This window comes from Euprymna scolopes, chromosome 46, assembly GCF_053919585.1.
Source record: "Euprymna scolopes isolate OS-2025 chromosome 46, ASM5391958v1, whole genome shotgun sequence".
Lineage (NCBI taxonomy): Eukaryota > Metazoa > Mollusca > Cephalopoda > Sepiida > Sepiolidae > Euprymna > Euprymna scolopes.
Window position 1 is genome coordinate 134,113,773 of NC_136527.1, and position 144,179 is coordinate 134,257,951.

A 144,179-nucleotide genomic window follows, 5' to 3' on the forward strand; every position below is an offset into this window, starting at 1 on the left:
CTAAACCTGAATCCTAACCCTAACCCTTACTCTAACCCTAACCTCAACCAAAACACTAATCATGCTTGATACAGTTTTATCATGTGGTATTGTTCATACAAGTGGAGATTAATAATGAAGTTAAAAAAAAAAGATGCTAACCCTAACCCCAACCCTAACCTGAATCCTAACCCTTACCCTTACTCTAACCCTAACCTCAACCAAAACACTAACCATGCTAGATAACATTTTATCATTGGTTATTGTTCATACAAGTGGAGATTAATAATGAAGTTAAAAAAAAAAGATGCTAACCCTAACCCCAACCCTAACCTGAATCCTAACCCTAACCCTTACTCTAACCCTAGACTCAACCAAAACACTAATCATGCTAGATAACATTTTATCATTGGTTATTGTTCATACAAGTGGAGATTAATAATGAAGTTAAAAAAAAAAGATGCTAACCCTAACCCCAACCCTAACCTGAATCCTAACCCTAACCCTTACTCTAACCCTAACCTCAACCAAAACACTAATCATGCTAGATAACATTTTATCATTGGTTATTGTTCATACAAGTGGAGATTAATAATGAAGTTAAAAAAAAAAGATGCTAACCCTAACCCCAACCCTAACCTGAATCCTAACCCTAACCCTTACTCTAACCCTAGCCTCAACCAAAACACTAATCATGCTAGATAACATTTTATCATTGGTTATTGTTCATACAAGTGGAGATTAATAATGAAGTTAAAAAAAAAAGATGCTAACCCTAACCCCAACCCTAACCTGAATCCTAACCCTAACCCTTACTCTAACCCTAACCTCAACCAAAACGCTAATCATGCTTGATACAGTTTTATCATTGGTTATTGTTCATACAAGTGGAGATTAATAATGAAGTTAAAAAAAAAAGATGATAACCCTAACCCCAACCCTAACCTGAATCCTAACCCTAACCCTTACTCTAACCCTAACCTCAACCAAAACACTAACCATGCTAGATAACATTTTATCATTGGTTATTGTTCATACAAGTGGAGATTAATAATGAAGTTAAAAAAAAAGATGCTAACCCTAACCCCAACCCTAACCTGAATCCTAACCCTAACCCTTACTCTAACCCTAACCTCAACCAAAACACTAATCATGCTAGATAACATTTTATCATTGGTTATTGTTCATACAAGTGGAGATTAATAATGAAGTTACAAAAAAAAGATGCTAACCCTAACCCCAACCCTAACCTGAATCCTAACCCTAACCCTTACTCTAACCCTAACCTCAACCAAAACACTAATCATGCTTGATACAGTTTTATCATTGGTTATTGTTCATACAAGTGGAGATTAATAATGAAGTTAAAAAAAAAAGATGCTAACCCTAACCCCAAGCCTAACCTGAATCCTAACCCTAACCCTTACTCTAACCCTAACTTCAACCAAAACACTAACCATGCTAGATATCATTTTATCATTGGTTATTGTTCATACAAGTGGAGATTAATAATGAAGTTAAAAAAAAAGATGCTAACCCTAACCCCAACCCTAACCTGAATCCTAACCCTAACCCTTACTCTAACCCTAACCTCAACCAAAACACTAATCATGCTAGATAACATTTTATCATTGGTTATTGCTCATACAAGTGGAGATTAATAATGAAGTTAAAAAAAAAAGATGCTAACCCTAACCCCAACCCTAACCTGAATCCTAACCCTAACCCTTACTCTAACCCTAACCTCAACCAAAACACTAATCATGCTAGATAACATTTTATCATTGGTTATTGTTCATAAAAGTGGAGATTAATAATGAAGTTAAAAAAAAAAGATGCTAACCCTAACCCCAACCCTAACCTGAATCCTAACCCTAACCCTTACTCTAACCCTAACCTCAACCAAAACACTAATCATGCTAGATAACATTTTATCATTGGTTATTGTTCATACAAGTGGAGATTAATAATGAAGTTAAAAAAAAAAGATGCTAACCCTAACCCCAACCCTAACCTGAATCCTAACCCTAACCCTTACTCTAACCCTAACCTCAACCAAAACACTAACCATGCTAGATAACATTTTATCATTGGTTATTGTTCATACAAGTGGAGATTAATAATGAAGTTAAAAAAAAAAGATGCTAACCCTAACCCCAACCCTAACCTGAATCCTAACCCTAACCCTTACTCTAACCCTAACCTCAACCAAAACACTAATCATGCTAGATAACATTTTATCATTGGTTATTGTTCATACAAGTAGACATTAATAATGAAGTTACAAAAATAAGATGCTCACCCTAACCCCAACCCTAACCTGAATCCTAACCCTAACCCTTACTCTAACCCTAACCTCAACCAAAACACTAATCATGCTTGATACAGTTTTATCATGTGGTATTGTTCATACAAGTGGAGATTAATAATGAAGTTAAAAAAAAAAGATGCTAACCCTAACCCCAACCCTAACCTGAATCCTAACCCTAACCCTTACTCTAACCCTAACCTCAACCAAAACACTAACCATGCTAGATAACATTTTATCATTGGTTATTGTTCATACAAGTGGAGATTAATAATGAAGTTAAAAAAAAAAGATGATAACCCTAACCCCAACCCTAACCTGAATCCTAACCCTAACCCTTACTCTAACCCTAACCTCAACCAAAACACTAATCATGCTAGATAACATTTTATCATTGGTTATTGTTCATACAAGTGGAGATTAATAATGAAGTTAAAAAAAAAGATGCTACCCCTAACCCCAACCCTAACCTGAATCCTAACCCTAACCCTTACTCTTACCCTAACCTCAACCAAAACACTAACCATGCTAGATAACATTTTATCATTGGTTATTGTTCATACAAGTGGAAATTAATAATGAAGTTAAAAAAAAAAGATGCTAACCCTAACCCCAACCCTAACCTGAATCCTAACCCTAACCCTTACTCTAACCCTAAACTCAACCAAAACACTAACCATGCTAGATAACATTTTATCATTGGTTATTGTTCATACAAGTGGAGATTAATAATGAAGTTAAAAAAAAAAGATGCTAACCCTAACCCCAACCCTAACCTGAATCCTAACCCTAACCCTTACTCTAACCCTAACCTCAACCAAAACACTAATCATGCTAGATAACATTTTATCATTGGTTATTGTTCATACAAGTGGAGATTAATAATGAAGTTAAAAAAAAAAGATGCTAACACTAACCCCAACCCTAACCTGAATCCTAACCCTAACCCTTACTCTAACCCTAACCTCAACCAAAACACTAACCATGCTAGATAACATTTTATCATTGGTTATTGTTCATACAAGTGGAGATTAATAATGAAGTTAAAAAAAAAGATGCTAACCCTAACCCCAACCCTAACCTGAATCCTAACCCTAACCCTTACTCTAACCCTAACCTCAACCAAAACACTAATCATGCTAGATAACATTTTATCATTGGTTATTGTTCATACAAGTGAAGATTAATAATGAAGTTAAAAAAAAAAGATGCTTACCCTAACCCCAACCCTAACCTGAATCCTAACCCTAACCCTTACTCTAACCCTAACCTTAACCAAAACACTAATCATGCTAGATAACATTTTATCATTGGTTATTGTTCATACAAGTGGAGATTAATAATGAAGTTAAAAAAAAAAAGTTGCTAACCCTAACCCCAACCCTAACCTGAATCCTAACCCTAACCCTTACTCTAACCCTAACCTCAACCAAAACACTAATCATGCTTGATACAGTTTTATCATTGGTTATTGTTCATACAAGTGGAGATTAATAATGAAGTTAAAAAAAAAAGATGCTAACCCTAACCCCAACCCTAACCTGAATCCTAACCCTAACCCTTACTCTAACCCTAACCTCAACCAAAACACTAACCATGCTAGATAACATTTTATCATTGGTTATTGTTCATACAAGTGGAGATTAATAATGAAGTTAAAAAAAAAGATGCTACCCCTAACCCCAACCCTAACCTGAATCCTAACCCTAACCCTTACTCTTACCCTAACCTCAACCAAAACACTAACCATGCTAGATAACATTTTATCATTGGTTATTGTTCATACAAGTGGAAATTAATAATGAAGTTAAAAAAAAAAGATGCTAACCCTAACCCCAACCCTAACCTGAATCCTAACCCTAACCCTTACTCTAACCCTAACCTCAACCAAAACACTAATCATGCTAGATAACATTTTATCATTGGTTATTGTTCATACAAGTGGAGATTAATAATGAAGTTTAAAAAAAAAGATGCTAACCCTAACCCCAACCCTAACCTGAATCCTAACCCTAACCCTTACTCTAACCCTAACCTCAACCAAAACACTAATCATGCTAGATAACATTTTATCATTGGTTATTGTTCATACAAGTGGAGATTAATAATGAAGTTAAAAAAAAAAGATGCTTACCCTAACCCCAACCCTAACCTGAATCCTAACCCTAACCCTTACTCTAACCCTAACCTCAACTAAAACACTAATCATGCTAGATAACATTTTATCATTGGTTATTGTTCATACAAGTGGAGATTAATAATGAAGTTAAAAAAAAAAAGTTGCTAACCCTAACCCCAACCCTAACATGAATCCTAACCCTAACCCTTACTCTAACCCTAACCTCAAACAAAACACTAACCATGCTAGATAACATTTTATCATTGGTTATTGTTCATACAAGTGGAGATTAATAATGAAGTTAAAAAAAAAAGATGCTAACCCTAAACCTGAATCCTAACCCTAACCCTTACTCTAACCCTAACCTCAACCAAAACACTAATAATGCTAGATAACATTTTATCATTGGTTATTGTTCATACAAGTGGAGATTAATAATGAAGTTAAAAAAAAAAGATGCTAACCCTAACCCCAACCCTAACCTGAATCCTAACCCTAACCCTTACTCTAACCCTAACCTCAACCAAAACACTAATCATGCTTGATACAGTTTTATCATGTGGTATTGTTCATACAAGTGGAGATTTATAATGAAGTTAAAAAAAAAGATGCTAACCCTACCCCCAACCCTAACCTGAATCCTAACCCTAACCCTTACTCTAACCCTAACCTCAACCAAAACACTAATCATGCTAGATAACATTTTATCATTGGTTATTGTTCATACAAGTGGAGATTAATAATGAAGTTAAAAAAAAAAGATGCTAACCCTAACCCCAACCCTAACCTGAATCCTAACCCTAACCCTTACTCTAACCCTAACCTCAACCAAAACACTAATCATGCTAGATAACATTTTATCATTGGTTATTGTTCATACAAGTGGAGATTAATAATGAAGTTAAAAAAAAAAGATGCTAACCCTAACCCCAACCCTAACCTGAATCCTAACCCTAACCCTTACTCTAACCCTAACCTCAACCAAAACACTAATCATGCTAGATAACATTTTATCATTGGTTATTGTTCATACAAGTGGAGATTAATAATGAAGTTAAAAAAAAAAGATGCTAACCCTAACCCCAACCCTAACCTGAATCCTAACCCTAACCCTTACTCTAACCCTAACCTCAACCAAAACACTAATCATGCTAGATAACATTTTATCATTGGTTATTGTTCATACAAGTGGAGATTAATAATGAAGTTAAAAAAAAAAGATGCTAACCCTAAACCTGAATCCTAACCCTAACCCTTACTCTAACCCTAACCTCAACCAAAACACTAATCATGCTTGATACAGTTTTATCATGTGGTATTGTTCATACAAGTGGAGATTAATAATGAAGTTAAAAAAAAAAGATGCTAACCCTAACCCCAACCCTAACCTGAATCCTAACCCTAACCCTCACTCTAACCCTAACCTCAACCAAAACACTAACCATGCTAGATAACATTTTATCATTGGTTATTGTTCATACAAGTGGAGATTAATAATGAAGTTAAAAAAAAAAGATGCTAACCCTAACCCCAACCCTAACCTGAATCCTAACCCTAACCCTTACTCTAACCCTAGCCTCAACCAAAACACTAATCATGCTAGATAACATTTTATCATTGGTTATTGTTCATACAAGTGGAGATTAATAATGAAGTTAAAAAAAAAAGATGCTAACCCTAAACCTGAATCCTAACCCTAACCCTTACTCTAACCCTAACCTCAACCAAAACACTAATCATGCTTGATACAGTTTTATCATGTGGTATTGTTCATACAAGTGGAGATTAATAATGAAGTTAAAAAAAAAAGATGCTAACCCTAACCCCAACCCTAACCTGAATCCTAACCCTAACCCTTACTCTAACCCTAACCTCAACCAAAACACTAACCATGCTAGATAACATTTTATCATTGGTTATTGTTCATACAAGTGGAGATTAATAATGAAGTTAAAAAAAAAAGATGCTAACCCTAACCCCAACCCTAACCTGAATCCTAACCCTAACCCTTACTCTAACCCTAGCCTCAACCAAAACACTAATCATGCTAGATAACATTTTATCATTGGTTATTGTTCATACAAGTGGAGATTAATAATGAAGTTAAAAAAAAAAGATGCTAACCCTAACCCCAACCCTAACCTGAATCCTAACCCTAACCCTTACTCTAACCCTAACCTCAACCAAAACACTAACCATGCTAGATAACATTTTATCATTGGTTATTGTTCATACAAGTGGAGATTAATAATGAAGTTAAAAAAAAAAGATGCTAACCCTAAACCTGAATCCTAACCCTAACCCTTACTCTAACCCTAACCTCAACCAAAACACTAATAATGCTAGATAACATTTTATCATTGGTTATTGTTCATACAAGTGGAGATTAATAATGAAGTTAAAAAAAAAGATGCTAACCCTAACCCCAACCCTAACCTGAATCCTAACCCTAACCCTTACTCTAACCCTAACCTCAACCAAAACACTAATCATGCTTGATACAGTTTTATCATGTGGTATTGTTCATACAAGTGGAGATTTATAATGAAGTTAAAAAAAAAAGATGCTAACCCTACCCCCAACCCTAACCTGAATCCTAACCCTAACCCTTACTCTAACCCTAACCTCAACCAAAACACTAATCATGCTAGATAACATTTTATCATTGGTTATTGTTCATACAAGTGGAGATTAATAATGAAGTTAAAAAAAAAAGATGCTAACCCTAACCCCAACCCTAACCTGAATCCTAACCCTAACCCTTACTCTAACCCTAACCTCAACCAAAACACTAATCATGCTAGATAACATTTTATCATTGGTTATTGTTCATACAAGTGGAGATTAATAATGAAGTTAAAAAAAAAAGATGCTAACCCTAACCCCAACCCTAACCTGAATCCTAACCCTAACCCTTACTCTAACCCTAACCTCAACCAAAACACTAATCATGCTAGATAACATTTTATCATTGGTTATTGTTCATACAAGTGGAGATTAATAATGAAGTTAAAAAAAAAAGATGCTAACCCTAACCCCAACCCTAACCTGAATCCTAACCCTAACCCTTACTCTAACCCTAACCTCAACCAAAACACTAATCATGCTAGATAACATTTTATCATTGGTTATTGTTCATACAAGTGGAGATTAATAATGAAGTTAAAAAAAAAAGATGCTAACCCTAAACCTGAATCCTAACCCTAACCCTTACTCTAACCCTAACCTCAACCAAAACACTAATCATGCTTGATACAGTTTTATCATGTGGTATTGTTCATACAAGTGGAGATTAATAATGAAGTTAAAAAAAAAAGATGCTAACCCTAACCCCAACCCTAACCTGAATCCTAACCCTAACCCTTACTCTAACCCTAACCTCAACCAAAACACTAACCATGCTAGATAACATTTTATCATTGGTTATTGTTCATACAAGTGGAGATTAATAATGAAGTTAAAAAAAAAAGATGCTAACCCTAACCCCAACCCTAACCTGAATCCTAACCCTAACCCTTACTCTAACCCTAGCCTCAACCAAAACACTAATCATGCTAGATAACATTTTATCATTGGTTATTGTTCATACAAGTGGAGATTAATAATGAAGTTAAAAAAAAAAGATGCTAACCCTAAACCTGAATCCTAACCCTAACCCTTACTCTAACCCTAACCTCAACCAAAACACTAATCATGCTTGATACAGTTTTATCATGTGGTATTGTTCATACAAGTGGAGATTAATAATGAAGTTAAAAAAAAAAGATGCTAACCCTAACCCCAACCCTAACCTGAATCCTAACCCTAACCCTTACTCTAACCCTAACCTCAACCAAAACACTAACCATGCTAGATAACATTTTATCATTGGTTATTGTTCATACAAGTGGAGATTAATAATGAAGTTAAAAAAAAAAGATGCTAACCCTAACCCCAACCCTAACCTGAATCCTAACCCTAACCCTTACTCTAACCCTAGCCTCAACCAAAACACTAATCATGCTAGATAACATTTTATCATTGGTTATTGTTCATACAAGTGGAGATTAATAATGAAGTTAAAAAAAAAAGATGCTAACCCTAACCCCAACCCTAACCTGAATCCTAACCCTAACCCTTACTCTAACCCTAACCTCAACCAAAACACTAATCATGCTAGATAACATTTTATCATTGGTTATTGTTCATACAAGTGGAGATTAATAATGAAGTTAAAAAAAAAAGATGCTAACCCTAACCCCAACCCTAACCTGAATCCTAACCCTAACCCTTACTCTAACCCTAGCCTCAACCAAAACACTAATCATGCTAGATAACATTTTATCATTGGTTATTGTTCATACAAGTGGAGATTAATAATGAAGTTAAAAAAAAAAGATGCTAACCCTAACCCCAACCCTAACCTGAATCCTAACCCTAACCCTTACTCTAACCCTAACCTCAACCAAAACGCTAATCATGCTTGATACAGTTTTATCATTGGTTATTGTTCATACAAGTGGAGATTAATAATGAAGTTAAAAAAAAAAGATGCTAACCCTAACCCCAACCCTAACCTGAATCCTAACCCTAACCCTTACTCTAACCCTAACCTCAACCAAAACACTAACCATGCTAGATAACATTTTATCATTGGTTATTGTTCATACAAGTGGAGATTAATAATGAAGTTAAAAAAAAAGATGCTAACCCTAACCCCAACCCTAACCTGAATCCTAACCCTAACTCTTACTCTAACCCTAACCTCAACCAAAACACTAATCATGCTAGATAACATTTTATCATTGGTTATTGTTCATACAAGTGGAGATTAATAATGAAGTTACAAAAAAAAGATGCTAACCCTAACCCCAACCCTAACCTGAATCCTAACCCTAACCCTTACTCTAACCCTAACCTCAACCAAAACACTAATCATGCTTGATACAGTTTTATCATTGGTTATTGTTCATACAAATGGAGATTAATAATGAAGTTAAAAAAAAAAGATGCTAACCCTAACCCCAACCCTAACCTGAATCCTAACCCTAACCCTTACTCTAACCCTAACTTCAACCAAAACACTAACCATGCTAGATAACATTTTATCATTGGTTATTGTTCATACAAGTGGAGATTAATAATGAAGTTAAAAAAAAAGATGCTAACCCTAACCCCAACCCTAACCTGAATCCTAACCCTAACCCTTACTCTAACCCTAACCTCAACCAAAACACTAATCATGCTAGATAACATTTTATCATTGGTTATTGCTCATACAAGTGGAGATTAATAATGAAGTTAAAAAAAAAAGATGCTAACCCTAACCCCAACCCTAACCTGAATCCTAACCCTAACCCTTACTCTAACCCTAACCTCAACCAAAACACTAATCATGCTAGATAACATTTTATCATTGGTTATTGTTCATACAAGTGGAGATTAATAATGAAGTTAAAAAAAAAAGATGCTAACCCTAACCCCAACCCTAACCTGAATCCTAACCCTAACCCTTACTCTAACCCTAACCTCAACCAAAACACTAATCATGCTAGATAACATTTTATCATTGGTTATTGTTCATACAAGTGGAGATTAATAATGAAGTTAAAAAAAAAAGATGCTAACCCTAACCCCAACCCTAACCTGAATCCTAACCCTAACCCTTACTCTAACCCTAACCTCAACCAAAACACTAACCATGCTAGATAACATTTTATCATTGGTTATTGTTCATACAAGTGGAGATTAATAATGAAGTTAAAAAAAAAAGATGCTAACCCTAACCCCAACCCTAACCTGAATCCTAACCCTAACCCTTACTCTAACCCTAACCTCAACCAAAACACTAATCATGCTAGATAACATTTTATCATTGGTTATTGTTCATACAAGTAGACATTAATAATGAAGTTACAAAAAAAAGATGCTCACCCTAACCCCAACCCTAACCTGAATCCTAACCCTAACCCTTACTCTAACCCTAACCTCAACCAAAACACTAATCATGCTTGATACAGTTTTATCATGTGGTATTGTTCATACAAGTGGAGATTAATAATGAAGTTAAAAAAAAAAGATGCTAACCCTAACCCCAACCCTAACCTGAATCCTAACCCTAACCCTTACTCTAACCCTAACCTCAACCAAAACACTAACCATGCTAGATAACATTTTATCATTGGTTATTGTTCATACAAGTGGAGATTAATAATGAAGTTAAAAAAAAAAGATGATAACCCTAACCCCAACCCTAAGCTGAATCCTAACCCTAACCCTTACTCTAACCCTAACCTCAACCAAAACACTAATCATGCTAGATAACATTTTATCATTGGTTATTGTTCATACAAGTGGAGATAATAATGAAGTTAAAAAAAAAGATGCTACCCCTAACCCCAACCCTAACCTGAATCCTAACCCTAACCCTTAATCTTACCCTAACCTCAACCAAAACACTAACCATGCTAGATAACATTTTATCATTGGTTATTGTTCATACAAGTGGAAATTAATAATGAAGTTAAAAAAAAAAGATGCTAACCCTAACCCCAACCCTAACCTGGATCCTAACCCTAACCCTTACTCTAACCCTAAACTCAACCAAAACACTAACCATGCTAGATAACATTTTATCATTGGTTATTGTTCATACAAGTGGAGATTAATAATGAAGTTAAAAAAAAAAGATGCTAACCCTAACCCCAACCCTAACCTGAATCCTAACCCTAACCCTTACTCTAACCCTAACCTCAACCAAAACACTAATCATGCTAGATAACATTTTATCATTGGTTATTGTTCATACAAGTGGAGATTAATAATGAAGTTAAAAAAAAAAGATGCTAACCCTAACCCCAACCCTAACCTGAATCCTAACCCTAACCCTTACTCTAACCCTAACCTCAACCAAAACACTAATCATGCTTGATACAGTTTTATCCTGTGGTATTGTTCATACAAGTGGAGATTAATAATGAAGTTAAAAAAAAAAGATGCTAACCCTAACCCCAACCCTAACCTGAATCCTAACCCTAACCCTTACTCTAACCCTAACCTCAACCAAAACACTAACCATGCTAGATAACATTTTATCATTGGTTATTGTTCATACAAGTGGAGATTAATAATGAAGTTAAAAAAAAAAGATGCTAACCCTAACCCCAACCCTAACCTGAATCCTAACCCTAACCCTTACTCTAACCCTAACCTCAACCAAAACACTAATCATGCTAGATAACATTTTATCATTGGTTATTGTTCATACAAGTGGAGATTAATAATGAAGTTAAAAAAAAAAGATGCTAACCCTAACCCCAACCCTAACCTGAATCCTAACCCTAACCCTTACTCTAACCCTAACCTCAACCAAAACACTAATCATGCTTGATACAGTTTTATCATGTGGTATTGTTCATACAAGTGGAGATTAATAATGAAGTTAAAAAAAAAAGATGCTAACCCTAACCCCAACCCTAACCTGAATCCTAACCCTAACCCTTACTCTAACCCTAACCTCAAGCAAAACACTAACCATGCTAGATAACATTTTATCATTGGTTATTGTTCATACAAGTGGAGATTAATAATGAAGTAAAAAAAAAAGATGCTAACCCTAACCCCAACCCTAACCTGAATCCTAACCCTAACCCTTACTCTAACCCTAACCTCAACCAAAACACTAATCATGCTAGATAACATTTTATCATTGGTTATTGTTCATACAAGTGGAGATTAATAATGAAGTTAAAAAAAAAGATGCTAACCCTAACCCCAACCCTAACCTGAATCCTAACCCTAACCCTTACTCTAACCCTAACCTCAACCAAAACACTAATCATGCTAGATAACATTTTATCATTGGTTATTGTTCATACAAGTGGAGATTAATAATGAAGTTAAAAAAAAAAGATGCTAACCCTAACCCCAACCCTAACCTGAATCCTAACCCTAACCCTTACTCTAACCCTAACCTCAACCAAAACACTAATCATGCTTGATACAGTTTTATCATGTGGTATTGTTCATACAAGTGGAGATTAATAATGAAGTTAAAAAAAAAAGATGCTAACCCTAACCCCAACCCTAACCTGAATCCTAACCCTAACCCTTACTCTAACCTTAACCTCAACCAAAACACTAATCATGCTTGATACAGTTTTATCATGTGGTATTGTTCATACAAGTGGAGATTAATAATGAAGTTAAAAAAAAAAGATGCTAACCCTAACCCCAACCCTAACCTGAATCCTAACCCTAACCCTTACTCTAACCTTCACCTCAACCAAAACACTAATCATGCTTGATACAGTTTTATCATGTGGTATTGTTCATACAAGTGGAGATTAATAATGAAGTTAAAAAAAAAAGATGCTAACCCTAACCCCAACCCTAACCTGAATCCTAACCCTAACCCTTACTCTAACCCTAACCTCAACCAAAACACTAACCATGCTAGATAACATTTTATCATTGGTTATTGTTCATACAAGTGGAGATTAATAATGAAGTTAAAAAAAAAAGATGCTAACCCTAACCCCCAACCCTAACCTGAATCCTAACCCTAACCCTTACTCTAACCCTAACCTCAACCAAAACACTAATCATGCTAGATAACATTTTATCATTGGTTATTGTTCATACAAGTGGAGATTAATAATGAAGTAAAAAAAAAAGATGCTAACCCTAACCCCAACCCTAACCTGAATCCTAACCCTAACCCTTACTCTAACCCTAACCTCAACCGAAACACTAATCATGCTAGATAACATTTTATCATTGGTTATTGTTCATACAAGTGGAGATTAATAATGAAGTTAAAAAAAAAAGATGCTAACCCTAACCCCCAACCCTAACCTGAATCCTAACCCTGACCCTTACTCTAACCCTAACCTCAACCAAAACACTAACCATGCTAGATAACATTTTATCATTGGTTATTGTTCATACAAGTGGAGATTAATAATGAAGTTAAAAAAAAAAGATGCTAACCCTAACCCCAACCCTAACCTGAATCCTAACCCTAACCCTTACTCTAACCCTAACCTCAACCAAAACACTAATCATGCTAGATAACATTTTATCATTGGTTATTGTTCATACAAGTGGAGATTAATAATGAAGTAAAAAAAAAAACATGCTAACCCTAACCCCAACCCTAACCTGAATCCTAACCCTAACCCTTACTCTAACCCTAACCTCAACCAAAACACTAATCATGCTAGATAACATTTTATCATTGGTTATTGTTCATACAAGTGGAGATTAATAATGAAGTTAAAAAAAAAACATGCTAACCCTAACCCCAACCCTAACCTGAATCCTAACCCTAACCCTTACTCTAACCCTAACCTCAACCAAAACACTAATCATGCTTGATACAGTTTTATCATGTGGTATTGTTCATACAAGTGGAGATTAATAATGAAGTTAAAAAAAAAAGATGCTAACCCTAACCCCAACCCTAACCTGAATCCTAACCCTAACCCTTACTCTAACCCTAACCTCAAGCAAAACACTAACCATGCTAGATAACATTTTATCATTGGTTATTGTTCATACAAGTGGAGATTAATAATGAAGTAAAAAAAAAAGATGCTAACCCTTACCCCAACCCTAACCTGAATCCTAACCCTAACCCTTACTCTAACCCTAACCTCAACCAAAACACTAATCATGCTAGATAACATTTTATCATTGGTTATTGTTCATACAAGTGGAGATTAATAATGAAGTTAAAAAAAAAGATGCTAACCCTAACCCCAACCCTAACCTGAATCCTAACCCTAACCCTTACTCTAACCCTTTCCCCAACCAAAACACTAATCATGCTAAATAACATTTTATCATTGGTTATTGTTCATACAAGTGGAGATTAATAATGAAGTTAAAAAAAAAAGATGCTAACCCTAACCCCAACCCTAACCTGAATCCTAACCCTAACCCTTACTCTAACCCTAACCTCAACCAAAACACTAATCATGCTTGATACAGTTTTATCATGTGGTATTGTTCATACAAGTGGAGATTAATAATGAAGTTAAAAAAAAAAGATGCTAACCCTAACCCCAACCCTAACCTGAATCCTAACCCTAACCCTTACTCTAACCTTAACCTCAACCAAAACACTAATCATGCTTGATACAGTTTTATCATGTGGTATTGTTCATACAAGTGGAGATTAATAATGAAGTTAAAAAAAAAAGATGCTAACCCTAACCCCAACCCTAACCTGAATCCTAACCCTAACCCTTACTCTAACCTTCACCTCAACCAAAACACTAATCATGCTTGATACAGTTTTATCATGTGGTATTGTTCATACAAGTGGAGATTAATAATGAAGTTAAAAAAAAAAGATGCTAACCCTAACCCCAACCCTAACCTGAATCCTAACCCTAACCCTTACTCTAACCCTAACCTCAACCAAAACACTAACCATGCTAGATAACATTTTATCATTGGTTATTGTTCATACAAGTGGAGATTAATAATGAAGTTAAAAAAAAAAGATGCTAACCCTAACCCCCAACCCTAACCTGAATCCTAACCCTAACCCTTACTCTAACCCTAACCTCAACCAAAACACTAATCATGCTAGATAACATTTTATCATTGGTTATTGTTCATACAAGTGGAGATTAATAATGAAGTAAAAAAAAAAGATGCTAACCCTAACCCCAACCCTAACCTGAATCCTAACCCTAACCCTTACTCTAACCCTAACCTCAACCAAAACACTAACCATGCTAGATAACATTTTATCATTGGTTATTGTTCATACAAGTGGAGATTAATAATGAAGTTAAAAAAAAAAGATGCTAACCCTAACCCCAACCCTAACCTGAATCCTAACCCTAACCCTTACTCTAACCCTAACCTCAACCAAAACACTAATCATGCTAGATAACATTTTATCATTGGTTATTGTTCATACAAGTGGAGATTAATAATGAAGTAAAAAAAAAAAGATGCTAACCCTAACCCCAACTCTAACCTGAATCCTAACCCTAACCCTTACTCTAACCCTAACCTCAACCAAAACACTAACCATGCTAGATAACATTTTATCATTGGTTATTGTTCATACAAGTGGAGATTAATAATGAAGTTAAAAAAAAAAGATGCTAACCCTAACCCCAACCCTAACCTGAATCCTAACCCTAACCCTTACTCTAACCCTAACCTCAACCAAAACACTAATCATGCTAGATAACATTTTATCATTGGTTATTGTTCATACAAGTGGAGATTAATAATGAAGTTAAAAAAAAAGATGCTAACCCTAACCCCAACCCTAACCTGAATCCTAACCCTGACCCTTACTCTAACCCTAACCTCAACCAAAACACTAACCATGCTAGATAACATTTTATCATTGGTTATTGTTCATACAAGTGGAGATTAATAATGAAGTTAAAAAAAAAAGATGCTAACCCTAACCCCAACCCTAACCTGAATCCTAACCCTAACCCTTACTCTAACCCTAACCTCAACCAAAACACTAATCATGCTAGATAACATTTTATCATTGGTTATTGTTCATACAAGTGGAGATTAATAATGAAGTAAAAAAAAAAACATGCTAACCCTAACCCCAACCCTAACCTGAATCCTAACCCTAACCCTTACTCTAACCCTAACCTCAACCAAAACACTAATCATGCTAGATAACATTTTATCATTGGTTATTGTTCATACAAGTGGAGATTAATAATGAAGTTTAAAAAAAAAGATGCTAACCCTAACCCCAACCCTAACCTGAATCCTAACCCTAACCCTTACTCTAACCCTAACCTCAACCAAAACACTAATCATGCTTGATACAGTTTTATCATGTGGTATTGTTCATACAAGTGGAGATTTATAATGAAGTTAAAAAAAAAAGATGCTAACCCTACCCCCAACCCTAACCTGAATCCTAACCCTAACCCTTACTCTAACCCTAACCTCAACCAAAACACTAATCATGCTAGATAACATTTTATCATTGGTTATTGTTCATACAAGTGGAGATTAATAATGAAGTTAAAAAAAAAAGATGCTAACCCTAACCCCAACCCTAACCTGAATCCTAACCCTAACCCTTACTCTAACCCTAACCTCAACCAAAACACTAATCATGCTAGATAACATTTTATCATTGGTTATTGTTCATACCAGTGGAGATTAATAATGAAGTTTAAAAAAAAAGATGCTAACCCTTACCCCAACCCTAACCTGAATCCTAACCCTAACCCTTACTCTAACCCTAACCTCAACCAAAACACTAATCATGCTAGATAACATTTTATCATTGGTTATTGTTCATACAAGTGGAGATTAATAATGAAGTAAAAAAAAAAGATGCTAACCCTAACCCCAACCCTAACCTGAATCCTAACCCTAACCCTTACTCTAACCCTAACCTCAACCAAAACACTAACCATGCTAGATAACATTTTATCATTGGTTATTGTTCATACAAGTGGAGATTAATAATGAAGTTAAAAAAAAAAGATGCTAACCCTAACCCCAACCCTAACCTGAATCCTAACCCTAACCCTTACTCTAAACCTAACCTCAACCAAAACACTAATCATGCTAGATAACATTTTATCATTGGTTATTGTTCATACAAGTGGAGATTAATAATGAAGTAAAAAAAAAAACATGCTAACCCTAACCCCAACCCTAACCTGAATCCTAACCCTAACCCTTACTCTAACCCTAACCTCAACCAAAACACTAATCATGCTAGATAACATTTTATCATTGGTTATTGTTCATACAAGTGGAGATTAATAATGAAGTTAAAAAAAAAAGATGCTAACCCTAACCCCAACCCTAACCTGAATCCTAACCCTAACCCTTACTCTAACCCTAACCTCAACCAAAACACTAATCATGCTTGATACAGTTTTATCATGTGGTATTGTTCATACAAGTGGAGATTAATAATGAAGTTAAAAAAAAAAGATGCTAACCCTAACCCCAACCCTAACCTGAATCCTAACCCTAACCCTTACTCTAACCCTAACCTCAACCAAAACACTAACCATGCTAGATAACATTTTATCATTGGTTATTGTTCATACAAGTGGAGATTAATAATGAAGTAAAAAAAAAAAGATGCTAACCCTAACCCCAACCCTAACCTGAATCCTAACCCTAACCCTTACTCTAACCCTAACCTCAACCAAAACACTAATCATGCTAGATAACATTATATCATTGGTTATTGTTCATACAAGTGGAGATTAATAATGAAGTTAAAAAAAAAGATGCTAACCCTAACCCCAACCCTAACCTGAATCCTAACCCTAACCCTTACTCTAACCCTAACCTCAACCAAAACACTAATCATGCTAGATAACATTTTATCATTGGTTATTGTTCATACAAGTGGAGATTAATAATGAAGTTAAAAAAAAAAGATGCTAACCCTAACCCCAACCCTAACCTGAATCCTAACCCTAACCCTTACTCTAACCCTAACCTCAACCAAAACACTAATCATGCTTGATACAGTTTTATCATGTGGTATTGTTCATACAAGTGGAGATTAATAATGAAGTTAAAAAAAAAAGATGCTAACCCTAACCCCAACCCTAACCTGAATCCTAACCCTAACCCTTACTCTAACCCTAACCTCAACCAAAACACTAATCATGCTAGATAACATTTTATCATTGGTTATTGTTCATACCAGTGGAGATTAATAATGAAGTTAAAAAAAAAAGATGCTAACCCTAACCCCAACCCTAACCTGAATCCTAACCCTAACCCTTACTCTAACCCTAACCTCAACCCAAACACTAATCATGCTAGATAACATTTTATCATTGGTTATTGTTCATACAAGTGGAGATTAATAATGAAGTTAAAAAAAAAAGATGCTAACCCTAACCCCAACCCTAACCTGAATCCTAACCCTAACCCTTACTCTAACCCTAACCTCAACCAAAACACTAATCATGCTTGATACAGTTTTATCATGTGGTATTGTTCATACAAGTGGAGATTTATAATGAAGTTAAAAAAAAAAGATGCTAACCCTACCCCCAACCCTAACCTGAATCCTAACCCTAACCCTTACTCTAACCCTAACCTCAACCAAAACACTAATCATGCTAGATAACATTTTATCATTGGTTATTGTTCATACAAGTGGAGATTAATAATGAAGTTAAAAAAAAAAGATGCTAACCCTAACCCCAACCCTAACCTGAATCCTAACCCTAACCCTTACTCTAACCCTAACCTCAACCAAAACACTAATCATGCTAGATAACATTTTATCATTGGTTATTGTTCATACCAGTGGAGATTAATAATGAAGTTAAAAAAAAAAGATGCTAACCCTAACCCCAACCCTAACCTGAATCCTAACCCTAACCCTTACTCTAACCCTAACCTCAACCAAAACACTAATCATGCTAGATAACATTTTATCATTGGTTATTGTTCATACAAGTGGAGATTAATAATGAAGTTAAAAAAAAAAGATGCTAATCCTAACCCCAACCCTAACCTGAATCCTAACCCTAACCCTTACTCTAACCCTAACCTCAACCAAAACACTAACCATGCTAGATAACATTTTATCATTGGTTATTGTTCATACAAGTGGAGATTAATAATGAAGTTAAAAAAAAAAGATGCTAACCCTAACCCCAACCCTAACCTGAATCCTAACCCTAACCCTTACTCTAACCCTAACCTAAACCAAAACACTAATCATGCTAGATAACATTTTATCATTGGTTATTGTTCATACAAGTGGAGATTAATAATGAAGTTAAAAAAAAAAGATGCTAACCCTAACCCCAACCCTAACCTGAATCCTAACCCTAACCCTTACTCTAACCCTAACCTCAACCAAAACACTAACCATGCTAGATAACATTTTATCATTGGTTATTGTTCATACAAGTGGAGATTAATAATGAAGTTAAAAAAAAAAGATGCTAACCCTAACCCCAACCCTAACCTGAATCCTAACCCTAACCCTTACTCTAACCCTAACCTCAACCAAAACACTAATCATGCTTAATACAGTTTTATCATGTGGTATTGTTCATACAAGTGGAGATTTATAATAAAGTTAAAAAAAAAAGATGCTAACCCTAACCCCAACCCTAACCTGAATCCTAACCCTAACCCTTACTCTAACCCTAACCTCAACCAAAACACTAACCATGCTAGATAACATTTTATCATTGGTTATTGTTCATACAAGTGGAGATTAATAATGAAGTTAAAAAAAAAGATGCTAACCCTAACCCCAACCCTAACCTGAATCCTAACCCTAACCCTTACTCTAACCCTAACCTCAACCAAAACACTAATCATGCTAGATAACATTTTATCATTGGTTATTGTTCATACAAGTGGAGATTAATAATGAAGTTAAAAAAAAAAGATGCTAACCCTAACCCCAACCCTAACCTGAATCCTAACCCTAACCCTTACTCTAACCCTAACCTCAACCAAAACACTAATCATGCTAGATAACATTTTATCATTGGTTATTGTTCATACAAGTGGAGATTAATAATGAAGTTAAAAAAAAAAGATGCTTACCCTAACCCCAACCCTAACCTGAATCCTAACCCTAACCCTTACTCTAACCCTAACCTCAACAAAAACACTAATCATGCTAGATAACATTTTATCATTGGTTATTGTTCATACAAGTGGAGATCATTAATGAAGTTAAAAAAAAAAGATGCTAACCCTAACCCCAACCCTAACCTGAATCCTAACCCTAACCCTTACTCTAACCCTAACCTCAACCAAAACACTAATCATGCTAGATAACATTTTATCATTGGTTATTGTTCATACAAGTGGAGATTAATAATGAAGTTAAAAAAAAAAGATGCTAACCCTAACCCCAACCCTAACCTGAATCCTAACCCTAACCCTTACTCTAACCCTAACCTCAACCAAAACACTAACCATGCTAGATAACATTTTATCATTGGTTATTGTTCATACAAGTGGAGATTAATAATGAAGTTAAAAAAAAAAAGATGCTAACCCTAACCCCAACCCTAACCTGAATCCTAACCCTAACCCTTACTCTAACCCTAACCTCAACCAAAACACTAATCATGCTAAATAACATTTTATCATTGGTTATTGTTCATACAAGTAGAGATTAATAATGAAGTTACAAAAAAAAAGATGCTCACCCTAACCCCAACCCTAACCTGAATCCTAACCCTAACCCTTACTCTAACCCTAACCTCAACCAAAACACTAATCATGCTTGATACAGTTTTATCATGTGGTATTGTTCATACAAGTGGAGATTAATAATGAAGTTAAAAAAAAAAGATGCTAACCCTAACCCCAACCCTAACCTGAATCCTAACCCTAACCCTTACTCTAACCCTAACCTCAACCAAAACACTAACCATGCTAGATAACATTTTATCATTGGTTATTGTTCATACAAGTGGAGATTAATAATGAAGTTAAAAAAAAAAGATGCTAACCCTAACCCCAACCCTAACCTGAATCCTAACCCTAACCCTTACTCTAACCCTAACCTCAACCAAAACACTAATCATGCTAGATAACATTTTATCATTGGTTATTGTTCATACAAGTGGAGATGATTAATGAAGTTAAAAAAAAAGATGCTACCCCTAACCCCAACCCTAACCTGAATCCTAACCCTAACCCTTACTCTTACCCTAACCTCAACCAAAACACTAACCATGCTAGATAACATTTTATCATTGGTTATTGTTCATACAAGTGGAAATTAATAATGAAGTTAAAAAAAAAGATGCTAACCCTAACCCCAACCCTAACCTGAATCCTAACCCTAACCCTTACTCTAACCCTAACCTCAACCAAAACACTAATCATGCTAGATAACATTTTATCATTGGTTATTGTTCATACAAGTGGAGATTAATAATGAAGTTAAAAAAAAAAGATGCTAACCCTAACCCCAACCCTAACCTGAATCCTAACCCTAACCCTTACTCTAACCCTAACCTCAACCAAAACACTAATCATGCTAGATAACATTTTATCATTGGTTATTGTTCATACAAGTGGAGATTAATAATGAAGTTAAAAAAAAAAGATGCAAACCCTAACCCCAACCCTAACCTGAATCCTAACCCTAACCCTTACTCTAACCCTAACCTCAACCAAAACACTAACCATGCTAGATAACATTTTATCATTGGTTATTGTTCATACAAGTGGAGATTAATAATGAAGTTTAAAAAAAAGGATGCTAACCCTAACCCCAACCCTAACCTGAATCCTAACCCTAACCCTTACTCTAACCCTAACCTCAACCAAAACACTAATCATGCTAGATAACATTTTATCATGTGTTATTGTTCATACAAGTGGAGATTAATAATGAAGTAAAAAAAAAAAGATGCTAGCCCTAACCCCAACCCTAACCTGAATCCTAACCCTAACCCTTACTCTAACCCTAACCTCAACCAAAACACTAATCATGCTAGATAACATTTTATCATTGGGTGTTGTTCATACAAGTGGAGATTAATAATGAAGTTAAAAAAAAAAGATGCTAACCCTAAACCCAACCCTAACCTGAATCCTAACCCTAACCCTTACTCTAACCCTAACCTCAACCAAAACACTAATCATTCTAGATAACATTTTATCATTGGTTATTGTTCATACAAGTGGAGATCATTAATGAAGTTAAAAAAAAAGATGCTAACCCTAACCCCAACCCTAACCTGAATCCTAACCCTGACCCTTACTCTAACCCTAACCTCAACCAAGACACTAACCATGCTAGATAACATTTTATCATTGGTTATTGTTCATACAAGTGGAGATTAATAATGAAGTAAAAAAAAAAAGATGCTAACCCTAACCCCAACCCTAACCTGAATCCTAACCCTAACCCTTACTCTAACCCTAATCTCAACCAAAACACTAATCATGCTAGATAACATTTTATCATTGGTTATTGTTCATACAAGTGGAGATTAATAATGAAGTTAAAAAAAAAAGATGCTAACCCTAACCCCAACCCTAACCTGAATCCTAACCCTAACCCTTACTCTAACCCTAACCTCAACCAAAACACTAATCATGCTTGATACAGTTTTATCATGTGGTATTGTTCATACAAGTGGAGATTTATAATAAAGTTAAAAAAAAAAGATGCTAACCCTAACCCCAACCCTAACCTGAATCCTAACCCTAACCCTTACTCTAACCCTAACCTCAACCAAAACACTAACCATGCTAGATAACATTTTATCATTGGTTATTGTTCATACAAGTGGAGATTAATAATGAAGTTAAAAAAAAAGATGCTAACCCTAACCCCAACCCTAACCTGAATCCTAACCCTAACCCTTACTCTAACCCTAACCTCAACCAAAACACTAATCATGCTAGATAACATTTTATCATTGGTTATTGTTCATACAAGTGGAGATTAATAATGAAGTTAAAAAAAAAAGATGCTAACCCTAACCCCAACCCTAACCTGAATCCTAACCCTAACCCTTACTCTAACCCTAACCTCAACCAAAACACTAATCATGCTTGATACAGTTTTATCATGTGGTATTGTTCATACAAGTGGAGATTTATAATAAAGTTAAAAAAAAAAGATGCTAACCCTAACCCCAACCCTAACCTGAATCCTAACCCTAACCCTTACTCTAACCCTAACCTCAACCAAAACACTAACCATGCTAGATAACATTTTATCATTGGTTATTGTTCATACAAGTGGAGATTAATAATGAAGTTAAAAAAAAAGATGCTAACCCTAACCCCAACCCTAACCTGAATCCTAACCCTAACCCTTACTCTAACCCTAACCTCAACCAAAACACTAATCATGCTAGATAACATTTTATCATTGGTTATTGTTCATACAAGTGGAGATTAATAATGAAGTTACAAAAAAAAGATACTTACCCTAACCCCAACCCTAACCTGAATCCTAACCCTAACCCTTACTCTAACCCTAACCTCAACAAAAACACTAATCATGCTAGATAACATTTTATCATTGGTTATTGTTCATACAAGTGGAGATCATTAATGAAGTTAAAAAAAAAAGATGCTAACCCTAACCCCAACCCTAACCTGAATCCTAACCCTAACCCTTACTCTAACCCTCACCTCAACCAAAACACTAATCATGCTAGATAACATTTTATCATTGGTTATTGTTCATACAAGTGGAGATTAATAATGAAGTTAAAAAAAAAAGATGCTAACCCTAACCCCAACCCTAACCTGAATCCTAACCCTAACCCTTACTCTAACCCTAACCTCAACCAAAACACTAACCATGCTAGATAACATTTTATCATTGGTTATTGTTCATACAAGTGGAGATTAATAATGAAGTTAAAAAAAAAAGATGCTAACCCTAACCCCAACCCTAACCTGAATCCTAACCCTAACCCTTACTCTAACCCTAACCTCAACCAAAACACTAATCATGCTAGATAACATTTTATCATTGGTTATTGTTCATACAAGTGGAGATTAATAATGAAGTTAAAAAAAAAGATGCTACCCCCAACCCCAACCCTAACCTGAATCCTAACCCTAACCCTTACTCTTACCCTAACCTCAACCAAAACACTAACCATGCTAGATAACATTTTATCATTGGTTATTGTTCATACAAGTGGAAATTAATAATGAAGTTAAAAAAAAAGATGCTAACCCTAACCCCAACCCTAACCTGAATCCTAACCCTAACCCTTACTCTAACCCTAACCTCAACCAAAACACTAATCATGCTAGATAACATTTTATCATTGGTTATTGTTCATACAAGTGGAGATTAATAATGAAGTTAAAAAAAAAAGATGCTAACCCTAACCCCAACCCTAACCTGAATCCTAACCCTAACCCTTACTCTAACCCTAACCTCAACCAAAACACTAATCATGCTAGATAACATTTTATCATTGGTTATTGTTCATACAAGTGGAGATTAATAATGAAGTTAAAAAAAAAAGATGCAAACCCTAACCCCAACCCTAACCTGAATCCTAACCCTAACCCTTACTCTAACCCTAACCTCAACCAAAACACTAACCATGCTAGATAACATTTTATCATTGGTTATTGTTCATACAAGTGGAGATTAATAATGAAGTTAAAAAAAAAGGATGCTAACCCTAACCCCAACCCTAACCTGAATCCTAACCCTAACCCTTACTCTAACCCTAACCTCAACCAAAACATTAATCATGCTAGATAACATTTTATCATGTGTTATTGTTCATACAAGTGGAGATTAATAATGAAGTAAAAAAAAAAAGATGCTAGCCCTAACCCCAACCCTAACCTGAATCCTAACCCTAACCCTTACTCTAACCCTAACCTCAACCAAAACACTAATCATGCTAGATAACATTATATCATTGGGTGTTGTTCATACAAGTGGAGATTAATAATGAAGTTAAAAAAAAAAGATGCTAACCCTAAACCCAAACCTAACCTGAATCCTAACCCTAACCCTTACTCTAACCCTAACCTCAACCAAAACACTAATCATTCTAGATAACATTTTATCATTGGTTATTGTTCATACAAGTGGAGATTAATAATGAAGTTAAAAAAAAAGATGCTAACCCTAACCCCAACCCTAACCTGAATCCTAACCCTAACCCTTACTCTAACCCTAACCTCAACCAAAACACTAACCATACTAGATAACATTTTATCATTGGTTATTGTTCATACAAGTGGAGATTAATAATGAAGTTAAAAAAAAAAGATGCTAACCCTAACCCCAACCCTAACCTGAATCCTAACCCTAACCCTTACTCTAACCCTAACCTCAACCAAAACACTAATCATGCTAGATAACATTTTATCATTGGTTATTGTTCATACAAGTGGAGATTAATAATGAAGTTAAAAAAAAAAGATGCTAACCCTAACCCCAACCCTAACCTGAATCCTAACCCTAACCCTTACTCTAACCCTAACCTCAACCAAAACACTAATAATGCTAGATAACATTTTATCATTGGTTATTTTTCATACAAGTGGAGATTAATAATGAAGTTAAAAAAAAAAGATGCTAACCCTAACCCCAACCCTAACCTGAATCCTAACCCTAACTCTTACTCTAACCCTAACCTCAACCAAAAAACTAACCATGCTAGATAACATTTTATCATGTGTTATAGTTCATACAAGTGGAGATTAATAATGAAGTAAAAAAAAAAAGATGCTAGCCCTAACCCCAACCCTAACCTGAATCCTAACCCTAACCCTTACTCTAACCCTAACCTCAACCAAAACACTAATCATGCTAGATAACATTTTATCATTGGGTGTTGTTCATACAAGTGGAGATTAATAATGAAGTTAAAAAAAAAAGATGCTAACCCTAACCCCAACCCTAACCTGAATCCTAACCCTAACCCTTACTCTAACCCTAACCTCAACCAAAACACTAATCATTCTAGATAACATTTTATCATTGGTTATTGTTCATACAAGTGGAGATTAATAATGAAGTTAAAAAAAAAAGATGCTAACCCTAACCCCAACCCTAACCTGAATCCTAACCCTAACCCTTACTCTAACCCTAACCTCAACCAAAACACTAATCATGCTTGATACAGTTTTATCATGTGGTATTGTTCATACAAGTGGAGATTAATAATGAAGTTAAAAAAAAAAGATGCTAACCCTAACCCCAACCCTAACCTGAATCCTAACCCTAACCCTTACTCTAACCCTAACCTCAACCAAAACACTAATCATGCTAGATAACATTTTATCATTGGTTATTGTTCATACAAGTGGAGATAATAATGAAGTAAAAAAAAAAAGATGCTAACCCTAACCCCAACCCTAACCTGAATCCTAACCCTAACCCTTACTCTAACCCTAACCTCAACCAAAACACTAACCATGCTAGATAACATTTTATCATTGGTTATTGTTCATACAAGTGGAGATTAATAATGAAGTTAAAAAAAAAAGATGCTAACCCTAACCCCAACCCTAACCTGAATCCTAACCCTAACCCTTACTCTAACCCTAACCTCAACCAAAACACTAATCATGCTAGATAACATTTTATCATTGGTTATTGTTCATACAAGTGGAGATTAATAATGAAGTTAAAAAAAAAAGATGCTAACCCTAACCCCAACCCTAACCTGAATCCTAACCCTAACCCTTACTCTAACCCTAACCTCAACCAAAACACTAACCATGCTAGATAACATTTTATCATTGGTTATTGTTCATACAAGTGGAGATTAATAATGAAGTTAAAAAAAAAGGATGCTAACCCTAACCCCAACCCTAACCTGAATCCTAACCCTAACCCTTACTCTAACCCTAACCTCAACCAAAACACTAATCATGCTAGATAACATTTTATCATGTGTTATTGTTCATACAAGTGGAGATTAATAATGAAGTAAAAAAAAAAAAGATGCTAACCCTAACCCCAACCCTAACCTGAATCCTAACCCTAACCCTTACTCTAACCCTAACCTCAACCAAAACACTAATCATTCTAGATAACATTTTATCATTGGTTATTGTTCATACAAGTGGAGATTAATAATGAAGTTAAAAAAAAAAGATGCTAACCCTAACCCCAACCCTAACCTGAATCCTAACCCTAACCCTTACTCTAACCCTAACCTCAACCAAAACACTAACCATACTAGATAACATTTTATCATTGGTTATTGTTCATACAAGTGGAGATTAATAATGAAGTTAAAAAAAAAAGATGCTAACCCTAACCCCAACCCTAACCTGAATCCTAACCCTAACCCTTACTCTAACCCTAACCTCAACCAAAACACTAATCATGCTAGATAACATTTTATCATTGGTTATTGTTCATACAAGTGGAGATTAATAATGAAGTAAAAAAAAAAGATGCTAACCCTAACCCCAACCCTAACCTAAATCCTAACCCTAACCCTTACTCTAACCCTAACCTCAACCAAAACACTAACCATGCTAGATAACATTTTATCATTGGTTATTGTTCATACAAGTGGAGATTAATAATGAAGTTAAAAAAAAAGATGCTAACCCTAACCCCAACCCTAACCTGAATCCTAACCCTAACCCTTACTCTAACCCTAACCTCAACCAAAACACTAATCATGCTAGATAACATTTTATCATTGGTTATTGTTCATACAAGTGGAGATTAATAATGAAGTTAAAAAAAAAGATGCTAACCCTAACCCCAACCCTAACCTGAATCCTAACCCTAACCCTTACTCTAACCCTAACCTCAACCAAAACACTAATCATGCTAGATAACATTTTATCATTGGTTATTGTTCATACAAGTGGAGATTAATAATGAAGTTAAAAAAAAAGATGCTAACCCTAACCCCAACCCTAACCTGAATCCTTACCCTAACCCTTACTCTAACCCTAACCTCAACCAAAACACTAACCATGCTAGATAACATTTTATCATTGGTTATTGTTCATACAAGTGGAGATTAATAATGAAGTTAAAAAAAAATGATGCTAACCCTAACCCCAACACTAACCTGAATCCTAACCCTAACCCTTACTCTAACCCTAACCTCAACCAAAACACTAATCATGCTAGATAACATTTTATCATTGGTTATTGTTCATACAAGTGGAGATTAATAATGAAGTAAAAAAAAAAGATGCTAACCCTAACCCCAACCCTAACCTAAATCCTAACCCTAACCCTTACTCTAACCCTAACCTCAACCAAAACACTAACCATGCTAGATAACATTTTATCATTGGTTATTGTTCATACAAGTGGAGATTATTAATGAAGTTAAAAAAAAAAGATGCTAACCCTAACCCCAACCCTAACCTGAATCCTAACCCTAACCCTTACTCTAACCCTAACCTCAACCAAAACACTAATCATGCTAGATAACATTTTATCATTGGTTATTGTTCATACAAGTGGAGATTAATAATGAAGTTAAAAAAAAAGATGCTAACCCTAACCCCAACCCTAACCTGAATCCTAACCCTAACCCTTACTCTAACCCTAACCTCAACCAAAACACTAATCATGCTAGATAACATTTTATCATTGGTTATTGTTCATACAAGTGGAGATTAATAATGAAGTAAAAAAAAAAAGATGCTAACCCTAACCCCAACCCCAACCTGAATCCTAACCCTAACCCTTACTCTAACCCTAACCTCAACCAAAACACTAATCATGCTAGATAACATTTTATCATTGGTTATTGTTCATACAAGTGGAGATTAATAATGAAGTTAAAAAAAAAAGATGCTAACCCTAACCCCAACATTAACCTGAATCCTAACCCTAACCCTTACTCTAACCCTAACCTCAACCAAAACACTAATCATGCTAGATAACATTTTATCATTGGTTATTGTTCATACCAGTGGAGATTAATAATGAAGTTAAAAAAAAAAGATGCTAACCCTAACCCCAACCCTAACCTGAATCCTAACCCTAACCCTTACTCTAACCCTAACCTCAACCAAAACACTAATCATGCTAGATAACATTTTATCATTGGTTGTTGTTCATACAAGTGGAGATTAATAATGAAGTAAAAAAAAAAAGATGCTAACCCTAACCCCAACCCTAACCTGAATCCTAACCCTAACCCTTACTCTAACCCTAACCTCAACCAAAACACTAATCATGCTAGATAACATTTTATCATTGGTTATTGTTCATACAAGTGGAGATTAATAATGAAGTTAAAAAAAAAGATGCTAACCCTTACCCCAACCCTAACCTGAATCCTAACCCTAACCCTTACTCTAACCCTAACCTCAACAAAAACACTAATCATGCTTGATACAGTGTTATCATGTGGTATTGTTCATACAAGTGGAGATTTATAATGAAGTTAAAAAAAAAAGATGCTAACCCTAACCCCAACCCTAACCTGAATCCTAACCCTAACCCTTACTCTAACCCTAACCTCAACCAAAACACTAACCATGCTAGATAACATTTTATCATTGGTTATTGTTCATACAAGTGGAGATTAATAATGAAGTTAAAAAAAAAGATGCTAACCCTAACCCCAACTCTAACCTGAATCCTAACCCTAACCCTTACTCTAACCCTAACCTCAACCAAAACACTAATCATGCTAGATAACATTTTATCATTGGTTATTGTTCATACAAGTGGAGATTAATAATGAAGTTAAAAAAAAAAGATGCTAACCCTTACCCCAACCCTAACCTGAATCCTAACCCTAACCCTTACTCTAACCCTAACCTCAACAAAAACACTAATCATGCTTGATACAGTTTTATCATGTGGTATTGTTCATACAAGTAGAGATTTATAATGAAGTTAAAAAAAAAGATGCTAACCCTAACCCCAACCCTAACCTGAATCCTAACCCTAACCCTTACTCTAACCCTAACCTCAACCAAAACACTAATCATGCTAGATAACATTTTATCATTGGTTATTGTTCATACAAGTGGAGATTAATAATGAAGTTAAAAAAAAAGATGCTAACCCTAACCCCAACCCTAACCTGAATCCTAACCCTAACCCTTACTCTAACCCTAACCTCAACCAAAACACTAATAATGCTAGATAACATTTTATCATTGGTTATTGTTCATACAAGTGGAGATTAATAATGTAGTTAAAAAAAAAGATGCTAACCCTAACCCCAACCCTAACCTGAATCCTAACCCTAACCCTTACTCTAACCCTAACCTCAACCAAAACACTAACCATGCTAGATAACATTTTATCATTGGTTATTGTTCATACAAGTGGAGATTAATAATGAAGTTAAAAAAAAAAGATGCTAACCCTAACCCCAACCCTAACCTGAATCCTAACCCTAACCCTTACTCTAACCCTAACCTCAACCAAACCACTAATCATGCTAGATAACATTTTATCATTGGTTATTGTTCATACAAGTGGAGATTAATAATGAAGTTAAAAAAAAAGATGCTAACCCTAACCCCAACCCTAACCTGAATCCTAACCCTAACCCTTACTCTAACCCTAACCTCAACCAAAACACTAATCATGCTAGATAACATTTTATCATTGGTTATTGTTCATACAAGTGGAGATTAATAATGAAGTAAAAAAAAAAAGATGCTAACCCTAACCCCAACCCCAACCTGAATCCTAACCCTAACCCTTACTCTAACCCTAACCTCAACCAAAACACTAATCATGCTTGATACAGTTTTATCATGTGGTATTGTTCATACAAGTGGAGATTAATAATGAAGTTTAAAAAAAAAGATGCTAACCCTAACCCCAACCCTAACCTGAATCCTAACCCTAACCCTTACTCTAACCCTAACCTCAACCAAAACACTAATCATGCTAGATAACATTTTATCATTGGTTATTGTTCATACAAGTGGAGATTAATAATGAAGTTAAAAAAAAAAGATGCTAACCCTAACCCCAACCCTAACCTGAATCCTAACCCTAACCCTTACTCTAACCCTAACCTCAACCAAAACACTAATCATGCTAGATAACATTTTATCATTGGTTATTGTTCATACAAGTGGAGATTAATAATGAAGTTAAAAAAAAAAGATGCTAACCCTAACCCCAACCCTAACCTGAATCCTAACCCTAACCCTTACTCTAACCCTAACCTCAACCAAAACACTAATCATGCTAGATAACATTTTATCATTGGTTATTGTTCATACAAGTGGAGATTAATAATGAAGTAAAAAAAAAAAGATGCTAACCCTAACCCCAACCCTAACCTGAATCCTAACCCTAACCCTTACTCTAACCCTAACCTCAACCAAAACACTAATCATGCTAGATAACATTTTATCATTGGTTATTGTTCATACAAGTGGAGATTAATAATGAAGTTAAAAAAAAAAGATGCTAACCCTTACCCCAACCCTAACCTGAATCCTAACCCTAACCCTTACTCTAACCCTAACCTCAACAAAAACACTAATCATGCTTGATACAGTTTTATCATGTGGTATTGTTCATACAAGTGGAGATTTATAATGAAGTTAAAAAAAAAAGATGCTAACCCTAACCCCAACCCTAACCTGAATCCTAACCCTAACCCTTACTCTAACCCTAACCTCAACCAAAACACTAACCATGCTAGATAACATTTTATCATTGGTTATTGTTCATACAAGTGGAGATTAATAATGAAGTTAAAAAAAAAGATGCTAACCCTAACCCCAACCCTAACCTGAATCCTAACCCTAACCCTTACTCTAACCCTAACCTCAACCAAAACACTAATCATGCTAGATAACATTTTATCATTGGTTATTGTTCATACAAGTGGAGATTAATAATGAAGTTAAAAAAAAAAGATGCTAACCCTTACCCCAACCCTAACCTGAATCCTAACCCTAACCCTTACTCTAACCCTAACCTCAACAAAAACACTAATCATGCTTGATACAGTTTTATCATGTGGTATTGTTCATACAAGTGGAGATTTATAATGAAGTTAAAAAAAAAAGATGCTAACCCTAACCCCAACCCTAACCTGAATCCTAACCCTAACCCTTACTCTAACCCTAACCTCAACCAAAACACTAACCATGCTAGATAACATTTTATCATTGGTTATTGTTCATACAAGTGGAGATTAATAATGAAGTTAAAAAAAAAGATGCTAACCCTAACCCCAACCCTAACCTGAATCCTAACCCTAACCCTTACTCTAACCCTAACCTCAACCAAAACACTAATCATGCTAGATAACATTTTATCATTGGTTATTGTTCATACAAGTGGAGATTAATAATGAAGTTAAAAAAAAAAAGATGCTAACCCTAACCCCAACCCTAACCTGAATCCTAACCCTAACCCTTACTCTAACCCTAACCTCAACCAAAACACTAACCATGCTAGATAACATTTTATCATTGGTTATTGTTCATACAAGTGGAGATTAATAATGAAGTTAAAAAAAAAAGATGCTAACCCTAACCCCAACCCTAACCTGAATCCTAACCCTAACCCTTACTCTAACCCTAACCTCAACCAAAACACTAATCATGCTAGATAACATTTTATCATTGGTTATTGTTCATACAAGTGGAGATTAATAATGAAGTAAAAAAAAAAGATGCTAACCCTAACCCCAACCCTAACCTGAATCCTAACCCTAACCCTTACTCTAACCCTAACCTCAACCAAAACACTAATCATGCTAGATAACATTTTATCATTGGTTATTGTTCATACAAGTGGAGATTAATAATGAAGTTAAAAAAAAAAGATGCTAACCCTAACCCCAACCCTAACCTTAATCCTAACCCTAACCCTTACTCTAACCCTAACCTCAACCAAAACACTAATCATGCTAGATAACATTTTATCATTGGTTATTGTTCATACAAGAGGAGATTAATAATGAAGTTAAAAAAAAAAGATGCTAACCCTAACCCCAACCCTAACCTGAATCCTAACCCTAACCCTTACTCTAACCCTAACCTCAACCAAAACACTAATCATGCTTGATACAGTTTTATCATTGGTTATTGTTCATACAAGTGGAGATTAATAATGAAGTTAAAAAAAAAAGATGCTAACCCTAACCCCAACCCTAACCTGAATCCTAACCCTAACCCTTACTCTAACCCTAACCTCAACCAAAACACTAATCATGCTAGATAACATTTTATCATTGGTTATTGTTCATACAAGTGGAGATTAATAATGAAGTTAAAAAAAAAAGATGCTAACCCTAACCCCAACCCTAACCTGAATCCTAACACTAACCCTTACTCTAACCCTAACCTCAACCAAAACACTAATCATGCTAGATAACATTTTATCATTGGTTATTGTTCATACAAGTGGAGATTAATAATGAAGTTAAAAAAAAAAGATGCTAACCCTAACCCCAACCCTAACCTGAATCCTAACCCTAACCCTTACTCTAACCCTAACCTCAACCAAAACACTAATCATGCTTGATACAGTTTTATCATTGGTTATTGTTCATACAAGTGGAGATTAATAATGAAGTTAAAAAAAAAAGATGCTAACCCTAACCCCAACCCTAACCTGAATCCTAACCCTAACCCTTACTCTAACCCTAACCTCAACCAAAACACTAACCATGCTAGATAACATTTTATCATTGGTTATTGTTCATACAAGTGGAGATTAATAATGAAGTTAAAAAAAAAGATGCTAACCCTAACCCCAACCCTAACCTGAATCCTATCCCTAACCCTTACTCTAACCCTAACCTCAACCAAAACACTAATCATGCTAGATAACATTTTATCATTGGTTATTGTTCATACAAGTGGAGATTAATAATGAAGTTAAAAAAAAAAAGATGCTAACCCTAACCCCAACCCTAACCTGAATCCTAACCCTAACCCTTACTCTAACCCTAACCTCAACCAAAACACTAACCATGCTAGATAACATTTTATCATTGGTTATTGTTCATACAAGTGGAGATTTATAATGAAGTTAAAAAAAAAAGATGCTAACCCTAACCCCAACCCTAACCTGAATCCTAACCCTAACCCTTACTCTAACCCTAACCTCAACCAAAACACTAATCATGCTAGATAACATTTTATCATTGGTTATTGTTCATACAAGTGGAGATTAATAATGAAGTAAAAAAAAAAGATGCTAACCCTAACCCCAACCCTAACCTGAATCCTAACCCTAACCCTTACTCTAACCCTAACCTCAACCAAAACACTAACCATGCTAGATAACATTTTATCATTGGTTATTGTTCATACAAGTGGAGATTAATAATGAAGTTAAAAAAAAAGATGCTAACCCTAACCCCAACCCTAACCTGAATCCTAACCCTAACCCTTACTCTCACCCTAACCTCAACCAAAACACTAATCATGCTAGATAACATTTTATCATTGGTTATTGTTCATACAAGTGGAGATTAATAATGAAGTTAAAAAAAAAAGATGCTAACCCTAACCCCAACCCTAACCTGAATCCTAACCCTAACCCTTACTCTAACCCTAACCTCAACCAAAACACTAATCATGCTAGATAACATTTTATCATTGGTTATTGTTCATACAAGTGGAGATTAATAATGAAGTAAAAAAAAAAGATGCTAACCCTAACCCCAACCCTAACCTGAATCCTAACCCTAACCCTTACTCTAACCCTAACCTCAACCAAAACACTAATCATGCTAGATAACATTTTATCATTGGTTATTGTTCATACAAGTGGAGATTAATAATGAAGTTAAAAAAAAAAGATGCTAACCCTAACCCCAACCCTAACCTTAATCCTAACCCTAACCCTTACTCTAACCCTAACCTCAACCAAAACACTAATCATGCTAGATAACATTTTATCATTGGTTATTGTTCATACAAGTGGAGATTAATAATGAAGTTAAAAAAAAAAGATGCTAACCCTAACCCCAACCCTAACCTGAATCCTAACCCTAACCCTTACTCTAACCCTAACCTCAACCGAAACACTAATCATGCTTGATACAGTTTTATCATTGGTTATTGTTCATACAAGTGGAGATTAATAATGAAGTTAAAAAAAAAAGATGCTAACCCTAACCCCAACCCTAACCTGAATCCTAACCCTAACCCTTACTCTAACCCTAACCTCAACCAAAACACTAATCATGCTAGATAACATTTTATCATTGGTTATTGTTCATACAAGTGGAGATTAATAATGAAGTTAAAAAAAAAAGATGCTAACCCTAACCCCAACCCTAACCTGAATCCTAACCCTAACCCTTACTCTAACCCTAACCTCAACCAAAACACTAATCATGCTAGATAACATTTTATCATTGGTTATTGTTCATACAAGTGGAGATTAATAATGAAGTTAAAAAAAAAAGATGCTAACCCTAACCCCAACCCTAACCTGAATCCTAACCCTAACCCTTACTCTAACCCTAACCTCAACCAAAACACTAATCATGCTTGATACAGTTTTATCATTGGTTATTGTTCATACAAGTGGAGATTAATAATGAAGCAAAAAAAAAAAGATGCTAACCCTAACCCCAACCCTAACCTGAATCCTAACCCTAACCCTTACTCTAACCCTAACCTCAACCAAAATACTAACCATGCTAGATAACATTTTATCATGTGTTATTGTTCATACAAGTGGAGATTAATAATGAAGTTAAAAAAAAAGATGCTAACCCTAACCCCAACCCTAACCTGAATCCTAACCCTAACCCTTACTCTAACCCTAACCTCAACCAAAACACTAATCATGCTAGATAACATTTTATCATTGGTTATTGTTCATACAAGTGGAGATTAATAATGAAGTTAAAAAAAAAAAGATGCTAACCCTAACCCCAACCCTAACCTGAATCCTAACCCTAACCCTTACTCTAACCCTAACCTCAACCAAAACACTAACCATGCTAGATAACATTTTATCATTGGTTATTGTTCATACAAGTGGAGATTTATAATGAAGTTAAAAAAAAAAGATGCTAACCCTAACCCCAACCCTAACCTGAATCCTAACCCTAACCCTTACTCTAACCCTAACCTCAACCAAAACACTAATCATGCTAGATAACATTTTATCATTGGTTATTGTTCATACAAGTGGAGATTAATAATGAAGTAAAAAAAAAAGATGCTAACCCTAACCCTAACCCTAACCTGAATCCTAACCCTAACCCTTACTCTAACCCTAACCTCAACCAAAACACTAACCATGCTAGATAACATTTTATCATTGGTTATTGTTCATACAAGTGGAGATTAATAATGAAGTTAAAAAAAAAGATGCTAACCCTAACCCCAACCCTAACCTGAATCCTTACCCTAACCCTTACTCTAACCCTAACCTCAACCAAAACACTAATCATGCTAGATAACATTTTATCATTGGTTATTGTTCATACAAGTGGAGATTAATAATGAAGTTAAAAAAAAAGATGCTAACCCTAACCCCAACCCTAACCTGAATCCTAACCCTAACCCTTACTCTAACCCTAACCTCAACCAAAACACTAATCATGCTAGATAACATTTTATCATTGGTTATTGTTCATACAAGTGGAGATTAATAATGAAGTTAAAAAAAAAAGATGCTAACCCTAACCCCAACCCTAACCTGAATCCTAACCCTAACCCTTACTCTAACCCTAACCTCAACCAAAACACTAATCATGCTAGATAACATTTTATCATTGGTTATTGTTCATACAAGTGGAGATTAATAATGAAGTTAAAAAAAAAAGATGCTAACCCTAACCCCAACCCTAACCTGAATCCTAACCCTAACCCTTACTCTAACCCTAACCTCAACCAAAACACTAATCATGCTTGATACAGTTTTATCATGTGGTATTGTTCATACAAGTGGAGATTAATAATGAAGTTAAAAAAAAAAGATGCTAACCCTAACCCCAACCCTAACCTGAATCCTAACCCTAACCCTTACTCTAACCCTAACCTCAACCAAAACACTAACCATGCTAGATAACATTTTATCATTGGTTATTGTTCATACAAGTGGAGATTAATAATGAAGTTAAAAAAAAAAGATGCTAACCCTAACCCCAACCCTAACCTGAATCCTAACCCTAACCCTTACTCTAACCCTAACCTCAACCAAAACACTAACCATGCTAGATAACATTTTATCATTGGTTATTGTTCATACAAGTGGAGATTAATAATGAAGTTAAAAAAAAAAGATGCTAACCCTAACCCCAACCCTAACCTGAATCCTAACCCTAACCCTTACTCTAACCCTAACCTCAACCAAAACACTAATCATGCTTGATACAGTTTTATCATGTGGTATTGTTCATACAAGTGGAGATTAATAATGAAGTTAAAAAAAAAAGATGCTAACCCTAACCCCAACCCTAACCTGAATCCTAACCCTAACCCTTACTCTAATCCTAACCTCCACCAAAACACTAACCATGCTAGATAACATTTTATCATTGGTTATTGTTCATACAAGTGGAGATTAATAATGAAGTTAAAAAAAAAAAGATGCTAACCCTAACCCCAACCCTAACCTGAATCCTAACCCTAACCCTTACTCTAACCCTAACCTCAACCAAAACACTAATCATGCTAGATAACATTTTATCATTGGTTATTGTTCATACAAGTGGAGATTAATAATGAAGTTAAAAAAAAAAGATGCTAACCCTAACCCCAACCCTAACCTGAATCCTAACCCTAACCCTTACTCTAACCCTAACCTCAACCAAAACACTAACCATGCTAGATAACATTTTATCATTGGTTATTGTTCATACAAGTGGAGATTAATAATGAAGTTAAAAAAAAAAGATGCTAACCCTAACCCCAACCCTAACCTGAATCCTAACCCTAACCCTTACTCTAACCCTAACCTCAACCAAAACACTAACCATGCTAGATAACATTTTATCATTGGTTATTGTTCATACAAGTGGAGATTAATAATGAAGTTAAAAAAAAAGGATGCTAACCCTAACTCCAACCCTAACCTGAATCCTAACCCTAACCCTTACTCTAACCCTAACCTCAACCAAAACACTAATCATGCTAGATAACATTTTATCATTGGTTATTGTTCATACAAGTGGAGATTAATAATGAAGTAAAAAAAAAAAGATGCTAACCCTAACCCCAACCCTAACCTGAATCCTAACCCTAACCCTTACTCTAACCCTAACCTCAACCAAAACACTAACCATGCTAGATAACATTTTATCATTGGTTATTGTTCATACAAGTGGAGATTAATAATGAAGTTAAAAAAAAAGATGCTAACCCTAACCCCAACCCTAACCTGAATCCTAACCCTAACCCTTACTCTAACCCTAACCTCAACCAAAACACTAATCATGCTAGATAACATTTTATCATTGGTTATTGTTCATACAAGTGGAGATTAATAATGAAGTTAAAAAAAAAAGATGCTAACCCTAACCCCAACCCTAACCTGAATCCTAACCCTAACCCTTACTCTAACCCTAACCTCAACCAAAACACTAATCATGCTAGATAACATTTTATCATTGGTTATTGTTCATACAAGTGGAGATTAATAATGAAGTTAAAAAAAAAAGATGCTAACCCTAACCCCAACCCTAACCTGAATCCTAACCCTAACCCTTACTCTAACCCTAACCTCAACCAAAACACTAACCATGCTAGATAACATTTTATCATTGGTTATTGTTCATACAAGTGGAGATTAATAATGAAGTTAAAAAAAAAGATGCTAACCCTAACCCCAACCCTAACCTGAATCCTAACCCTAACCCTTACTCTAACCCTAACCTCAACCAAAACACTAACCATGCTAGATAACATTTTATCATTGGTTATTGTTCATACAAGTGGAGATTAATAATGAAGTTAAAAAAAAAAGATGCTAACCCTAACCCCAACCCTAACCTTAATCCTAACCCTAACCCTTACTCTAACCTTAACCTCAACCAAAACACTAATAATGCTTGATACAGTTTTATTATGTGGTATTGTTCATACAAGTGGAGATTAATAATGAAGTTAAAAAAAAAAGATGCTCACCCTAACCCCAACCCTAACCTGAATCCTAACCCTAACCCTTACTCTAACCCTAACCTCAACCAAAACACTAATCATGCTAGATAACATTTTATCATTGGTTATTGTTCATACAAGTGGAGATTAATAATGAAGTTAAAAAAAAAAGATGCTAACCCTAACCCCAACCCTAACCTGAATCCTAACCCTAACCCTTACTCTAACCCTAACCTCAACCAAAACACTAATCATGCTAGATAACATTTTATCATTGGTTATTGTTCATACAAGTGGAGATTAATAATGAAGTTAAAAAAAAAAGATGCTAACCCTAACCCCAACCCTAACCTGAATCCTAACCCTAACCCTTACTCTAACCCTAACCTCAACCAAAACACTAACCATGCTAGATAACATTTTATCATTGGTTATTGTTCATACAAGTGGAGATTAATAATGAAGTTAAAAAAAAAGATGCTAACCCTAACCCCAACCCTAACCTGAATCCTAACCCCAACCCTTACTCTAACCCTAACCTCAACCAAAACACTAATCATGCTAGATAACATTTTATCATTGGTTATTGTTCATACAAGTGGAGATTAATAATGAAGTTAAAAAAAAAAGATGCTAACCCTAACCCCAACCCTAACCTGAATCCTAACCCTAACCCTTACTCTAACCCTAACCTCAACCACAACACTAATCATGCTAGATAACATTTTATCATTGGTTATTGTTCATACAAGTGGAGATTAATAATGAAGTTAAAAAAAAAAGATGCTAACCCTAACCCCAACCCTAACCTGAATCCTAACCCTAACCCTTACTCTAACCCTAACCTCAACCAAAACACTAATCATGCTAGATAACATTTTATCATTGGTTATTGTTCATACAAGTGGAGATTAATAATGAAGTTAAAAAAAAAAGATGCTAACCCTAACCCCAACCCTAACCTGAATCCTAACCCTAACCCTTACTCTAACCCTAACCTCAACCAAAACACTAACCATGCTAGATAACATTTTATCATTGGTTATTGTTCATACAAGTGGAGATTAATAATGAAGTTAAAAAAAAAGATGCTAACCCTAACCCCAACCCTAACCTGAATCTTAACCCTAACCCTTACTCTAACCCTAACCTCAACCAAAACACTAACCATGCTAGATAATATTTTATCATTGGTTATTGTTCATACAAGTGGAGATTAATAATGAAGTTAAAAAAAAAAGATGCTAACCCTAACCCCAACCCTAACCTTAATCCTAACCCTAACCCTTACTCTAACCTTAACCTCAACCAAAACACTAATAATGCTTGATACAGTTTTATTATGTGGTATTGTTCATACAAGTGGAGATTAATAATGAAGTTAAAAAAAAAAGATGCTCACCCTAACCCCAACCCTAACCTGAATCCTAACCCTAACCCTTACTCTAACCCTAACCTCAACCAAAACACTAATCATGCTAGATAACATTTTATCATTGGTTATTGTTCATACAAGTGGAGATTAATAATGAAGTTAAAAAAAAAAGATGCTAACCCTAACCCCAACCCTAACCTGAATCCTAACCCTAACCCTTACTCTAACCCTAACCTCAACCAAAACACTAATCATGCTAGATAACATTTTATCATTGGTTATTGTTCATACAAGTGGAGATTAATAATGAAGTTAAAAAAAAAAGATGCTAACCCTAACCCCAACCCTAACCTGAATCCTAACCCTAACCCTTACTCTAACCCTAACCTCAACCAAAACACTAACCATGCTAGATAACATTTTATCATTGGTTATTGTTCATACAAGTGGAGATTAATAATGAAGTTAAAAAAAAAAAGATGCTAACCCTAACCCCAACCCTAACCTGAATCCTAACCCTAACCCTTACTCTAACCCTAACCTCAACCAAAACACTAATCATGCTAGATAACATTTTATCATTGGTTATTGTTCATACAAGTAGAGATTAATAATGAAGTTAAAAAAAAAAGATGCTCACCCTAACCCCAACCCTAACCTGAATCCTAACCCTAACCCTTACTCTAACCCTAACCTCAACCAAAACACTAATCATGCTTGATACAGTTTTATCAAGTGGTATTGTTCATACAAGTGGAGATTAATAATGAAGTTAAAAAAAAAAGATGCTAACCCTAACCCCAACCCTAACCTGAATCCTAACCCTAACCCTTACTCTAACCCTAACCTCAACCAAAACACTAACCATGCTAGATAACATTTTATCATTGGTTATTGTTCATACAAGTGGAGATTAATAATGAAGTTAAAAAAAAAGATGCTAACCCTAACCCCAACCCTAACCTGAATCCTAACCCCAACCCTTACTCTAACCCTAACCTCAACCAAAACACTAATCATGCTAGATAACATTTTATCATTGGTTATTGTTCATACAAGTGGAGATTAATAATGAAGTTAAAAAAAAAAGATGCTAACCCTAACCCCAACCCTAACCTGAATCCTAACCCTAACCCTTACTCTAACCCTAACCTCAACCAAAACACTAATCATGCTAGATAACATTTTATCATTGGTTATTGTTCATACAAGTGGAGATTAATAATGAAGTTAAAAAAAAAGATGCTAACCCTAACCCCAACCCTAACCTGAATCCTAACCCTAACCCTTACTCTAACCCTAACCTCAACCAAAACACTAATCATGCTAGATAACATTTTATCATTGGTTATTGTTCATACAAGTGGAGATTAATAATGAAGTTAAAAAAAAAAGATGCTAACCCTAACCCCAACCCTAACCTGAATCCTAACCCTAACCCTTACTCTAACCCTAACCTCAACCAAAACACTAACCATGCTAGATAACATTTTATCATTGGGTATTGTTCATACAAGTGGAGATTAATAATGAAGTTAAAAAAAAAAAGATGCTAACCCTAACCCCAACCCTAACCTGACTCCTAACCCTAACCCTTACTCTAACCCTAACCTCAACCAAAACACTAATCATGCTAGATAACATTTTATCATTGGTTATTGTTCATACAAGTAGAGATTAATAATGAAGTTACAAAAAAAAGATGCTCACCCTAACCCCAACCCTAACCTGAATCCTAACCCTAACCCTTACTCTAACCCTAACCTCAACCAAAACACTAATCATGCTTGATACAGTTTTATCATGTGGTATTGTTCATACAAGTGGAGATTAATAATGAAGTTAAAAAAAAAAGATGCTAACCCTAACCCCAACCCTAACCTGAATCCTAACCCTAACCCTTACTCTAACCCTTACCTCAACCAAAACACTAACCATGCTAGATAACATTTTATCATTGGTTATTGTTCATACAAGTGGAGATTAATAATGAAGTTAAAAAAAAAGATGCTAACCCTAACCCCAACCCTAACCTGAATCCTAACCCTAACCCTTACTCTAACCCTAACCTCAACCAAAACACTAATCATGCTAGATAACATTTTATCATTGGTTATTGTTCATACAAGTGGAGATTAATAATGAAGTTAAAAAAAAAAGATGCTAACCCTAACCCCAACCCTAACCTGAATCCTAACCCTAACCCTTACTCTAACCCTAACCTCAACCAAAACACTAATCATGCTTGATACAGTTTTATCATGTGGTATTGTTCATACAAGTGGAGATTAATAATGAAGTAAAAAAAAAAAGATGCTAACCCTAACCCCAACCCTAACCTGAATCCTAACCCTAACCCTTACTCTAACCCTAACCTCAACCAAAACACTAATCATGCTAGATAACATTTTATCATGTGGTATTGTTCATACAAGTGGAGATTAATAATGAAGTTAAAAAAAAAAGATGCTAACCCTAACCCCAACCCAAACCTGAATCCTAACCCTAACCCTTACTCTAACCCTAACCTCAACCAAATAACTAACCATGCTAGATAACATTTTATCATTGGTTATTGTTCATACAAGTGGAGATTAATAATGAAGTTAAAAAAAAAGGATGCTAACCCTAACCCCAACCCTAACCTGAATCCTAACCCTAACCCTTACTCTAACCCTAACCTCAACCAAAACACTAATCATGCTAGATAACATTTTATCATTGGTTATTGTTCATACAAGTGGAGATTAATAATGAAGTAAAAAAAAAAAGATGCTAACCCTAACCCCAACCCTAACCTGAATCCTAACCCTAACCCTTACTCTAACCCTAACCTCAACCAAAACACTAATCATGCTAGATAACATTTTATCATTGGTTATTGTTCATACAAGTGGAGATTAATAATGAAGTTAAAAAAAAGATGCTAACCCTAACCCCAACCCTAACCTGAATCCTAACCCTAACCCTTACTCTAACCCTAACCTCAACCAAAACACTAACCATGCTAGATAACATTTAACATTGGTTATTGTTCATACAAGTGGAGATAATTAATGAAGTTAAAAAAAAAAGATGCTAACCCTAACCCCAACCCTAACCTGAATCCTAACCCTGACCCTTACTCTAACCCTAACCTCAACCAAGACACTAACCATGCTAGATAACATTTTATCATTGGTTATTGTTCATACAAGTGGAGATTAATAATGAAGTTAAAAAAAAAGATGCTAACCCTAACCCCAACCCTAACCTGAATCCTAACCCTAACCCTTACTCTAACCCTAACCTCAACCAAAACACTAATCATGCTAGATAACATTTTATCATTGGTTATTGTTCATACAAGTGGAGATTAATAATGAAGTAAAAAAAAAAAGATGCTAACCCTAACCCCAACCCTAACCTGAATCCTAACCCTAACCCTTACTCTAACCCTAACCTCAACCAAAACACTAATCATGCTAGATAACATTTTATCATTGGTTATTGTTCATACAAGTTGAGATTAATAATGAAGTTAAAAAAAAAAGATGCTAACCCTAACCCCAACCCTAACCCGAATCCTAACCCTTACCCTTACTCTAACCCTAACCTCAACCAAAACACTAATCATGCTTGATACAGTTTTATCATGTGGTATTGTTCATACAAGTTGAGATTTATAATGAAGTTAAAAAAAAAAGATGCTAACCCTACCCCCAACCCTAACCTGAATCCTAACCCTAACCCTTACTCTAACCCTAACCTCAACCAAAACACTAATCATGCTAGATAACATTTTATCATTGGTTATTGTTCATACCAGTGGAGATTAATAATGAAGTTAAAAAAAAAAGATGCTAACCCTAACCCCAACCCTAACCTGAATCCTAACCCTAACCCTTACTCTAACCCTAACCTCAACCAAAACACTAATCATGCTAGATAACATTTTATCATTGGTTATTGTTCATACAAGTGGAGATTAATAATGAAGTTAAAAAAAAAAGATGCTAACCCTAACCCCAACCCTAACCTGAATCCTAACCCTAACCCTTACTCTAACCCTAACCTCAACCAAAACACTAACCATGCTAGATAACATTTTATCATTGGTTATTGTTCATACAAGTGGAGATTAATAATGAAGTTAAAAAAAAAAGATGCTAACCCTAACCCCAACCCTAACCTGAATCCTAACCCTAACCCTTACTCTAACCCTAACCTCAACCAAAACACTAATCATGCTAGATAACATTTTATCATTGGTTATTGTTCATACAAGTGGAGATTAATAATGAAGTTAAAAAAAAAAGATGCTAACCCTAACCCCAACCCTAACCTGAATCCTAACCCTAACCCTTACTCTAACCCTAACCTCAACCAAAACACTAATCATGCTAGATAACATTTTATCATTGGTTATTGTTCATACAAGTGGAGATTAATAATGAAGTTAAAAAAAAAAGATGCTAACCCTAACCCCAACCCTAACCTGAATCCTAACCCTAACCCTTACTCTAACCCTAACCTCAACCAAAAAACTAATCATGCTAGATAACATTTTATCATTGGTTATTGTTCATACAAGTGGAGATTAATAATGAAGTTAAAAAAAAAAGATGCTAACCCTAACCCCAACCCTAACCTGAATCCTAACCCTAACCCTTACTCTAACCCTAACCTCAACCAAAACACTAATCATGCTTGATACAGTTTTATCCTGTGGTATTGTTCATACAAGTGGAGATTAATAATGAAGTTAAAAAAAAAGATGCTAACCCTAACCCCAACCCTAACCTGAATCCTAACCCTAACCCTTACTCTAACCCTAACCTCAACCAAAACACTAATCATGCTAGATAACATTTTATCATTGGTTATTGTTCATACAAGTGGAGATTAATAATGAAGTTAAAAAAAAAAGATGCTAACCCTAACCCCAACCCTAACCTGAATCCTAACCCTAACCCTTACTCTAACCCTAACCTCAACCAAAACACTAATCATGCTAGATAACATTTTATCATTGATTATTGTTCATACAAGTGGAGATTAATAATGAAGTTAAAAAAAAAAGATGCTAACCCTAACCCCAACCCTAACCTGAATCCTAACCCTAACCCTTACTCTAACCCTAACCTCAAGCAAAACACTAATCATGCTAGATAACATTTTATCATTGGTTATTGTTCATACAAGTGGAGATTAATAATGAAGTTAAACAAAAAAGATGCTAACCCTAACCCCAACCCTAACCTGAATCCTAACCCTAACCCTTACTCTAACCCTAACCTCAACCAAAAAACTAATCATGCTAGATAACATTTTATCATTGGTTATTGTTCATACAAGTGGAGATTAATAATGAAGTTAAAAAAAAAAGATGCTAACCCTAACCCCAACCCTAACCTGAATCCTAACCCTAACCCTTACTCTAACCCTAACCTCAACCAAAACACTAATCATGCTAGATAACATTTTATCATTGGTTATTGTTCATACAAGTGGAGATTAATAATGAAGTTAAAAAAAAAAGATGCTAACCCTAACCCCAACCCTAACCTGAATCCTAACCCTGACCATTACTCTAACCCTAACCTCAACCAAGACACTAACCATGCTAGATAACATTTTATCATTGGTTATTGTTCATACAAGTGGAGATTAATAATGAAGTTAAAAAAAAAGATGCTAACCCTAACCCCAACCCTAACCTGAATCCTAACCCTAACCCTTACTCTAACCCTAACCTCAACCAAAACACTAATCATGCTAGATAACATTTTATCATTGGTTATTGTTCATAAAAGTGGAGATTAATAATGAAGTAAAAAAAAAAAGATGCTAACCCTAACCCCAACCCTAACCTGAATCCTAACCCTAACCCTTACTCTAACCCTAACCTCAACCAAAACACTAATCATGCTAGATAACATTTTATCATTGGTTATTGTTCATACAAGTGGAGATTAATAATGAAGTTAAAAAAAAAAGATGCTAACCCTAACCCCAACCCTAACCTGAATCCTAACCCTAACCCTTACTCTAACCCTAACCTCAACCAAAACACTAATCATGCTTGATACAGTTTTATCATGTGGTATTGTTCATACAAGTGGAGATTTATAATGAAGTTAAAAAAAAAAGATGCTAACCCTACCCCCAACCCTAACCTGAATCCTAACCCTAACCCTTACTCTAACCCTAACCTCAACCAAAACACTAATCATGCTAGATAACATTTTATCATTGGTTATTGTTCATACAAGTGGAGATTAATAATGAAGTTAAAAAAAAAAGATGCTAACCCTAACCCCAACCCTAACCTGAATCCTAACCCTAACCCTTACTCTAACCCTAACCTCAACCAAAACACTAACCATGCTAGATAACATTTTATCATTGGTTATTGTTCATACAAGTGGAGATTAATAATGAAGTTAAAAAAAAAAGATGCTAACCCTAACCCCAACCCTAACCTGAATCCTAACCCTAACCCTTACTCTAACCCTAACCTCAACCAAAACACTAATCATGCTAGATAACATTTTATCATTGGTTATTGTTCATAAAAGTGGAGATTAATAATGAAGTTAAAAAAAAAAGATGCTAACCCTAACCCCAACCCTAACCTGAATCCTAACCCTAACCCTTACTCTAACCCTAACCTCAACCAAAACGCTAATCATGCTAGATAACATTTTATCATTGGTTATTGTTCATACAAGTGGAGATTAATAATGAAGTTAAAAAAAAAAGATGCTAACCCTAACCCCAACCCTAACCTGACTCCTAACCCTAACCCTTACTCTAACCCTAACCTCAACCAAAACACTAATCATGCTAGATAACATTTTATCATTGGTTATTGTTCATACAAGTGGAGATTAATAATGAAGTTAAAAAAAAAAGATGCTAACCCTAACCCCCAACCCTAACCTGAATCCTAACCCTAACCCTTACTCTAACCCTAACCTCAACCAAAACACTAATCATGCTAGATAACATTTTATCATTGGTTATTGTTCATACAAGTGGAGATTAATAATGAAGTTAAAAAAAAAAGATGCTAACCCTAACCCCAACCCTAACCTGAATCCTAACCCTAACCCTTACTCTAACCCTAACCTCAACCAAAACACTAATCATGCTAGATAACATTTTATCATTGGTTATTGTTCATACAAGTGGAGATTAATAATGAAGTTAAAAAAAAAAGATGCTAACCCTAACCCCAACCCTAACCTGAATCCTAACCCTAACCCTTACTCTAACCCTAACCTCAACCAAAACACTAATCATGCTAGATAACATTTTATCATTGGTTATTGTTCATACAAGTGGAGATTAATAATGAAGTTAAACAAAAAAGATACTAACCCTAACCCCAACCCTAACCTGAATCCTAACCCTAACCCTTACTCAAACCCTAACCTCAACCAAAAAAATAATCATGCTAGATAACATTTTATCATTGGTTATTGTTCATACAAGTGGAGATTAATAATGAAGTTAAAAAAAAAAGATGCTAACCCTAACCCCAACCCTAACCTGAATCCTAACCCTAACCCTTACTCTAACCCTAACCTCAACCAAAACACTAATCATGCTTGATACAGTTTTATCCTGTGGTATTGTTCATACAAGTGGAGATTAATAATGAAGTTAAAAAAAAAAGATGCTAACCCTAACCCCAACCCTAACCTGAATCCTAACCCTAACCCTTACTCTAACCCTAACCTCAACCAAAACACTAATCATGCTAGATAACATTTTATCATTGGTTATTGTTCATACAAGTGGAGATTAATAATGAAGTAAAAAAAAAAGATGCTAACCCTAACCCCAACCCTAACCTGAATCCTAACCCTAACCCTTACTCTAACCCTAACCTCAACCAAAACACTAACCATGCTAGATAACATTGTATCATTGGTTATTGTTCATACAAGTGGAGATTAATAATGAAGTTAAAAAAAAAAGATGCTAACCCTAACCCCAACCCTAACCTGAATCCTAACCCTAACCCTTACTCTAACCCTAACCTCAACCAAAACACTAATCATGCTAGATAACATTTTATCATTGGTTATTGTTCATACAAGTGGAGATTAATAATGAAGTAAAAAAAAAAAGATGCTAACCCTAACCCCAACTCTAACCTGAATCCTAACCCTAACCCTTACTCTAACCCTAACCTCAACCAAAACACTAACCATGCTAGATAACATTTTATCATTGGTTATTGTTCATACAAGTGGAGATAATTAATGAAGTTAAAAAAAAAAGATGCTAACCCTAACCCCAACCCTAACCTGAATCCTAACCCTAACCCTTACTCTAACCCTAACCTCAACCAAAACACTAATCATGCTAGATAACATTTTATCATTGGTTATTGTTCATACAAGTGGAGATTAATAATGAAGTTAAAAAAAAAAGATGCTAACCCTAACCCCAACCCTAACCTGAATCCTAACCCTGACCCTTACTCTAACCCTAACCTCAACCAAGACACTAACCATGCTAGATAACATTTTATCATTGGTTATTGTTCATACAAGTGGAGATTAATAATGAAGTTAAAAAAAAAGATGCTAACCCTAACCCCAACCCTAACCTGAATCCTAACCCTAACCCTTACTCTAACCCTAACCTCAACCAAAACACTAATCATGCTAGATAACATTTTATCATTGGTTATTGTTCATACAAGTGGAGATTAATAATGAAGTAAAAAAAAAAAGATGCTAACCCTAACCCCAACCCTAACCTGAATCCTAACCCTAACCCTTACTCTAACCCTAACCTCAACCAAAACACTAATCATGCGAGATAACATTTTATCATTGGTTATTGTTCATACAAGTGGAGATTAATAATGAAGTTAAAAAAAAAGATGCTAACCCTAACCCCAACCCTAACCTGAATCCTAACCCTAACCCTTACTCTAACCCTAACCTCAACCAAAACACTAATCATGCTTGATACAGTTTTATCATGTGGTATTGTTCATACAAGTGGAGATTTATAATGAAGTTAAAAAAAAAAGATGCTAACCCTACCCCCAACCCTAACCTGAATCCTAACCCTAACCCTTACTCTAACCCTAACCTCAACCAAAACACTAATCATGCTAGATAACATTTTATCATTGGTTATTGTTCATACCAGTGGAGATTAATAATGAAGTTACAAAAAAAAGATGCTAACCCTAACCCCAACCCTAACCTGAATCCTAACCCTAACCCTTACTCTAACCCTAACCTCAACCAAAACACTAATCATGCTAGATAACATTTTATCATTGGTTATTGTTCATACAAGTGGAGATTAATAATGAAGTTAAAAAAAAAAGATGCTAACCCTAACCCCAACCCTAACCTGAATCCTAACCCTAACCCTTACTCTAACCCTAACCTCAACCAAAACACTAACCATGCTAGATAACATTTTATCATTGGTTATTGTTCATACAAGTGGAGATAATTAATGAAGTTAAAAAAAAAAGATGCTAACCCTAACCCCAACCCTAACCTGAATCCTAACCCTAACCCTTACTCTAACCCTAACCTCAACCAAAACACTAATCATGCTAGATAACATTTTATCATTGGTTATTGTTCATACAAGTGGAGATTAATAATGAAGTTAAAAAAAAAAGATGCTAACCCTAACCCCAACCCTAACCTGAATCCTAACCCTGACCCTTACTCTAACCCTAACCTCAACCAAGACACTAACCATGCTAGATAACATTTTATCATTGGTTATTGTTCATACAAGTGGAGATTAATAATGAAGTTAAAAAAAAAGATGCTAACCCTAACCCCAACCCTAACCTGAATCTTAACCCTAACCCTTACTCTAACCCTAACCTCAACCAAAACACTAATCATGCTAGATAACATTTTATCATTGGTTATTGTTCATACAAGTGGAGATTAATAATGAAGTAAAAAAAAAAAGATGCTAACCCTAACCCCAACCCTAACCTGAATCCTAACCCTAACCCTTACTCTAACCCTAACCTCAACCAAAACACTAATCATGCGAGATAACATTTTATCATTGGTTATTGTTCATACAAGTGGAGATTAATAATGAAGTAAAAAAAAAGATGCTAACCCTAACCCCAACCCTAACCTGAATCCTAACCCTAACCCTTACTCTAACCCTAACCTCAACCAAAACACTAATCATGCGAGATAACATTTTATCATTGGTTATTGTTCATACAAGTGGAGATTAATAATGAAGTTAAAAAAAAAGATGCTAACCCTAACCCCAACCCTAACCTGAATCCTAACCCTAACCCTTACTCTAACCCTAACCTCAACCAAAACACTAATCATGCTTGATACAGTTTTATCATGTGGTATTGTTCATACAAGTGGAGATTTATAATGAAGTTAAAAAAAAAAGATGCTAACCCTACCACCAACCCTAACCTGAATCCTAACCCTAACCCTTACTCTAACCCTAACCTCAACCAAAACACTAATCATGCTAGATAACATTTTATCATTGGTTATTGTTCATACCAGTGGAGATTAATAATGAAGTTACAAAAAAAAGATGCTAACCCTAACCCCAACCCTAACCTGAATCCTAACCCTAACCCTTACTCTAACCCTAACCTCAACCAAAACACTAATCATGCTTGATACAGTTTTATCCTGTGGTATTGTTCATACAAGTGGAGATTAATAATGAAGTTAAAAAAAAAAGATGCTAACCCTAACCCCAACCCTAACCTGAATCCTAACCCTAACCCTTACTCTAACCCTAACCTCAACCAAAACACTAATCATGCTAGATAACATTTTATCATTGGTTATTGTTCATACAAGTGGAGATTAATAATGAAGTAAAAAAAAAAAGATGCTAACCCTAACCCCAACCCTAACCTGAATCCTAACCCTAACCCTTACTCTAACCCTAACCTCAACCAAAACACTAATCATGCGAGATAACATTTTATCATTGGTTATTGTTCATACAAGTGGAGATTAATAATGAAGTAAAAAAAAAGATGCTAACCCTAACCCCAACCCTAACCTGAATCCTAACCCTAACCCTTACTCTAACCCTAACCTCAACCAAAACACTAATCATGCTTGATACAGTTTTATCCTGTGGTATTGTTCATACAAGTGGAGATTAATAATGAAGTTAAAAAAAAAAGATGCTAACCCTAACCCCAACCCTAACCTGAATCCTAACCCTAACCCTTACTCTAACCCTAACCTCAACCAAAACACTAATCATGCTAGATAACATTTTATCATTGGTTATTGTTCATACAAGTGGAGATTAATAATGAAGTAAAAAAAAAAAGATGCTAACCCTAACCCCAACCCTAACCTGAATCCTAACCCTAACCCTTACTCTAACCCTAACCTCAACCAAAACACTAATCATGCGAGATAACATTTTATCATTGGTTATTGTTCATACAAGTGGAGATTAATAATGAAGTAAAAAAAAAGATGCTAACCCTAACCCCAACCCTAACCTGAATCCTAACCCTAACCCTTACTCTAACCCTAACCTCAACCAAAACACTAATCATGCGAGATAACATTTTATCATTGGTTATTGTTCATACAAGTGGAGATTAATAATGAAGTAAAAAAAAAGATGCTAACCCTAACCCCAACCCTAACCTGAATCCTAACCCTAACCCTTACTCTAACCCTAACCTCAACCAAAACACTAATCATGCGAGATAACATTTTATCATTGGTTATTGTTCATACAAGTGGAGATTAATAATGAAGTTAAAAAAAAAGATGCTAACCCTAACCCCAACCCTAACCTGAATCCTAACCCTAACCCTTACTCTAACCCTAACCTCAACCAAAACACTAATCATGCTTGATACAGTTTTATCATGTGGTATTGTTCATACAAGTGGAGATTTATAATGAAGTTAAAAAAAAAAGATGCTAACCCTACCACCAACCCTAACCTGAATCCTAACCCTAACCCTTACTCTAACCCTAACCTCAACCAAAACACTAATCATGCTAGATAACATTTTATCATTGGTTATTGTTCATACCAGTGGAGATTAATAATGAAGTTACAAAAAAAAGATGCTCACCCTAACCCCAACCCTAACCTGAATCCTAACCCTAACCCTTACTCTAACCCTAACCTCAACCAAAACACTAATCATGCTAGATAACATTTTATCATTGGTTATTGTTCATACAAGTGGAGATTAATAATGAAGTTAAAAAAAAAAGATGCTAACCCTAACCCCAACCCTAACCTGAATCCTAACCCTAACCCTTACTCTAACCCTAACCTCAACCAAAACACTAATCATGCTTGATACAGTTTTATCATTGGTTATTGTTCATAGAAGTGGAGATTAATAATTAAGTTAAAAAAAAAAGATGCTAACCCTAACCCCAACCCTAACCTGAATCCTAACCCTAACCCTTACTCTAACCCTAACCTCAACCACAACACTAACCATGCTAGATAACATTTTATCATTGGTTATTGTTCATACAAGTGGAGATTAATAATGAAGTTAAAAAAAAAGATGCTAACCCTAACCCCAACCCTAACCTGAATCCTAACCCTAACCCTTACTCTAACCCTAACCTCAACCAAAACACTAATCATGCTAGATAACATTTTATCATTGGTTATTGTTCATACAAGTGGAGATTAATAATGAAGTTAAAAAAAAAAGATGCTAACCCTAACCCCAACCCTAACCTGAATCCTAACCCTAACCCTTACTCTAACCCTAACCTCAACCAAAACACTAACCATGCTAGATAACATTTTATCATTGGTTATTGTTCATACAAGTGGAGATTAATAATGAAGTTAAAAAAAAAGGATGCTAACCCTAACCCCAACCCTAACCTGAATCCTAACCCTAACCCTTACTCTAACCCTAACCTCAACCAAAACACTAATCATGCTAGATAACATTTTATCATTGGTTATTGTTCATACAAGTGGAGATTAATAATGAAGTAAAAAAAAAAAGATGCTAACCCTAACCCCAACCCTAACCTGAATCCTAACCCTAACCCTTACTCTAACCCTAACCTCAACCAAAACACTAATCATGCTAGATAACATTTTATCATTGGTTATTGTTCATACAAGTGGAGATTAATAATGAAGTTAAAAAAAAGATGCTAACCCTTACCCCAACCCTAACCTGAATCCTAACCCTAACCCTTACTCTAACCCTAACCTCAACCAAAACACTAATCATGCTAGATAACATTTCATCATTGGTTATTGTTCATACAAGTGGAGATTAATAATGAAGTAAAAAAAAAAGATGCTAACCCTAACCCCAACCCTAACCTGAATCCTAACCCTAACCCTTACTCTAACCCTAACCTCAACCAAAACACTAATCATGCTAGATAACATTTTATCATTGGTTATTGTTCATACAAGGGGAGATTAATAATGAAGTTAAAAAAAAAAGATGCTAACCCTAACCCCAACCATAACCTGAATCCTAACCCTAACCCTTACTCTAACCCTAACCTCAACCAAAACACTAATCATGCTTGATACAGTTTTATCATGTGGTATTGTTCATACAAGTGGAGATTAATAATGAAGTTAAAAAAAAAAGATGCTAACCCTAACCCCAACCCTAACCTGAATCCTAACCCTAACCCTTACTCTAACCCTAACCTCAACCAAAACACTAATCATGCTAGATAACATTTTATCATTGGTTATTGTTCATACAAGTGGAGATTAATAATGAAGTTAAAAAAAAAAGATGCTAACCCTAACCCCAACCCTAACCTGAATCCTAACCCTAACCCTTACTCTAACCCTAACCTCAACCAAAACACTAATCATGCTAGATAACATTTTATCATTGGTTATTGTTCATACAAGTGGAGATTAATAATGAAGTAAAAAAAAAAAGATGCTAACCCTAACCCCAACCCTAACCTGAATCCTAACCCTAACCCTTACTCTAACCCTAACCTCAACCAAAACACTAATCATGCTTGATACAGTTTTATCATGTGGTATTGTTCATACAAGTGGAGATTTATAATGAAGTTAAAACAAAAAGATGCTAACCCTACCCCCAACCCTAACCTGAATCCTAACCCTTACCCTTACTCTAACCCTAACCTCAACCAAAACACTAATCATGCTAGATAACATTTTATCATTGGTTATTGTTCATACAAGTGGAGATTAATAATGAAGTAAAAAAAAAAGATGCTAACCCTAACCCCAACCCTAACCTGAATCCTAACCCTAACCCTTACTCTAACCCTAACCTCAACCAAAACACTAATCATGCTAGATAACATTTTATCATTGGTTATTGTTCATACAAGTGGAGATTAATAATGAAGTAAAAAAAAAAAGATGCTTACCCTAACCCCAACCCTAACCTGAATCCTAACCCTAACCCTTACTCTAACCCTAACCTCAACCAAAACACTAATCATGCTAGATAACATTTTATCATTGGTTATTGTTCATACAAGGGGAGATTAATAATGAAGTTAAAAAAAAAAGATGCTAACCCTAACCCCAACCCTAACCTGAATCCTAACCCTAACCCTTACTCTAACCCTAACCTCAACCAAAACACTAATCATGCTTGATACAGTTTTATCATGTGGTATTGTTCATACAAGTGGAGATTAATAATGAAGTTAAAAGAAAAAGATGGTAACCCTAACCCCAACCCTAACCTGAATCCTAACCCTAACCCTTACTCTAACCCTAACCTCAACCAAAACACTAATCATGCTAGATAACATTTTATCATTGGTTATTGTTCATACAAGTGGAGATTAATAATGAAGTTAAAAAAAAAAGATGCTAACCCTAACCCCAACCCTAACCTGAATCCTAACCCTAACCCTTACTCTAACCCTAACCTCAACCAAAACACTAATCATGCTAGATAACATTTTATCATTGGTTATTGTTCATACCAGTGGAGATTAATAATGAAGTTAAAAAAAAAAGATGCTAACCCTAACCCCAACCCTAACCTGAATCCTAACCCTAATCCTTACTCTAACTCTAACCTCAACCAAAACGCTAATCATGCTAGATAACATTTTATCATTGGTTATTGTTCATACAAGTGGAGATTAATAATGAAGTAAAAAAAAAAAGATGCTAACCCTAACCCCAACCCTAACCTGAATCCTAACCCTAACCCTTACTCTAACCCTAACCTCAACCAAAACACTAATCATGCTTGATACAGTTTTATCATGTGGTATTGTTCATACAAGTGGAGATTTATAATAAAGTTAAAAAAAAAAGATGCTAACCCTACCCCCAACCCTAACCTGAATCCTAACCCTAACCCTTACTCTAACCCTAACCTCAACCAAAACACTAATCATGCTAGATAACATTTTATCATTGGTTATTGTTCATACAAGTGGAGATTAATAATGAAGTTAAAAAAAAAAGATGCTAACCCTAACCCCCAACCCTAACCTGAATCCTAACCCTAACCCTTACTCTAACCCTAACCTCAACCAAAACACTAATCATGCTAGATAACATTTTATCATTGGTTATTGTTCATACAAGTGGAGATTAATAATGAAGTAAAAAAAAAAGATGCTAACCCTAACCCCAACCCTAACCTGAATCCTAACCCTAACCCTTACTCTAACCCTAACCTCAACCAAAACACTAACCATGCTAGATAACATTTTATCATTGGTTATTGTTCATACAAGTGGAGATTAATAATGAAGTTAAAAAAAAAAGATGCTAACCCTAACCCCAACCCTAACCTGAATCCTAACCCTAACCCTTACTCTAACCCTAACCTCAACCAAAACACTAATCATGCTAGATAACATTTTATCATTGGTTATTGTTCATACAAGTGGAGATTAATAATGAAGTAAAAAAAAAAAGATGCTAACCCTAACCCCAACCCTAACCTGAATCCTAACCCTAACCCTTACTCTAACCCTAACCTCAACCAAAACACTAACCATGCTAGATAACATTTTATCATTGTTTATTGTTCATATAAGTGGAGATAATTAATGAAGTAAAAAAAAAAAGATGCTAACCCTAACCCCAACCCTAACCTGAATCCTAACCCTAACCCTTACTCTAACCCTAACCTCAACCAAAACACTAATCATGCTAGATAACATTTTATCATTGGTTATTGTTCATACAAGTGGAGATTAATAATGAAGTTAAAAAAAAAAGATGCTAACCCTAACCCCAACCCTAACCTGAATCCTAACCCTGACCCTTACTCTAACCCTAACCTCAACCAAGACACTAACCATGCTAGATAACATTTTATCATTGGTTATTGTTCATACAAGTGGAGATTAATAATGAAGTTAAAAAAAAGATGCTAACCCTAACCCCAACCCTAACCTGAATCCTAACCCTAACCCTTACTCTAACCCTAACCTCAACCAAAACACTAATCATGCTAGATAACATTTCATCATTGGTTATTGTTCATACAAGTGGAGATTAATAATGAAGTAAAAAAAAAAAGATGCTAACCCTAACCCCAACCCTAACCTGAATCCTAACCCTAACCCTTACTCTAACCCTAACCTCAACCAAAACACTAATCATGCTAGATAACATTTTATCATTGGTTATTGTTCATACAAGGGGAGATTAATAATGAAGTTAAAAAAAAAAGATGCTAACCCTAACCCCAACCCTAACCTGAATCCGAACCCTAACCCTTACTCTAACCCTAACCTCAACCAAAACACTAATCATGCTTGATACAGTTTTATCATGTGGTATTGTTCATACAAGTGGAGATTAATAATGAAGTTAAAAAAAAAAGATGCTAACCCTAACCCCAACCCTAACCTGAATCCTAACCCTAACCCTTACTCTAACCCTAACCTCAACCAAAACACTAATCATGCTAGATAACATTTTATCATTGGTTATTGTTCATACCAGTGGAGATTAATAATGAAGTTAAAAAAAAAAGATGCTAACCCTAACCCCAACCCTAACCTGAATCCTAACCCTAACCCTTACTCTAACCCTAACCTCAACCAAAACACTAATCATGCTAGATAACATTTTATCATTGGTTATTGTTCATACAAGTGGAGATTAATAATGAAGTAAAAAAAAAAAGATGCTAACCCTAACCCCAACCCTAACCTGAATCCTAACCCTAACCCTTACTCTAACCCTAACCTCAACCAAAACACTAACCATGCTAGATAACATTTTATCATTGGTTATTGTTCATACAAGTGGAGATTAATAATGAAGTAAAAAAAAAAGATGCTAACCCTAACCCCAACCCTAACCTGAATCCTAACCCTAACCCTTACTCTAACCCTAACCTCAACCAAAACACTAATCATGCTTGATACAGTTTTATCATGTGGTATTGTTCATACAAGTGGAGATTTATAATGAAGTTAAAACAAAAAGATGCTAACCCTACCCCCAACCCTAACCTGAATCCTAACCCTTACCCTTACTCTAACCCTAACCTCAACCAAAACACTAATCATGCTAGATAACATTTTATCATTGGTTATTGTTCATACAAGTGGAGATTAATAATGAAGTTAAAAAAAAGATGCTAACCCTAACCCCAACCCTAACCTGAATCCTAACCCTAACCCTTACTCTAACCCTAACCTCAACCAAAACACTAATCATGCTAGATAACATTTTATCATTGGTTATTGTTCATACAAGTGGAGATTAATAATGAAGTAAAAAAAAAAAGATGCTTACCCTAACCCCAACCCTAACCTGAATCCTAACCCTAACCCTTACTCTAACCCTAACCTCAACCAAAACACTAATCATGCTAGATAACATTTTATCATTGGTTATTGTTCATACAAGGGGAGATTAATAATGAAGTTAAAAAAAAAAGATGCTAACCCTAACCCCAACCCTAACCTGAATCCTAACCCTAACCCTTACTCTAACCCTAACCTCAACCAAAACACTAATCATGCTTGATACAGTTTTATCATGTGGTATTGTTCATACAAGTGGAGATTTATAATAAAGTTAAAAAAAAAAGATGCTAACCCTACCCCCAACCCTAACCTGAATCCTAACCCTAACCCTTACTCTAACCCTAACCTCAACCAAAACACTAATCATGCTAGATAACATTTTATCATTGGTTATTGTTCATACAAGTGGAGATTAATAATGAAGTTAAAAAAAAAAGATGCTAACCCTAACCCCCAACCCTAACCTGAATCCTAACCCTAACCCTTACTCTAACCCTAACCTCAACCAAAACACTAATCATTCTAGATAATATTTTATCATTGGTTATTGTTCATACAAGTGGAGATTAATAATGAAGTAAAAAAAAAAGATGCTAACCCTAACCCCAACCCTAACCTGAATCCTAACCCTAACCCTTACCTAACCCTAACCTCAACCAAAACACTAATCATGCTAGATAACATTTCATCATTGGTTATTGTTCATACAAGTGGAGATTAATAATGAAGTAAAAAAAAAAAGATGCTAACCCTAACCCCAACCCTAACCTGAATCCTAACCCTAACCCTTACTCTAACCCTAACCTCAACCAAAACACTAATCATGCTAGATAACATTTTATCATTGGTTATTGTTCATACAAGGGGAGATTAATAATGAAGTTAAAAAAAAAAGATGCTAACCCTAACCCCAACCCTAACCTGAATCCGAACCCTAACCCTTACTCTAACCCTAACCTCAACCAAAACACTAATCATGCTTGATACAGTTTTATCATGTGGTATTGTTCATACAAGTGGAGATTAATAATGAAGTTAAAAAAAAAAGATGCTAACCCTAACCCCAACCCTAACCTGAATCCTAACCCTAACCCTTACTCTAACCCTAACCTCAACCAAAACACTAATCATGCTAGATAACATTTTATCATTGGTTATTGTTCATACCAGTGGAGATTAATAATGAAGTTAAAAAAAAAAGATGCTAACCCTAACCCCAACCCTAACCTGAATCCTAACCCTAACCCTTACTCTAACCCTAACCTCAACCAAAACACTAATCATGCTAGATAACATTTTATCATTGGTTATTGTTCATACAAGTGGAGATTAATAATGAAGTAAAAAAAAAAAGATGCTAACCCTAACCCCAACCCTAACCTGAATCCTAACCCTAACCCTTACTCTAACCCTAACCTCAACCAAAACACTAACCATGCTAGATAACATTTTATCATTGGTTATTGTTCATACAAGTGGAGATTAATAATGAAGTTAAAAAAAAAAGATGCTAACCCTAACCCCAACCCTAACCTGAATCCTAACCCTAACCCTTACTCTAACCCTAACCTCAACCAAAACACTAATCATGCTTGATACAGTTTTATCATGTGGTATTGTTCATACAAGTGGAGATTTATAATGAAGTTAAAACAAAAAGATGCTAACCCTACCCCCAACCCTAACCTGAATCCTAACCCTTACCCTTACTCTAACCCTAACCTCAACCAAAACACTAATCATGCTAGATAACATTTTATCATTGGTTATTGTTCATACAAGTGGAGATTAATAATGAAGTTAAAAAAAAGATGCTAACCCTAACCCCAACCCTAACCTGAATCCTAACCCTAACCCTTACTCTAACCCTAACCTCAACCAAAACACTAATCATGCTAGATAACATTTTATCATTGGTTATTGTTCATACAAGTGGAGATTAATAATGAAGTAAAAAAAAAAAGATGCTTACCCTAACCCCAACCCTAACCTGAATCCTAACCCTAACCCTTACTCTAACCCTAACCTCAACCAAAACACTAATCATGCTAGATAACATTTTATCATTGGTTATTGTTCATACAAGGGGAGATTAATAATGAAGTTAAAAAAAAAAGATGCTAACCCTAACCCCAACCCTAACCTGAATCCTAACCCTAACCCTTACTCTAACCCTAACCTCAACCAAAACACTAATCATGCTTGATACAGTTTTATCATGTGGTATTGTTCATACAAGTGGAGATTTATAATAAAGTTAAAAAAAAAAGATGCTAACCCTACCCCCAACCCTAACCTGAATCCTAACCCTAACCCTTACTCTAACCCTAACCTCAACCAAAACACTAATCATGCTAGATAACATTTTATCATTGGTTATTGTTCATACAAGTGGAGATTAATAATGAAGTTAAAAAAAAAAGATGCTAACCCTAACCCCCAACCCTAACCTGAATCCTAACCCTAACCCTTACTCTAACCCTAACCTCAACCAAAACACTAATCATTCTAGATAATATTTTATCATTGGTTATTGTTCATACAAGTGGAGATTAATAATGAAGTAAAAAAAAAAGATGCTAACCCTAACCCCAACCCTAACCTGAATCCTAACCCTAACCCTTACTCTAACCCTAACCTCAACCAAAACACTAACCATGCTAGATAACATTTTATCATTGGTTATTGTTCATACAAGTGGAGATTAATAATGAAGTTAAAAAAAAAAGATGCTAACCCTAACCCCAACCCTAACCTGAATCCTAACCCTAACCCTTACTCTAACCCTAACCTCAACCAAAACACTAATCATGCTAGATAACATTTTATCATTGGTTATTGTTCATACAAGTGGAGATTAATAATGAAGTAAAAAAAAAAAGATGCTAACCCTAACCCCAACCCTAACCTGAATCCTAACCCTAACCCTTACCTAACCCTAACCTCAACCAAAACACTAACCATGCTGGATAACATTTTATCATTGTTTATTGTTCATACAAGTGGAGATAATTAATGAAGTAAAAAAAAAAAGATGCTAACCCTAACCCCAACCCTAACCTGAATCCTAACCCTAACCCTTACTCTAACCCTAACCTCAACCAAAACACTAATCATGCTAGATAACATTTTATCATTGGTTATTGTTCATACAAGTGGAGATTAATAATGAAGTTAAAAAAAAAAAGATGCTAACCCTAACCCCAACCCTAACCTGAATCCTAACCCTGACCCTTACTCTAACCCTAACCTCAACCAAGACACTAACCATACTAGATAACATTTTATCATTGGTTATTGTTCATACAAGTGGAGATTAATAATGAAGTTAAAAAAAAAAGATGCTAACCCTAACCCCAACCCTAACCTGAATCCTAACCCTAACCCTTACTCTAACCCTAACCTCAACCAAAACACTAATCATGCTAGATAACATTTTATCATTGGTTATTGTTCATACAAGTGGAGATTAATAATGAAGTAAAAAAAAAAAGATGCTAACCCTAACCCCAACCCTAACCTGAATCCTAACCCTAACCCTTACTCTAACCCTAACCTCAACCAAAACACTAATCATGCTAGATAACATTTTATCATTGGTTATTGTTCATACAAGTGGAGATTAATAATAAAGTAAAAAAAAAAAAGATGCTAACCCTAACCCCAACCCTCACCTGAATCCTAACCCTAACCCTTACTCTAACCCTAACCTCAACCAAAACACTAATCATGCTTGATACAGATTTATCATGTGGTATTGTTCATACAAGTGGAGATTTATAATGAAGTTAAAAAAAAAAGATGCTAACCCTACCCCCAACCCTAACCTGAATCCTAACCCTAACCCTTACTCTAACCCTAACCTCAACCAAAACACTAATCATGCTAGATAACATTTTATCATTGGTTATTGTTCATACCAGTGGAGATTAATAATGAAGTTAAAAAAAAAAGATGCTAACCCTAACCCCAACCCTAACCTGAATCCTAACCCTAACCCTTACTCTAACCTTAACCTCAACCAAAACACTAATCATGCTAGATAACATTTTATCATTGGTTATTGTTCATACAAGTGGAGATTAATAATGAAGTTAAAAAAAAAAGATGCTAACCCTAACCCCAACCCTAACCTGAATCCTAACCCTAACCCTTACTCTAACCCTAACCTCAACCAAAACACTAACCATGCTAGATAACATTTTATCATTGGTTATTGTTCATACAAGTGGAGATTAATAATGAAGTTAAAAAAAAAAAGATGCTAACCCTAACCCCAACCCTAACCTGAATCCTAACCCTAACCCTTACTCTAACCCTAACCTCAACCAAAACACTAATCATGCTAGATAACATTTTATCATTGGGTATTGTTCATACAAGTGGAGATTAATAATGAAGTAAAAAAAAAAGATGCTAACCCTAACCCCAACCCTAACCTGAATCCTAACCCTAACCCTTACTCTAACCCTAACCTCAACCAAAACACTAACCATGCTAGATAACATTTTATCATTGGTTATTGTTCATACAAGTGGAGATTAATAATGAAGTTAAAAACAAAGATGCTAACCCTCACCCCAACCCTAACCTGAATCCTAACCCTAACCCTTACTCTAACCCTAACCTCAACCAAAACACTAATCATGCTAGATAACATTTTATCATTGGTTATTGTTCATACAAGTGGAGATTAATAATGAAGTTAAAAAAAAAAGATGCTAACCCTAACCCCAACCCTAACCTGAATCCTAACCCTAACCCTTACTCTAACCCTAACCTCAACCAAAACACTAATCATGCTAGATAACATTTTATCATTGGTTATTGTTCATACAAGTGGAGATTAATAATGAAGTTAAAAAAAAAGATGCTAACCCTAACCCCAACCCTAACCTGAATCCTAACCCTAACCCTTACTCTAAACCTAACCTCAACCAAAACACTAATCATGCTTGATACAGATTTATCATGTGGTATTGTTCATACAAGTGGAGATTTATAATGAAGTTAAAAAAAAAAGATGCTAACCCTACCCTCAACCCTAACCTGAATCCTAACCCTAACCCTTACTCTAACCCTAATCTCAACCAAAACACTAATCATGCTAGATAACATTTTATCATTGGTTATTGTTCATACCAGTGGAGATTAATAATGAAGTTAAAAAAAAAAGATGCTAACCCTAACCCCAACCCTAACCTGAATCCTAACCCTAACCCTTACTCTAACCCTAACCTCAACCAAAACACTAATCATGCTAGATAACATTTTATCATTGGTTATTGTTCATACAAGTGGAGATTAATAATGAAGTTAAAAAAAAAAGATGCTAACCCTAACCCCAACCCTAACCTGAATCCTAACCCTAACCCTTACTCTAACCCTAACCTCAACCAAAACACTAACCATGCTAGATAACATTTTATCATTGGTTATTGTTCATACAAGTGGAGATTAATAATGAAGTTAAAAAAAAAAAGATGCTAACCCTAACCCCAACCCTAACCTGAATCCTAACCCTAACCCTTACTCTAACCCTAACCTCAACCAAAACACTAATCATGCTAGATAACATTTTATCATTGGGTATTGTTCATACAAGTGGAGATTAATAATGAAGTAAAAAAAAAAGATGCTAACCCTAACCCCAACCCTAACCTGAATCCTAACCCTAACCCTTACTCTAACCCTAACCTCAACCAAAACACTAACCATGCTAGATAACATTTTATCATTGGTTATTGTTCATACAAGTGGAGATTAATAATGAAGTTAAAAAAAAAGATGCTAACCCTCACCCCAACCCTAACCTGATTCCTAACCCTAACCCTTACTCTAACCCTAACCTCAACCAAAACACTAATAATGCTAGATAACATTTTATCATTGGTTATTGTTCATACAAGTGGAGATTAATAATGAAGTTAAAAAAAAAGATGCTAACCCTAACCCCAACCCTAACCTGAATCCTAACCCTAACCCTTACTCTAAACCTAACCTCAACCAAAACACTAATCATGCTAGATAACATTTTATCATTGGTTATTGTTCATACAAGTGGAGATTAATAATGAAGTTAAAAAAAAAAGATGCTAACCCTAACCCCAACCCTAACCTGAATCCTAACCCTAACCCTTACTCTAACCCTAACCTCAACCAAAACACTAATCATGCTAGATAACATTTTATCATTGGTTATTGTTCATACAAGTGGAGATTAATAATGAAGTTAAAAAAAAAAGATGCTAACCCTAACCCCAACCCTAACCTGAATCCTAACCCTAACCCTTACTCTAACCCTAACCTCAACCAAAACACTAATCGTGCTTGATACAGTTTTATCCTGTGGTATTGTTCATACAAGTGGAGATTAATAATGAAGGTAAAAAAAAAAGATGCTAACCCTAACCCCAACCCTAACCTGAATCCTAACCCTAACCCTTACTCTAACCCTAACCTCAACCAAAACACTAACCATGCTAGATAACATTTTATCATTGGTTATTGTTCATACAAGTGGAGATTAATAATGAAGTTAAAAAAAAAAGATGCTAACCCTAACCCCAACCCTAACCTGAATCCTAACCCTAACCCTTACTCTAACCCTAACCTCAACCAAAACACTAATCATGCTAGATAACATTTTATCATTGGTTATTGTTCATACAAGTGGAGATTAATAATGAAGTTAAAAAAAAAAGATGCTAACCCTAACCCCAACCCTAACCTGAATCCTAACCCTAACCCTTACTCTAACCCTAACCTCAACCAAAACACTAATCATGCTTGATACAGTTTTATCATTGGTTATTGTTCATACAAGTGGAGATTAATAATGAAGTTAAAAAAAAAAGATGCTAACCCTAACCCCAACCCTAACCTGAATCCTAACCCTAACCCTTACTCTAACCCTAACCTCAACCAAAACACTAACCATGCTAGATAACATTTTATCATTGGTTATTGTTCATACAAGTGGAGATTAATAATGAAGTTAAAAAAAAAGATGCTAACCCTAACCCCAACCCTAACCTGAATCCTAACCCTAACCCTTACTCTAACCCTAACCTCAACCAAAACACTAATCATGCTAGATAACATTTTATCATTGGTTATTGTTTATACAAGTGGAGATTAATAATGAAGTTAAAAAAAAAAGATGCTAACCCTAACCCCAACCCTAACCTGAATCCTAACCCTAACTCTTACTCTAACCCTAACCTCAACCAAAACACTAATCATGCTTGATACAGTTTTATCATTGGTTATTGTTCATACAAGTGGAGATTAATAATGAAGTTAAAAAAAAAAGATGCTAACCCTAACCCCAACCCTAACCTGAATCCTAACCCTAACCCTTACTCTAACCCTAACCTCAACCAAAACACTAACCATGCTAGATAACATTTTATCATTGGTTATTGTTCATACAAGTGGAGATTAAAAATGAAGTTTAAAAAAAAAGATGCTAACCCTAACCCCAACCCTAACCTGAATCCTAACCCTAACCCTTACTCTAACCCTACCCTCAACCAAAACACTAACCATGCTAGATAACATTTTATCATTGGTTATTGTTCATACAAGTGGAGATTAATAATGAAGTTAAAAAAAAAAGATGCTAACCCTAACCCCAACCCTAACCTGAATCCTAACCCTAACCCTTACTCTAACCCTAACCTCAACCAAAACACTAATCATGCTAGATAACATTTTATCATTGGTTATTGTTCATACAAGTGGAGATTAATAATGAAGTTAAAAAAAAAAAGATGCTACCCCTAACCCCAACCCTAACCTGAATCCTAACCCTAACCCTTACTCTTACCCTAACCTCAACCAAAACACTAACCATGCTAGATAACATTTTATCATTGGTTATTGTTCATACAAGAGGAAATTAATAATGAAGTTAAAAAAAAAAGATGCTAACCCTAACCCCAACCCTAACCTGAATCCTAACCCTAACCCTTACTGTAACCCTAACCTCAACCAAAACACTAACCATGCTAGATAACATTTTATCATTGGTTATTGTTCATACAAGTGGAGATTAATAATGAAGTTAAAAAAAAAAAGATGCTAACCCTAACCCCAACCCTAACCTGAATCCTAACCCTAACCCTTACTCTAACCCTAACCTCAACCAAAACACTAATCATGCTAGATAACATTTTATCATTGGTTATTGTTCATACAAGTGGAGATTAATAATGAAGTTAAAAAAAAAAGATGCTAACCCTAACCCCAACCCTAACCTGAATCCTAACCCTAACCCTTACTCTAACCCTAACCTCAACCAAAACACTAATCATGCTTGATACAGTTTTATCATTGGTTATTGTTCATACAAGTGGAGATTAATAATGAAGTTAAAAAAAAAAGATGCTAACCCTAACCCCAACCCTAACCTGAATCCTAACCCTAACACTTACTCTAACCCTAACCTCAACCAAAACACTAACCATGCTAGATAACATTTTATCATTGGTTATTGTTCATACAAGTGGAGATTAATAATGAAGTTAAAAAAAAAAGATGCTAACCCTAACCCCAACCCTAACCTGAATCCTAACCCTAACCCTTACTCTAACCCTAACCTCAACCAAAACACTAATCATGCTAGATAACATTTTATCATTGGTTATTGTTCATACAAGTGGAGATTAATAATGAAGTTAAAAAAAAAAGATGCTAACCCTAACCCCAACCCTAACCTGAATCCTAACCCTAACCCTTACTCTAACCCTAACCTCAACCAAAACACTAATCATGCTTGATACAGTTTTATCATTGGTTATTGTTCATACAAGTGGAGATTAATAATGAAGTTAAAAAAAAAAGATGCTAACCCTAACCCCAACCCTAACCTGAATCCTAACCCTAACACTTACTCTAACCCTAACCTCAACCAAAACACTAACCATGCTAGATAACATTTTATCATTGGTTATTGTTCATACAAGTGGAGATTAATAATGAAGTTAAAAAAAAAGATGCTAACCCTAACCCCAACCCTAACCTGAATCCTAACCCTAACCCTTACTCTAACCATAACCTCAACCAAAACACTAATCATGCTAGATAACATTTTATCATTGGTTATTGTTCATACAAGTGGAGATAAATAATGAAGTTAAAAAAAAAAGATGCTAACCCTAACCCCAACCCTAACCTGAATCCTAACCCTAACCCTTACTCTAACCCTAACCTCAACCAAAACACTAATCATGCTTGATACAGTTTTATCATTGGTTATTGTTCATACAAGTGGAGATTAATAATGAAGTTAAAAAAAAAGATGCTAACCCTAACCCCAACCCTAACCTGAATCCTAACCCTAACCCTTACTCTAACCCTAACCTCAACCAAAACACTAACCATGCTAGATAACATTTTATCATTGGTTATTGTTCATACAAGTGGAGATTAAAAATGAAGTTTAAAAAAAAGATGCTAACCCTAACCCCAACCCTAACCTGAATCCTAACCCTAACCCTTACTCTAACCCTACCCTCAACCAAAACACTAACCATGCTAGATAACATTTTATCATTGGTTATTGTTCATACAAGTGGAGATTAATAATGAAGTTAAAAAAAAAAGATGCTAACCCTAACCCCAACCCTAACCTGAATCCTAACCCTAACCCTTACTCTAACCCTAACCTCAACCAAAACACTAATCATGCTAGATAACATTTTATCATTGGTTATTGTTCATACAAGTGGAGATTAATAATGAAGTTAAAAAAAAAAGATGCTACCCCTAACCCCAACCCTAACCTGAATCCTAACCCTAACCCTTACTCTTACCCTAACCTCAACCAAAACACTAACCATGCTAGATAACATTTTATCATTGGTTATTGTTCATACAAGTGGAAATTAATAATGAAGTTAAAAAAAAAAGATGCTAACCCTAACCCCAACCCTAACCTGAATCCTAACCCTAACCCTTACTCTAACCCTAACCTCAACCAAAACACTAACCATGCTAGATAACATTTTATCATTGGTTATTGTTCATACAAGTGGAGATTAATAATGAAGTTAAAAAAAAAAGATGCTAACCCTAACCCCAACCCTAACCTGAATCCTAACCCTAACCCTTACTCTAACCCTAACCTCAACCAAAACACTAATCATGCTAGATAACATTTTATCATTGGTTATTGTTCATACAAGTGGAGATTAATAATGAAGTTAAAAAAAAAAGATGCTAACCCTAACCCCAACCCTAACCTGAATCCTAACCCTAACCCTTACTCTAACCCTAACCTCAACCAAAACACTAATCATGCTAGATAACATTTTATCATTGGTTATTGTTCATACAAGTGGAGATTAATAATGAAGTTAAAAAAAAAGATGCTAACCCTAACCCCAACCCTAACCTGAATCCTAACCCTAACCCTTACTCTAACCCTAACCTCAACCAAAACACTAATCATGCTAGATAACATTTTATCATTGGTTATTGTTCATACAAGTGGAGATTAATAATGAAGTAAAAAAAAAAGATGCTAACCCTAACCCCAACCCTAACCTGAATCCTAACCCTAACCCTTACTCTAACCCTAACCTCAACCAAAACACTAATCATGCTAGATAACATTTTATCATTGGTTATTGTTCATACAAGTGGAGATTAATAATGAAGTAAAAAAAAAAGATGCTAACCCTAACCCCAACCCTAACCTGAATCCTAACCCTAACCCTTACTCTAACCCTAACCTCAACCAAAACACTAATCATGCTAGATAACATTTTATCATTGGTTATTGTTCATACAAGTGGAGATTAATAATGAAGTTAAAAAAAAGGATGCTAACCCTAACCCCAACCCTAACCTGAATCCTAACCCTAACCCTTACTCTAACCCTAACCTCAACCAAAACACTAATCATGCTAGATAACATTTTATCATTGGTTATTGTTCATACAAGTGGAGATTAATGATGAAGTTAAAAAAAAAAGATGCTAACCCTAACCCCAACCCTAACCTGAATCCTAACCCTAACCCTTACTCTAACCCTAACCTCAACCAAAACACTAATCATGCTAGATACAATTTTATCATGTGTTATTGTTCATACAAGTGGAGATTAATAATGAAGTTAAAAAAAAAAAGATGCTAACCCTAACCCCAACCCTAACCTGAATCCTAACCCTAACCCTTACTCTAACCCTAACCTCAACCAAAACACTAACCATGCTAGATAACATTTTATCATTGGTTATTGTTCATACAAGTGGAGATTAATAATGAAGTTAAAAAAAAAAGATGCTAACCCTAACCCCAACCCTAACCTGAATCCTAACCCTAACCCTTACTCTAACCATAACCTCAACCAAAACACTAATCATGCTAGATAACATTTTATCATTGGTTATTGTTCATACAAGTGGAGATTAATAATGAAGTAAAAAAAAAAAGATGCTAACCCTAACCCCAACCCTAACCTGAATCCTAACCCTAACCCTTACTCTAACCCTAACCTCAACCAAAACACTAATCATGCTAGATAACATTTTATCATTGGTTATTGTTCATACAAGTGGAGATTAATAATGAAGTTAAAAAAAAAAGATGCTAACCCTAACCCCAACCCTAACCTGAATCCTAACCCTAACCCTTACTCTAACCCTAACCTCAACCAAATCACTAACCATGCTAAATACAATTTTATCATGTGTTATTGTTCATACAAGTGGAGATTAATAATGAAGTTAAAAAAAAAAGATGCTAACCCTAACCCCAACCCTAACCTGAATCCTAACCCTAACCCTTACTCTAACCCTAACCTCAACCAAAACACTAATCATGCTAGATAACATTTTATCATTGGTTATTGTTCATACAAGTGGAGATTAATAATGAATTTAAAAAAAAAAGATGCTAACCCTAACCCCAACCCTAACCTGAATCCTAACCCTAACCCTTACTCTAACCCTAACCTCAACCAAAACACTAATCATGCTAGATAACATTTTATCATTGGTTATTGTTCATACAAGTGGAGATTAATAATGAAGTTAAAAAAAAAAGATGCTAACCCTAACCCCAACCCTAACCTGAATCCTAACCCTAACCCTTACTCTAACCCTAACCTCAACCAAAACACTAATCATGCTAGATAACATTTTATCATTGGTTATTGTTCATACAAGTGGAGATTAATAATGAAGTTAAAAAAAAGGATGCTAACCCTAACCCCAACCCTAACCTGAATCCTAACCCTAACCCTTACTCTAACCCTAACCTCAACCAAAACACTAATCATGCTAGATAACATTTTATCATTGGTTATTGTTCATACAAGTGGAGATTAATAATGAAGTTAAAAAAAAAAGATGCTAACCCTAACCCCAACCCTAACCTGAATCCTAACCCTAACCCTTACTCTAACCCTAACCTCAACCAAAACACTAATCATGCTAGATACAATTTTATCATTGGTTATTGTTCATACAAGTGGAGATTAATAATGAAGTTAAAAAAAAAAGATGCTAACCCTAACCCCAACCCTAACCTGAATCCTAACCCTAACCCTTACTCTAACCCTAACCTCAACCAAAACACTAACCATGCTAGATAACATTTTATCATTGATTATTGTTCATACAAGTGGAGATTAATAATGAAGTTAAAAAAAAAAGATGCTAACCCTAACCCCAACCCTAACCTGAATCCTAACCCTAACCCTTACTCTAACCTTAACCTCAACCAAAACACTAATCATGCTAGATAACATTTTATCATTGGTTATTGTTCATACAAGTGGAGATTAATAATGAAGTAAAAAAAAAAGATGCTAACCCTAACCCCAACCCTAACCTGAATCCTAACCCTAACCCTTACTCTAACCCTAACCTCAACCAAAACACTAATCATGCTAGATAACATTTTATCATTGGTTATTGTTCATACAAGTGGAGATTAATAATGAAGTTAAAAAAAAAAGATGCTAACCCTAACCCCAACCCTAACCTGAATCCTAACCCTAACCCTTACTCTAACCCTAACCTCAACCAAAACACTAACCATGCTAAATACAATTTTATCATGTGTTATTGTACATACAAGTGGAGATTAATAATGAAGTAAAAAAAAAAGATGCTAACCCTAACCCCAACCCTAACCTGAATCCTAACCCTAACCCTTACTCTAACCCTAACCTCAACCAAAACACTAATCATGCTAGATAACATTTTATCATTGGTTATTGTTCATACAATGGAGATTAATAATGAAGTAAAAAAAAAAAGATGCTAACCCTAACCCCAACCCTAACCTGAATCCTAACCCTAACCCTTACTCTAACCCTAACCTCAACCAAAACACTAATCATGCTAGATAACATTTTATCATTGGTTATTGTTCATACAAGTGGAGATTAATAATGAAGTTAAAAAAAAGGATGCTAACCCTAACCCCAACCCTAACCTGAATCCTAACCCTAACCCTTACTCTAACCCTAACCTCAACCAAAACACTAATCATGCTAGATAACATTTTATCATTGGTTATTGTTCATACAAGTGGAGATTAATGATGAAGTTAAAAAAAAAAGATGCTAACCCTAACCCCAACCCTAACCTGAATCCTAACCCTAACCCTTACTCTAACCCTAACCTCAACCAAAACACTAATCATGCTAGATACAATTTTATCATTGGTTATTGTTCATACAAGTGGAGATTAATAATGAAGTTTAAAAAAAAAGATGCTAACCCTAACCCCAACCCTAACCTGAATCCTAACCCTAACCCTTACTCTAACCCTAACCTCAACCAAAACACTAACCATGCTAGATAACATTTTATCATTGGTTATTGTTCATACAAGTGGAGATTAATAATGAAGTTAAAAAAAAAAGATGCTAACCCTAACCCCAACCCTAACCTGAATCCTAACCCTAACCCTTACTCTAACCCTAACCTCAACCAAAACACTAATCATGCTAGATAACATTTTATCATTGGTTATTGTTCATACAAGTGGAGATTAATAATGAAGTAAAAAAAAAAGATGCTAACCCTAACCCCAACCCTAACCTGAATCCTAACCCTAACCCTTACTCTAACCCTAACCTCAACCAAAACACTAATCATGCTAGATAACATTTTATCATTGGTTATTGTTCATACAAGTGGAGATTAATAATGAAGTTAAAAAAAAAAGATGCTAACCCTAACCCCAACCCTAACCTGAATCCTAACCCTAACCCTTACTCTAACCCTAACCTCAACCAAAACACTAACCATGCTAAATACAATTTTATCATGTGTTATTGTTCATACAAGTGGAGATTAATAATGAAGTTAAAAAAAAAAGATGCTAACCCTAACCCCAACCCTAACCTGAATCCTAACCCTAACCCTTACTCTAACCCTAACCTCAACCAAAACACTAATCATGCTAGATAACATTTTATCATTGGTTATTGTTCATACAAGTGGAGATTAATAATGAATTTAAAAAAAAAAGATGCTAACCCTAACCCCAACCCTAACCTGAATCCTAACCCTAACCCTTACTCTAACCCTAACCTCAACCAAAACACTAATCATGCTAGATAACATTTTATCATTGGTTATTGTTCATACAAGTGGAGATTAATAATGAAGTAAAAAAAAAAAGATGCTAACCCTAACCCCAACCCTAACCTGAATCCTAACCCTAACCCTTACTCTAACCCTAACCTCAACCAAAACACTAATCATGCTAGATAACATTTTATCATTGGTTATTGTTCATACAAGTGGAGATTAATAATGAAGTTAAAAAAAAAGGATGCTAACCCTAACCCCAACCCTAACCTGAATCCTAACCCTAACCCTTACTCTAACCCTAACCTCAACCAAAACACTAATCATGCTAGATAACATTTTATCATTGGTTATTGTTCATACAAGTGGAGATTAATAATGAAGTTAAAAAAAAAAGATGCTAACCCTAACCCCAACCCTAACCTGAATCCTAACCCTAACCCTTACTCTAACCCTAACCTCAACCAAAACACTAATCATGCTAGATACAATTTTATCATTGGTTATTGTTCATACAAGTGGAGATTAATAATGAAGTTAAAAAAAAAAGATGCTAACCCTAACCCCAACCCTAACCTGAATCCTAACCCTAACCCTTACTCTAACCCTAACCTCAACCAAAACACTAATCATGCTAGATAACATTTTATCATTGGTTATTGTTCATACCAGTGGAGATTAATAATGAAGTTACAAAAAAAAGATGCTAACCCTAACCCCAACCCTAACCTGAATCCTAACCCTAACCCTTACTCTAACCCTAACCTCAACCAAAACACTAATCATGCTAGATAACATTTTATCATTGGTTATTGTTCATACAAGTGGAGATTAATAATGAAGTAAAAAAAAAAAGATGCTAACCCTAACCCCAACCCTAACCTGAATCCTAACCCTAACCCTTACTCTAACCCTAACCTCAACCAAAACACTAATCATGCTAGATAACATTTTATCATTGGTTATTGTTCATACAAGTGGAGATTAATAATGAAGTTAAAAAAAAGGATGCTAACCCTAACCCCAACCCTAACCTGAATCCTAACCCTAACCCTTACTCTAACCCTAACCTCAACCAAAACACTAATCATGCTAGATAACATTTTATCATTGGTTATTGTTCATACAAGTGGAGATTAATAATGAAGTTAAAAAAAAAAGATGCTAACCCTAACCCCAACCCTAACCTGAATCCTAACCCTAACCCTTACTCTAACCCTAACCTCAACCAAAACACTAATCATGCTAGATACAATTTTATCATTGGTTATTGTTCATACAAGTGGAGATTAATAATGAAGTTAAAAAAAAAAGATGCTAACCCTAACCCCAACCCTAACCTGAATCCTAACCCTAACCCTTACTCTAACCCTAACCTCAACCAAAACACTAATCATGCTAGATAACATTTTATCATTGGTTATTGTTCATACCAGTGGAGATTAATAATGAAGTTACAAAAAAAAGATGCTAACCCTAACCCCAACCCTAACCTGAATCCTAACCCTAACCCTTACTCTAACCCTAACCTCAACCAAAACACTAATCATGCTAGATAACATTTTATCATTGGTTATTGTTCATACAAGTGGAGATTAATAATGAAGTTAAAAAAAAAAGATGCTAACCCTAACCCCAACCCTAACCTGAATCCTAACCCTAACCCTTACTCTAACCCTAACCTCAACCAAAACACTAACCATGCTAGATAACATTTTATCATTGGTTATTGTTCATACAAGTGGAGATTAATAATGAAGTTAAAAAAAAAAGATGCTAACCCTAACCCCAACCCTAACCTGAATCCTAACCCTAACCCTTACTCTAACCCTAACCTCAACCAAAACACTAATCATGCTAGATAACATTTTATCATTGGTTATTGTTCATACAAGTGGAGATTAATAATGAAGTAAAAAAAAAAAGATGCTAACCCTAACCCCAACCCTAACCTGAATCCTAACCCTAACCCTTACTCTAACCCTAACCTCAACCAAAACACTAACCATGCTAGATAACATTTTATCATTGTTTATTGTTCATACAAGTGGAGATAATTAATGAAGTAAAAAAAAAAAGATGCTAACCCTAACCCCAACCCTAACCTGAATCCTAACCCTAACCCTTACTCTAACCCTAACCTCAACCAAAACACTAATCATGCTAGATAACATTTTATCATTGGTTATTGTTCATACAAGTGGAGATTAATAATGAAGTTAAAAAAAAGATGCTAACCCTAACCCCAACCCTAACCTGAATCCTAACCCTAACCCTTACTCTAACCCTAACCTCAACCAAAACACTAATAATGCTAGATAACATTTCATCATTGGTTATTGTTCATACAAGTGGAGATTAATAATGAAGTAAAAAAAAAAGATGCTAACCCTAACCCCAACCCTAACCTGAATCCTAACCCTAACCCTTACTCTAACCCTAACCTCAACCAAAACACTAATCATGCTAGATAACATTTTATCATTGGTTATTGTTCATACAAGGGGAGATTAATAATGAAGTTAAAAAAAAAAAGATGCTAACCCTAACCCCAACCCTAACCTGAATCCTAACCCTAACCCTTACTCTAACCCTAACCTCAACCAAAACACTAATCATGCTTGATACAGTTTTATCATGTGGTATTGTTCATACAAGTGGAGATTAATAATGAAGTTAAAAAAAAAAGATGCTAACCCTAACCCCAACCCTAACCTGAATCCTAACCCTAACCCTTACTCTAACCCTAACCTCAACCAAAACACTAATCATGCTAGATAACATTTTATCATTGGTTATTGTTCATACAAGTGGAGATTAATAATGAAGTTAAAAAAAAAAGATGCTAACCCTAACCCCAACCCTAACCTGAATCCTAACCCTGACCCTTACTCTAACCCTAACCTCAACCAAGACACTAACCATGCTAGATAACATTTTATCATTGGTTATTGTTCATACAAGTGGAGATTAATAATGAAGTTAAAAAAAAAGGATGCTAACCCTAACCCCAACCCTAACCTGAATCCTAACCCTAACCCTTACTCTAACCCTAACCTCAACCAAAACACTAATCATGCTAGATAACATTTTATCATTGGTTATTGTTCATACAAGTGGAGATTAATAATGAAGTAAAAAAAAAAAAGATGCTAACCCTAACCCCAACCCTAACCTGAATCCTAACCCTAACCCTTACTCTAACCCTAACCTCAACCAAAACACTAATCATGCTAGATAACATTTTATCATTGGTTATTGTTCATACAAGGGGAGATTAATAATGAAGTTAAAAAAAAAAGATGCTAACCCTAACCCCAACCCTAACCTGAATCCTAACCCTAACCCTTACTCTAACCCTAACCTCAACCAAAACAATAATCATCCTAGATAACATTTTATCATTGGTTATTGTTCATACAAGTGGAGATTAATAATGAAGTTAAAAAAAAAAGATGCTAACCCTAACCCCAACCCTAACCTGAATCCTAACCCTAACCCTTACTCTAACCCTAACCTCAACCAAAACACTAATCATGCTAGATAACATTTTATCATTGGTTATTGTTCATACAAGTGGAGATTAATAATGAAGTAAAAAAAAAAAGATGCTAACCCTAACCCCAACCCTAACCTGAATCCTAACCCTAACCCTTACTCTAACCCTAACCTCAACCAAAACACTAATCATGCTAGATAACATTTTATCATTGGTTATTGTTCATACAAGTGGAGATTAATAATGAAGTTAAAAAAAAAAGATGCTAACCCTAACCCCAACCCTAACCTGAATCCTAACCCTAACCCTTACTCTAACCCTAACCTCAACCAAAACACTAATCATGCTTGATACAGTTTTATCATGTGGTATTGTTCATACAAGTGGAGATTTATAATGAAGTTAAAACAAAAAGATGCTAACCCTACCCCAACCCTAACCTGAATCCTAACCCTTACCCTTACTCTAACCCTAACCTCAACCAAAACACTAATCATGCTAGATAACATTTTATCATTGGTTATTGTTCATACAAGTGGAGATTAATAATGAAGTAAAAAAAAAAAAGATGCTTACCCTAACCCCAACCCTAACCTGAATCCTAACCCTAACCCTTACTCTAACCCTAACCTCAACCAAAACACTAATCATGCTAGATAACATTTTATCATTGGTTATTGTTCATACAAGTGGAGATTAATAATGAAGTTAAAAAAAAAAGATGCTAACCCTAACCCCAACCCTAACCTGAATCCTAACCCTAACCCTTACTCTAACCCTAACCTCAACCAAAACACTAATCATGCTTGATACAGTTTTATCATGTGGTATTGTTCATACAAGTGGAGATTAATAATGAAGTTAAAAAAAAAAGATGGTAACCCTAACCCCAACCCTAACCTGAATCCTAACCCTAACCCTTACTCTAACCCTAACCTCAACCAAAACACTAATCATGCTAGATAACATTTTATCATTGGTTATTGTTCATACAAGTGGAGATTAATAATGAAGTTAAAAAAAAAAGATGCTAACCCTAACCCCAACCCTAACCTGAATCCTAACCCTAACCCTTACTCTAACCCTAACCTCAACCAAAACACTAATCATGCTAGATAACATTTTATCATTGGTTATTGTTCATACTAGTGGAGATTAATAATGAAGTTAAAAAAAAAAGATGCTAACCCTAACCCCAACCCTAACCTGAATCCTAACCCTAATCCTTACTCTAACCCTAACCTCAACCAAAACACTAATCATGCTAGATAACATTTTATCATTGGTTATTGTTCATACAAGTGGAGATTAATAATGAAGTAAAAAAAAAAAGATGCTAACCCTAACCCCAACCCTAACCTGAATCCTAACCCTAACCCTTACTCTAACCCTAACCTCAACCAAAACACTAATCATGCTTGATACAGTTTTATCATGTGGTATTGTTCATACAAGTGGAGATTTATAATAAAGTTAAAAAAAAAAGATGCTAACCCTACCCCCAACCCTAACCTGAATCCTAACCCTAACCCTTACTCTAACCCTAACCTCAACCAAAACACTAATCATGCTAGATAACATTTTATCATTGGTTATTGTTCATACAAGTGGAGATTAATAATGAAGTTAAAAAAAAAAGATGCTAACCCTAACCCCCAACCCTAACCTGAATCCTAACCCTAACCCTTACTCTAACCCTAACCTCAACCAAAACACTAATCATGCTAGATAACATTTTATCATTGGTTATTGTTCATACAAGTGGAGATTAATAATGAAGTAAAAAAAAAAGATGCTAACCCTAACCCCAACCCTAACCTGAATCCTAACCCTAACCCTTACTCTAACCCTAACCTCAACCAAAACACTAACCATGCTAGATAACATTTTATCATTGGTTATTGTTCATACAAGTGGAGATTAATAATGAAGTTAAAAAAAAAAGATGCTAACCCTAACCCCAACCCTAACCTGAATCCTAACCCTAACCCTTACTCTAACCCTAACCTCAACCAAAACACTAATCATGCTAGATAACATTTTATCATTGGTTATTGTTCATACAAGTGGAGATTAATAATGAAGTAAAAAAAAAAAGATGCTAACCCTAACCCCAACCCTAACCTGAATCCTAACCCTAACCCTTACTCTAACCCTAACCTCAACCAAAACACTAACCATGCTAGATAACATTTTATCATTGTTTATTGTTCATACAAGTGGAGATAATTAATGAAGTAAAAAAAAAAGATGCTAACCCTAACCCCAACCCTAACCTGAATCCAAACCCTAACCCTTACTCTAACCCTAACCTCAACCAAAACACTAATCATGCTAGATAACATTTTATCATTGGTTATTGTTCATACAAGTGGAGATTAATAATGAAGTTAAAAAAAAAAGATGCTAACCCTAACCCCAACCCTAACCTGAATCCTAACCCTGACCCTTACTCTAACCCTAACCTCAACCAAGACACTAACCATACTAGATAACATTTTATCATTGGTTATTGTTCATACAAGTGGAGATTAATAATGAAGTTAAAAAAAAAAGATGCTAACCCTAACCCCAACCCTAACCTGAATCCTAACCCTAACCCTTACTCTAACCCTAACCTCAACCAAAACACTAATCATGCTAGATAACATTTTATCATTGGTTATTGTTCATACAAGTGGAGATTAATAATGAAGTAAAAAAAAAAAGATGCTAACCCTAACCCCAACCCTAACCTGAATCCTAACCCTAACCCTTACTCTAACCCTAACCTCAACCAAAACACTAATCATGCTAGATAACATTTTATCATTGGTTATTGTTCATACAAGTGGAGATTAATAATAAAGTTAAAAAAAAAAAGATGCTAACCCTAACCCCAACCCTAACCTGAATCCTAACCCTAACCCTTACTCTAACCCTAACCTCAACCAAAACACTAATCATGCTTGATACAGATTTATCATGTGGTATTGTTCATACAAGTGGAGATTTATAATGAAGTTAAAAAAAAAAGATGCTAACCCTACCCCCAACCCTAACCTGAATCCTAACCCTAACCCTTACTCTAACCCTAACCTCAACCAAAACACTAATCATGCTAGATAACATTTTATCATTGGTTATTGTTCATACCAGTGGAGATTAATAATGAAGTTAAAAAAAAAAGATGCTAACCCTAACCCCAACCCTAACCTGAATCCTAACCCTAACCCTTACTCTAACCCTAACCTCAACCAAAACACTAATCATGCTAGATAACATTTTATCATTGGTTATTGTTCATACAAGTGGAGATTAATAATGAAGTTAAAAAAAAAAGATGCTAACCCTAACCCCAACCCTAACCTGAATCCTAACCCTAACCCTTACTCTAACCCTAACCTACACCAAAACACTAACCATGCTAGATAACATTTTATCATTGGTTATTGTTCATACAAGTGGAGATTAATAATGAAGTTAAAAAAAAAAAAGATGCTAACCCTAACCCCAACCCTAACCTGAATCCTAACCCTAACCCTTACTCTAACCCTAACCTCAACCAAAACACTAATCATGCTAGATAACATTTTATCATTGGGTATTGTTCATACAAGTGGAGATTAATAATGAAGTAAAAAAAAAAGATGCTAACCCTAACCCCAACCCTAACCTGAATCCTAACCCTAACCCTTACTCTAACCCTAACCTCAACCAAAACACTAACCATGCTAGATAACATTTTATCATTGGTTATTGTTCATACAAGTGGAGATTAATAATGAAGTTAAAAAAAAAGATGCTAACCCTCACCCCAACCCTAACCTGAATCCTAACCCTAACCCTTACTCTAACCCTAACCTCAACCAAAACACTAATCATGCTAGATAACATTTTATCATTGGTTATTGTTCATACAAGTGGAGATTAATAATGAAGTTAAAAAAAAAAGATGCTAACCCTAACCCCAACCCTAACCTGAATCCTAACCCTAACCCTTACTCTAACCCTAACCTCAACCAAAACACTAATCATGCTAGATAACATTTTATCATTGGTTATTGTTCATACAAGTGGAGATTAATAATGAAGTTAAAAAAAAGATGCTAACCCTAACCCCAACCCTAACCTGAATCCTAACCCTAACCCTTACTCTAAACCTAACCTCAACCAAAACACTAATCATGCTAGATAACATTTTATCATTGGTTATTGTTCATACAAGTGGGGATTAATAATGAAGTTAAAAAAAAAAGATGCTAACCCTAACCCCAACCCTAACCTGAATCCTAACCCTAACCCTTACTCAAACCCTAACCTCAACCAAAACACTAATCATGCTAGATAACATTTTATCATTGGTTATTGTTCATACAAGTGGAGATTAATAATGAAGTTAAAAAAAAAAGATGCTAACCCTAACCCCAACCCTAACCTGAATCCTAACCCTAACTCTTACTCTAACCCTAACCTCAACCAAAACACTAATCATGCTTGATACAGTTTTATCCTGTGGTATTGTTCATACAAGTGGAGATTAATAATGAAGGTAAAAAAAAAAGATGCTAACCCTAACCCCAACCCTAACCTGAATCCTAACCCTAACCCTTACTCTAACCCTAACCTCAACCAAAACACTAACCATGCTAGATAACATTTTATCATTGGTTATTGTTCATACAAGTGGAGATTAATAATGAAGTTAAAAAAAAAAGATGCTAACCCTAACCCCAACCCTAACCTGAATCCTAACCCTAACCCTTACTCTAACCCTAACCTCAACCAAAACACTAATCATGCTAGATAACATTTTATCATTGGTTATTGTTCATACAAGTGGAGATTAATAATGAAGTTAAAAAAAAAAGATGCTAACCCTAACCCCAACCCTAACCTGAATCCTAACCCTAACCCTTACTCTAACCCTAACCTCAACCAAAACACTAATCATGCTTGATACAGTTTTATCATTGGTTATTGTTCATACAAGTGGAGATTAATAATGAAGTTAAAAAAAAAAGATGCTAACCCTAACCCCAACCCTAACCTGAATCCTAACCCTAACCCTTACTCTAACCCTAACCTCAACCAAAACACTAATCATGCTAGATAACATTTTATCATTGGTTATTGTTCATACAAGTGGAGATTAATAATGAAGTTAAAAAAAAAAGATGCTAACCCTAACCCCAACCCTAACCTGAATCCTAACCCTAACCCTTACTCTAACCCTAACCTCAACCGAAACACTAATCATGCTTGATACAGTTTTATCATTGGTTATTGTTCATACAAGTGGAGATTAATAATGAAGTTAAAAAAAAAAGATGCTAACCCTAACCCCAACCCTAACCTGAATCCTAACCCTAACCCTTACTCTAACCCTAACCTCAACCAAAACACTAACCATGCTAGATAACATTTTATCATTGGTTATTGTTCATACAAGTGGAGATTAAAAATGAAGTTAAAAAAAAAGATGCTAACCCTAACCCCAACCCTAACCTGAATCCTAACCCTAACCCTTACTCTAACCCTAACCTCAACCAAAACACTAACCATGCTAGATAACATTTTATCATTGGTTATTGTTCATACAAGTGGAGATTAATAATGAAGTTAAAAAAAAAAGATGCTAACCCTAACCCCAACCCTAACCTGAATCCTAACCCTAACCCTTACTCTAACCCTAACCTCAACCAAAACACTAACCATGCTAGATAACATTTTATCATTGGTTATTGTTCATACAAGTGGAGATTAATAATGAAGTTAAAAAAAAAAGATGCTAACCCTAACCCCAACCCTAACCTGAATCCTAACCCTAACCCTTACTCTAACCCTAACCTCAACCAAAACACTAATCATGCTAGATAACATTTTATCATTGGTTATTGTTCATACAAGTGGAGATTAATAATGAAGTTAAAAAAAAAAGATGCTACCCCTAACCCCAACCCTAACCTGAATCCTAACCCTAACCCTTACTCTTACCCTAACCTCAACCAAAACACTAACCATGCTAGATAACATTTTATCATTGGTTATTGTTCATACAAGTGGAAATTAATAATGAAGTTAAAAAAAAAAGATGCTAACCCTAACCCCAACCCTAACCTGAATCCTAACCCTAACCCTTACTCTAACCCTAACCTCAACCAAAACACTAACCATGCTAGATAACATTTTATCATTGGTTATTGTTCATACAAGTGGAGATTAATAATGAAGTTAAAAAAAAAAAGATGCTAACCCTAACCCCAACCCTAACCTGAATCCTAACCCTAACCCTTACTCTAACCCTAACCTCAACCAAAACACTAATCATGCTAGATAACATTTTATCATTGGTTATTGTTCATACAAGTGGAGATTAATAATGAAGTTAAAAAAAAAAGATGCTAACCCTAACCCCAACCCTAACCTGAATCCTAACCCTAACCCTTACTCTAACCCTAACCTCAACCAAAACACTAATCATGCTAGATAACATTTTATCATTGGTTATTGTTCATACAAGTGGAGATTAATAATGAAGTTAAAAAAAAAGATGTTAACCCTAACCCCAACCCTAACCTGAATCCTAACCCTAACCCTTACTCTAACCCTAACCTCAACCAAAACACTAATCATGCTAGATAACATTTTATCATTGGTTATTGTTCATACAAGTGGAGATTAATAATGAAGTAAAAAAAAAAAGATGCTAACCCTAACCCCAACCCTAACCTGAATCCTAACCCTAACCCTTACTCTAACCCTAACCTCAACCAAAACACTAATCATGCTAGATAACATTTTATCATTGGTTATTGTTCATACAAGTGGAGATTAATAATGAAGTTAAAAAAAAAAGATGCTAACCCTAACCCCAACCCTAACCTGAATCCTAACCCTAACCCTTACTCTAACCCTAACCTCAACCAAAACACTAATCATGCTTGATACAGTTTTATCCTGTGGTATTGTTCATACAAGTGGAGATTAATAATGAAGTTAAAAAAAAAAGATGCTAACCCTAACCCCAACCCTAACCTGAATCCTAACCCTATCCCTTACTCTAACCCTAACCTCAACCAAAACACTAACCATGCTAGATAACATTTTATCATTGGTTATTGTTCATACAAGTGGAGATTAATAATGAAGTTAAAAAAAAAAGATGCTAACCCTAACCCCAAACCTAACCTGAATCCTAACCCTAACCCTTACTCTAACCCTAACCTCAACCAAAACACTAATCATGCTAGATAACATTTTATCATTAGTTATTGTTCATACAAGTGGAGATTAATAATGAAGTTAAAAAAAAAAGATGCTAACCCTAACCCCAACCCTAACCTGAATCCTAACCCTAACCCTTACTCTAACCCTAACCTCAACCAAAACACTAATCATGCTTGATACAGTTTTATCATTGGTTATTGTTCATACAAGTGGAGATTAATAATGAAGTAAAAAAAAAAAGATGCTAACCCTAACCCCAACCCTAACCTGAATCCTAACCCTAACCCTTACTCTAACCCTAACCTCAACCAAAACACTAACCATGCTAGATAACATTTTATCATTGGTTATTGTTCATACAAGTGGAGATTAATAATGAAGTTAAAAAAAAAGATGCTAACCCTAACCCCAACCCTAACCTGAATCCTAACCCTAACCCTTACTCTAACCCTAACCTCAACCAAAACACTAATCATGCTAGATAACATTTTATCATTGTTTATTGTTCATACAAGTGGAGATTAATAATGAAGTTAAAAAAAAAAGATGCTAACCCTAACCCCAACCCTAACCTGAATCCTAACCCTAACCCTTACTCTAACCCTAACCTCAACCAAAACACTAATCATGCTTGATACAGTTTTATCATTGGTTATTGTTCATACAAGTGGAGATTAATAATGAAGTTAAAAAAAAAAGATGCTAACCCTAACCCCAACCCTAACCTGAATCCTAACCCTAACCCTTACTCTAACCCTAACCTCAACCAAAACACTAACCATGCTAGATAACATTTTATCATTGGTTATTGTTCATACAAGTGGAGATTAAAAATGAAGTTTAAAAAAAAGATGCTAACCCTAACCCCAACCCTAACCTGAATCCTAACCCTAAACCTTACTCTAACCCTAACCTCAACCAAAACACTAACCATGCTAGATAACATTTTATCATTGGTTATTGTTCATACAAGTGGAGATTAATAATGAAGTTAAAAAAAAAAGATGCTAACCCTAACCCCAACCCTAACCTGAATCCTAACCCTAACCCTTACTCTTACCCTAACCTCAACCAAAACACTAATCATGCTAGATAACATTTTATCATTGGTTATTGTTCATACAAGTGGAGATTAATAATGAAGTTAAAAAAAAAAGATGCTACCCCTAACCCCAACCCTAACCTGAATCCTAACCCTAACCCTTACTCTTACCCTAACCTCAACCAAAACACTAACCATGCTAGATAACATTTTATCATTGGTTATTGTTCATACAAGTGGAAATTAATAATGAAGTTAAAAAAAAAAGATGCTAACCCTAACCCCAACCCTAACCTGAATCCTAACCCTAACCCTTACTCTAACCCTAACCTCAACCAAAACACTAATCATGCTAGATAACATTTTATCATTGGTTATTGTTCATACAAGTGGAGATTAATAATGAAGTTAAAAAAAAAAGATGCTACCCCTAACCCCAACCCTAACCTGAATCCTAACCCTAACCCTTACTCTTACCCTAACCTCAACCAAAACACTAACCATGCTAGATAACATTTTATCATTGGTTATTGTTCATACAAGTGGAAATTAATAATGAAGTTAAAAAAAAAAGATGCTAACCCTAACCCCAACCCTAACCTGAATCCTAACCCTAACCCTTACTCTAACCCTAACCTCAACCAAAACACTAACCATGCTAGATAACATTTTATCATTGGTTATTGTTCATACAAGTGGAGATTAATAATGAAGTTAAAAAAAAAAAGATGCTAACCCTAACCCCAACCCTAACCTGAATCCTAACCCTAACCCTTACTCTAACCCTAACCTCAACCAAAACACTAATCATGCTAGATAACATTTTATCATTGGTTATTGTTCATACAAGTGGAGATTAATAATGAAGTTAAAAAAAAAAGATGCTAACCCTAACCCCAACCCTAACCTGAATCCTAACCCTAACCCTTACTCTAACCCTAACCTCAACCAAAACACTAATCATGCTAGATAACATTTTATCATTGGTTATTGTTCATACAAGTGGAGATTAATAATGAAGTTAAAAAAAAAGATGTTAACCCTAACCCCAACCCTAACCTGAATCCTAACCCTAACCCTTACTCTAACCCTAACCTCAACCAAAACACTAATCATGCTAGATAACATTTTATCATTGGTTATTGTTCATACAAGTGGAGATTAATAATGAAGTAAAAAAAAAAAGATGCTAACCCTAACCCCAACCCTAACCTGAATCCTAACCCTAACCCTTACTCTAACCCTAACCTCAACCAAAACACTAATCATGCTAGATAACATTTTATCATTGGTTATTGTTCATACAAGTGGAGATTAATAATGAAGTTAAAAAAAAAAGATGCTAACCCTAACCCCAACCCTAACCTGAATCCTAACCCTAACCCTTACTCTAACCCTAACCTCAACCAAAACACTAATCATGCTTGATACAGTTTTATCCTGTGGTATTGTTCATACAAGTGGAGATTAATAATGAAGTTAAAAAAAAAAGATGCTAACCCTAACCCCAACCCTAACCTGAATCCTAACCCTATCCCTTACTCTAACCCTAACCTCAACCAAAACACTAACCATGCTAGATAACATTTTATCATTGGTTATTGTTCATACAAGTGGAGATTAATAATGAAGTTAAAAAAAAAAGATGCTAACCCTAACCCCAAACCTAACCTGAATCCTAACCCTAACCCTTACTCTAACCCTAACCTCAACCAAAACACTAATCATGCTAGATAACATTTTATCATTAGTTATTGTTCATACAAGTGGAGATTAATAATGAAGTTAAAAAAAAAAGATGCTAACCCTAACCCCAACCCTAACCTGAATCCTAACCCTAACCCTTACTCTAACCCTAACCTCAACCAAAACACTAATCATGCTTGATACAGTTTTATCATTGGTTATTGTTCATACAAGTGGAGATTAATAATGAAGTAAAAAAAAAAAGATGCTAACCCTAACCCCAACCCTAACCTGAATCCTAACCCTAACCCTTACTCTAACCCTAACCTCAACCAAAACACTAACCATGCTAGATAACATTTTATCATTGGTTATTGTTCATACAAGTGGAGATTAATAATGAAGTTAAAAAAAAAGATGCTAACCCTAACCCCAACCCTAACCTGAATCCTAACCCTAACCCTTACTCTAACCCTAACCTCAACCAAAACACTAATCATGCTAGATAACATTTTATCATTGTTTATTGTTCATACAAGTGGAGATTATTAATGAAGTTAAAAAAAAAAGATGCTAACCCTAACCCCAACCCTAACCTGAATCCTAACCCTAACCCTTACTCTAACCCTAACCTCAACCAAAACACTAATCATGCTTGATACAGTTTTATCATTGGTTATTGTTCATACAAGTGGAGATTAATAATGAAGTTAAAAAAAAAAGATGCTAACCCTAACCCCAACCCTAACCTGAATCCTAACCCTAACCCTTACTCTAACCCTAACCTCAACCAAAACACTAACCATGCTAGATAACATTTTATCATTGGTTATTGTTCATACAAGTGGAGATTAAAAATGAAGTTTAAAAAAAAGATGCTAACCCTAACCCCAACCCTAACCTGAATCCTAACCCTAAACCTTACTCTAACCCTAACCTCAACCAAAACACTAACCATGCTAGATAACATTTTATCATTGGTTATTGTTCATACAAGTGGAGATTAATAATGAAGTTAAAAAAAAAAGATGCTAACCCTAACCCCAACCCTAACCTGAATCCTAACCCTAACCCTTACTCTTACCCTAACCTCAACCAAAACACTAATCATGCTAGATAACATTTTATCATTGGTTATTGTTCATACAAGTGGAGATTAATAATGAAGTTAAAAAAAAAAGATGCTACCCCTAACCCCAACCCTAACCTGAATCCTAACCCTAACCCTTACTCTTACCCTAACCTCAACCAAAACACTAACCATGCTAGATAACATTTTATCATTGGTTATTGTTCATACAAGTGGAAATTAATAATGAAGTTAAAAAAAAAAGATGCTAACCCTAACCCCAACCCTAACCTGAATCCTAACCCTAACCCTTACTCTAACCCTAACCTCAACCAAAACACTAACCATGCTAGATAACATTTTATCATTGGTTATTGTTCATACAAGTGGAGATTAATAATGAAGTTAAAAAAAAAAGATGCTAACCCTAACCCCAACACTAACCTGAATCCTAACCCAAACCCTTACTCTAACCCTCACCTCAACCAAAACACTAATCATGCTAGATAACATTTTATCATTGGTTATTGTTCATACAAGTGGAGATTAATAATGAAGTTAAAAAAAAAAGATGCTAACCCTAACCCCAACCCTAACCTGAATCCTAACCCTAACCCTTACTCTAACCCTAACCTCAACCAAAACACTAACCATGCTAGATAACATTTTATCATTGGTTATGGTTCATACAAGTGGAGATTAATAATGAAGTTAAAAAAAAAGATGCTAACCCTAACCCCAACCCTAACCTGAATCCTAACCCTAACCCTTACTCTAACCCTAACCTCAACCAAAACACTAATCATGCTAGATAACATTTTATCATTGGTTATTGTTCATACAAGTGGAGATTAATAATGAAGTTAAAAAAAAAAGATGCTAACCCTAACCCCAACCCTAACCTGAATCCTAACCCTAACCCTTACTCTAACCCTAACCTCAACCAAAACACTAATCATGCTAGATAACATTTTATCATTGGTTATTGTTCATACAAGTGGAGATTAATAATGAAGTTAAAAAAAAAAAGATGCTAACCCTAACCCCAACCCTAACCTGAATCCTAACCCTAACCCTTACTCTAACCCTAACCTCAACCAAAACACTAACCATGCTAGATAACATTTTATCATTGGTTATTGTTCATACAAGTGGAGATTAATAATGAAGTTAAAAAAAAAAGATGCTAACCCTAACCCCAACCCTAACCTGAATCCTAACCCTAACCCTTACTCTAACCCTAACCTCAACCAAAACACTAATCATGCTAGATAACATTTTATCATTGGTTATTGTTCATACAAGTGGAGATTAATAATGAAGTTACAAAAAAAAGATGCTAACCCTAACCCCAACCCTAACCTGAATCCTAACCCTAACCCTTACTCTAACCCTAACCTCAACCAAAACACTAATCATGCTTGATACAGGTTTATCATGTGGTATTGTTCATACAAGTGGAGATTAATAATGAAGTTAAAAAAAAAAGATGCTAACCCTAACCCCAACCCTAACCTGAATCCTAACCCTAACCCTTACTCTAACCCTAACCTCAACCAAAACACTAATCATGCTAGATAACATTTTATCATTGGTTATCGTTCATACAAGTGGAGATTAATAATGAAGTTAAAAAAAAAAGATGCTACCCCTAACCCCAACCCTAACCTGAATCCTAACCCTAACCCTTACTCTTACCCTAACCTCAACCAAAACACTAACCATGCTAGATAACATTTTATCATTGGTTATTGTTCATACAAGTGGAGATTAATAATGAAGTTAAAAAAAAAAGATGCTAACCCTAACCCCAACCCTAACCTGAATCCTAACCCTAACCCTTACTCTAACCCTAACCTCAACCAAAACACTAACCATGCTAGATAACATTTTATCATTGGTTATTGTTCATACAAGTGGAGATTAATAATGAAGTAAAAAAAAAAAGATGCTAACCCTAACCCCTACCCTAACCTGAATACTAACCCTAACCCTTACTCTAACCCTAACCTCAACCAAAACACTAACCATGCTAGATAACATTTTATCATGTGTTATTGTTCATACAAGTGGAGATTAATAATGAAGTAAAAAAAAAAAGATGCTAACCCTAACCCCAACCCTAACCTGAATCCTAACCCTAACCCTTACTCTAACCCTAACCTCAACCAAAACACTAACCATGCTAGATAACATTTTATCATGTGTGATTGTTCATACAAGTGGAGATTAATAATGAAGTAAAAAAAAAAAGATGCTAACCCTAACCCCAACCCTAACCTGAATCCTAACCCTAACCCTTACTCTAACCCTAACCTCAACCAAAACACTAATCATGCTAGATAACATTTTATCATGTGTTATTGTTCAAAGAAGTGGAGATTAATAATGAAGTTAAAAAAAAAAGATGCTAACCCTAACCCCAACCCCAACCTGAATCCTAACCCTAACCCTTACTCTAACCCTAACCTCAACCAAAACACTAACCATGCTAGATAACATTTTATCATTGGTTATTGTTCATACAAGAGGAGATTAATAATGAAGTTAAAAAAAAAGATGCTAACCCTAACCCCAACCCTAACCTGAATCCTAACCCTAACCCTTACTCTAACCCTAACCTCAACCAAAACACTAATCATGCTAGATAACATTTTATCATTGGTTATTGTTCATACAAGTGGAGATTAATAATGAAGTAAAAAAACAAGATGCTAACCCTAACCCCAACCCTAACCTGAATCCTAACCCTAACCCTTACTCTAACCCTAACCCTTACTCTAACCCTAACCTCAACCAAAACACTAATCATGCTAGATAACATTTTATCATTGGTTAATGTTCATACAAGTGGAGATTAATAATGAAGTTAAAAAAAAAAGATGCTAACCCTAACCCCAACCCTAACCTGAATCCTAACCCTAACCCTTACTCTAACCCTAACCTCAACCAAAACACTAATCATGCTAGATAACATTTTATCATTGGTTATTGTTCATACAAGTGGAGATTAATAATGAAGTAAAAAAAAAAAGATGCTAACCCTAACCCCAACCCTAACCTGAATCCTAACCCTAACCCTTACTCTAACCCTAACCTCAACCAAAACACTAACCATGCTAGATAACATTTTATCATTGGTTATTGTTCATACAAGTGGAGATTAATAATGAAGTTAAAAAAAAAAGATGCTAACCCTAACCCCAACCCTAACCTGAATCCTAACCCTAACCCTTACTCTAACCCTAACCTCAACCAAAACACTAATCATGCTAGATAACATTTTATCATTGGTTATTGTTCATACAAGTGGAGATTAATAATGAAGTAAAAAAAAAAAGATGCTAACCCTAACCCCAACCCTAACCTGAATCCTAACCCTAACCCTTACTCTAACCCTAACCTCAACCAAAACACTACCCATGCTAGATAACATTTTATCATGTGTTATTGTTCATACAAGTGGAGATTAATAATGAAGTTAAAAAAAAAAGATGCTAACCCTAACCCCAACCCTAACCTGAATCCTAACCCTAACCCTTACTCTAACCCTAACCTCAACCAAAACACTAATCATGCTAGATAACATTTTATCATGTGTTATTGTTCATACAAGTGGAGATTAATAATGAAGTAAAAAAAAAAAGATGCTAACCCTAACCCCAACCCTAACCTGAATCCTAACCCTAACCCTTACTCTAACCCTAACCTCAACCAAAACACTAACCATGCTAGATAACATTTTATCATGTGTTATTGTTCATACAAGTGGAGATTAATAATGAAGTAAAAAAAAAAAAGATGCTAACCCTAACCCCAACCCTAACCTGAATCCTAACCCTAACCCTTACTCTAACCCTAACCTCAACCAAAACACTAATCATGCTAGATAACATTTTATCATGTGTTATTGTTCAAAGAAGTGGTGATTAATAATGAAGTTAAAAAAAAAAGATGCTAACCCTAACCCCAACCCCAACCTGAATCCTAACCCTAACCCTTACTCTAACCCTAACCTCAACCAAAACACTAACCATGCTAGATAACATTTTATCATTGGTTATTGTTCATACAAGTGGAGATTAATAATGAAGTTAAAAAAAAAGATGCTAACCCTAACCCCAACCCTAACCTGAATCCTAACCCTAACCCTTACTCTAACCCTAACCTCAACCAAAACACTAATCATGCTAGATAACATTTTATCATTGGTTATTGTTCATACAAGTGGAGATGAATAATGAAGTAAAAAAAAAAAGATGCTAACCCTAACCCCAACCCTAACCTGAATCCTAACCCTAACCCTTACTCTAACCCTAACCCTTACTCTAACCCTAACCTCAACCAAAACACTAATCATGCTATATAACATTTTATCATTGGTTATTGTTCATACAAGTGGAGATTAATAATGAAGTTAAAAAAAAAAGATGCTAACCCTAACCCCAACCCTAACCTGAATCCTAACCCTAACCCTTACTCTAACCCTAACCTCAACCAAAACACTAATCATGCTAGATAACATTTTATCATTGGTTATTGTTCATACAAGTGGAGATTAATAATGAAGTAAAAAAAAAAAGATGCTAACCCTAACCCCAACCCTAACCTGAATCCTAACCCTAACCCTTACTCTAACCCTAACCTCAACCAAAACACTAACCATGCTAGATAACATTTTATCATTGGTTATTGTTCATACAAGTGGAGATTAATAATGAAGTTAAAAAAAAAAGATGCTAACCCTAACACCAACCCTAACCTGAATCCTAACCCTAACCCTTACTCTAACCCTAACCTCAACCAAAACACTAACCATGCTAGATAACATTTTATCATGTGTTATTGTTCATACAAGTGGAGATTAATAATGAAGTAAAAAAAAAAAGATGCTAACCCTAACCCCAACCCTAACCTGAATCCTAACCCTAACCCTTACTCTAACCCTAACCTCAACCAAAACACTAATCATGCTAGATAACATTTTATCATGTGTTATTGTTCAAAGAAGTGGTGATTAATAATGAAGTTAAAAAAAAAAGATGCTAACCCTAACCCCAACCCCAACCTGAATCCTAACCCTAACCCTTACTCTAACCCTAACCTCAACCAAAACACTAACCATGCTAGATAACATTTTATCATTGGTTATTGTTCATACAAGTGGAGATTAATAATGAAGTTAAAAAAAAAGATGCTAACCCTAACCCCAACCCTAACCTGAATCCTAACCCTAACCCTTACTCTAACCCTAACCTCAACCAAAACACTAATCAGCTAGATAACATTTTATCATTGGTTATTGTTCATACAAGTGGAGATTAATAATGAAGTAAAAAAAAAAAGATGCTAACCCTAACCCCAACCCTAACCTGAATCCTAACCCTAACCCTTACTCTAACCCTAACCTCAACCAAAACACTAACCATGCTAGATAACATTTTATCATTGGTTATTGTTCATACAAGTGGAGATTAATAATGAAGTTAAAAAAAAAAGATGCTAACCCTAACCCCAACCCTAACCTGAATCCTAACCCTAACCCTTACTCTAACCCTAACCTCAACCAAAACACTAACCATGCTAGATAACATTTTATCATGTGTTATTGTTCATACAAGTGGAGATTAATAATGAAGTAAAAAAAAAAAGATGCTAACCCTAACCCCAACCCTAACCTGAATCCTAACCCTAACCCTTACTCTAACCCTAACCTCAACCAAAACACTAATCATGCTAGATAACATTTTATCATGTGTTATTGTTCAAAGAAGTGGTGATTAATAATGAAGTTAAAAAAAAAAGATGCTAACCCTAACCCCAACCCCAACCTGAATCCTAACCCTAACCCTTACTCTAACCCTAACCTCAACCAAAACACTAACCATGCTAGATAACATTTTATCATTGGTTATTGTTCATACAAGTGGAGATTAATAATGAAGTTAAAAAAAAAGATGCTAACCCTAACCCCAACCCTAACCTGAATCCTAACCCTAACCCTTACTCTAACCCTAACCTCAACCAAAACACTAATCATGCTAGATAACATTTTATCATTGGTTATTGTTCATACAAGTGGAGATGAATAATGAAGTAAAAAAAAAAAGATGCTAACCATAACCCCAACCCTAACCTGAATCCTAACCCTAACCCTTACTCTAACCCTAACCCTTACTCTAACCCTAACCTCAACCAAAACACTAATCATGCTAGATAACATTTTATCATTGGTTAATGTTCATACAAGTGGAGATTAATAATGAAGTTAAAAAAAAAAGATGCTAACCCTAACCCCAACCCTAACCTGAATCCTAACCCTAACCCTTACTCTAACCCTAACCTCAACCAAAACACTAATCATGCTAGATAACATTTTATCATTGGTTATTGTTCATACAAGTGGAGATTAATAATGAAGTAAAAAAAAAAAGATGCTAACCCTAACCCCAACCCTAACCTGAATCCTAACCCTAACCCTTACTCTAACCCTAACCTCAACCAAAACACTAACCATGCTAGATAACATTTTATCATTGGTTATTATTCATACAAGTGGAGATTAATAATGAAGTTAAAAAAAAAAGATGCTAACCCTAACCCCAACCCTAACCTGAATCCTAACCCTAACCCTTACTCTAACCCTAACCTCAACCAAAACACTAATCATGCTAGATAACATTTTATCATTGGTTATTGTTCATACAAGTGGAGATGAATAATGAAGTAAAAAAAAAAAGATGCTAACCCTAACCCCAACCCTAACCTGAATCCTAACCCTAACCCTTACTCTAACCCTAACCCTTACTCTAACCCTAACCTCAACCAAAACACTAATCATGCTAGATAACATTTTATCATTGGTTAATGTTCATACAAGTGGAGATTAATAATGAATTTAAAAAAAAAAGATGCTAACCCTAACCCCAACCCTAACCTTAATCCTAACCCTAACCCTTACTCTAACCCTAACCTCAACCAAAACACTAATCATGCTAGATAACATTTTATCATTGGTTATTGTTCATACAAGTGGAGATTAATAATGAAGTAAAAAAAAAAAGATGCTAACCCTAACCCCAACCCTAACCTGAATCCTAACCCTAACCCTTACTCTAACCCTAACCTCAACCAAAACACTAACCATGCTAGATAACATTTTATCATTGGTTATTGTTCATACAAGTGGAGATTAATAATGAAGTTAAAAAAAAAAGATGCTAACCCTAACCCCAACCCTAACCTGAATCCTTACCCTAACCCTTACTCTAACCCTAACCTCAACCAAAACACTAATCATGCTAGATAACATTTTATCATTGGTTATTGTTCATACAAGTGGAGATTAATAATGAAGTTAAAGAAAAAAGATGCTAACCCTAACCCCAACCCTAACCTGAATCCTAACCCTAACCCTTACTCTAACCCTAACCTCAACCAAAACACTAACCATGCTAGATAACATTTTATCATGTGTTATTGTTCATACAAGTGGAGATTAATAATGAAGTAAAAAAAAAAAGATGCTAACCCTAACCCCAACCCTAACCTGAATCCTAACCCTAACCCTTACTCTAACCCTAACCTCAACCAAAACACTAACCATGCTAGATAACATTTTATCATTGGTTATTGTTCATACAAGTGGAGATTAATAATGAAGTTAAAAAAAAAAGATGCTAACCCTAACCCCAACCCTAACCTGAATCCTAACCCTAACCCTTACTCTAACCCTAACCTCAACCAAAACACTAACCATGCTAGATAACATTTTATCATTGGTTATTGTTCATACAAGTGGAGATTAATAATGAAGTAAAAAAAAAAAGATGCTAACCCTAACCCCAACCCTAACCTGAATCCTAACCCTAACCCTTACTCTAACCCTAACCTCAACCAAAACACTAATCATGCTAGATAACATTTTATCATTGGTTAATGTTCATACAAGTGGAGATTAATAATGAAGTTAAAAAAAAAAGATGCTAACCCTAACCCCAACCCTAACCTGAATCCTAACCCTAACCCTTACTCTAACCCTAACCTCAACCAAAACACTAACCATGCTAGATAACATTTTATCATTGGTTATTGTTCATACAAGTGGAGATTAATAATGAAGTAAAAAAAAAAAGATGCTAACCCTAACCCCTACCCTAACCTGAATCCTAACCCTAACCCTTACTCTAACCCTAACCTCAACAAAACACTAACCATGCTAGATAACATTTTATCATGTGTTATTGTTCATACAAGTGGGGATTAATAATGAAGTAAAAAAAAAAAGATGCTAACCCTAACCCCAACCCTAACCTGAATCCTAACCCTAACCCTTACTCTAACCCTAACCTCAACCAAAACACTAACCATGCTAGATAACATTTTATCATGTGTTATTGTTCATACAAGTGGTGATTAATAATGAAGTAAAAAAAAAAAGATGCTAACCCTAACCCCAACCCTAACCTGAATCCTAACCCTAACCCTTACTCTAACCCTAACCCTTACTCTAACCCTAACCTCAACCAAAACACTAATCATGCTATATAACATTTTATCATTGGTTAATGTTCATACAAGTGGAGATTAATAATGAAGTAAAAAAAAAAAGATGCTAACCCTAACCCCTACCCTAACCTGAATCCTAACCCTAACCCTTACTCTAACCCTAACCTCAACCAAAACACTAATCATGCTAGATAACATTTTATCATTGGTTATTGTTCATACAAGTGGAGATGAATAATGAAGTAAAAAAAAAAAGATGCTAACCCTAACCCCAACCCTAACCTGAATCCTAACCCTAACCCTTACTCTAACCCTAACCCTTACTCTAACCCTAACCTCAACCAAAACACTAATCATGCTAGATAACATTTTATCATTGGTTTATGTTCATACAAGTGGAGATTAATAATGAAGTTAAAAAAAAAAGATGCTAACCCTAACCCCAACCCTAACCTGAATCCTAACCCTAACCCTTACTCTAACCCTAACCTCAACCAAAACACTAATCATGCTAGATAACATTTTATCATTGGTTATTGTTCATACAAGTGGAGATTAATAATGAAGTAAAAAAAAAAAGATGCTAACCCTAACCCCAACCCTAACCTGAATCCTAACCCTAACCCTTACTCTAACCCTAACCTCAACCAAAACACTAACCATGCTAGATAACATTTTATCATTGGTTATTGTTCATACAAGTGGAGATTAATAATGAAGTTAAAAAAAAAAGATGCTAACCCTAACCCCAACCCTAACCTGAATCCTAACCCTAACCCTTACTCTAACCCTAACCTCAACCAAAACACTAACCATGCTAGATAACATTTTATCATGTGTTATTGTTCATACAAGTGGAGATTAATAATGAAGTAAAAAAAAAAAGATGCTAACCCTAACCCCAACCCTAACCTGAATCCTAACCCTAACCCTTACTCTAACCCTAACCTCAACCAAAACACTAACCATGCTAGATAACATTTTATCATTGGTTATTGTTCATACAAGTGGAGATTAATAATGAAGTTAAAAAAAAAGATGCTAACCCTAACCCCAACCCTAACCTGAATCCTAACCCTAACCCTTACTCTAACCCTAACCTCAACCAAAACACTAATCATGCTAGATAACATTTTATCATTGGTTATTGTTCATACAAGTGGAGATGAATAATGAAGTAAAAAAAAAAAGATGCTAACCCTAACCCTAACCCTAACCTGAATCCTAACCCTAACCCTTACTCTAACCCTAACCCTTACTCTAACCCTAACCTCAACCAAAACACTAATCATGCTAGATAACATTTTATCATTGGTTAATGTTCATACAAGTGGAGATTAATAATGAAGTTAAAAAAAAAAGATGCTAACCCTAACCCCAACCCTAACCTGAATCCTAACCCTAACCCTTACTCTAACCCTAACCTCAACCAAAACACTAATCATGCTAGATAACATTTTATCATTGGTTATTGTTCATACAAGTGGAGATTAATAATGAAGTAAAAAAAAAAAGATGCTAACCCTAACCCCAACCCTAACCTGAATCCTAACCCTAACCCTTACTCTAACCCTAACCTCAACCAAAACACTAACCATGCTAGATAACATATTATCATTGGTTATTGTTCATACAAGTGGAGATTAATAATGAAGTTAAAAAAAAAAGATGCTAACCCTAACCCCAACCCTAACCTGAATCCTAACCCTAACCCTTACTCTAACCCTAACCTCAACCAAAACACTAATCATGCTAGATAACATTTTATCATTGGTTATTGTTCATACAAGTGGAGATGAATAATGAAGTAAAAAAAAAAAGATGCTAACCCTAACCCCAACCCTAACCTGAATCCTAACCCTAACCCTTACTCTAACCCTAACCCTTACTCTAACCCTAACCTCAACCAAAACACTAATCATGCTAGATAACATTTTATCATTGGTTAATGTTCATACAAGTAAAGATTAATAATGAAGTTAAAAAAAAAAGATGCTAACCCTAACCCCAACCCTAACCTGAATCCTAACCCTAACCCTTACTCTAACCCTAACCTCAACCAAAACACTAATCATGCTAGATAACATTTTATCATTGGTTATTGTTCATACAAGTGGAGATTAATAATGAAGTAAAAAAAAAAAGATGCTAACCCTAACCCCAACCCTAACCTGAATCCTAACCCTAACCCTTACTCTAACCCTAACCTCAACCAAAACACTAACCATGCTAGATAACATTTTATCATTGGTTATTGTTCATACAAGTGGAGATTAATAATGAAGTTAAAAAAAAAAGATGCTAACCCTAACCCCAACCCTAACCTGAATCCTAACCCTAACCCTTACTCTAACCCTAACCTCAACCAAAACACTAACCATGCTAGATAACATTTTATCATTGGTTATTGTTCATACAAGTGGAGATTAATAATGAAGTAAAAAAAAAAAGATGCTAACCCTAACCCCAACCCTAACCTGAATCCTAACCCTAACCCTTACTCTAACCCTAACCTCAACCAAAACACTAATCATGCTAGATAACATTTTATCATGTGTTATTGTTCAAAGAAGTGGTGATTAATAATGAAGTTAAAAAAAAAAGATGCTAACCCTAACCCCAACCCCAACCTGAATCATAACCCTAACCCTTACTCTAACCCTAACCTCAACCAAAACACTAACCATGCTAGATAACATTTTATCATTGGTTATTGTTCATACAAGTGGAGATTAATAATGAAGTTAAAAAAAAAGATGCTAACCCTAACCCCAACCCTAACCTGAATCCTAACCCTAACCCTTACTCTAACCCTAACCTCAACCAAAACACTAATCATGCTAGATAACATTTTATCATTGGTTATTGTTCATACAAGTGGAGATGAATAATGAAGTAAAAAAAAAAAGATGCTAACCCTAACCCTAACCCTAACCTGAATCCTAACCCTAACCCTTACTCTAACCCTAACCCTTACTCTAACCCTAACCTCAACCAAAACACTAATCATGCTAGATAACATTTTATCATTGGTTAATGTTCATACAAGTGGAGATTAATAATGAAGTTAAAAAAAAAAGATGCTAACCCTAACCCCAACCCTAACCTGAATCCTAACCCTAACCCTTACTCTAACCCTAACCTCAACCAAAACACTAATCATGCTAGATAACATTTTATCATTGGTTATTGTTCATACAAGTGGAGATGAATAATGAAGTAAAAAAAAAAAGATGCTAACCCTAACCCCAACCCTAACCTGAATCCTAACCCTAACCCTTACTCTAACCCTAACCCTTACTCTAACCCTAACCTCAACCAAAACACTAATCATGCTAGATAACATTTTATCATTGGTTAATGTTCATACAAGTGGAGATTAATAATGAAGTTAAAAAAAAAAGATGCTAACCCTAACCCCAACCCTAACCTGAATCCTAACCCTAACCCTTACTCTAACCCTAACCTCAACCAAAACACTAATCATGCTAGATAACATTTTATCATTGGTTATTGTTCATACAAGTGGAGATTAATAATGAAGTAAAAAAAAAAAGATGCTAACCCTAACCCCAACCCGAACCTGAATCCTAACCCTAACCCTTACTCTAACCCTAACCTCAACCAAAACACTAACCATGCTAGATAACATTTTATCATTGGTTATTGTTCATACAAGTGGAGATTAATAATGAAGTTAAAAAAAAAAGATGCTAACCCTAACCCCAACCCTAACCTGAATCCTAACCCTAACCCTTACTCTAACCCTAACCTCAACCAAAACACTAATCATGCTAGATAACATTTTATCATTGGTTATTGTTCATACAAGTGGAGATTAATAATGAAGTTAAAGAAAAAAGATGCTAACCCTAACCCCAACCCTAACCTGAATCCTAACCCTAACCCTTACTCTAACCCTAACCTCAACCAAAACACTAACCATGCTAGATAACATTTTATCATGTGTTATTGTTCATACAAGTGGAGATTAATAATGAAGTAAAAAAAAAAAGATGCTAACCCTAACCCCAACCCTAACCTGAATCCTAACCCTAACCCTTACTCTAACCCTAACCTCAACCAAAACACTAACCATGCTAGATAACATTTTATCATTGGTTATTGTTCATACAAGTGGAGATTAATAATGAAGTTAAAAAAAAAAGATGCTAACCCTAACCCCAACCCTAACCTGAATCCTAACCCTAACCCTTACTCTAACCCTAACCTCAACCAAAACACTAACCATGCTAGATAACATTTTATCATTGGTTATTGTTCATACAAGTGGAGATTAATAATGAAGTAAAAAAAAAAAGATGCTAACCCTAACCCCAACCCTAACCTGAATCCTAACCCTAACCCTTACTCTAACCCTAACCTCAACCAAAACACTAACCATGCTAGATAACATTTTATCATTGGTTATTGTTCATACAAGTGGAGATTAATAATGAAGTTAAAAAAAAAAGGATGCTAACCCTAACCCCAACCCTAACCTGAATCCTAACCCTAACCCTTACTCTAACCCTAACCTCAACCAAAACACTAATCATTCTAGATAACATTTTATCATTGGTTATTGTTCATACAAATGGAGATTAATAATGAAGTTAAAAAAAAAAGATGCTAACCCTAACCCCAACCCTAACCTGAATCCTAACCCTAACCCTTACTCTAACCCTAACCTCAACCAAAACACTAACCATGCTAGATAACATTTTATCATTGGTTATTGTTCATACAAGTGGAGATTAATAATGAAGTAAAAAAAAAAAGATGCTAACCCTAACCCCAACCCTAACCTGAATCCTAACCCTAACCCTTACTCTAACCCTAACCTCAACCAAAACACTAATCATGCTAGATAACATTTTATCATGTGTTATTGTTCAAAGAAGTGGTGATTAATAATGAAGTTAAAAAAAAAAGATGCTAACCCTAACCCCAACCCCAACCTGAATCCTAACCCTAACCCTTACTCTAACCCTAACCTCAACCAAAACACTAACCATGCTAGATAACATTTTATCATTGGTTATTGTTCATACAAGTGGAGATGAATAATGAAGTAAAAAAAAAAGATGCTAACCCTAACCCCAACCCTTACCTGAATCCTAACCCTAACCCTTACTCTAACCCTAACCCTTACTCTAACCCTAACCTCAACCAAAACACTAATCATGCTAGATAACATTTTATCATTGGTTAATGTTCATACAAGTGGAGATTAATAATGAAGTTAAAAAAAAAAGATGCTAACCCTAACCCCAACCCTAACCTGAATCCTAACCCTAACCCTTACTCTAACCCTAACCTCAACCAAAACACTAATCATGCTAGATAACATTTTATCATTGGTTATTGTTCATACAAGTGGAGATTAATAATGAAGTAAAAAAAAAAAGATGCTAACCCTAACCCCAACCCTAACCTGAATCCTAACCCTAACCCTTACTCTAACCCTAACCTCAACCAAAACACTAACCATGCTAGATAACATTTTATCATTGGTTATTGTTCATACAAGTGGAGATTAATAATGAAGTTAAAAAAAAAAGATGCTAACCCTAACCCCAACCCTAACCTGAATCCTAACCCTAACCCTTACTCTAACCCTAACCTCAACCAAAAACACTAACCATGCTAGATAACATTTTATCATTGGTTATTGTTCATACAAGTGGAGATTAATAATGAAGTAAAAAAAAAAAGATGCTAACCCTAACCCCAACCCTAACCTGAATCCTAACCCTAACCCTTACTCTAACCCTAACCTCAACCAAAACACTAATCATGCTAGATAACATTTTATCATGTGTTATTGTTCAAAGAAGTGGTGATTAATAATGAAGTTAAAAAAAAAAGATGCTAACCCTAACCCCAACCCCAACCTGAATCCTAACCCTAACCCTTACTCTAACCCTAACCTCAACCAAAACACTAACCATGCTAGATAACATTTTATCATTGGTTATTGTTCATACAAGTGGAGATTAATAATGAAGTTAAAAAAAAAGATGCTAACCCTAACCCCAACCCTAACCTGAATCCTAACCCTAACCCTTACTCTAACCCTAACCTCAACCAAAACACTAATCATGCTAGATAACATTTTATCATTGGTTATTGTTCATACAAGTGGAGATGAATAATGAAGTAAAAAAAAAAAGATGCTAACCCTAACCCCAACCCTAACCTGAATCCCTAACCCTAACCCTTACTCTAACCCTAACCCTTACTCTAACCCTAACCTCAACCAAAACACTAATCATGCTAGATAACATTTTATCATTGGTTAATGTTCATACAAGTGGAGATTAATAATGAAGTTAAAAAAAAAAGATGCTAACCCTAACCCCAACCCTAACCTGAATCCTAACCCTAACCCTTACTCTAACCCTAACCTCAACCAAAACACTAATCATGCTAGATAACATTTTATCATTGGTTATTGTTCATACAAGTGGAGATTAATAATGAAGTAAAAAAAAAAAGATGCTAACCCTAACCCCAACCCTAACCTGAATCCTAACCCTAACCCTTACTCTAACCCTAACCTCAACCAAAACACTAACCATGCTAGATAACATTTTATCATTGGTTATTGTTCATACAAGTGGAGATTAATAATGAAGTTAAAAAAAAAAGATGCTAACCCTAACCCCAACCCTAACCTGAATCCTAACCCTAACCCTTACTCTAACCCTAACCTCAACCAAAACACTAATCATGCTAGATAACATTTTATCATTGGTTATTGTTCATACAAGTGGAGATTAATAATGAAGTTAAAAAAAAAAGATGCTAACCCTAACCCCAACCCTAACCTGAATCCTAACCCTAACCCTTACTCTAACCCTAACCTCAACCAAAACACTAACCATGCTAGATAACATTTTATCATGTGTTATTGTTCATACAAGTGGAGATTAATAATGAAGTAAAAAAAAAAAAGATGCTAACCCTAACCCCAACCCTAACCTGAATCCTAACCCTAACCCTTACTCTAACCCTAACCTCAACCAAAACACTAACCATGCTAGATAACATTTTATCATTGGTTTATTGTTCATACAAGTGGAGATTAATAATGAAGTTAAAAAAAAAAGATGCTAACCCTAACCCCAACCCTAACCTGAATCCTAACCCTAACCCTTACTCTAACCCTAACCTCAACCAAAACACTAACCATGCTAGATAACATTTTATCATTGGTTATTGTTCATACAAGTGGAGATTAATAATGAAGTTAAAAAAAAAAGATGCTAACCCTAACCCCAACCCTAACCTGAATCCTAACCCTAACCCTTACTCTAACCCTAACCTCAACCAAAACACTAACCATGCTAGATAACATTTTATCATTGGTTATTGTTCATACAAGTGGAGATTAATAATGAAGTAAAAAAAAAAAGATGCTAACCCTAACCCCAACCCTAACCTGAATCCTAACCCTAACCCTTACTCTAACCCTAACCTCAACCAAAACACTAACCATGCTAGATAACATTTTATCATTGGTTATTGTTCATACAAGTGGAGATTAATAATGAAGTTAAAAAAAAAAGGATGCTAACCCTAACCCCAACCCTAACCTGAATCCTAACCCTAACCCTTACTCTAACCCTAACCTCAACCAAAACACTAATCATTCTAGATAACATTTTTATCATTGGTTATTGTTCATACAAATGGAGATTAATAATGAAGTTAAAAAAAAAAAGATGCTAACCCTAACCCCAACCCTAACCTGAATCCTAACCCTAACCCTTACTCTAACCCTAACCTCAACCAAAACACTAACCATGCTAGATAACATTTTATCATTGGTTATAGTTCATACAAGTGGAGATTAATAATGAAGTTAAAAAAAAAAGATGCTAACCCTAACCCCAACCCTAACATGAATCCTAACCCTAACCCTTACTCTAACCCTAACCTCAACCAAAACACTAATCATGCTAGATAACATTTTATCATTGGTTATTGTTCATACAAGTTGAGATTAATAATGAAGTTAAAAAAAAAAGATGCTAACCCTAACCCCAACCCTAACCTGAATCCTAACCCTAACCCTTACTCTAACCCTAACCTCAACCAAAAAACTAACCATGCTAGATAACATTTTATCATTGGTTATTGTTCATACAAGTGGAGATTAATAATGAAGTTAAAAAAAAAGGATGCTAACCCTAACCCCAACCCTAACCTGAATCCTAACCCTAACCCTTACTCTAACCCTAACCTCAACCAAAACACTAATCATGCTAGATAACATTTTATCATTGGTTATTGTTCATACAAGTGGAGATTAATAATGAAGTTAAAAAAAAAAGATGCTAACCCTAACCCCAACCCTAACCTGAATCCTAACCCTAACCCTTACTCTAACCCTAACCTCAACCAAAACACTAATCATTCTAGATAACATTTTTATCATTGGTTATTGTTCATACAAGTGGAGATTAATAATGAAGTAAAAAAAAAAAGATGCTAACCCTAACCCCAACCCTAACCTGAATCCTAACCCTAACCCTTACTCTAACCCTAACCTCAACCAAAACACTAATCATGCTAGATAACATTTTATCATTGGTTATTGTTCATACAAGTGGAGATTAATAATGAAGTAAAAAAAAAAAGATGCTAACCCTAACCCCAACCCTAACCTGAATCCTAACCCTAACCCTTACTCTAACCCTAACCTCAACCAAAACACTAACCATGCTAGATAACATTTTATCATTGGTTATTGTTCATACAAGTGGAGATTAATAATGAAGTTAAAAAAAAAAGATGCTAACCCTAACCCCAACCCTAACCTGAATCCTAACCCTAACCCTTACTCTAACCCTAACCTCAACCAAAACACTAATCATGCTAGATAACATTTTATCATTGGTTATTGTTCATACAAGTGGAGATTAATAATGAAGTAAAAAAAAAAGATGCTAACCCTAACCCCAACCCTAACCTGAATCCTAACCCTAACCCTTACTCTAACCCCTAACCTCAACCAAAACACTAACCATGCTAGATAACATTTTATCATTGGTTATTGTTCATACAAGTGGAGATTAATAATGAAGTTAAAAAAAAAAGATGCTAACCCTAACCCCAACCCTAACCTGAATCCTAACCCTAACCCTTACTCTAACCCTAACCTCAACCAAAACACTAACCATGCTAGATAACATTTTATCATTGGTTATTGTTCATACAAGTGGAGATTAATAATGAAGTAAAAAAAAAAAGATGCTAACCCTAACCCCAACCATAACCTGAATCCTAACCCTAACCCTTACTCTAACCCTAACCTCAACCAAAACACTAACCATGCTAGATAACATTTTATCATTGGTTATTGTTCATACAAGTGGAGATTAATAATGAAGTTAAAAAAAAAGGATGCTAACCCTAACCCCAACCCTAACCTGAATCCTAACCCTAACCCTTACTCTAACCCTAACCTCAACCAAAACACTAATCATTCTAGATAACATTTTATCATTGGTTATTGTTCATACAAATGGAGATTAATAATGAAGTTAAAAAAAAAAGATGCTAACCCTAACCCCAACCCTAACCTGAATCCTAACCCTAACCCTTACTCTAACCCTAACCTCAACCAAAACACTAACCATGCTAGATAACATTTTATCATTGGTTATAGTTCATACAAGTGGAGATTAATAATGAAGTTAAAAAAAAAAGATGCTAACCCTAACCCCAACCCTAACATGAATCCTAACCCTAACCCTTACTCTAACCCTAACCTCAACCAAAACACTAATCATGCTAGATAACATTTTATCATTGGTTATTGTTCATACAAGTTGAGATTAATAATGAAGTTAAAAAAAAAAGATGCTAACCCTAACCCCAACCCTAACCTGAATCCTAACCCTAACCCTTACTCTAACCCTAACCTCAACCAAAAAACTAACCATGCTAGATAACATTTTATCATTGGTTATTGTTCATACAAGTGGAGATTAATAATGAAGTTAAAAAAAAAGGATGCTAACCCTAACCCCAACCCTAACCTGAATCCTAACCCTAACCCTTACTCTAACCCTAACCTCAACCAAAACACTAATCATGCTAGATAACATTTTATCATTGGTTATTGTTCATACAAGTGGAGATTAATAATGAAGTTAAAAAAAAAAGATGCTAACCCTAACCCCAACCCTAACCTGAATCCTAACCCTAACCCTTACTCTAACCCTAACCTCAACCAAAACACTAATCATTCTAGATAACATTTTATCATTGGTTATTGTTCATACAAGTGGAGATTAATAATGAAGTAAAAAAAAAAAGATGCTAACCCTAACCCCAACCCTAACCTGAATCCTAACCCTAACCCTTACTCTAACCCTAACCTCAACCAAAACACTAACCATGCTAGATAACATTTTATCATTGGTTATTGTTCATACAAGTGGAGATTAATAATGAAGTTAAAAAAAAAAAGATGCTAACCCTAACCCCAACCCTAACCTGAATCCTAACCCTAACCCTTACTCTAACCCTAACCTCAACCAAAACACTAACCATGCTAGATAACATTTTATCATTGGTTATTGTTCATACAAGTGGAGATTAATAATGAAGTTAAAAAAAAAGGATGCTAACCCTAACCCCAACCCTAACCTGAATCCTAACCCTAACCCTTACTCTAACCCTAACCTCAACCAAAACACTAATCATTCTAGATAACATTTTATCATTGGTTATTGTTCATACAAATGGAGATTAATAATGAAGTTAAAAAAAAAAGATGCTAACCCTAACCCCAACCCTAACCTGAATCCTAACCCTAACCCTTACTCTAACCCTAACCTCAACCAAAACACTAACCATGCTAGATAACATTTTATCATTGGTTATAGTTCATACAAGTGGAGATAAATAATGAAGTTAAAAAAAAAAGATGCTAACCCTAACCCCAACCCTAACATGAATCCTAACCCTAACCCTTACTCTAACCCTAACCTCAACCAAAACACTAATCATGCTAGATAACATTTTATCATTGGTTATTGTTCATACAAGTTGAGATTAATAATGAAGTTAAAAAAAAAAGATGCTAACCCTAACCCCAACCCTAACCTGAATCCTAACCCTAACCCTTACTCTAACCCTAACCTCAACCAAAAAACTAACCATGCTAGATAACATTTTATCATTGGTTATTGTTCATACAAGTGGAGATTAATAATGAAGTTAAAAAAAAAGGATGCTAACCCTAACCCCAACCCTAACCTGAATCCTAACCCTAACCCTTACTCTAACCCTAACCTCAACCAAAACACTAATCATGCTAGATAACATTTTATCATGTGTTATTGTTCATACAAGTGGAGATTAATAATGAAGTAAAAAAAAAAAGATGCTAACCCTAACCCCAACCCTAACCTGAATCCTAACCCTAACCCTTACTCTAACCCTAACCTCAACCAAAACACTAATCATTCTAGATAACATTTTATCATTGGTTATTGTTCATACAAGTGGAGATTAATAATGAAGTTAAAAAAAAAAGATGCTAACCCTAACCCCAACCCTAACCTGAATCCTAACCCTAACCCTTACTCTAACCCTAACCTCAACCAAAACACTAACCATGCTAGATAACATTTTATCATTGGTTATTGTTCATACAAGTGGAGATTAATAATGAAGTTAAAAAAAAAAGATGCTAACCCTAACCCCAACCCTAACCTGAATCCTAACCCTAACCCTTACTCTAACCCTAACCTCAACCAAAACACTAATCATGCTAGATAACATTTTATCATTGGTTATTGTTCATACAAGTGGAGATTAATAATGAAGTTAAAAAAAAAAGATGCTAACCCTAACCCCAACCCTAACCTGAATCCTAACCCTAACCCTTACTCTAACCCTAACCTCAACCAAAACACTAATAATGCTAGATAACATTTTATCATTGGTTATTGTTCATACAAGTGGAGATTAATAATGAAGTTAAAAAAAAAAGATGCTAACCCTAACCCCAACCCTAACCTGAATCCTAACCCTAACCCTTACTCTAACCCTAACCTCAACCAAAAAACTAACCATGCTAGATAACATTTTATCATTGGTTATTGTTCATACAAGTGGAGATTAATAATGAAGTTAAAAAAAAAGATGCTAACCCTAACCCCAACCCAAACCTGAATCCTAACCGTAACCCTTACTCTAACCCTAACCTCAACCAAAACACTAACCATGCTAGATAAAATTTTATCATTGGTTATTGTTCATACAAGTGGAGATTAATAATGAAATTAAAAAAAACAGATGCTAACCCTAACCCCAACCCTAACCTGAATCCTAACCCTAACCCTTACTCTAACCCTAACCTCAACCGAAACACTAATCATGCTTGATACAGTTTTATCATGTGGTATTGTTCATACAAGTGGAGATTAATAATGAAGTTAAAAAAAAAAGATGCTAACCCTAACCCCAACCCTAACCTGAATCCTAACCCTAACCCTTACTCTAACCCTAACCTCAACCAAAACACTAATCATGCTAGATAACATTTTATCATTGGTTATTGTTCATACAAGTGGAGATAATAATGAAGTAAAAAAAAAAAGATGCTAACCCTAACCCCAACCCTAACCTGAATCCTAACCCTAACCCTTACTCTAACCCTAACCTCAACCAAAACACTAACCATGCTAGATAACATTTTATCATTGGTTATTGTTCATACAAGTGGAGATTAATAATGAAGTTAAAAAAAAAAGATGCTAACCCTAACCCCAACCCTAACCTGAATCCTAACCCTAACCCTTACTCTAACCCTAACCTCAACCAAAACACTAATCATGCTAGATAACATTTTATCATTGGTTATTGTTCATACAAGTGGAGATTAATAATGAAGTAAAAAAAAAAAAGATGCTAACCCTAACCCCAACCCTAACCTGAATCCTAACCCTAACCCTTACTCTAACCCTAACCTCAACCAAAACACTAATCATGCTAGATAACATTTTATCATTGGTTATTGTTCATACAAGTGGAGATTAATAATGAAGTTAAAAAAAAAAGATGCTAACCCTAACCCCAACCCTAACCTGAATCCTAACCCTAACCCTTACTCTAACCCTAACCTCAACCAAAACACTAATCATGCTAAATACAATTTTATCATGTGTTATTGTTCATACAAGTGGAGATTAATAATGAAGTTAAAAAAAAAAGATGCTAACCCTAACCCCAACCCTAACCTGAATCCTAACCCTAACCCTTACTCTAACCCTAACCTCAACCAAAACACTAACCATGCTAAATACAATTTTATCATTGGTTATTGTTCATACAAGTGGAGATTAATAATGAAGTTAAAAAAAAAAGATGCTAACCCTAACCCCAACCCTAACCTGAATCCTAACCCTAACCCTTACTCTAACCCTAACCTCAACCAAAACACTAATCATGCTAGATAACATTTTATCATTGGTTATTGTTCATACAAGTGGAGATTAATAATGAAGTTAAAAAAAAAAGATGCTAACCCTAACCCCAACCCTAACCTGAATCCTAACCCTAACCCTTACTCTAACCCTAACCTCAACCAAAACACTAATCATGCTAGATAACATTTTATCATTGGTTATTGTTCATACAAGTGGAGATTAATAATGAAGTTAAAAAAAAGGATGCTAACCCTAACCCCAACCCTAACCTGAATCCTAACCCTAACCCTTACTCTAACCCTAACCTCAACCAAAACACTAATCATGCTAGATAACATTTTATCATTGGTTATTGTTCATACAAGTGGAGATTAATAATGAAGTTAAAAAAAAAAGATGCTAACCCTAACCCCAACCCTAACCTGAATCCTAACCCTAACCCTTACTCTAACCCTAACCTCAACCAAAACACTAATCATGCTAGATACAATTTTATCATTGGTTATTGTTCATACAAGTGGAGATAAATAATGAAGTTAAAAAAAAAAGATGCTAACCCTAACCCCAACCCTAACCTGAATCCTAACCCTAACCCTTACTCTAACCCTAACCTCAACCAAAACACTAACCATGCTAAATACAATTTTATCATGTGTTATTGTTCATACAAGTGGAGATTAATAATGAAGTTAAAAAAAAAAGATGCTAACCCTAACCCCAACCCTAACCTGAATCCTAACCCTAACCCTTACTCTAACCCTAACCTCAACCAAAACACTAATCATGCTAGATAACATTTTATCATTGGTTATTGTTCATACAAGTGGAGATTAATAATGAAGTTAAAAAAAAAAGATGCTAACCCTAACCCCAACCCTAACCTGAATCCTAACCCTAACCCTTACTCTAACCCTAACCTCAACCAAAACACTAATCATGCTAGATAACATTTTATCATTGGTTATTGTTCATACAAGTGGAGATTAATAATGAAGTTGAAAAAAAGGATGCTAACCCTAACCCCAACCCTAACCTGAATCCTAACCCTAACCCTTACTCTAACCCTAACCTCAACCAAAACACTAATCATGCTAGATAACATTTTATCATTGGTTATTGTTCATACAAGTGGAGATTAATAATGAAGTTAAAAAAAAAAGATGCTAACCCTAACCCCAACCCTAACCTGAATCCTAACCCTAACCCTTACTCTAACCCTAACCTCAACCAAAACACTAATCATGCTAGATACAATTTTATCATTGGTTATTGTTCATACAAGTGGAGATTAATAATGAAGTAAAAAAAAAAGATGCTAACCCTAACCCCAACCCTAACCTGAATCCTAACCCTAACCCTTACTCTAACCCTAACCTCAACCAAAACACTAATCATGCTAGATAACATTTTATCATTGGTTATTGTTCATACAAGTGGAGATTAATAATGAAGTAAAAAAAAAAAGATGCTAACCCTAACCCCAACCCTAACCTGAATCCTAACCCTAACCCTTACTCTAACCCTCACCTCAACCAAAACACTAACCATGCTAAATACAATTTTATCATGTGTTATTGTTAATACAAGTGGAGATTAATAATGAAGTTAAAAAAAAAAGATGCTAACCCTAACCCCAACCCTAACCTGAATCCTAACCCTAACCCTTACTCTAACCCTAACCTCAACCAAAACACTAATCATGCTAGATAACATTTTATCATTGGTTATTGTTCATACAATGGAGATTAATAATGAAGTAAAAAAAAAAAGATGCTAACCCTAACCCCAACCCTAACCTGAATCCTAACCCTAACCCTTACTCTAACCCTAACCTCAACCAAAACACTAATCATGCTAGATAACATTTTATCATTGGTTATTGTTCATACAAGTGGAGATTAATAATGAAGTTAAAAAAAAGGATGCTAACCCTAACCCCAACCCTAACCTGAATCCTAACCCTAACCCTTACTCTAACCCTAACCTCAACCAAAACACTAATCATGCTAGATAACATTTTATCATTGGTTATTGTTCATACAAGTGGAGATTAATGATGAAGTTAAAAAAAAAAGATGCTAACCCTAACCCCAACCCTAACCTGAATCCTAACCCTAACCCTTACTCTAACCCTAACCTCAACCAAAACACTAATCATGCTAGATACAATTTTATCATGTGTTATTGTTCATACAAGTGGAGATTAATAATGAAGTTAAAAAAAAAAAGATGCTAACCCTAACCCCAACCCTAACCTGAATCCTAACCCTAACCCTTACTCTAACCCTAACCTCAACCAAAACACTAACCATGCTAGATAACATTTTATCATTGGTTATTGTTCATACAAGTGGAGATTAATAATGAAGTTAAAAAAAAAAGATGCTAACCCTAACCCCAACCCTAACCTGAATCCTAACCCTAACCCTTACTCTAACCATAACCTCAACCAAAACACTAATCATGCTAGATAACATTTTATCATTGGTTATTGTTCATACAAGTGGAGATTAATAATGAAGTAAAAAAAAAAGATGCTAACCCTAACCCCAACCCTAACCTGAATCCTAACCCTAACCCTTACTCAAACCCTAACCTCAACCAAAACACTAATCATGCTAGATAACATTTTATCATTGGTTATTGTTCATACAAGTGGAGATTAATAATGAAGTTAAAAAAAAAAGATGCTAACCCTAACCCCAACCCTAACCTGAATCCTAACCCTAACCCTTACTCTAACCCTAACCTCAACCAAAACACTAACCATGCTAAATACAATTTTATCATGTGTTATTGTTCATACAAGTGGAGATTAATAATGAAGTTAAAAAAAAAAGATGCTAACCCTAACCCCAACCCTAACCTGAATCCTAACCCTAACCCTTACTCTAACCCTAACCTCAACCAAAACACTAATCATGCTAGATAACATTTTATCATTGGTTATTGTTCATACAAGTGGAGATTAATAATGAATTTAAAAAAAAAAGATGCTAACCCTAACCCCAACCCTAACCTGGATCCTAACCCTAACCCTTACTCTAACCCTAACCTCAACCAAAACACTAATCATGCTAGATAACATTTTATCATTGGTTATTGTTCATACAAGTGGAGATTAATAATGAAGTTAAAAAAAAAAGATGCTAACCCTAACCCCAACCCTAACCTGAATCCTAACCCTAACCCTTACTCTAACCCTAACCTCAACCAAAACACTAATCATGCTAGATAACATTTTATCATTGGTTATTGTTCATACAAGTGGAGATTAATAATGAAGTTAAAAAAAAGGATGCTAACCCTAACCCCAACCCTAACCTGAATCCTAACCCTAACCCTTACTCTAACCCTAACCTCAACCAAAACACTAATCATGCTAGATAACATTTTATCATTGGTTATTGTTCATACAAGTGGAGATTAATAATGAAGTTAAAAAAAAAAGATGATAACCCTAACCCAACCCTAACCTGAATCCTAACCCTAACCCTTACTCTAACCCTAACCTCAACCAAAACACTAATCATGCTAGATAACATTTTATCATTGGTTATTGTTCATACAAGTGGAGATTAATAATGAAGTTAAAAAAAAAAGATGCTAACCCTAACCCCAACCCTAACCTGAATCCTAACCCTAACCCTTACTCTAACCCTAACCTCAACCAAAACACTAACCATGCTAGATAACATTTTATCATTGGTTATTGTTCATACAAGTGGAGATTAATAATGAAGTTAAAAAAAAAAGATGCTAACCCTAACCCCAACCCTAACCTGAATCCTAACCCTAACCCTTACTCTAACCCTAACCTCAACCAAAACACTAACCATGCTAGATAACATTTTATCATTGGTTATTGTTCATACAAGTGGAGATTAATAATGAAGTTAAAAAAAAAAGATGCTAACCCTAACCCCAACCCTAACCTGAATCCTAACCCTAACCCTTACTCTAACCCTAACCTCAACCAAAACACTAATCATGCTAGATAACATTTTATCATTGGTTATTGTTCATACAAGTGGAGATTAATAATGAAGTTAAAAAAAAGGATGCTAACCCTAACCCCAACCCTAACCTGAATCCTAACCCTAACCCTTACTCTAACCCTAACCTCAACCAAAACACTAATCATGCTAGATAACATTTTATCATTGGTTATTGTTCATACAAGTGGAGATTAATAATGAAGTTAAAAAAAAAAGATGATAACCCTAACCCCAACCCTAACCTGAATCCTAACCCTAACCCTTACTCTAACCCTAACCTCAACCAAAACACTAATCATGCTAGATAACATTTTATCATTGGTTATTGTTCATACAAGTGGAGATTAATAATGAAGTTAAAAAAAAAAGATGCTAACCCTAACCCCAACCCTAACCTGAATCCTAACCCTAACCCTTACTCTAACCCTAACCTCAACCAAAACACTAACCATGCTAGATAACATTTTATCATTGGTTATTGTTCATACAAGTGGAGATTAATAATGAAGTTAAAAAAAAAAGATGCTAACCCTAACCCCAACCCTAACCTGAATCCTAACCCTAACCCTTACTCTAACCCTAACCTCAACCAAAACACTAACCATGCTAGATAACATTTTATCATTGGTTATTGTTCATACAAGTGGAGATTAATAATGAAGTTAAAAAAAAAAGATGCTAACCCTAACCCCAACCCTAACCTGAATCCTAACCCTAACCCTTACTCTAACCCTAACCTCAACCAAAACACTAACCATGCTAGATAACATTTTATCATTGGTTATTGTTCATACAAGTGGAGATTAATAATGAAGTTAAAAAAAAAAGATGCTAACCCAAACCCCAACCCTAACCTGAATCCTAACCCTAACCCTTACTCTAACCCTAACCTCAACCAAAACACTAATCATGCTAGATAACATTTTATCATTGGTTATTGTTCATACAAGTGGAGATTAATAATGAAGTTAAAAAAAAAAGATGCTAACCCTAACCCCAACCCTAACCTGAATCCTAACCCCTAACCCTTACTCTAACCCTAACCTCAACCAAAACACTAACCATGCTAGATAACATTTTATCATTGGTTATTGTTCATACAAGTGGAGATTAATAATGAAGTTAAAAAAAAAAGATGCTAACCCTAACCCCAACCCTAACCTGAATCCTAACCCTAACCCTTACTCTAACCCTAACCTCAACCAAAACACTAACCATGCTAGATAACATTTTATCATTGGTTATTGTTCATACAAGTGGAGATTAATAATGAAGTTAAAAAAAAAAGATGCTAACCCTAACCCCAACCCTAACCTGAATCCTAACCCTAACCCTTACTCTAACCCTAACCTCAACCAAAACACTAATCATGCTAGATAACATTTTATCATTGGTTATTGTTCATACAAGTGGAGATTAATAATGAAGTTAAAAAAAAAAGATGCTAACCCTAACCCCAACCCTAACCTGAATCCTAACCCTAACCCTTACTCTAACCCTAACCTCAACCAAAACACTAACCATGCTAGATAACATTTTATCATTGGTTATTGTTCATACAAGTGGAGATTAATAATGAAGTTAAAAAAAAAAGATGATAACCCTAACCCCAACCCTAACCTGAATCCTAACCCTAACCCTTACTCTAACCCTAACCTCAACCAAAACACTAATCATGCTAGATAACATTTTATCATTGGTTATTGTTCATACAAGTGGAGATTAATAATGAAGTTAAAAAAAAAAGATGCTAACCCTAACCCCAACCCTAACCTGAATCCTAACCCTAACCCTTACTCTAACCCTAACCTCAACCAAAACACTAACCATGCTAGATAACATTTTATCATTGGTTATTGTTCATACAAGTGGAGATTAATAATGAAGTTAAAAAAAAAAGATGCTAACCCTAACCCCAACCCTAACCTGAATCCTAACCCTAACCCTTACTCTAACCCTAACCTCAACCAAAACACTAACCATGCTAGATAACATTTTATCATTGGTTATTGTTCATACAAGTGGAGATTAATAATGAAGTTAAAAAAAAAAGATGCTAACCCTAACCCCAACCCTAACCTGAATCCTAACCCTAACCCTTACTCTAACCCTAACCTCAACCAAAACACTAATCATGCTAGATAACATTTTATCATTGGTTATTGTTCATACAAGTGGAGATTAATAATGAAGTAAAAAAAAAAGATGCTAACCCTAACCCCAACCCTAACCTGAATCCTAACCCTAACCCTTACTCTAACCCTAACCTCAACCAAAACACTAATCATGCTAGATAACATTTTATCATTGGTTATTGTTCATACAAGTGGAGATTAATAATGAAGTTAAAAAAAAAAGATGCTAACCCTAACCCCAACCCTAACCTGAATCCTAACCCTAACCCTTACTCTAACCCTCACCTCAACCAAAACACTAACCATGCTAAATACAATTTTATCATGTGTTATTGTTCATACAAGTGGAGATTAATAATGAAGTTAAAAAAAAAACATGCTAACCCTAACCCCAACCCTAACCTGAATCCTAACCCTAACCTTTACTCTAACCCTAACCTCAACCAAAACACTAATCATGCTAGATAACATTTTATCATTGGTTATTGTTCATACAATGGAGATTAATAATGAAGTAAAAAAAAAAAGATGCTAACCCTAACCCCAACCCTAACCTGAATCCTAACCCTAACCCTTACTCTAACCCTAACCTCAACCAAAACACTAATCATGCTAGATAACATTTTATCATTGGTTATTGTTCATACAAGTGGAGATTAATAATGAAGTTAAAAAAAAGGATGCTAACCCTAACCCCAACCCTAACCTGAATCCTAACCCTAACCCTTACTCTAACCCTAACCTCAACCAAAACACTAATCATGCTAGATAACATTTTATCATTGGTTATTGTTCATACAAGTGGAGATTAATGATGAAGTTAAAAAAAAAAGATGCTAACCCTAACCCCAACCCTAACCTGAATCCTAACCCTAACCCTTACTCTAACCCTAACCTCAACCAAAACACTAATCATGCTAGATACAATTTTATCATTGGTTATTGTTCATACAAGTGGAGATTAATAATGAATTTAAAAAAAAAAGATGCTAACCCTAACCCCAACCCTAACCTGAATCCTAACCCTAACCCTTACTCTAACCCTAACCTCAACCAAAACACTAACCATGCTAGATAACATTTTATCATTGGTTATTGTTCATACAAGTGGAGATTAATAATGAAGTTAAAAAAAAAAGATGCTAACCCTAACCCCAACCCTAACCTGAATCCTAACCCTAACCCTTACTCTAACCATAACCTCAACCAAAACACTAATCATGCTAGATAACATTTTATCATTGGTTATTGTTCATACAAGTGGAGATTAATAATGAAGTAAAAAAAAAAGATGCTAACCCTAACCCCAACCCTAACCTGAATCCTAACCCTAACCCTTACTCTAACCCTAACCTCAACCAAAACACTAATCATGCTAGATAACATTTTATCATTGGTTATTGTTCATACAAGTGGAGATTAATAATGAAGTTAAAAAAAAAAGATGCTAACCCTAACCCCAACCCTAACCTGAATCCTAACCCTAACCCTTACTCTAACCCTAACCTCAACCAAAACACTAACCATGCTAGATAACATTTTATCATTGGTTATTGTTCATACAAGTGGAGATTAATAATGAAGTTAAAAAAAAAAGATGATAACCCTAACCCCAACCCTAACCTGAATCCTAACCCTAACCCTTACTCTAACCCTAACCTCAACCAAAACACTAATCATGCTAGATAACATTTTATCATTGGTTATTGTTCATACAAGTGGAGATTAATAATGAAGTTAAAAAAAAAAGATGCTAACCCTAACCCCAACCCTAACCTGAATCCTAACCCTAACCCTTACTCTAACCCTAACCTCAACCAAAACACTAACCATGCTAGATAACATTTTATCATTGGTTATTGTTCATACAAGTGGAGATTAATAATGAAGTTAAAAAAAAAAGATGCTAACCCTAACCCCAACCCTAACCTGAATCCTAACCCTAACCCTTACTCTAACCCTAACCTCAACCAAAACACTAACCATGCTAGATAACATTTTATCATTGGTTATTGTTCATACAAGTGGAGATTAATAATGAAGTTAAAAAAAAAAGATGCTAACCCTAACCCCAACCCTAACCTGAATCCTAACCCTAACCCTTACTCTAACCCTAACCTCAACCAAAACACTAATCATGCTAGATAACATTTTATCATTGGTTATTGTTCATACAAGTGGAGATTAATAATGAAGTAAAAAAAAAAGATGCTAACCCTAACCCCAACCCTAACCTGAATCCTAACCCTAACCCTTACTCTAACCCTAACCTCAACCAAAACACTAATCATGCTAGATAACATTTTATCATTGGTTATTGTTCATACAAGTGGAGATTAATAATGAAGTTAAAAAAAAAAGATGCTAACCCTAACCCCAACCCTAACCTGAATCCTAACCCTAACCCTTACTCTAACCCTCACCTCAACCAAAACACTAACCATGCTAAATACAATTTTATCATGTGTTATTGTTCATACAAGTGGAGATTAATAATGAAGTTAAAAAAAAAAGATGCTAACCCTAACCCCAACCCTAACCTGAATCCTAACCCTAACCCTTACTCTAACCCTAACCTCAACCAAAACACTAATCATGCTAGATAACATTTTATCATTGGTTATTGTTCATACAATGGAGATTAATAATGAAGTAAAAAAAAAAAGATGCTAACCCTAACCCCAACCCTAACCTGAATCCTAACCCTAACCCTTACTCTAACCCTAACCTCAACCAAAACACTAATCATGCTAGATAACATTTTATCATTGGTTATTGTTCATACAAGTGGAGATTAATAATGAAGTTAAAAAAAAGGATGCTAACCCTAACCCCAACCCTAACCTGAATCCTAACCCTAACCCTTACTCTAACCCTAACCTCAACCAAAACACTAATCATGCTAGATAACATTTTATCATTGGTTATTGTTCATACAAGTGGAGATTAATGATGAAGTTAAAAAAAAAAGATGCTAACCCTAACCCCAACCCTAACCTGAATCCTAACCCTAACCCTTACTCTAACCCTAACCTCAACCAAAACACTAATCATGCTAGATACAATTTTATCATTGGTTATTGTTCATACAAGTGGAGATTAATAATGAATTTAAAAAAAAAAGATGCTAACCCTAACCCCAACCCTAACCTGAATCCTAACCCTAACCCTTACTCTAACCCTAACCTCAACCAAAACACTAACCATGCTAGATAACATTTTATCATTGGTTATTGTTCATACAAGTGGAGATTAATAATGAAGTTAAAAAAAAAAGATGCTAACCCTAACCCCAACCCTAACCTGAATCCTAACCCTAACCCTTACTCTAACCATAACCTCAACCAAAACACTAATCATGCTAGATAACATTTTATCATTGGTTATTGTTCATACAAGTGGAGATTAATAATGAAGTAAAAAAAAAAGATGCTAACCCTAACCCCAACCCTAACCTGAATCCTAACCCTAACCCTTACTCTAACCCTAACCTCAACCAAAACACTAATCATGCTAGATAACATTTTATCATTGGTTATTGTTCATACAAGTGGAGATTAATAATGAAGTTAAAAAAAAAAGATGCTAACCCTAACCCCAACCCTAACCTGAATCCTAACCCTAACCCTTACTCTAACCCTAACCTCAACCAAAACACTAACCATGCTAAATACAATTTTATCATGTGTTATTGTTCATACAAGTGGAGATTAATAATGAAGTTAAAAAAAAAAGATGCTAACCCTAACCCGAACCCTAACCTGAATCCTAACCCTAACCCTTACTCTAACCCTAACCTCAACCAAAACACTAATCATGCTAGATAACATTTTATCATTGGTTATTGTTCATACAAGTGGAGATTAATAATGAATTTAAAAAAAAAAGATGCTAACCCTAACCCCAACCCTAACCTGAATCCTAACCCTAACCCTTACTCTAACCCTAACCTCAACCAAAACACTAATCATGCTAGATAACATTTTATCATTGGTTATTGTTCATACAAGTGGAGATTAATAATGAAGTTAAAAAAAAAAGATGCTAACCCTAACCCCAACCCTAACCTGAATCCTAACCCTAACCCTTACTCTAACCCTAACCTCAACCAAAACACTAATCATGCTAGATAACATTTTATCATTGGTTATTGTTCATACAAGTGGAGATTAATAATGAAGTTAAAAAAAAGGATGCTAACCCTAACCCCAACCCTAACCTGAATCCTAACCCTAACCCTTACTCTAACCCTAACCTCAACCAAAACACTAATCATGCTAGATAACATTTTATCATTGGTTATTGTTCATACAAGTGGAGATTAATAATGAAGTTAAAAAAAAAAGATGCTAACCCTAACCCCAACCCTAACCTGAATCCTAACCCTAACCCTTACTCTAACCCTAACCTCAACCAAAACACTAATCATGCTAGATAACATTTTATCATTGGTTATTGTTCATACAAGTGGAGATTAATAATGAAGTTAAAAAAAAAAGATGCTAACCCTAACCCCAACCCTAACCTGAATCCTAACCCTAACCCTTACTCTAACCCTAACCTCAACCAAAACACTAACCATGCTAGATAACATTTTATCATTGGTTATTGTTCATACAAGTGGAGATTAATAATGAAGTTAAAAAAAAAAGATGCTAACCCTAACCCCAACCCTAACCTGAATCCTAACCCTAACCCTTACTCTAACCCTAACCTCAACCAAAACACTAATCATGCTAGATAACATTTTATCATTGGTTATTGTTCATACAAGTGGAGATTAATAATGAAGTAAAAAAAAAAGATGCTAACCCTAACCCCAACCCTAACCTGAATCCTAACCCTAACCCTTACTCTAACCCTAACCTCAACCAAAACACTAATCATGCTAGATAACATTTTATCATTGGTTATTGTTCATACAAGTGGAGATTAATAATGAAGTTAAAAAAAAAAGATGCTAACCCTAACCCCAACCCTAACCTGAATCCTAACCCTAACCCTTACTCTAACCCTAACCTCAACCAAAACACTAACCATGCTAAATACAATTTTATCATGTGTTATTGTTCATACAAGTGGAGATTAATAATGAAGTAAAAAAAAAAAGATGCTAACCCTAACCCCAACCCTAACCTGAATCCTAACCCTAACCCTTACTCTAACCCTAACCTCAACCAAAACACTAATCATGCTAGATAACATTTTATCATTGGTTATTGTTCATACAATGGAGATTAATAATGAAGTTAAAAAAAAAAGATGCTAACCCTAACCCCAACCCTAACCTGAATCCTAACCCTAACCCTTACTCTAACCCTAACCTCAACCAAAACACTAATCATGCTAGATAACATTTTATCATTGGTTATTGTTCATACAAGTGGAGATTAATAATGAAGTTAAAAAAAAGGATGCTAACCCTAACCCCAACCCTAACCTGAATCCTAACCCTAACCCTTACTCTAACCCTAACCTCAACCAAAACACTAATCATGCTAGATAACATTTTATCATTGGTTATTGTTCATACAAGTGGAGATTAATGATGAAGTTAAAAAAAAAAGATGCTAACCCTAACCCCAACCCTAACCTGAATCCTAACCCTAACCCTTACTCTAACCCTAACCTCAACCTAAACACTAATCATGCTAGATACAATTTTATCATTGGTTATTGTTCATACAAGTGGAGATTAATAATGAAGTTTAAAAAAAAAGATGCTAACCCTAACCCCAACCCTAACCTGAATCCTAACCCTAACCCTTACTCTAACCCTAACCTCAACCAAAACACTAACCATGCTAGATAACATTTTATCATTGGTTATTGTTCATACAAGTGGAGATTAATAATGAAGTTAAAAAAAAAAGATGCTAACCCTAACCCCAACCCTAACCTGAATCCTAACCCTAACCCTTACTCTAACCCTAACCTCAACCAAAACACTAACCATGCTAGATAACATTTTATCATTGGTTATTGTTCATACAAGTGGAGATTAATAATGAAGTAAAAAAAAAAAGATGCTAACCCTAACCCCAACCCTAACCTGAATCCTAACCCTAACCCTTACTCTAACCCTAACCTCAACCAAAACACTAATCATGCTAGATAACATTTTATCATTGGTTATTGTTCATACAAGTAGAGATTAATAATGAAGTTAAAAAAAAAAGATGCTAACCCTAACCCCAACCCTAACCTGAATCCTAACCCTAACCCTTACTCTAACCCTCACCTCAACCAAAACACTAACCATGCTAAATACAATTTTATCATGTGTTATTGTTCATACAAGTGGAGATTAATAATGAAGTTAAAAAAAAAAGATGCTAACCCTAACCCCAACCCTAACCTGAATCCTAACCCTAACCCTTACTCTAACCCTAACCTCAACCAAAACACTAATCATGCTAGATAACATTTTATCATTGGTTATTGTTCATACAATGGAGATTAATAATGAAGTAAAAAAAAAAAGATGCTAACCCTAACCCCAACCCTAACCTGAATCCTAACCCTAACCCTTACTCTAACCCTAACCTAAACCAAAACACTAATCATGCTAGATAACATTTTATCATTGGTTATTGTTCATACAAGTGGAGATTAATAATGAAGTTAAAAAAAAGGATGCTAACCCTAACCCCAACCCTAACCTGAATCCTAACCCTAACCCTTACTCTAACCCTAACCTCAACCAAAACACTAATCATGCTAGATACAATTTTATCATTGGTTATTGTTCATACAAGTGGAGATTAATAATGAAGTTTAAAAAAAAAGATGCTAACCCTAACCCCAACCCTAACCTGAATCCTAACCCTAACCCTTACTCTAACCCTAACCTCAACCAAAACACTAACCATGCTAGATAACATTTTATCATTGGTTATTGTTCATACAAGTGGAGATTAATAATGAAGTTAAAAAAAAGGATGCTAACCCTAACCCCAACCCTAACCTGAATCCTAACCCTAACCCTTACTCTAACCCTAACCTCAACCAAAACACTAATCATGCTAGATAACATTTTATCATTGGTTATTGTTCATACAAGTGGAGATTAATGATGAAGTTAAAAAAAAAAGATGCTAACCCTAACCCCAACCCTAACCTGAATCCTAACCCTAACCCTTACTCTAACCCTAACCTCAACCAAAACACTAATCATGCTAGATACAATTTTATCATTGGTTATTGTTCATACAAGTGGAGATTAATAATGAAGTTAAAAAAAAAAGATGCTAACCCTAACCCCAACCCTAACCTGAATCCTAACCCTAACCCTTACTCTAACCCTAACCTCAACCAAAACACTAACCATGCTAGATAACATTTTATCATTGGTTATTGTTCATACAAGTGGAGATTAATAATGAAGTTAAAAAAAAAAGATGCTAACCCTAACCCCAACCCTAACCTGAATCCTAACCCTAACCCTTACTCTAACCCTAACCTCAACCAAAACACTAATCATGCTAGATAACATTTTATCATTGGTTATTGTTCATACAAGTGGAGATTAATAATGAAGTAAAAAAAAAAGATGCTAACCCTAACCCCAACCCTAACCTGAATCCTAACCCTAACCCTTACTCTAACCCTAACCTCAACCAAAACACTAATCATGCTAGATAACATTTTATCATTGGTTATTGTTCATACAAGTGGAGATTAATAATGAAGTTAAAAAAAAAAGGATGCTAACCCTAACCCCAACCCTAACCTGAATCCTAACCCTAACCCTTACTCTAACCCTAACCTCAACCAAAACACTAACCATGCTAAATACAATTTTATCATGTGTTATTGTTCATACAAGTGGAGATTAATAATGAAGTTAAAAAAAAAAGATGCTAACCCTAACCCCAACCCTAACCTGAATCCTAACCCTAACCCTTACTCTAACCCTAACCTCAACCAAAACACTAATCATGCTAGATAACATTTTATCATTGGTTATTGTTCATACAAGTGGAGATTAATAATGAATTTAAAAAAAAAAGATGCTAACCCTAACCCCAACCCTAACCTGAATCCTAACCCTAACCCTTACTCTAACCCTAACCTCAACCAAAACACTAATCATGCTAGATAACATTTTATCATTGGTTATTGTTCATACAAGTGGAGATTAATAATGAAGTTAAAAAAAAAAGATGCTAACCCTAACCCCAACCCTAACCTGAATCCTAACCCTAACCCTTACTCTAACCCTAACCTCAACCAAAACACTAATCATGCTAGATAACATTTTATCATTGGTTATTGTTCATACAAGTGGAGATTAATAATGAAGTTAAAAAAAAGGATGCTAACCCTAACCCCAACCCTAACCTGAATCCTAACCCTAACCCTTACTCTAACCCTAACCTCAACCAAAACACTAATCATGCTAGATAACATTTTATCATTGGTTATTGTTCATACAAGTGGAGATTAATAATGAAGTTAAAAAAAAAAGATGCTAACCCTAACCCCAACCCTAACCTGAATCCTAACCCTAACCCTTACTCTAACCCTAACCTCAACCAAAACACTAATCATGCTAGATACAATTTTATCATTGGTTATTGTTCATACAAGTGGAGATTAATAATGAAGTTAAAAAAAAAGATGCGAACCCTAACCCCAACCCTAACCTGAATCCTAACCCTAACCCTTACTCTAACCCTAACCTCAACCAAAACACTAACCATGCTAGATAACATTTTATCATTGGTTATTGTTCATACAAGTGGAGATTAATAATGAAGTTAAAAAAAAAAGATGCTAACCCTAACCCCAACCCTAACCTGAATCCTAACCCTAACCCTTACTCTAACCCTAACCTCAACCAAAACACTAATCATGCTAGATAACATTTTATCATTGGTTATTGTTCATACAAGTGGAGATTAATAATGAAGTAAAAAAAAAAGATGCTAACCCTAACCCCAACCCTAACCTGAATCCTAACCCTAACCCTTACTCTAACCCTAACCTCAACCAAAACACTAATCATGCTAGATAACATTTTATCATTGGTTATTGTTCATACAAGTGGAGATTAATAATGAAGTTAAAAAAAAAAGATGCTAACCCTAACCCCAACCCTAACCTGAATCCTAACCCTAACCCTTACTCTAACCCTAACCTCAACCAAAACAATAACCATGCTAAATACAATTTTATCATGTGTTATTGTTCATACAAGTGGAGATTAATAATGAAGTAAAAAAAAAAGATGCTAACCCTAACCCCAACCCTAACCTGAATCCTAACCCTAACACTTACTCTAACCCTAACCTCAACCAAAACACTAATCATGCTAGATAACATTTTATCATTGGTTATTGTTCATACAAGTGGAGATTAATAATGAAGTTAAAAAAAAGGATGCTAACCCTAACCCCAACCCTAACCTGAATCCTAACCCTAACCCTTACTCTAACCCTAACCTCAACCAAAACACTAATCATGCTAGATAACATTTTATCATTGGTTATTGTTCATACAAGTGGAGATTAATGATGAAGTTAAAAAAAAAAGATGCTAACCCTAACCCCAACCCTAACCTGAATCCTAACCCTAACCCTTACTCTAACCCTAACCTCAACCAAAACACTAACCATGCTAAATACAATTTTATCATGTGTTATTGTTCATACAAGTGGAGATTATTAATGAAGTTAAAAAAAAAAGATGCTAACCCTAACCCCAACCCTAACCTGAATCCTAACCCTAACCCTTACTCTAACCCTAACCTCAACCAAAACACTAATCATGCTAGATAACATTTTATCATTGGTTATTGTTCATACAAGTGGAGATTAATAATGAAGTTAAAAAAAAAAGATGCTAACCCTAACCCCAACCCTAACCTGAATCCTAACCCTAACCCATACTCTAACCCTAACCTCAACCAAAACACTAATCATGCTAGATAACATTTTATCATTGGTTATTGTTCATACAAGTGGAGATTAATAATGAAGTTAAAAAAAAAAGATGCTAACCCTAACCCCAACCCTAACCTGAATCCTAACCCTAACCCTTACTCTAACCCTAACCTCAACCAAAACACTAACCATGCTAAATACAATTTTATCATGTGTTATTGTTCATACAAGTGGAGATTAATAATGAAGTTAAAAAAAAAAGATGCTAACCCTAACCCCAACCCTAACCTGAATCCTAACCCTAACCCTTACTCTAACCCTAACCTCAACCAAAACACTAATCATGCTAGATAACATTTCATCATTGGTTATTGTTCATACAAGTGGAGATTAATAATGAAGTAAAAAAAAAAAGATGCTAACCCTAACCCCAACCCTAACCTGAATCCTAACCCTAACCCTTACTCTAACCCTAACCTCAACCAAAACACTAATCATGCTAGATAACATTTTATCATTGGTTATTGTTCATACAAGTGGAGATTAATAATGAAGTAAAAAAAAAAAGATGCTAACCCTAACCCCAACCCTAACCTGAATCCTACCCCTAACCCTTACTCTAACCCTAACCTCAACCAAAACACTAATCATGCTAAATACAATTTTATCATGAGTTATTGTTCATACAAGTGGAGATTAATAATGAAGTTAAAAAAAAAGATGCTAACCCTAACCCCAACCCTAACCTGAATCCTAACCCTAACCCTTACTCTAACCCTAACCTCAACCAAAACACTAACCATGCTAGATAACATTTTATCATTGGTTATTGTTCATACAAGTGGAGATTAAAAATGAAGTTAAAAAAAAAGATGCTAACCCTAACCCCAACCCTAACCTGAATCCTATCCCTAACCCTTACTCTAACCCTAACCTCAACCAAAACACTAATCATGCTAGATAACATTTTATCATTGGTTATTGTTCATACAAGTGGAGATTAATAATGAAGTTAAAAAAAAAAGATGCTAACCCTAACCCCAACCCTAACCTGAATCCTAACCCTAACCCTTACTCTAACCCTAACCTCAACCAAAACACTAATCATGCTAGATAACATTTTATCATTGGTTATTGTTCATACAAGTGGAGATTAATAATGAAGTTAAAAAAAAAAGATGCTAACCCTAACCCCAACCCTAACCTGAATCCTAACCCTAACCCTTACTCTAACCCTAACCTCAACCAAAACACTAACCATGCTAGATAACATTTTATCATTGGTTATTGTTCATACAAGTGGAGATTAAAAATGAAGTTAAAAAAAAAAGATGCTAACCCTAACCCCAACCCTAACCTGAATCCTAACCCTAACCCTTACTCTAACCCTAACCTCAACCAAAACACTAATCATGCTAGATAACATTTTATCATTGGTTATTGTTCATACAAGTGGAGATTAATAATGAAGTTAAAAAAAAAAGATGCTAACCCTAACCCCAACCCTAACCTGAATCCTAACCCTAACCCTTACTCTAACCCTAACCTCAACCAAAACACTAACCATGCTAGATAACATTTTATCATTTGTTATTGTTCATACAAGTGGAGATTAATAATGAAGTTAAAAAAAAAAGATGCTAACCCTAACCCCAACCCTAACCTGAATACTAACCCTAACCCTTACTCTAACCCTAACCTCAACCAAAACACTAATCATGCTAGATAACATTTTATCATTGGTTATTGTTCATACAAGTGGAGATTAATAATGAAGTAAAAAAAAAAAGATGCTAACCCTAACCCCAACCCTAACCTGAATCCTAACCCTAACCCTTACTCTAACCCTAACCTCAACCAAAACACTAATCATGCTAGATAACATTTTATCATTGGTTATTGTTCATACAAGTGGAGATTAATAATGAAGTTTAAAAAAAAAGATGCTAACCCTAACCCCAACCCTAACCTGAATCCTAACCCTAACCCTTACTCTAACCCTAACCTCAACCAAAACACTAATCATGCTAGATAACATTTTATCATTGGTTATTGTTCATACAAGTGGAGATTAATAATGAAGTAAAAAAAAAAAGATGCTAACCCTACCCCCAACCCTAACCTGAATCCTAACCCTAACCCTTACTCTAACCCTAACCTCAACCAAAACACTAATCATGCTAGATAACATTTTATCATTGGTTATTGTTCATACAAGTGGAGATTAATAATGAAGTTAAAAAAAAAAAGATGCTAACCCTAACCCCAACCCTAACCTGAATCCTAACCCTAACCCTTACTCTAACCCTAACCTCAACCAAAACACTAATCATGCTAGATAACATTTTATCATTGGTTATTGTTCATACAAGTGGAGATTAATAATGAAGTTAAAAAAAAAAGATGCTAACCCTAACCCCAACCCTAACCTGAATCCTAACCCTAACCCTAACTCTAACCCTAACCTCAACCAAAACACTAATCATGCTTGATACAGTTTTATCATGTGGTATTGTTCATACAAGTGGAGATTAATAATGAAGTTAAAAAAAAAAGATGCTAACCCTAACCCCAACCCTAACCTGAATCCTAACCCTAACCCTTACTCTAACCCTAACCTCAACCAAAACACTAATCATGCTAGATAACATTTTATCATTGGTTATTGTTCATACAAGTGGAGATTAATAATGAAGTTAAAAAAAAAAGATGCTAACCCTAACCCCAACCCTAACCTGAATCCTAACCCTAACCCTTACTCTAACCCTAACCTCAACCAAAACACTAATCATGCTTGATACAGTTTTATCATGTGGTATTGTTCATACAAGTGGAGATTAATAATGAAGTTAAAAAAAAAAGATGCTAACCCTAACCCCAACCCTAACCTGAATCCTAACCCTAACCCTTACTCTAACCCTAACCTCAACCAAAACACTAACCATGCTAGATAACATTTTATCATTGGTTATTGTTCATACAAGTGGAGATTAATAATGAAGTTAAAAAAAAAGATGCTAACCCTAACCCCAACCCTAACCTGAATCCTAACCCTAACCCTTACTCTAACCCTAACCTCAACCAAAACACTAATCATGCTAGATAACATTTTATCATTGGTTATTGTTCATACAAGTGGAGATTAATAATGAAGTTAAAAAAAAAAGATTCTAACCCTAACCCCAACCCTAACCTGAATCCTAACCCTAACCCTTACTCTAACCCTAACCTCAACCAAAACACTAATCATGCTAGATAACATTTTATCATTGGTTATTGTTCATACAAGTGGAGATTAATAATGAAGTAAAAAAAAAAAGATGCTAACCCTAACCCCAACCCTAACCCCAACCCTAACCCTAACCCTTACTCTAACCCTAACCTCAACCAAAACACTAACCATGCTAGATAACATTTTATCATTGGTTATTGTTCATACAAGTGGAGATTAATAATGAAGTTAAAAAAAAAAGATTCTAACCCTAACCCCAACCCTAACCTGAATCCTAACCCTAACCCTTACTCTAACCCTAACCTCAACCAAAACACTAATCATGCTAGATAACATTTTATCATTGGTTATTGTTCATACAAGTGGAGATTAATAATGAAGTAAAAAAAAAAGATGCTAACCCTAACCCCAACCCTAACCTGAATCCTAACCCTAACCCTTACTCTAACCCTAACCTCAACCAAAACACTAACCATGCTAGATAACATTTTATCATTGGTTATTGTTCATACAAGTGGAGATTAATAATGAAGTTAAAAAAAAAAAATGCTAACCCTAACCCCAACCCTAACCTGAATCCTAACCCTAACCCTTACTCTAACCCTAACCTCAACCAAAACCCTAATCATGCTTTATACAGTTTTATCATGTGGTATTGTTCATACAAGTGGAGATTAATAATGAAGTTAAAAAAAAAAGATGCTAACCCTAACCCCAACCCTAACCTGAATCCTAACCCTAACCCTTACTCTAACCCTAACCTCAACCAAAACACTAATCATGCTAGATAACATTTTATCATTGGTTATTGTTCATACAAGTGGAGATTAATAATGAAGTTAAAAAAAAAAGATGCTAACCCTAACCCCAACCCTAACCTGAATCCTAACCCTAACCCTTACTCTAACCCTAACCTCAACCAAAACACTAATCATGCTTGATACAGTTTTATCATGTGGTATTGTTCATACAAGTGGAGATTAATAATGAAGTTAAAAAAAAAAAGATGCTAACCCTAACCCCAACCCTAACCTGAATCCTAACCCTAACCCTTACTCTAACCCTAACCTCAACCAAAACACTAACCATGCTAGATAACATTTTATCATTGGTTATTGTTCATACAAGTGGAGATTAATCATGAAGTTAAAAAAAAAAGATGCTAACCCTAACCCCAACCCTAACCTGAATCCTAACCCTAACCCTTACTCTAACCCTAACCTCAACCAAAACACTAATCATGCTAGATAACATTTTATCATTGGTTATTGTTCATACAAGTGGAGATTAATAATGAAGTTAAAAAAAAAAGATTCTAACCCTAACCCCAACCCTAACCTGAATCCTAACCCTAACCCTTACTCTAACCCTAACCTCAACCAAAACACTAACCATGCTAGATAACATTTTATCATTGGTTATTGTTCATACAAGTGGAGATTAATAATGAAGTAAAAAAAAAAAGATGCTAACCCTAACCCCAACCCTAACCTGAATCCTAACCCTAACCCTTACTCTAACCCTAACCTCAACCAAAACACTAATCATGCTAGATAACATTTTATCATTGGTTATTGTTCATACAAGTGGAGATTAATAATGAAGTTAAAAAAAAAAGATGCTAACCCTAACCCCAACCCTAACCTGAATCCTAACCCTAACCCTTACTCTAACCCTAACCTCAACCAAAACACTAATCATGCTAGATAACATTTTAGCATTGGTTATTGTTCATACAAGTGGAGATTAATAATGAAGTTAAAAAAAAAAGATGCTAACCCTAACCCCAACCCTAACCTGAATCCTAACCCTAACCCTTACTCTAACCCTAACCTCAACCAAAACACTAACCATGCTAGATAACATTTTATCATTGGTTATTGTTCATACAAGTGGAGATTAATAATGAAGTTAAAAAAAAAGATGCTAACCCTAACCCCAACCCTAACCTGAATCCTAACCCTAACCCTTACTCTAACCCTAACCTCAACCAAAACACTAATCATGCTAGATAACATTTTATCATTGGTTATTGTTCATACAAGTGGAGATTAATAATGAAGTTAAAAAAAAAAGATGCTAACCCTAACCCCAACCCTAACCTGAATCCTAACCCTAACCCTTACTCTAACCCTAACCTCAACCAAAACACTATCCATGCTTGATACAGTTTTATCATGTGGTATTGTTCATACAAGTGGAGATTAATAATGAAGTTAAAAAAAAAAGATGCTAACCCTAACCCCAACCCTAACCTGAATCCTAACCCTAACCCTTACTCTAACCCTAACCTCAACCAAAACACTAACCATGCTAGATAACATTTTATCATTGGTTATTGTTCATACAAGTGGAGATTAATAATGAAGTTAAAAAAAAAAGATGCTAACCCTAACCCCAACCCTAACCTGAATCCTAACCCTAACCCTTACTCTAACCCTAACCTCAACCAAAACACTAATCATGCTAGATAACATTTTATCATTGGTTATTGTTCATACAAGTGGAGATTAATAATGAAGTTAAAAAAAAAAGATGCTAACCCTAACCCCAACCCTAACCTGAATCCTAACCCTAACCCTTACTCTAACCCTAACCTCAACCAAAACACTAATAATGCTAGATAACATTTTATCATTGGTTATTGTTCATACAAGTGGAGATTAATAATGAAGTTAAAAAAAAAAGATGCTAACCCTAACCCCAACCCTAACCTGAATCCATACCCTAACCTTTACTCTAACCCTAACCTCAACCAAAACACTAATCATGCTTGATACAGTTTTATCATGTGGTATTTATCATACAAGTGGAGATTAATAATGAAGTTAAAAAAAAAAGATGCTAACCCTAACCCCAACCCTAACCTGAATCCTAACCCTAACCCTTACTCTAACCCTAACCTCAACCAAAACACTAATCATGCTAGAAACATTTTATCATTGGTTATTGTTCATACAAGTGGAGATTAATAATGAAGTTAAAAAAAAAAGATGCTAACCCTAACCCCAACCCTAACCTGAATCCTAACCCTAACCCTTACTCTAACCCTAACCTCAACCGAAACACTAATCATGCTTGATACAGTTTTATCATGTGGTATTGTTCATACAAGTGGAGATTAATAATGAAGTTAAAAAAAAAAGATGCTAACCCTAACCCCAACCCTAACCTGAATCCTAACCCTAACCCTTACTCTAACCCTAACCTCAACCAAAACACTAATCATGCTAGATAACATTTTATCATTGGTTATTGTTCATACAAGTGGAGATAATAATGAAGTAAAAAAAAAAAGATGCTAACCCTAACCCCAACCCTAACCTGAATCCTAACCCTAACCCTTACTCTAACCCTAACCTCAACCAAAACACTAACCATGCTAGATAACATTTTATCATTGGTTATTGTTCATACAAGTGGAGATTAATAATGAAGTTAAAAAAAAAAGATGCTAACCCTAACCCCAACCCTAACCTGAATCCTAACCCTAACCCTTACTCTAACCCTAACCTCAACCAAAACACTAATCATGCTAGATAACATTTTATCATTGGTTATTGTTCATACAAGTGGAGATTAATAATGAAGTAAAAAAAAAAAGATGCTAACCCTAACCCCAACCCTAACCTGAATCCTAACCCTAACCCTTACTCTAACCCTAACCTCAACCAAAACACTAACCATGCTAGATAACATTTTATCATTGGTTATTGTTCATACAAGTGGAGATTAATAATGAAGTTAAAAAAAAAGATGCTAACCCTAACCCCAACCCTAACCTGAATCCTAACCCTAACCCTTACTCTAACCCTAACCTCAACCAAAACACTAATCATGCTAGATAACATTTTATCATTGGTTATTGTTCATACAAGTGGAGATTAATAATGAAGTTAAAAAAAAAAGATGCTAACCCTAACCCCAACCCTAACCTGAATCCTAACCCTAACCCTTACTCTAACCCTAACCTCAACCAAAACACTAATCATGCTTGATACAGTTTTATCATGTGGTATTGTTCATACAAGTGGAGATTAATAATGAAGTTAAAAAAAAAGATGCTAACCCTAACCCCAACCCTAACCTGAATCCTAACCCTAACCCTTACTCTAACCCTAACCTCAACCAAAACACTAATCATGCTAGATAACATTTTATCATTGGTTATTGTTCATACAAGTGGAGATTAATAATGAAGTTAAAAAAAAAAGATGCTAACCCTAACCCCAACCCTAACCTGAATCCTAACCCTAACCCTTACTCTAACCCTAACCTCAACCAAAACACTAATCATTCTAGATTACATTTTATCATTGGTTATTGTTCATACAAGTGGAGATTAATAATGAAGTTAAAAAAAAAAGATGCTAACCCTAACCCCAACCCTAACCTGAATCCTAACCCTAACCCTTACTCTAACCCTAACCTCAACCAAAACACTAACCATGCTAGATAACATTTTATCATTGGTTATTGTTCATACAAGTGGAGATTAATAATGAAGTTAAAAAAAAAAGATGCTAACCCTAACCCCAACCCTAACCTGAATCCTAACCCTAACCCTTACTCTAACCCTAACCTCAACCAAAACACTAATCATGCTAGATAACATTTTATCATTGGTTATTGTTCATACAAGTGGAGATTAATAATGAAGTTAAAAAAAAAAGATGCTAACCCTAACCCCAACCCTAACCTGAATCCTAACCCTAACCCTTACTCTAACCCTAACCTCAACCAAAACACTAATAATGCTAGATAACATTTTATCATTGGTTATTGTTCATACAAGTGGAGATTAATAATGAAGTTAAAAAAACAAGATGCTAACCCTAACCCCAACCCTAACCTGAATCCTAACCCTAACCCTTACTCTAACCCTAACCTCAACCAAAACACTAATCATGCTTGATACAGTTTTATCATGTGGTATTTATCATACAAGTGGAGATTAATAATGAAGTTAAAAAAAAAGATGCTAACCCTAACCTCAACCCTAACCTGAATCCTAACCCTAACCCTTACTCTAACCCTAACCTCAACCAAAACACTAACCATGCTAGATAACATTTTATCATTGGTTATTGTTCATACAAGTGGAGATTAATAATGAAGTTAAAAAAAAAAGATGCTCACCCTAACCCCAACCCTAACCTGAATCCTAACCCTAACCCTTACTCTAACCCTAACCTCAACCAAAACACTAATCATGCTAGATAACATTTTATCATTGGTTATTGTTCATACAAGTGGAGATTAATAATGAAGTTAAAAAAAAAAGATGCTAACCCTAACCCCAACCCTAACCTGAATCCTAACCCTAACCCTTACTCTAACCCTAACCTCAACCAAAACACTAACCATGCTAGATAACATTTTATCATTGGTTATTGTTCATACAAGTGGAGATTAATAATGAAGTTAAAAAAAAAGGATGCTAACCCTAACCCCAACCCTAACCTGAATCCTAACCCTAACCCTTACTCTAACCCTAACCTCAACCACAACACTAATCATGCTAGATAACATTTTATCATGTGTTATTGTTCATACAAGTGGAGATTAATAATGAAGTAAAAAAAAAAAGATGCTAACCCTAACCCCAACCCTAACCTGAATCCTAACCCTAACCCTTACTCTAACCCTAACATCAACCAAAACACTAATCATGCTAGATAACATTTTATCATTGGGTGTTGTTCATACAAGTGGAGATTAATAATGAAGTAAAAAAAAAAGATGCTAACCCTAACCCCAACCCTAACCTGAATCCTAACCCTAACCCTTACTCTAACCCTAACCTCAACCAAAACACTAATCATTCTAGATAACATTTTATCATTGGTTATTGTTCATACAAGTGGAGATTAATAATGAAGTTAAAAAAAAAAGATGCTAACCCTAACCCCAACCCTAACCTGAATCCTAACCCTAACCCTTACTCTAACCCTAACCTCAACCAAAACACTAACCATGCTAGATAACATTTTATCATTGGTTATTGTTCATACAAGTGGAGATTAATAATGAAGTTAAAAAAAAAAGATGCTAACCCTAACCCCAACCCTAACCTGAATCCTAACCCTAACCCTTACTCTAACCCTAACCTCAACCAAAACACTAATCATGCTAGATAACATTTTATCATTGGTTATTGTTCATACAAGTGGAGATAATAATGAAGTAAAAAAAAAAAGATGCTAACCCTAACCCCAACCCTAACCTGAATCCTAACCCTAACCCTTACTCTAACCCTAACCTCAACCAAAACACTAACCATGCTAGATAACATTTTATCATTGGTTATTGTTCATACAAGTGGAGATTAATAATGAAGTTAAAAAAAAAAGATGCTAACCCTAACCCCAACCCTAACCTGAATCCTAACCCTAACCCTTACTCTAACCCTAACCTCAACCAAAAAACTAACCATGCTAGATAACATTTTATCATTGGTTATTGTTCATACAAGTGGAGATTAATAATGAAGTTAAAAAAAAAGATGCTAACCCTAACCCCAACCCTAACCTGAATCCTAACCCTAACCCTTACTCTAACCCTAACCTCAACCAAAACACTAACCATGCTAGATAACATTTTATCATTGGTTATTGTTCATACAAATGGAGATTAATAATGAAGTTAAAAAAAAAAGATGCTAACCCTAACCCCAACCCTAACCTGAATCCTAACCCTAACCCTTACTCTAACCCTAACCTCAACCAAAACACTAATCATGCTAGATAACATTTTATCATTGGTTATTGTTCATACAAGTGGAGATAATAATGAAGTAAAAAAAAAAAGATGCTAACCCTAACCCCAACCCTAACCTGAATCCTAACCCTAACCCTTACTCTAACCCTAACCTCAACCAAAACACTAACCATGCTAGATAACATTTTATCATTGGTTATTGTTCATACAAGTGGAGATTAATAATGAAGTTAAAAAAAAAAGATGCTAACCCTAACCCCAACCCTAACCTGAATCCTAACCCTAACCCTTACTCTAACCCTAACCTCAACCAAAACACTAATAATGCTAGATAACATTTTATCATTGGTTATTGTTCATACAAGTGGAGATTAATAATGAAGTTAAAAAAACAAGATGCTAACCCTAACCCCAACCCTAACCTGAATCCTAACCCTAACCCTTACTCTAACCCTAACCTCAACCAAAACACTAATCATGCTTGATACAGTTTTATCATGTGGTATTTATCATACAAGTGGAGATTAATAATGAAGTTAAAAAAAAAGATGCTAACCCTAACCTCAACCCTAACCTGAATCCTAACCCTAACCCTTACTCTAACCCTAACCTCAACCAAAACACTAACCATGCTAGATAACATTTTATCATTGGTTATTGTTCATACAAGTGGAGATTAATAATGAAGTTAAAAAAAAAAGATGCTCACCCTAACCCCAACCCTAACCTGAATCCTAACCCTAACCCTTACTCTAACCCTAACCTCAACCAAAACACTAATCATGCTTGATAACATTTTATCATTGGTTATTGTTCATACAAGTGGAGATTAATAATGAAGTTAAAAAAAAAAGATGCTAACCCTAACCCCAACCCTAACCTGAATCCTAACCCTAACCCTTACTCTAACCCTAACCTCAACCAAAACACTAACCATGCTAGATAACATTTTATCATTGGTTATTGTTCATACAAGTGGAGATTAATAATGAAGTTAAAAAAAAAAGATGCTAACCCTAACCCCAACCCTAACCTGAATCCTAACCCTAACCCTTACTCTAACCCTAACCTCAACCAAAACACTAACCATGCTAGATAACATTTTATCATTGGTTATTGTTCATACAAGTGGAGATTAATAATGAAGTTAAAAAAAAAAGATGCTAACCCTAACCCCAACCCTAACCTGAATCCTAACCCTAACCCTTACTCTAACCCTAACCTCAACCAAAACACTAACCATGCTAGATAACATTTTATCATTGGTTATTGTTCATACAAGTGGAGATTAATAATGAAGTTAAAAAAAAAAGATGCTAACCCTAACCCCAACCCTAACCTGAATCCTAACCCTAACCCTTACTCTAACCCTAACCTCAACCAAAACACTAATCATGCTAGATAACATTTTATCATTGGTTATTGTTCATACAAGTGGAGATAATAATGAAGTAAAAAAAAAAAGATGCTAACCCTAACCCCAACCCTAACCTGAATCCTAACCCTAACCCTTACTCTAACCCTAACCTCAACCAAAACACTAACCATGCTAGATAACATTTTATCATTATTTATTGTTCATACAAGTGGAGATTAATAATGAAGTTAAAAAAAAAAGATGCTAACCCTAACCCCAACCCTAACCTGAATCCTAACCCTAACCCTTACTCTAACCCTAACCTCAACCAAAACACTAATCATGCTAGATAACATTTTATCATTGGTTATTGTTCATACAAGTGGAGATTAATAATGAAGTTAAAAAAAAAAGATGCTAACCCTAACCCCAACCCTAACCTGAATCCTAACCCTAACCCTTACTCTAACCCTAACCTCAACCAAAACACTAATAATGCTAGATAACATTTTATCATTGGTTATTGTTCATACAAGTGGAGATTAATAATGAAGTTAAAAAAACAAGATGCTAACCCTAACCCCAACCCTAACCTGAATCCTAACCCTAACCCTTACTCTAACCCTAACCTCAACCAAAACACTAATCATGCTTGATACAGTTTTATCATGTGGTATTTATCATACAAGTGGAGATTAATAATGAAGTTAAAAAAAAAGATGCTAACCCTAACCTCAACCCTAACCTGAATCCTAACCCTAACCCTTACTCTAACCCTAACCTCAACCAAAACACTAACCATGCTAGATAACATTTTATCATTGGTTATTGTTCATACAAGTGGAGATTAATAATGAAGTTAAAAAAAAAAGATGCTCACCCTAACCCCAACCCTAACCTGAATCCTAACCCTAACCCTTACTCTAACCCTAACCTCAACCAAAACACTAATCATGCTAGATAACATTTTATCATTGGTTATTGTTCATACAAGTGGAGATTAATAATGAAGTTAAAAAAAAAAGATGCTAACCCTAACCCCAACCCTAACCTGAATCCTAACCCTAACCCTTACTCTAACCCTAACCTCAACCAAAACACTAACCATGCTAGATAACATTTTATCATTGGTTATTGTTCATACAAGTGGAGATTAATAATGAAGTTAAAAAAAAGGATGCTAACCCTAACCCCAACCCTAACCTGAATCCTAACCCTAACCCTTACTCTAACCCTAACCTCAACCAAAACACTAATCATGCTAGATAACATTTTATCATTGGTTATTGTTCATACAAGTGGAGATAATAATGAAGTAAAAAAAAAAAGATGCTAACCCTAACCCCAACCCTAACCTGAATCCTAACCCTAACCCTTACTCTAACCCTAACCTCAACCAAAACACTAACCATGCTAGATAACATTTTATCATTGGTTATTGTTCATACAAGTGGAGATTAAAAATGAAGTTAAAAAAAAAAGATGCTAACCCTAACCCCAACCCTAACCTGAATCCTAACCCTAACCCTTACTCTAACCCTAACCTCAACCAAAAAACTAACCATGCTAGATAACATTTTATCATTGGTTATTGTTCATACAAGTGGAGATTAATAATGAAGTTAAAAAAAAAGATGCTAACCCTAACCCCAACCCTAACCTGAATCCTAACCCTAACCCTTACTCTAACCCTAACCTCAACCAAAACACTAACCATGCTAGATAACATTTTATCATTGGTTATTGTTCATACAAGTGGAGATTAATAATGAAGTTAAAAAAAAAAGATGCTAACCCTAACCCCAACCCTAACCTGAATCCTAACCCTAACCCTTACTCTAACCCTAACCTCAACCAAAACACTAATCATGCTAGATAACATTTTATCATTGGTTATTGTTCATACAAGTGGAGATAATAATGAAGTAAAAAAAAAAAGATGCTAACCCTAACCCCAACCCTAACCTGAATCCTAACCCTAACCCTTACTCTAACCCTAACCTCAACCAAAACACTAACCATGCTAGATAACATTTTATCATTGGTTATTGTTCATACAAGTGGAGATTAATAATGAAGTTAAAAAAAAAAGATGCTAACCCTAACCCCAACCCTAACCTGAATCCTAACCCTAACCCTTACTCTAACCCTAACCTCAACCAAAACACTAATCATGCTAGATAACATTTTATCATTGGTTATTGTTCATACAAGTGGAGATTAATAATGAAGTTAAAAAAAAAAGATGCTAACCCTAACCCCAACCCTAACCTGAATCCTAACCCTAACCCTTACTCTAACCCTAACCTCAACCAAAACACTAATAATGCTAGATAACATTTTATCATTGGTTATTGTTCATACAAGTGGAGATTAATAATGAAGTTAAAAAAACAAGATGCTAACCCTAACCCCAACCCTAACCTGAATCCTAACCCTAACCCTTACTCTAACCCTAACCTCAACCAAAACACTAATCATGCTTGATACAGTTTTATCATGTGGTATTTATCATACAAGTGGAGATTAATAATGAAGTTAAAAAAAAAGATGCTAACCCTAACCTCAACCCTAACCTGAATCCTAACCCTAACCCTTACTCTAACCCTCACCTCAACCAAAACACTAACCATGCTAGATAACATTTTATCATTGGTTATTGTTCATACAAGTGGAGATTAATAATGAAGTTAAAAAAAAAAGATGCTCACCCTAACCCCAACCCTAACCTGAATCCTAACCCTAACCCTTACTCTAACCCTAACCTCAACCAAAACACTAATCATGCTAGATAACATTTTATCATTGGTTATTGTTCATACAAGTGGAGATTAATAATGAAGTTAAAAAAAAAAGATGCTAACCCTAACCCCAACCCTAACCTGAATCCTAACCCTAACCCTTACTCTAACCCTAACCTCAACCAAAACACTAACCATGCTAGATAACATTTTATCATTGGTTATTGTTCATACAAGTGGAGATTAATAATGAAGTTAAAAAAAAAAGATGCTCACCCTAACCCCAACCCTAACCTGAATCCTAACCCTAACCCTTACTCTAACCCTAACCTCAACCAAAACACTAATCATGCTAGATAACATTTTATCATTGGTTATTGTTCATACAAGTGGAGATTAATAATGAAGTTAAAAAAAAAAGATGCTAACCCTAACCCCAACCCTAACCTGAATCCTAACCCTAACCCTTACTCTAACCCTAACCTCAACCAAAACACTAACCATGCTAGATAACATTTTATCATTGGTTATTGTTCATACAAGTGGAGATTAATAATGAAGTTAAAAAAAAAAGGATGCTAACCCTAACCCCAACCCTAACCTGAATCCTAACCCTAACCCTTACTCTAACCCTAACCTCAACCAAAACACTAATAATGCTAGATAACATTTTATCATTGGTTATTGTTCATACAAGTGGAGATTAATAATGAAGTTAAAAAAACAAGATGCTAACCCTAACCCCAACCCTAACCTGAATCCTAACCCTAACCCTTACTCTAACCCTAACCTCAACCAAAACACAAATAATGCTAGATAACATTTTATCATTGGTTATTGTTCATACAAGTGGAGATTAATAATGAAGTTAAAAAAACAAGATGCTAACCCTAACCCCAACCCTAACCTGAATCCTAACCCTAACCCTTACTCTAACCCTAACCTCAACCAAAACACTAATCATGCTTGATACAGTTTTATCATGTGGTATTAATCATACAAGTGGAGATTAATAATGAAGTTAAAAAAAAAGATGCTAACCCTAACCTCAACCCTAACCTGAATCCTAACCCTAACCCTTACTCTAACCCTAACATCAACCAAAACACTAATCATGCTAGATAACATTTTATCATTGGGTGTTGTTCATACAAGTGGAGATTAATAATGAAGTAAAAAAAAAAGATGCTAACCCTAACCCCAACCCTAACCTGAATCCTAACCCTAACCCTTACTCTAACCCTAACCTCAACCAAAACACTAATCATTCTAGATAACATTTTATCATTGGTTATTGTTCATACAAGTGGAGATTAATAATGAAGTTAAAAAAAAAAGATGCTAACCCTAACCCCAACCCTAACCTGAATCCTAACCCTAATCCTTACTCTAACCCTAACCTCAACCAAAACACTAACCATGCTAGATAACATTTTATCATTGGTTATTGTTCATACAAGTGGAGATTAATAATGAAGTTAAAAAAAAAAGATGCTAACCCTAACCCCAACCCTAACCTGAATCCTAACCCTAACCCTTACTCTAACCCTAACCTCAACCAAAACACTAATCATGCTAGATAACATTTTATCATTGGTTATTGTTCATACAAGTGGAGATAATAATGAAGTAAAAAAAAAAAGATGCTAACCCTAACCCCAACCCTAACCTGAATCCTAACCCTAACCCTTACTCTAACCCTAACCTCAACCAAAACACTAACCATGCTAGATAACATTTTATCATTGGTTATTGTTCATACAAGTGGAGATTAATAATGAAGTTAAAAAAAAAAGATGCTAACCCTAACCCCAACCTTAACCTGAATCCTAACCCTAACCCTTACTCTAACCCTAACCTCAACCAAAAAACTAACCATGCTAGATAACATTTTATCATTGGTTATTGTTCATACAAGTGGAGATTAATAATGAAGTTAAAAAAAAAGATGCTAACCCTAACCCCAACCCTAACCTGAATCCTAACCCTAACCCTTACTCTAACCCTAACCTCAACCAAAACACTAACCATGCTAGATAACATTTTATCATTGGTTATTGTTCATACAAGTGGAGATTAATAATGAAGTTAAAAAAAAAAGATGCTAACCCTAACCCCAACCCTAACCTGAATCCTAACCCTAACCCTTACTCTAACCCTAACCTCAACCAAAACACTAATCATGCTAGATAACATTTTATCATTGGTTATTGTTCATACAAGTGGAGATAATAATGAAGTAAAAAAAAAAAGATGCTAACCCTAACCCCAACCCTAACCTGAATCCTAACCCTAACCCTTACTCTAACCCTAACCTCAACCAAAACACTAACCATGCTAGATAACATTTTATCATTGGTTATTGTTCATACAAGTGGAGATTAATAATGAAGTTAAAAAAAAAAGATGCTAACCCTAACCCCAACCCTAACCTGAATCCTAACCCTAACCCTTACTCTAACCCTAACCTCAACCAAAACACTAATCATGCTAGATAACATTTTATCATTGGTTATTGTTCATACAAGTGGAGATTAATAATGAAGTTAAAAAAAAAAGATGCTAACCCTAACCCCAACCCTAACCTGAATCCTAACCCTAACCCTTACTCTAACCCTAACCTCAACCAAAACACTAATAATGCTAGATAACATTTTATCATTGGTTATTGTTCATACAAGTGGAGATTAATAATGAAGTTAAAAAAACAAGATGCTAACCCTAACCCCAACCCTAACCTGAATCCTAACCCTAACCCTTACTCTAACCCTAACCTCAACCAAAACACTAATCATGCTTGATACAGTTTTATCATGTGGTATTTATCATACAAGTGGAGATTAATAATGAAGTTAAAAAAAAAGATGCTAACCCTAACCTCAACCCTAACCTGAATCCTAACCCTAACCCTTACTCTAACCCTAACCTCAACCAAAACACTAACCATGCTAGATAACATTTTATCATTGGTTATTGTTCATACAAGTGGAGATTAATAATGAAGTTAAAAAAAAAAGATGCTCACCCTAACCCCAACCCTAACCTGAATCCTAACCCTAACCCTTACTCTAACCCTAACCTCAACCAAAACACTAATCATGCTAGATAACATTTTATCATTGGTTATTGTTCATACAAGTGGAGATTAATAATGAAGTTAAAAAAAAAAGATGCTAACCCTAACCCCAACCCTAACCTGAATCCTAACCCTAACCCTTACTCTAACCCTAACCTCAACCAAAACACTAACCATGCTAGATAACATTTTATCATTGGTTATTGTTCATACAAGTGGAGATTAATAATGAAGTTAAAAAAAAAGGATGCTAACCCTAACCCCAACCCTAACCTGAATCCTAACCCTAACCCTTACTCTAACCCTAACCTCAACCAAAACACTAATCATGCTAGATAACATTTTATCATGTGTTATTGTTCATACAAGTGGAGATTAATAATGAAGTAAAAAAAAAAAGATGCTAACCCTAACCCCAACCCTAACCTGAATCCTAACCCTAACCCTTACTCTAACCCTAACATCAACCAAAACACTAATCATGCTAGATAACATTTTATCATTGGGTGTTGTTCATACAAGTGGAGATTAATAATGAAGTAAAAAAAAAAGATGCTAACCCTAACCCCAACCCTAACCTGAATCCTAACCCTAACCCTTACTCTAACCCTAACCTCAACCAAAACACTAATCATTCTAGATAACATTTTATCATTGGTTATTGTTCATACAAGTGGAGATTAATAATGAAGTTAAAAAAAAAAGATGCTAACTCTAACCCCAACCCTAACCTGAATCCTAACCCTAACCCTTACTCTAACCCTAACCTCAACCAAAACACTAACCATGCTAGATAACATTTTATCATTGGTTATTGTTCATACAAGTGGAGATTAATAATGAAGTTAAAAAAACAAGATGCTAACCCTAACCCCAACCCTAACCTGAATCCTAACCCTAACCCTTACTCTAACCCTAACCTCAACCAAAACACTAATCATGCTAGATAACATTTTATCATTGGTTATTGTTCATACAAGTGGAGATTAAAAATGAAGTTGAAAAAAAAAGATGCTAACCCTAACCCCAACCCTAACCTGAATCCTATCCCTAACCCTTACTCTAACCCTAACCTCAACCAAAACACTAATCATGCTAGATAACATTTTATCATTGGTTATTGTTCATACAAGTGGAGATTAATAATGAAGTTAAAAAAAAAGGATGCTAACCCTAACCCCAACCCTAACCTGAATCCTAACCCTAACCCTTACTCTAACCCTAACCTCAACCAAAACACTAATCATGCTAGATAACATTTTATCATGTGTTATTGTTCATACAAGTGGAGATTAATAATGAAGTAAAAAAAAAAAGATGCTAACCCTAACCCCAACCCTAACCTGAATCCTAACCCTAACCCTTACTCTAACCCTAACATCAACCAAAACACTAATCATGCTAGATAACATTTTATCATTGGGTGTTGTTCATACAAGTGGAGATTAATAATGAAGTAAAAAAAAAAGATGCTAACCCTAACCCCAACCCTAACCTGAATCCTAACCCTAACCCTTACTCTAACCCTAACCTCAACCAAAACACTAATCATTCTAGATAACATTTTATCATTGGTTATTGTTCATACAAGTGGAGATTAATAATGAAGTTAAAAAAAAAAGATGCTAACCCTAACCCCAACCCTAACCTGAATCCTAACCCTAACCCTTACTCTAACCCTAACCTCAACCAAAACACTAACCATGCTAGATAACATTTTATCATTGGTTATTGTTCATACAAGTGGAGATTAATAATGAAGTTAAAAAAACAAGATGCTAACCCTAACCCCAACCCTAACCTGAATCCTAACCCTAACCCTTACTCTAACCCTAACCTCAACCAAAACACTAATCATGCTAGATAACATTTTATCATTGGTTATTGTTCATACAAGTGGAGATTAAAAATGAAGTTGAAAAAAAAAGATGCTAACCCTAACCCCAACCCTAACCTGAATCCTATCCCTAACCCTTACTCTAACCCTAACCTCAACCAAAACACTAA